The sequence below is a fragment of the Streptopelia decaocto genome (assembly GCF_964273445.1).
Source record: "Streptopelia decaocto genome assembly, chromosome: 4".
Lineage (NCBI taxonomy): Eukaryota > Metazoa > Chordata > Aves > Columbiformes > Columbidae > Streptopelia > Streptopelia decaocto.
In genome coordinates this window covers 7,808,262-7,935,929 of record NC_138658.1, presented here as the reverse complement: position 1 = coordinate 7,935,929, position 127,668 = coordinate 7,808,262, and the positions used below count along the sequence as shown (strand labels likewise).

Genomic DNA, 127,668 nt, shown 5'->3' with positions numbered 1-127,668 from the left:
CTTCATTTCTATGAAAAAAAATCATTACACTATATCGTAGAAATTTGTATTTCTCCAAGTGCAAACTAAGTTTATTATAATAAAACTATTCTTAGTGTTATGAAATAAAACACACAGAAGCCTTTACTAGAACAGACAACATAAGTAGGAATACACCACCTAGCTTAAAGTAATGAGAGCGTTTCTGAGACTCACTGCCTTATACACCATAAAAAAAAATGCTTCACCCTCTAAAGTCACTTCACAAGCTAGCAAACAAAAATCACAATAATGATGAACACAGTAATTAACCCAAAATCATCATCTATGAGATCTACCCCAACCTATTATAACATCTTTATTAAAAAACAGAGTACTACAAGGCCATACTGTGTAATATTGCAATTTTATTGCAGTTAAGATGAACTGGGCATTAAGACAAAGTTATTAAAGGGAGTACCTACTCAAATCCTTCTCAGCAATGCCCATGGGAGAGGGTTTGGCGTCCCTCTTGGGCAGTGCTTTGAAAATTAGCCATAGATGCCCAGTTTTCCAAAATCAAACAAGACTAGTAAGGGGAGAAAGGCACAGGAAATCTATTCTGAGAGTTTGCATGTGTTTCCCAATGCTAAAGAAACCTCTCCGTTTGCACATTTACATTTTACTGCCTTATTTAGAACTGGACTGACAGGCAAGGCACAAGGTGTCATAAGAAGAAACCCAAATACCTAAAATATCTGGATCAAACAGTACAATTCTAATACCATCTGTATATCTCTAGAGAGACTTGTAGAATGACCTACCTTATGTATGTTGGCATAGAAGTCAAAGACATCCCTACTTACATTCTCAATGCTTATAACTGCTCGTTGCTGCAAAACATACAGACCAAGGGCAGGGACACTCCTCAAATGTTGCTGGATCACAGGCTCATCTTCACGTTCCAGGATTAAATACTCAGAGTGACAGCTCTTGCTTCCAGACACGAAGGAGAAACTGATCCTGAGCTCACTGAAGTCAATATCAAACATCCATAGACTGCATTAAAATCATTGGACTAGGCCTGTCTTAGGGAAGGGTTGGAGTCTTGTCTCAACCATCAACACGGTTCTATATAAGCACATTTCTTCTTTTTCCCACAGAAATCAAAAGAGATTAGGTCCTTGGGTGAGAGAATCTCTCTCTCATATGCTCTCCAGGGGCTGCTTAAGTTTTTTTTTTTTTTAAATCTGTATAATTTTTAACTTAGTCCTTGGAAATCAGAGAAATATTGAAAAATATTTCTAATATTTTAGAAAATATTAGTAAAAGCAAAGGGAAAATAAGAGGACAATCTAAGGTTTCAGGATGGCTTTCACACTATGCACTTTTACATCTGTCCCAAACACAAGTTGCCATTGCCTGAGCACATGGAATGAACATTTCTCAATCTTATGTCTGGTAGATGTTGCAGTAGCAAACTTTAACTAGCAATTGACACCAGCATTCATTTTCTTGTACTGCCAGTAACAGCCACCTCTTCAATACTACACAGCAAATCAATTATATCTTCAGAAATTATCAGTTATTAAAAATTCTCCAAGTCATAATGTTCTGTTTTCAGCTATTACTAATGTTTTTGTAATAAGATTAAGAAGAACAATCTATTAAGGGCAGAAAAATTCAAAAGAGGAAAGCATTACAACTATTTAGAGCTGAATGGTTTGCCTGTACTGCTGCATGGCTCTTGAGAATTCTTCCTACAGCTGCACTCATGATGAATAAATGACAATATTTATACTTCACATCACTCTGTTTTTACCAGAACCCATCAGATTAAGCATATTGTTTGATTCAGACATATGTACAGACAGGAAAAGACTGCCATATCTTAGCTTCATGTGTTTAATACAGACCCATTTACAATGAAAATTTAGCTCTGAAGTTGTCATGATTTCTCCTGAGTAACCAACTGGACTATTCCTAGAAATAATGTGGTCACTATTTAGTAGCTTAGAAGAAAATAAAAGTCTTTAATGCAGCAAAGCTCTTGGCAATCAGTGCTCAGGCACAGTGGTTAGGGCTTGAAGTAATACCCTTGAGACTGGAGTGCTGAACCCAAAGCAATTGCTCTTCTGTGACCAGCTGAATTGCAGAGTTACTTGGAAGCAGCATTTCCACAAAACTAGAAACAGTATTTAGACAACACCAAAGGAAATTCTATGCTACATTGTCTGTGGCAGTCACTTAACCTTTCTCCAGCCTCATTGCTTAGACAGTAGATAAGTTTTGTGAGTGGCAACTTTATGGCAGTTGGCAGGGTTATTGCTCTTAAACTGGTGACCTCTGAGAATGATGGAACTGTTATGAAACTGCTGCACATAAGCAAAAAGATGCCCCCTCATGCACAAGAGTGCCAGGCAAAACACAAATCCCTTGGCTTGAGTCAGCTATTGAGGCCAACTCAAAAAAACAATTGATAGTTTTTGTTTGTCTGTTATTTACACACACCAGGTTTCTATCATGATGAAAGGAGGCCATTCAGTTGCATCTTCACAGGCTCCTTTATCATGCTGAAAAGTTCAGTCATCTCTTGTCTCCTTAACAGAGAGTCAGTCATCCCTACAGACTCTCCTGGTATAATTTTTTTTGAAATAGATTTGAAACATATTAGTAAGGGGCACTTTGTCTGACTATTATTGTTTTATCAACACAGCAAGTAGTTTACGATCTACCTGTCACATTGCTGAAATTATCAAGATGTGGAAGCATCTTCTGAATAACTCCCATGGTCCAATCTCTCACCAGACACTTGCTACTTGTGTGTAGTTATTCTTGGTGTCTGAAAGCTGCCCAAAACACTGTGTGACAGGATCCATCTCATGTCACTGGAGCACCACTCCACTAAGTCTTGAGCTACTGGCATTTGCTGAAATGGCCGTGGGCTTAGAAACGTTGTCAAATGCCAGTTCCCAGGATATGGTCAATAAGTTATTTAGATCATCTTTTCAGAACCAATTCCTATGTTTTATCCCCGGCCCACGCAAGGTCGGCATCACACAGTTCATAAAGAGCATGGCCTTTTGTGGAATTTACTCCAAATATTCATCAGAGGAAGAAACCTCATCCGTTGAGATATATTTTTAGGTGGTGACATTTGACTTCAATTTCCTCCAGGCCTGTACCCCTGCCCTTTTGATGAATCACAAGTTATTTGTACTGTGATGGGCTTTCTACAGTTAAAGTTTTGTCAATTCATTCTGCCCAGAACTTCCTATAACTGCAAAGGATCAGAAAGATACACAAGGATATGTTTTAACTATAACAAATCCTATAAAAGTACATCATCTTCATAGTATATTTCTCTCTTCAGTTTCAATATTCTTCTCCATAAAACTGAAAATCATTCTGGCTGTGCTGTCCAAGTTCACTTTCTAGCTGGTAGTTGCCAGCAAATACTGCCCTAGCTTTTCCCAATTAACATGTAGCCCATCTTATTTTTACAGTTCAGTTAGATTCCCTTAATGGCAAAGGTGTTAATCACACAGCTCCTTGCCTATATATTCTCATCAGACTCAGAAAGCCACCCTTTGACTTTCCTTCAGCCTAAGCCAGGATTTCCCTTTCCTAAGTCTTGTTACAAAGCAGTTACTGCAACCACTGAATTAATATTGAATATAATGAACAAATCATGTACAAAACCACAGTCTTTTGTCCCCCAGACCAGATTTCTCTTAACTCTACTGAAAATGTTTCCTTGATCCATTTAACAGAATGTGAATTCTCACTATTCTTCCTCCTTGCAGCTCTTACCCGTGATTTTATAAGCCAAAAGATTGGTGAATGAGGCCTTTCCACACAGGGAACTGAGTTCTCTTCAGCAGGGTGTTTTTTTTCTTTACTTAATCTTATTTCTGTGTTTCCTGTAGGAATTTCTTCTCTGCTACTCATGCATTCCCCTTCACCACAGCCTGTTTGCTTGTTTAGAACCTGTGTTTGATCAAGTTGCCAATTTAATACTCTCCTCCAAGGCAGACTTGCACATAAATAGTTATACTAAAAAATTTTGCTTTGTGTCCTAGCTACCAAACTATCATTTATGTGTTCTGCTGCTACTGACTGCCTTTCCAAATGTCTATCTGCTGCTGATTCTGGGCCTTTCCAGTCTTTTATTAAAAAACAAAAACTAAACAAAAAGGCAATTGTTTAACCATTATACCTTTTTTTTTTTGGCATCATTTTTGGCTGATCAACCCTTAAAAGAATTTTCATGTCCATTCCTCTAATTTCTCTATGAATGTCAATGACCTTTAAGAATCACTATTTTTTTGTCTCATATCATTCGATCCAGACTTCATTTCTATATGAATCTTTGGTAGTAAGAAACTGAAAACTGAATCATCTTGTGACAGACTGAACTTTTGTCTGTACCAATTCATATTCAGGCAATCTCTAGAGCTAAGTCATTGTTAAAGACATAAGAAAATGTCATTTGTTTCTATCAATAAACAAGGAACTTTATAGTTACCTCTCCTCATGAAGTTCCCATTACAGTTGCAAAGAAATAGCTCATACAGATATTGGACATAATGTCTATTCAATCATTGTGCCTGACCAGAACAAAGACCGTTATTTTTCTGGCCTGTGAAAAACGTGGCTTGCATTGTTTGTGCTGCTCATTACCCTATCCAAAGGGAATGTCTGCTCCTCTGTCAAATAGTAAAGAACACTCAAACAAGCTAAGGAACAAATAAGCAGCACTTCTGTGCATGAAAATTTGCCTCTGCCATTCTAGTGAGTTTCTTTCCTGATGTTGAGAAATCATTTGGGGCAATCCTCTATAAAAAATATTATGCTCAGACTTTAGAATGGAGTCAGAACGATTTGCACAGAACTCCAGGAACTGAGTGTTTTCTGGATATTGATCCAACACAGACATGACAGCAAACATTACAATTGCAAGGTGTAAGTGTCCCTCAGCCATGAAGTTTGAGTCCCAGAACAGGCAGGAGTGTTGTGATTCTTGTTTTCACACTCTTGCTTCAACAGGAGGGAAATTACTCCACCATGTCACTTTTATGCTAGAGAAATACCAAGTACTTTTTTAAACCAATCAGTGAGAAACCAGAACAGGCCACTCAAGACCTGAGACCATGCTCTGGAAAAATACCCATGGATAATATCATTCCTGTGTAATCTGAAGCTAGCAGTACACCGAAGGATTAGTCTAACATAGAAGAAGTCTTTAGCCAAAGTGAAGGATGAAATTTAAAAGGCAAAGAGAGAAGTAACATTAAAGGACAAAGTAATGCTATTCCGCATTTATTTTGCCGTGTTTTATAGCTAGCTTCTTACCATACTCTTATGCTGTCTTCTTTCTCCCTCTGTGATTTAATTTCCACGTGATCTTAAACACAAGGGACCCAGATATGAAACAGAAAATATAATTGGTATGAGTTATTTTTGGAGGTTCAAACATTTGGCCAAATCTTAGTAGCGTAAAATTTAAGACACATGACTCAGAAGTTGATCTGATCAGCCCATGGCATTAGACTTCAGCGTCATTAACTAAATCAGGTTCTTAAAAAAAAAACAGGTACTTATGGGTATTGGACTTAATTTCCTTTTTCTTCGACAAAGGTGTAATTGTTTTAGAGACTGGAAAATATTACAAAGCAGATTGTACCTATTGTTTTGTTCTTATTTTCCAAAACAATATTAAACTGGAAAGAATAAGTGAGAAAGAGTTAAGCAAGAGCATGATCTGAAGATTTGTTTACGAATTTACTTTTTGAAGGATAAGAGAAACAGTTGTTTGAGGACTCTAAAGATTTCCTGCAAGTGTATGCCTAAATGAATGAAAGGACTAATAATATATCAACAAATCTCTTCTTTAGTTTACTGAATAAGCAACTCATCGACTTTATAGTTGCACTGAATCTACTAGTAATTATTTTGGATTTTTCTTACTTTCTCTCTAGTTCAGTATCATGTCTCAAGTGCCAGCAGCCCATACCAGAGGCCTCAGAAGAAACTATTTCAATTCTGTCTGAGGCAACACTGGAATATTCCATTCCTGCCCTCAGTACACACAGACATAAAGCTCCCTTCTCCTGCATTAAGAAGAAAACACAATGATTTTTATCCTTCTCTGGACACAGCATATTTCACCAAGTCCTCTCTCAGTCACCTTAGTTTCATGAAAAAAAAACAAACCAAAACAAAGCCCCCACACCACTACCAAATTCCTTCAACTTATAAAGATGTGCCAAATAGTTGATTACTCATCATGTTTTAGAATAAAGTATTCTCTTGTCAGAGTATCTTCTCCAAAATGTACTAATTCACACATTGTGGGTAAACTGGTATTCCTCTATTACGACAGGTTACAGTTACAGTTGTTTGCACAGTCCACTCCTTTCATAACACTCTTAAGCCAATCAAGTGTCTTTCAATGCTCTTTATGAACCTTATTTTAGACCAAATACATTTAAAATACATAGCTGACAGGTGCTACTGAACTTGCAATAATTGGAGAAATTTCTCGTTCTTTTCTAAACAGAAAATTAGGATATTATTTTACAAAACCCAGAAACTCAGAAAAAAAAGACCATCTTTTTATTTATGTCTCGGGAAAGACAATATCCCTTCATTCACAGTTGGTTTCTGCCTTATTGATTGAAAAGATTCCCATCCTGAACACTGACAAATAATGTACACAACTTTGCAAAAAGGATTCTCTCCTGTTTCAGACTGATATTTCAGCTTGATTTGGCCACTGTTACACAAGGGAGCCTTTCAGATTTGTAAAGAAATAGTTTATAAAAGTAACACATTAATCATGCCTCCAGTCTGACGTGAATTTTGATCTTCTGGAATTCAGAGGAGAATTTTTTCGATGATTTAGAAATAAAACAGAAAGCACCTATTCTATTGTAAACTTCTTGTTTTCAACAAAGTAGAGTGATAATGTTAGCCTGGAGCCCCTGCAGCTGACTGTAACACGTAGATAAATGCAAAGAATTCTGTGAGACAAGGCATCCAGGTCAGCACGTTTCCAGTCTACACCCAGTTAGGCAATTAAAAAAAGGTTCATTTTGGAGTCTCATCTGTGCTCGTGAAGGAAATTCCAGTTTGTGTACCTCCCAAACACAAATCTAACAAACCGGTTGTTTTTTAAAGAAAATCAGAGATCATGACGGACTACTGTGGTATACTATGTCTTAGATTCACACCCTAGCCAGAATTGCTACTGACATTTACCCCTCTTTCTCACAATAAATGAACTACTCACTCTCCCTTTCTAGTTTTTAGGCAGTGTTCTTCAAAAAGTTCTCAAAACTTTCGTTGGGATACAAGCAGGCTTTAAGACAAGCTTCAAGTACATTCTTCGAATTCCCCTAGTGCCTTTGTTCCACTCCAATTTTATAGCTGCCCCCACCTTGTTGAAACTGGGCATGTATAGAGCTCCACTCATTGCAATAAGCTGGCAGTATCTTCATCCATCCTTTTATAGTAGGTACCTGTCTGCAGACACCACAGCATCCTTGCCATGTACATAGCAGAACTGCAAGCAAAAGTCTTTGTGGCACACAGTCCCAGCATTCTCTAGGATATTACCCATTGTTTCTCAGGCTTGTTTTTGTATTTTCTTTCATTTTTTCTCAGAATTCCTCTTGTCCCCACAGCTACACGCATCACATATTGTCTGAAGCTATAAACAAAGATGAAAGGGTCACACAAACACATGGTCACGTATAAAAACCATCTTTTATTTTCAGATCAAAACAACTTCTATTTTCATTACTTCTTTGACAAGGTAATGAGTTTATAATGCCCTTTGTTTAGCCTCTTAGATATAGCCTGCATCTGAACGTTTTTGCTATTACAGACATTTTCATGGTATACATGAAAGAGTTTATCTCTTTATGCCTGAGAAAAGCATGGTAATCTGATAATAGTGCAAGGAATACAAAGTCCACTGCGAGCAATGGCAAGGACTAAAATAGCTGCATGGATGCCTAAAGTTTGGCTTAGTAAGCGCACCCTGAAGCCAGGATTGTGGTTAACTATGACAAGTGCTCAGGCACCCTAAAGCTTTAAGTAAAAATGAGATCTATCTGGAATTCTGCTCCCATTGCTCAGTTATTTCATTAACCATCCAATTTTGACACACCCATTGTAGGTAATGTATAAAAATACATCTAACCTTTTCAGTGAAATGCAGCATGAATTGAGCTAAGAAAGTGCAAAAATATGAAAGGCGATGCATAAACATTGGTTAAATCCTCTCCAAATTCTTCTATGAGGCAAGAATAGGTTATAGTCATTCCTGTTCATAGCAATGATTGACTCACTATTGCATTTCAGAAGATACTGTACAAATCCATTAAGGGTGACAAAACTCTATCTCATAATGATTCTATAATTAATATTAACTATTTACAGTATAAAAATTTGCATCTGTTACCAGAAGTATTTCTTCAGCTCTTCAATTAAACCAATCCTGGGTGATGCAGGGTACTTATGTTTATTATGTGATTTGGTCTTTGTATCAAATTCCTGTTGAAAGTCCCCAGCAAATTTGCTCTTTTAACATGAGGTACAGAAACATATTGGGGTTATATAACTCTGTTGTCTCAAGAACTGTGGAAAAAGTAATGTTTTCTTGAAAGAACATGCCCTTAATAATGTATTCCATCTTTGAGACACCGATAGCATACGTGGTCATAGAGATTAATTTCTAACTTTAGGACATGCTAATTCCACACGGATTAGTCAAACCGAAAGGTTTCACATTTGCAAGCGAGCTCACTCGAACAAGCTTTGCACCATCTCAGCCCGATATGTTGACGTATCATCTACAAGTCAGGTGACAGCACTTTTGAACTCCAGAAGTAGATTCAAGTTTCTTGCAAAGCTTTGAAACCTGAAATCAAATATTCTCCAGGAATTAAAAAATAAATGTTAAAATAATTGCTCTCATTAATGACAAACCTCTTTTTAATTGGAAACATCTTCAGCAACGACTACTGGCTACACTATCTATATGGGAAATAGAAGGCAAATATTGTAACACTTCAGGTCCTCTTGAAAGTTTAGTTTATCATAAACTCTTTGTCAGATGAACCTTAGTTTTGATACAAAAAGGATTTTGTGCTTTCCTTAAACAATCCCAAATTAAAAAAAAAATTGCCAAAGTAAAATTATTCCATTCAGAAAACTAAAAACATGTTCACTGCAATCAAAATTATCCATGGAAAAAGAAGATCACTTTTTAACCACACATACCAGTAACACAGAAATTAAATCCTACCCTAGTGACACCAAGAAATGCTACTACTTTAAAGTTAACTAATTAAGCTTTGGTTCGTAGCTTTGAATGATATCTCTCCCTCTGGAAAGAGAAGATTCCCAGCTTCCTAGCAAAACAAACCCACACTTCTTCTAGGCATAGGGAGGCCCAAGAAAACAATGCATTTGCAGTTTTAAGGAAAAAAAATAACGTGTTTCTCAATCCATACATAGTCCTAACCACAATATCTGAACCTAAATCAATGAAAGCTCTGTTATTTACTTCAGGCAATAAAGTCTCAGAATCAACAATTCATTATTATCATTAACAGGCAATTCTGCATTCATTTTTACTATTAATATTAACACCTGATTTTTTAAACACTGGGAAGTATGCTCACACTAAACTTTCACTATGCTCATTGAACTTCATTACACATCCAACATGACCTGAGGACAAGACCTCCTTTTCCTGTATCTCAAAATGCATTATACTACTACAGTGTAGTACATAATATTGTACAACATCTATAACATATACAGGTATGTACGAGTGTGTGTTGTATTACACAGTACCACAACATTTTCTGTACAAAGATTTCTGAAATTGAGGTATATAGATATATGCATCCACGTAAATCCTAAGGCTGAGATTTTGCAATAATTTGATGTAAATTAACATTATTAATATCTAGTATCTCTCACAGACTTACTCATAATGATACCTTACCTGAGCTTCAGTATATTAAAGAACCTCCTTTGCCATAGCATCTGCAAAATGACAATATGGTATATATTGTACCTCTCAAGGGTCCATAAGCTGTGGCTAGCTAGCTTCAGTCTTGACTGGCCTGAGATCACTTCCAGTCCAAGATACTGTACAAACAGAACTATACAACATCTCACAGCGCAAACTGATGTCAGAAGAAAACTTGTATTTTCAAATAAAATTTTGACATCAATAGAAGTAGTTTAAACTGATTTCCTGATGTTTTAAAATACACAGTTTTTATGAAGGTTGTGATTAATGTTTGATACATGCAACTAGCACATCATACAGTAAAATGAGAGAAGAGGAAACAGAATGGTGTTTTAATGAAAACAAAAAACAGAAGATCTTTAACGAGGCAACCATTTCATGCTGTATTTATCTTTTGAAGAACATCATTCCTCCACATCCAAAGCCACAAACAAAAAAAAAAAAATAAAAGAAACAGGCAACATTTTTCTTCTCCCTCCTACCCACCACCCTAACCACCCAGTAGAATGCGTTACACAAGATAGTATATTCTGACCGCCACCTAACACCAACCTGCATCCAGATGCAGTATCATCATTTTGGATCAATTTTAACTGTTATATATTCCATCTCCTCCACCCTTACCCATGGTCAACACAGATACTCAGACCTAGAGCCCTCACTTCTGAAGGTCATTTGAGAATCCATACTTGACCTAGAACAAAGGAGAAGTCTTTCCGACTCATCTGTGTACCTTCTTGCCCAGAGCTGCTCCCCTGCATTCACTGTTCGAGGCTTCAGAGACAGCGTTTCAAATTTCACATAGGTCTCTTTTGCAAGGTCAGCTTCCTTTGCAGTTTTCGGTTTCACATGAAGTTTTAAAACTTTGTAGAGCAAGAAAAAAATCAAAGGTAAAACAACCACACAGGCTGCACTGCTGGCCCATATCAGAATAGAAAACTGAGAGCTGCTTTCATCATTTAACCCATCAGTGGAGAAAACAATGCACTGCTCTTTTGTAGGTGGCACTCCTTTGGGTGAGACACATGCCATATATTGCGTACTAGGTTGCAAACCATCAATTGTGACTCTATTTTTGCTAGAATCAGTGCTCAGAGGCAACATATCTTTCTCACCATACTTTGAGTACAACACAGTCACTGCAGAGTTGCTTGTAGCGTTGACAGTTTTCCAAGTTAAGGTCACTCTCTCATCAGTTTCACTGATCACCCTTAAGTTCTTTACAGTGACATTTTGCTCACCCATACCTGCTGTATTCAGTGAAGTCTCCTCATCTTTCATGCTTATCTCCCCAGTCTGCTTTGCCCCCTCACCTTTCTTGCTTATCTCTCCCACCTGCTTTTTTTTCCCATTTGTCATTGCCTTTGAATTTTTCTTTCCATCGAACAGGGGCCTGGATTGCTTCTTGTCACTAAACCTGCTGCTCGTTGATCTTTCAGTGCTAACAAGTGCTGTGGTGGTTGGTGTGGTGGGAAGAGGTGTGGTTGTCCTCTCAGGCTCCTGCTTGGATTCCTCCTGAGTGGTATTCTGACTCTCTGCCTCTTGTCTCCTTCCATACTTTTGTGGTGACACGGTTGTAGTAACTACACCAACCACCGTGACAGTGACAGCAGCTTCTGACATTCCTGCTAAGTTCTTGGCTTTACATCTGTATTCTCCCGCGTCCTTGTATGAAATCCCTGTCAAGCTTATTATGGACCATCTGACACCCTCTCCAGGTGTTTCTTGAATTACTACAAGAAAATGCAAGAGTAAAACATTATAAAAGGGTACTAAAGTAAACATTATTAGACTACTTCTTCCCTGAAGTTATTTCTGCCAGAAGAAGTGACATGTATTAAACTTAAACACAAACAAACAAACCAAAACCAACAAACCAACCAATAATTAAAAAAACCCCAACCACTCACACACACAAAACCACACAAAACCACTCCCCACCCTCAACTATGGAACTCCCTGCCTTATTATATCATTGCAGAAAAGTGTTTAGCTTGGGTTATATTGGAATTTAATATCTGGAGGAATTACAATATAATTTACAGCTTCACTAAGTAAAACAAAACCACAAAAAGAGAAATCAAATGTCTTCAAGCTGCTAAATCACTAGGAAGTACAAGTCTCACTGACTTCAAGTGACACTATAAAAACTTGCCATTTGAAATATTTTTGGAAATTATTTTCGTCTTACGATATTTCGGTACTTTGGACTATTACTTTCTTCAGACCTATGATTTAAGCTAACTGCTAACTACTTGACACTAGCAAGAAAATTTCTTTGTATTTATTACTGCAGAAACATCTATCATAGCAGCTAGGATGATATCAGACAATCACAGCCTCTTTAGGATTCAAGTTAGATGTTGCAAATAAACAATAAACATTTGTAAATAACATATACAACACGATTTTGGAAGATCATATGTTTACAAAGCTGAGTTTTAGGTGGCTCTGTTAGGGCCTCCCTAGTTTTTAAACATGAACACTTTGAACCAAAATGGAGACTCCAGTTATGAATTCTCCTTTCTGCTTTCCAGCTTCTGAGTTAGGGCCCAGCTATCCCAACCTCCACTTTCCTTTATCCTGCCCTCACTTCATCCATTTCCCCGCTCCACGCACAGTGTATTACAGACCACATCCAGAATCAGAACAGTGTGTTGAACCTCTTCAGACCTAGAGCTAGACAAAGAATTTCATAACAGCTGTTGCACAGATACGATTGCCAACTTGGTGCAACACCTGGCCCATTGTTATTCATTATAATAATCTCAAAGTACAAGCAACCCAACAATTTCAGGCTCTCCCATTTCCTATAAAAGAGCAATTATACCTGTGTAGTTCACTGGTATATTGTCTGACCTAGTCCAAGTGAGTTGCGGTGTTGGGTACCCAGTTGCATCGCAGCGTAGCAGAACGTTGCTTCCCAGCGGGGAAGTGATTTTTGTTGCCGATGTCATCACAGATGGTTTAAGACACTGCTCTAACTCAGCTCTCTGGAACAAGATTCCTGCCAGGCTCTCAGGTCCACTACATGAAACCAATGGATCGAGAAGTATAACTGAGTTGTCCACAATTTTGGAAAATTCTATTAGCTTTGAAATGCGACAGTCACAAAACCATGGGTTGTCCTGCAAACCTGAAGCAGGGAGGGAAGAGGGGAAAGAAAAAAAAATAATAAAACAATGTTATCAGGCAATATTTGGATATTGTGATTGTACTCGGTGGGTTTCATATGTCATCCTGTGATAAAGGAGAATGATGGACTTATTCTGAGTTAATCTTTTCTCTTTTGCAGAGGTGAAGAAGAACAGTATGAATGTTTATTAAGCTAAATGTTTTATTCACAGAAGTTTACAGGAACATAGTAATATACTGGCACTACCTCTGCTTAACTTTGCTGTTTATCTAGGAAAAAACACTTTGAAAAGATGTCTTAAGACTGATGATACATTTTCACCTGCCTGTGCCTTCTGGAATGACAGGTTCTCAGGGCTATTGCATCCTGTCACTCTGCCTCTAGTCCTTTTGGCTCCTACAGTTTGATCTTGTCAGGCCCTCTTTTCCAGTGCTTGCAAAGAACATGATGATTTAAGGGTTTAGAGCACACACCAACATTATACTAATATTAAAAGAAAAAAAAAAAAATTAAACACCTGCTAATACTGCTCAGTGCGCATTTTTAGGAAGTATCACAACAGCTAATGGAAAAATTCTGCTTTTTGTTCAGGATGAAACCTGTAGATGAAAGACTACACGAATAATTAACTACTGCTTCCTTTTATCACCTGAGCAAGATTAGGTTATTTTAAGCACAATGGCAGTGATTGGTTAAAACTGTGGTAAACCCCAATTAATCCCCACTCTTTAAAACAAGACTTGACCTGAAGAGATTCCATGACTTTTACATCACAATCCAATTTCACTCTTTCCAGACACAAGAGATTTTACATCTATTCACTACTTATTGCCAGCTGGACCAGAGAAGGAAAAATCAAGGAAACTGTATCAGCAACTGCTTTTCTTTAAAACACAAACAATCTTTTTTTTAAGAAAAAGATTTTTTAAAGTTTTAAAAAACTACACTTCAAAATACATTATTTTTCCCTGTGAGCTTCATACATATATTCACAAGCAAAAGAGATACCATCCAATATGATCAAGTGGCAGGGCACGAACTCTGGGTCCACAGTGTTAACCAGGACTGATTTGCAGCATTGATGGGGCTTCTGTCCCACATCCCAGGCAGCAGATTCTCCTTTACATTGAACGCTACTCAAAATATTTCTTCTGCGACCTTTTTGCATCCCACAAGCTTTACTGCAGGAAAGGATGAGTTCTATTATTGTTTCTAATGCTAATAATAGCACTCAAAGGTCTTTCAAATAGAATCATTTAGGTTGGAAAAGACCTTTAAGATCATTGAGTCCAACCGTAAACTAACACTGCCAAGTCTGCCTCTAAACCATGTCCCTAAGTGCCACATCTACATGTCTTTTAAACACCTCCAGGGATGGTAACTTAACCACTTCTCTAAGCAACCTGTTCCAACGCTTAGTAAGCCCTTCTGTGAAGAAATTATTCCTAATATGTATATAAATACAGGGCTTTCATATTCATTCTGTGTCCCAAATAAGACCCACAGTTGTTACAATAAGTATCAGAAATCAACAAAAGAGAAGGAATGATGAAATAAAGATGGACAGTCCTTAGATTGGGTGGTTGTTTAGTACAGTCTGGGACACAGGTCTTGACCACCTTGGATCATTCTGAAGGCCTGGTTTCAGCTTCAGAAGAAAGCTATAGTCCCAAAAGACTCCGTGTTTTAGTGCAAATAAAGAGTTATTTCAATTAGTCACCTCATCTCCTCCATCTATCATGCTTCCCAGTGGAACTAGCCAGAGAAGCAGGACTTATGTAAATACATATAATATATACAGCTACAGGAGTTCCTTCCATGCCTCAACAGCTCATCCCTTTTATTTACCTGTGTCTTGCCATTATTTGACAGCATTCACATTATTTTTAGTAAACTTGCACAGCCATTATAAGTCATCAAGTTGTGTGAATTCCCAAAATGGAAAGATGAAAGCACTATTGAGTTGGTAGCACAGATAAAACACTGAATTTGGTTATTCTTCAGTTAGCTATTGAAGAAAACAGAAATGGGAATGTTTAACCTAGTTTCCAAACTACAAAGGGCATTATGAAATCTAACAGCTTGTGTTAACAAGATGGTAAAAGTGAGAACAAACGCAAGAAAGAATAAAGAAAAGGTTTAAAAAAAAAATTAAAATTAAGAAAGCAGAAAAAAAATGAGGAATGTTAATAAAGGAACAAGATGGAATCCCCTCAGGAAAATAATTTCCTCAGAAGAGAAAATAAAAATAATGGTAAGTTTCCAATGGCATGTGTATCTCATGGAACACCAAGTGTTTATAAATTCTGGATTCTTTTGTAGAAATATTAAGGCAGCTTGTTGACCTGAGAAAGAAATACTAACCGAGCAAAACAAATGTTGATAAATACTTATGCATTGCAAAGACCAATGCCATACATTTTAACATTAAATATGGACTATAAATTGCTCTAAAAAAATCTTTATTTAATATTTACAATATTTTAAATTTAATCTCACACATTTATATGTATGCTTGTGTGTACAATGGCAAATATATGTATATGTGTGTCTGTGCATGCACATTTTTTGCAGTCTTCTGAGTAAGCAGGGCTTCCCCATGCTGTGTCAATATGGACTTTAGCATTCAAATAGCTACCAGCAAAACTTCCTTTGTAAATCAGTAACCAGTCTCTGACCATAACTTGTATAATATACTGCTTTTCAGTTGCTATGAAATAATAGTATGTGAAATATTCAAGTTTTTGACCTATGAAAATGTCCACAGCTTGGGCCAACCTACTCAAGGCTCTCTTCCAATGGAAGCTACAAAATTTTTGACCCATGGTTCTACACAGTAAAGCACACTTCCCATACTGTGTCCCAGTGTTTCCTACATACAGTATTTCCTAGGAAGCAATTTCAGGAAAAGCAGGATCTACCCAATGGCCCAGCATAACAGCTGGGAGCCTGATGGACCTGCAGCATTTCACATTTTTGGCACCTCTACATGCAACAGAGGCAGGAGCTCATCTAACTGCCACTCTGTCACATCCTGGATTCTTCTGTTCCTCTCAGTGACTCACTAGATGCAATTTTCCATATGGAAAATGCTACTGCCATCACTCACATCAGAAATTTCAATCTCTTCACAGCAGCCAATGCTGAAACTTAGTTGTGATTTGTATCAAAAGGTTAAGCTCTAGCTCCAGACGTAACCAAGAGAGGGCCATATGAACTCACACACTGGTCCCTCGATTGTTTCCACTGCTTAATTGTCAGCTAACTCCACAGCTTTGTTTTGAACTGTTCAAAGGGCACTTCCCAAGACAAAGTCAGACATGGCTCCAGGGACAGTTCACACTCCCTGAAAGGCTTACGGATGAGACCACACCAAGGATGACTCTATTCTGTTCTTCCCCAACATAAGTGCAGCAGACTTTTAATCTCCAAACTATCCTGCACGTCTATCAGCCCATCAGGCACGCAACACACACTTGCTAGTTTGTATTAGAAGAGCACAACTCTATGGGTTGCAAGGCAATTCGAACTGAAGAAAAAACATCCCCATCCATACATTTACATTTTAAAGTCACTGCAGTATCCCATAGATCCCATAGAAAACTAAGGGCTAAATCTTACAAAGTGTGGAACAGGCTGTCAGCTTCAAAGAGAGCTGGCCCTAAACTGTGTGGATGAGAGCCAGAGTAAGCCACTTGGCTGTAGTGCCAGGAATAATTCCCTGAACATCTTTCATTTAGCATAGTGTCCACACAGAGGAACATCATATAGTGGGAAGTAATAAAAAACCCCAAACCCTTAAGTACAGACATTATTAACTGGAATTACGAGATGATAACCTGCCAGTCCCCTGGCAAAAGTAGTCCATGGCTCTGCCAAGAGTCCTTAAATTACACATAGGGAACCTGAACTTTCTCTTACATGCAGCTTTCTTGATGCTTAATCAAGACACTGAAGAAAAAATTGCCTCCCGGTGTTCAAAAATACATATGCAGTTGGAGGCTTTGCTGTTGTTGAGCTTGTTAATTAAATATGAGTGACAATCTTGTTTTGCCAGAACCAGGAGAGAAGGCAGCACAAGCCATAATTGCTTACATTAAGTAGAATCTGACTGCTGTTTTCCTGACTAGACAAAAACAGCATTTAATTGCTCTGGGTTCCAGTATCTAGCAGAGCTCTGGCTGCAGTTACCAGTCCATGTAGGCACGTGGTCAGGCTGAACGCTGCCACAGAGAATAGCTGGAGCACACAGGACACTCTTGAGCATCAAAGCTCAAAATTGTGGGCATCACACTTCAAGAGAAAGCTTTCTTTTAAAACCCAAAGGAGTGCAAAGGAAACCAGTAACTATGGTAGAAAATTAAAAGAAAAAAACCCAAACCTCACAGTCTATAAGAAACTGGTGAAAGAAATGGTGTGATTAGTTAAGATGGCAAACAGGGAAAATGTATGGAAGGTTACTATAAGAGATGGTAATTAGTTTTCCTGTATGTCCATTCCATGTAGGGCAAGAGGTAATCAGCTTAGTTTGCAGTAAGGGAGATTGAGGTTAGATATTAAGAGAAACTTTCTCACTATCCTGATAGATAAGCACTGGAAGAGGTTATCGCAGAAGGCTCTGGAATGGTCTGGCTGTGGGCTTTAAGAATTGTACTGACTTAACCAGAAGAGTTTAGTCTAGTTGTATCTGCATCTCAGCAGGTTAGAGGCCTTTTCAAAATCTGTCCTGATCACCTACTTCTGTGATCCTTATCTCCACCAAAGAGGAGGAGGAGACTATCTATGGGATATGCTTCCCCTCTCTCAGACTCCAGCAATCCCAGCAGAGACCAGAGGGGGGTCAGAGAGGAAGCGATGCCACAGAGCACATCTTGTTCCTGCCATTCTAAACCAACATGTCCTATGGCTGGAGCATTATAGAGACATCTCAACTCCTAGGTCATCTTTCTAGGCTGATAGTTTCTATCATCCATTCATTCCTGAAAAACAGCTGCTTTGGAATCATCCATCAACAGTAATCTAAGGATGAGCCTCTGTGTGTGTGGCAGAACTACAGCTTTGCAAGCTCCAGTAATATAGATACTAAAACTAACATTTAGTGGAAAATAAGCAAGCTTGTCAAAATAACCCATGACACAAAGAGCACTGCACTTCCTAATCTCCAGAGGAAAGGGATGTTTTCTTATTCACTGTAGAGTTTCTATTATAGAAAGCACTGTCTGTCTTCTTTGGGATATACTCATCAGAAGGCTATGATGTCAATGAAAGAAAATTCAGCTAATTATTCACAGCTTACCTAAGGCAGATTTACTCAACACAGCGCAATGAAAGTACTACCTGGCATTTTGCATTCTCAGATCCAAATCTACAATGACCACACATAGCCTCCCTCAGCATGCAACATTAAAAAGAAAAGGAAGGTGCTGTTTGAACCCAGTGTGTGTTCCTCTCTGGAGATCTGTGTTCCAAACCATTTATAATTCATAAATGAAAACGATCCAAGGTCATATCCCAAGTCTCTAGAGAACTCAGTGCTGTGTGTGTGTGGTTTGGGGTTTTTTTGGTGGGTTTGGGGTTGTTTTTGTTTGTTTCATTTGGGTTGTTTTGTTTTAAGTGGTGAAGGCTACGTAAGACAAGGAAACCAAATAACCTCTGGCACTCCCACACAAGATCATCAGGAGGATTAGATCTAGCATAGTCAGCTCCTACTTTGCTGCCTCCTGTAGCCTTCAGTGTGAGGGCAGTGAAAGGGGTATGGAGCTGGACTTACTTTTACAGCCTTTTTTTTTTTTATCCCAAATAAACAAAGATCCTGTTAATGCTGAAAACTTACAGTTACCATGCACGTGAAGAACTTGTTCAGCCTACTTACTTGTATTAAGTTATTTATATACAATCTCACCTGAGTTAGAGTTTCAAATTGCAGCTTCTGCTGTGAAACAAAGCAGATGAACAAATGAACACTGAATAGTGGGAGTTTAGATCAAGACATTGGAAATACTGGGCAGTACAATGCAGGACAGATCTTTACTAAACTGTGTCCCTACGAACCTCTTCTATACATCTTTTAAGCACCTCCAGGGATGGTGACTCCACCACTTCCTTGGGCAGCCTGTTCCAGGGCTTGACAACCATTTCCAGGAAGAAATCTTTCCTAATATCCAATCTGAACCTTCCCTGGTGCAACTTGAGGCCATTTCCTCTTGTTTTGTTACTTGGGAGAAGAGCCCAACCCCGTCCATGCTCCAACCTCCTTTCAGGCAGTTGCAGACAGCGATAAGCTCTCCCCTCAGCTCCCTCAGCTGCTTCTCATCACACTTGTGCTCCAGACCCCTCACCAGCTTTGTCACCTCCTCTGCACTCTCTCCAGCACCTCGATGTCTTTCTTGTAGTGCGGGGCCCAAAACTGAACACAGAATTTGAGGTGCAGTCTCACCAGTGCTGAGTACAGGTGGACGATCACTTCTCCAGTTCTGCTTGCCACACTAGTTCTGATACAAGCCAGGATGCTGGTGGCCTTTTTGGCCACCTGGGCACATTGCTGGCTCATGTTCAGCCGCTGTCAGTCAACACCCCCAGATCCCTCTCTGCTAGGCACTTTTCAGCCACTCTTCCCTAAGCCTGTAGTGCTGCCTGGGGTTGTTGTGACCCAAGTGCAGGACCTGATTCTTGACCTTGTCAAACCTCAGACAACTGGCCTCAACCCATCAATCTGGTCTGTCCAGATCCCTCTGTATGGCCATCCTACCCTCCAGCAGATCAACACTCCCACTCAGCTTGGTGTCATCTGCAAACTTACTGAGGGTGCACTCAGTCTCCTCATCCAGATCATTGATACAGATATTAAACTGAAAGGGCCCCAATACTGAGCCCTGGGGAGCTTATACATAAACAGCGATAGAAGTCAACACTATTGGTAGAGCTGTTCCAGCCATGTTGTGAGACTGCAGAAGAGAAAGGGGTCACCTGCAAGACGATGAAGTAGAAAGAAATTATACAATAAAGCACAAAATCACAAACAGAGCTGATGTGATAGCATACTAGAGAGATAGAATAAAATTATGAAAAAAAAAAACCAAAACAACAAAATCAGTCTTGCCAAACTATTCTTAAATACTGACCTTAAACACTACAAAAAGTACTGTGAAGTTGGAGGGATCAGATTCCCATTCTTTCTCTCATATTCAACATGTAAATTGGGAAAAACTTGAGGCTAGTCAGTCAGCTTTAGAGCAATGCACGGTCAACAGGAGTCATAGGGAGAGCTGAGTTGCCCTCTTTTGAGCCACCAACACTCCCTGCAGCACTGTGTTCCAGGACAGGCTTCAAATGATCATCAACTGTAGCTACTCATTTGGCTTGTGAGCCACTGAAAAAAACCAGATGCAAATGGACATGCTTGCTGTTGCAACCACATACAGGGATGAAGGAAATGTCATAAGAAACACATTTTTTTGAAGTCCTGCATTTATATGGACGTGGAATACTCAATATGGCCTGCAAACCAGAATCTCACAGATTTTACTTCAGTTTTATGAGCTTGAGATAACAACATAAATGGGGCTCACAATCGTAATTTTAAATTTTTCTGTCACCAACAGAAAATAAATAAATAGTCACAGAGCAAAACATTAGACTGACCTGGATAAAACCTACTCTCCTGAATCTCAGGCTGGTCCCCCGCCTGCTCTCACTCGCAATTTAACTTTTAGTTACATTTCAATAAGGAATGAGACAGGCTGTTTAACGTACCCAAAATGACTCTCTGGGTTGCCAGAATGTCTGTGTTCTTGGACGGGACAGCTTCTGAGAAGGGAGGCCAAATGTCCATCAAGTCTGATGGCAAGGTGGTCAGCTTGTTGCTGGATATGTCCAGGTAGGTGAGGTTTCTCAGGTACCGGCCAGCATCAGCGGGAATGCTGGTCACTTTATTGTTGTGTAAGTCAAGAATCCGTAGGTTGGGCATCTCTGCCAGTGATTCCCAGGGGAAAGTTGAGAGCAGATTACCATCCAGCCGTAGCTCATGCAGTTGTTTCAGATTATAGAAACTGCTGATATCAATGTTGGCTACACAGTTGTAAGTCACCCACAGGTATTTGAGATCTACTAGGTAGTAAAAGGCTTCAGTTGGAATCCTTCGTATCACAGTTTTCTCTATACGAAGTTTTACAGTATCCACAGGAACGTTTACAGGGATCTCATACATGTCAGGATCATTACAGAGCACAGACCTAGGAAAAAAATATATATATTTACAGAACTAAAAAAAAGGAGACAGATACCAGCATTTCTTTATCAGAAATTTGTATTTCAGATTTAAATTCAAATGCTATTACTTTCTGCAACACTGTTAGCAGAATAAAGAAAGTCAAATCAAGACCAGGCAGTCCTCTGCATTTAAAAATTGAAGACAAATGTGAGTTTCTAAACAGAAAAGTAATACAAAATAGCAATTATACTTTCACATGTAATCCAGATTAGTTTTATTCTAAGGCATGTAAGCACCATCTTCTGTCTATAATTCTACTGACAACAGAAAAACAGATGCCATTGTATAAGGAACAATACATGAATGTATCTCAAGTGGGAACTGCATGCCATCTGTTTTACTAAAATTTATAATATTGGATTACTAATTTCTAATTTTTCTGCATGATGAAGATTCAAAGTATTTGCCATTTGCCTATATTTACCTTTCAGAATAGACTGAAAATTGAAAATGTTAGCATATTTCTCTAAAGGAGAGCTTACTAGCCCTCTTTCTGATGTCTACGTAGAAATGACCTGTTTTTTAGAGGTGCTAAAAACCTTCTGCTCCTGTCAATTTCAGTGAAATGCGACTTCTCATCATTTTCAAGAATCAGTATGTTTCCATGTCTTTGGAGTACATTGTTTGCATATATTGGCTTGAAGATTCCCCTCCCCTCATAAGCCTGTCTTTAATTTTCTTAATTCTTCTTTTATTTTACTTCCTCCTTATGCAGCTTTATAGTAGATATTTTGTGACAATAAGTAGCAATGACAAACAGTCTCTTGCAAAATTGACATCACAATACCCAGATCATCAAATTTCAAATTAACCTCTTTACCTCGTATGATTTTCCTGCAGATTAAAAAAGAATAAACTATTCTATTTACTTATACCAGAATCGCCTTACTGTAGACAACTACTTGGTAGAAATAGAAAGGACATTACAATAGTAGGAAAACCATGGAGCAGAAAGAAATTGCCTTCTGCAAAACCTGAAGATTTAGAGTAGCTATTTGCTAAGTACAAAGCCATAATCACCATCTGCTCCTATTCAGGAACACTGCTAGCCATATAACACAAATATAAAATACACCTTTATTTCAACTATGCTAGAACTAATTTGCAACGCATGAAAATGTTATTTCAAATGTCTTCAACCCTTTTCCTTATAAATTGCGTTGTATAACAAATAATAAAATACATACCTTGTTCCAGTGCCATCGCTTCTGCCATGGTAAACACAAGTGCATTGTGAAGGACAAAAACCACACACTTCTTCAAAAAAGCTCATTAGGAGGTAGATGTAAATAAAGAGATACATGGCTTCCTCCCAGCAGAACTGATATGAAAAAATTTTGGAAACTTTATTCCTAGGCACTCATGTGCAGTGTGCTACGAATGTGAATGTAGACATCCATTTAGTAACAGCAGATTACATCAGATTAGCCGAGATCTATAGTTGCTTAACCTTCAAATGTATCCTGAAAGGGATCAGTTAAACCAGCTCATTCTTTATTCTACCAGAAGAACACACTCTGTTTAAACTCAAACCCAGCATGTTTCAAGGCTATTTTAATAGGTAGTTTGTAGGGTTAGTATGTAATAAAATATCTCTTTGCTCCTTCTAAGGGGCAGTGTGTTAGTTACTGTCCATAAAGCATTCCAAGGCTCCTGAAGGAAATCTAGTACAGCGTGAGGAATGCAGCATGGCATTTTCTTTAATATTTACAAATTAATAGAAAGTCTAGATTCCAGAGCTTTTAAAAAGCCCTGTAAAAACAAGTTTTTAGGGAAAAAAAGAAGTGGATTTCAAATAAGTTACACACTGCAAAGCCAGACTTCAGATGCATGCATTCATAATAATAGAAGATATTTATTCTCAAAATCTGAGAACCATCAAGAGTGCATATACTACCATTCATAAATAGATCTATACACAGTCATCTCTTCCATTCTGAACAAATCCACTGTTCATGTCAACAAAAGTATTTTTAAAAATTACACGACAGACCTATATAACCATGAGATTGATTTAGAAATTATGAGAAATGACCATAAATATTTACTCAGTTTTATGTGCCTCCCAGGTGTCAAGCTTTAGGGTGCATTTTGTCTCATTTTCAGGATTTGCTGTGCAGTCACAAGCACTAGAACCACACTACTACTAAATCCATTTGTTTGTGTGAGCCAAAACTTTAAAAATACATTAAATATCCTGAAACTCCTTCAAAATCCTAAAAGCCGAAAATAGGTTCTATAGGGTTTGACTAGGTATTTTGATACCTTAACATATTCACAAAAACAGAACTTTGCAAAGCATATCAACTTGTACGCTTCGTATAGAAATATATTCACACAAGGAGAATGCAGAATAATTCAAGTCTGGAAAACTTTCAAGGAAAGTTGAGGGAAAGTAGTTCATTATAGGAATTACAGGTGCAAAATCTATGTATTGAACCTAAACATTTCCTGCTTCAGTCTCTCCCTGTCCCTGTGTTGCCTTGTCCAACCCTGTAAGAGACATAGCAACCACCTCACCAGCCTTTTTTGTTTGGGACAGACATGTTGGGCCAATAAACCTCACTCTCAAAAATTAAAGTCTTAGTAGTTTTTGGTTTTTTCTCTTCTTAAACTATCTAAAAAGATTTCTGTGATTAACAGAAAACAGCTGGCTGGCCAGGGCAGATTATTATTCCAAAAGATTAATCAATTAACCCAGATTTCACTCCTTTCCATGTAACTTATGCAGACAAATGACCCGGGTTCTATGATGTCAGTGCACTCTGAGACACAGTCATGGGCAAGGCATTGCTTATAGTTATCTCTTGTCTTGTCTGACATCGCACCATTGCCAGGATTGCCCTCCGAAACCTGCAAAGGACAAGAAAAGGAAAGCAGAAAGATCATTAGCTGGAGAACCAAATACAAAGGAAAACTGGGTAAGTCAACCTTAAGTATTAAATAATTTTTCACTTTTAGTAAAACTTGCTTAATAGAAATCTGAGTATTTGGAATTCAAAAGGACTGGAGTGTTTTTCACTTCCATGTACATGTATAACTAAGTTAAGTTCAATGTTTCTTCTACAATAGCAGTTATGGCAGTTTTTGCTTATCCCAGGACAGAGTGTAGCTACGACAAATATGAACTTGCAGAATGGGGAAAAAATCAGATGTTTTTTCACTGACTCAGCAGGATCAGATAAATTCACCTAGACAGAGATCACAGCTCTGCTTCTGGGTTGGTAGAGAAAGGAAAGATGCTTCTTTGCAAAACTGGGTTCTTAATCAGGGGCACTGGATTGATTAGAACCATTTGATAGACTTGCTCAAACCAGAAGAATAGGCTTAGCTTATTTACTTTGATGAAAAGTGTCAATCCATCTTAATCAGCCAGAATATGACACATCCCAAATCAAGCAAGGAAATCTACAGAGGTTACGTGTCACCAAGCCACCACATTTTGGGCACAGTCATTAAAACCAGTCCACTGCTGATGCAACCCAAATTCTGTACTGAGTCCTTTCGAGAAACCACAAAGTGACTTCCAAAACTATGTTACACAATCTTTGTTAATGTGTTCTCAAAAATCTTTATCAAATCAATATGTTTTGATGATGACCAAAACAATTTCTTTTAGACCTTCCTGTCAAAAAGGTCATCTTTGGTAAATAAACAGCGCGTTACCCTTCGATCTCTTCACAAATCAGTTTGTTGTATTTTACAGATGATCCTTCTACAGTTAGATGATACACTAAAATCATGAAGTGAACTGGTACTGAGTTAGGAACACTTACTTTTTGTTTGCAACAACATAAATGCAGGGATTATAGAATGTGGAAGATTTTGCGAACAGAGGAGCTATGATGGCCATTGCAGGAGAAATTTTCTTTGGGTCTCCAAATGAAGACCATAAACACACAATAGAATATGGAGACCATGCCACCAAGAACATTACAATCATCACAACAGACATCTGTAAAACAAGAGGAACAGACACACAAGTGGTTTTACCCGAAGACCTCACAACCTAACCTCAAAAGCACATGCACCTGTGTGAAAATAGAACTATTCAGAACCAAATAACAACATGTAAACAAGCACACCTGATGAATTTTGACAGATTACTAATAAAATTTCACTTTGGGAGTTCAAGAGCAGATCACACTGCCATGCTGTTATTTCATTACATACAATCTTCCTTCACAGTCAGCACCACTGATTATGTTAAATCTGTCCATCAGAAGTTTAAATGGCCAGAGAGGGCTTCACACATGAATTACGACAGGTCACTCTGGAATGCTATTACAAATAATAAATATTAATAGACAGAAAGAATCTAAGCTAAATGTTTAATAAGGCTGTGAATAAAAACATTTCACAAGGCTTAACTATGGTACAGTCAAATAAATATTCTAGGACACAAAGACTCAGTCCGTATGCTTAAGGAACTCAGAAGTGTCTGTTAGATTTAATGAGGCATGATAGTCATGCTCAAGCATCATACTGGGGAGATATCTGAGCAGTCATGTCTTCTCTGCCTGTAGTCTGGGCACGCTGGGGCTCATGCCCAAAAACACACCACAAAACAGCCAGAACTGAGCAGCGACAAACTGGGGGTATTGAGAGGGCAGGAGAGGAATCAGCCGGGACAGACTTCTCTGGTTTCTGTCAGGTACATGAATCAGTAATGGAAACCAGAATGGAAATCTCAAATTAATCAAGAGGACAAAACAAAACACTAGAAAACCAAACAAAACTGCAGGGTTCTTTGTGTGTACAGGATTCCCCTGTGCTGTTTACCTATACCCTTTTTCAGTCATGCACAGAATCACAGAATGTTAGGGGTTGGAAGGGATGTCAAAAACTCATCCAGTCCAATCCCCCTGCTGGAGCAGGAACACCCAGATGAGGTTACACAGGAAGGTGTCCAGGTGGGTTTGAATGTCTCCAGAGGAGAAGACTCCACAACCCCTGGGCAGCCTGTTCCAGTGTCTGTCACCCTCACTGAGAAGAAGTTTCTTCTCAAATTTAAGTGGTACCTTTTGTGTGCCAGTTTGAACCCATTACCCCTTGTCTTACCGTTGGTTGTCACTGAGAAGAGCCTGGCTCCATCCTCCTGACACTCACCCTTTATATATCTGTAAACATTAATGAGGTCACCCCTCAGTCTCCTCCAAGCTATAGATCCCCAGCTCCCTCAGCCTTTCCTCATAGGGAGATGCTCTGCTCCCTTAATCCAGTGATGAACAAAATGAGAAACAAGAAGCAAATGGCTACTGCAGTAGAGTATAACCAATACACAAGCAGGGACAGTCTTCACAGAAGATTTCCATTTAAATTCAAATTCAAGCTCAAACCTATTGATAATAATGTAAAGAAAGAACCCTTTCATTTAGAAGCTTGTTTGGTGAGCGGAAAGCTTACAAGATGCTAATTTGTGAAAAAGCAAACGGTCCAGTTTGAAAGAAGGATACTGCTTAACTCCAAAGGTTTAACCTTGGGGTTGTTTGTTTGTTTGTTTGAATACAACTCAGTGTCTTCAACTGCAAAGCAGGAAAAATGCAGTTTATTCACAAATGCGAGTCTAAATTTATAACTGAATTCTAATTTTCAAGCATTCTGAAAGTTCTTCAGAAGAGCAAAATTCTCAAATTATTATTTTTAGATAAAAACACAATTTTTCAGAAATTAGCAATGAGAAAGTTTACCAAGGAATGTTGTTTGCATTGATAAGTAATTCAAAAACATAGTTAAATACTCTTCTGTCCACTCTCTCGCACTTTTTTTATCATGCCCAACCATAAATCATATCTTCACACAAAATCAAAGGAGCAAGTGAACTTGAAGCTTTCTCAAGGACTTTTATACATTAAAAGAATGTCAACCTTCCAGGCGGGATATATCATTTTATGCCATAACTCACATTTGCTACTGTTTACATAAGAAACAGATAAGCTCAACAGACTGAAAAGAGCAAGGGTTTGGAATCACACAGCTCAGGAGCTTGGAAATGCACGTTCATTTCTAGGTCATGAGCTCAAATCAGAGTTGACCATTCCATTTCAGACCAGGTACACCTGTGAACCTGGCAGAAGGCCCAAGGACTCTGCAGACACAAAAAGTCCTCCTAGGACACCTCTGAAGCACATTTCTATTTAATGACAGAGAGCAGAGGCAAGGAAAATCCACAATTTTCCCATTGTTTAATGTAGCTATTCATCTGGAAAGATACCAAAAGTAAAGAATCTAGCATTAAAAGTCAAGCCAAGAGTTTCCACCAAGGCTAAATTTCATTTAATATCTAGTAAGAAAGGAAAGGGGGAAAATGTAGCAAACAGAAAAGCTTAAAAGGCTGCATTTTTCCTTTGCCCCCAATACTTTAACACAAAAGAACATCCTTAAAACAAACCATGTTCTCATTTGCCATACCTTTGTCACATCTACTTGGTCAGACCAATCTATGTTGATGCTCTCTAGGCAGTTACTGCTGGCGTATTGTTTCATTGTCCGGGAAACATTGTAATAACAGTAAAACATGACTGTTAAAGGTACAACAAAATTAACAGCAATTACACTCATTGTGTAGGAAACAAAGGACCTGATAAGACAGAAAAACAAAAACACAGTAACTTACAAATAGCCATCCAGGAAAAGCTACTAAAGAATTTGATATTTTGATTTGATCATGAAATTTTAAAGCAAGCTTTTAAAGAATTAGGAGAATTTTCTTCAGCTCTTTTTTTTTATTAGAAACTGCAAGCCTTACATTTTTCAAACATGATTCAATTCCTATGTTTTTTTCTAGAATTGCTCTATATTATTTCCATTGTTTAAAAATTATTGTTATAAATCATGTTTCATCTTCAGAAAGAAGTGAGGCTCATATAGCAGTGAATTAAATAATCTTAGCCTTCAGTGAGCCAGCAAATTTAAAAGGAAGGGTGAAGGGGCATCTTACACATCATTTTTCCTCCAATTTACTGTGCAGGTTGCTCCAGTGGGATCCGGAGCGTAGCTAGCCCAGCCTACAGTAGGCATGGAAGCCCAGAAGACTGCATTTATCCAGGCAGCAAGGATTAGAGCGGCATAGCTACGGGTGGTCATTCTTCTCCCTGTGGCCAAGCACATAAAATCACCTTTTGCTTCATTCCGATGCTGAACCTGAACGACAAGTGGCTTCCAGCAAGCACACACCAGGTTAATAATGATCCTTTCAAAGGGCCACACTCCCAAACACTGTAGTGTAACTGTTTCACACTGATAAACATCATCTCAAGCTTTCAGGCCTTAAATGCCGCTGAAATAGCATCACCCATCCCAACTCACAGCATGCAGGCAATACCTGACCCTATGCCTAAAAGCTTATTATGCAACAGTGCATTCAAGTACATCTTTGCATGATGTAGGCTTCTCATGTGCTTCTGTATATAGAGTGGCCCTCTAAAGACTGTAAACAGCCATGAACTTACAACTTGCAAACAGAATAACAGCCTAATTGTGAAGTTTTCACTTTTACAAGCGGTACCATCCATGCACACTAGATAACCTACTTAACCAAGTGCTGTAGGATCATGCCCTAACTTCAAATTATGCCCAGCACTTTAACTATGGAGTAACTAATGAGAAAAAAATACAGTTAGATTCTTATTTCATAGAAGCCCAATAGTGAATGATTTTTGATACAGTACCTATATCAGGCCTGCAGATTGTCAGGTAACGGTCAACTGCAACAACAGTAAGCAAACCAATACTTGCCATCCCAAAAAAGATATTCAAGGCAGCATAGATCTGAAATTAAAACAAACACAAAAAAAAAAAAAACCTCTCTGAGAAATCTTTCAAGGGTACAAGCACAATTTTGTGGACTGAATTGAAGGTGCTAAAATAGATTACATTTGGACAGTGTTCTCTTCCACAAACAAGGTACTGAAGGAACTAATTCAATGCAGGCCATTTGGAGCTGGCTCATTTAAAATTAAACATTTGAAAAGCAACCTGCTTGTGTGCATATCAGAAATCCTAAAGACAGCAGTTTAAAAAGAGAACAAACACAATACTTCAATAAGCAAATTTTGAGATTCAGAGATAAAGAGTTTTGGGGGGTTCAATGAATGTTTTCAATATATGTTAAAAATATGAAAAGCAGTTTTTTCATCAAAAAATGATGGCTTTTAGCAAATGTGAGGTTCTGAATTGTCACTCTTTCCTCTGTTGTATAAATACACTTATTTCGCAGACATGGTACACTGATTTTCCCCATCAGCCCCCATTTTTACATGTGTCAGATCTGCACAGTGACACTTGCTGCAATCCCAACGCTCTCCAAATGCATCTGCCCCGTCATCCCATGGGCAGTCTGACCAGGAAGGATGGCGGGGAGGGCTGTGTTACCACCGACACCCCGGAAATACAGAGAGCCCCGTGCCAGCCCCCGTGCCACCAGCAGTTGTAATAGAACCACATGACGTTCAGCCATCTCATTTCACAGGATTCATTTGGTTTAGGTTGACATGAGTCGTGTTTCCCGTGATCTCCCAAAGCATTGGTAGTGAGATTTCACATCAAATTCAACCCACGAGTCAGTCTAAACCCAAAGATGTTAAACGTAAGGCTTCATGTTAAACAGTGACTGAATTTTGAGCTTGAAAAAACTGTACTCGGGCAAGTGATGTCAGATTGTTGTTATATAAACATCCATTATATAAAGGTCCAAAATGTGTAGTGTTGCTAATACTTCCCTTGAGTCACATTTTCAGCATACACCTTCACATAGCTACTAATTTTCCTGAGCACTTAACCCAACAGTCTTTTACAAAAGTAGATTTAAATCACAATACACAGTGAGCAAAGGTCATAATTTCTCTGCTATGGAAGTATAATTTTGCAGTCAGTCTATTTTAAAAAAAAGACAGCTATTAAAAGTAGGCTGAATCTTTAATGGAAACTAATAGCCTTGCAGGTCTTCATTTTGGATATCCTAATAGTGCCACCCAAAATAACATGTATTTGCCAAGCAGAACACATTAAGATCTGTCAATCTCATCAACAAAACAGTGGCCCCATCCAAAGTCTTTTAACTATCAAATAAGTCATCAAATGTGCATGTGCTACTCATAACCTCCTTCATTTGGGGATTTCATTTCCTAAGCCTTCTTAAAATGACTTTAAAAACTCTAATTCATAAATATAAGGTTACACTTATATGTTTTCAGATTATAAATATGCTTGGAATTAAATTCACATGATAACCTATATCCAGAAATCATTGACGTTACAGAACATAAGCTTCAAGCCTAAGGTAAAATTTTGCATCTCCACCTTATCTCTGAGATACTACTTATTTCTTAGCTTCCTTTTAAGTGCTGAAAACTTTCTTTCTGACTGAATTGCAATACCTGGCATCCAGTATATCCAAATTTCCAGCTTCCATGCAGGTCTGAGGCAGCAGACATGGGGTAACCAATGCCACTAACACCAATGTCAGTAAAAGCCAAATTGATAATAATCGCGTTGGTTGCTGTCCGAAGCTCTTTGTGCTTAACAAAGATGCCTAACACGACAATGTTACTGAAAATGCTTATCACTCCTGTAAAAACAGAAAAGGGAAACTTTAAAAAACATACACACCAGCAAGTAATATACACGCAGGAGAAAATGCAGCTTATTGTAATATCTAAGTCCTAAACAAGCTCTATTTTCAGTCAAGCTCAATTTTGAGGAGACTAGACACGTGAAAAGGAGAGACGACCTTTTCACTCAAATTCAGTAAAGGCCAACAGTGGAGTGTTTGCCAAATCCAGGACTACCAATGCAATGACAACAAGCACAGCAGAAATTCAAAAGCATCTAGGATTACAATTCAAACACTCCAGCCACCGAGCACAGTGCTGTCTTCCATGGCAAAAAGAAAAGAATACAGGGTGGTGAATGGCAAAAAAAAGCCGGGCTTATGATGCACCTGATTTAGCAGAAGGACCGTGCCACCACCTGAGATTTTTCTCAGCAGAGTTTCCACTTGCACTCAGACAACCATCCTGGCAAAAGGAGTACAGAAGCTTTGACTTTGCTACCATTATCCTAGCCAGACTGACTCCCTGCTCTGCTCATGAGGTCCCGACTCTCTGCAAGCATCAGAATCAGCTCAGGTTGCTGCAAACTGTAGCTTCTAAGTCTTGTCCAGCAGTCTGGATGATCCACACAGCCTTCCACAGCAGCATGGCTGGGCCTGCACCACAGCTATTTCCTCCACCTGACAAGATCTAGGGCTGTATCACAGCCATGGTCAAAGTCCAGCTCTGCACTGAACTTGCTCCTGCCTCGTTAATCTGTGTCTTTTAAAACATCTTTCTTCTGGCTTGACTCAAACTGCATCTGAAGTCTATTATTAGGCAACAGAAGAAGTGGCCAGTAGACAAAGAGTCATAATAAAGACATACAGAACTAAAGCTAAAATGTACATTTTCCTCCCTTCTTGTCCAGTCCCTCTGAATTTTGCTTTGGACCTAATGCTCTTCGAGGTGCGCAGGACCCTGTGCCTCAGCAAGCTTTTCTGATCCTGGTGACCTACGTTAAAACCTCCAGATCCTCCTTTTCTCCTGCTATTCCTCCTTCTTAGCCAAATCATTTAAATGGCTCTTAGAGTGAGCTTACATGGCACTCCCAGAAAACCAAGTGGTTTCTTTCTTTTGGTTTTATTCTCTTCAGACTCTAGACTGTTGCAGAGAAATCCAGAGCAAACCCCCATCCTCTGAAGTTTTACTAACCCACTGTTAATACAAGCTATTAATATAGAGCTAATAAATCTTAAAATTCCCCCTTGAACCTCAGTAGAGACTCACAGCCCTTATCAATAAAATGGAGAATTCCAACACGTTTAAGCAAACACAAGTGTTAAAAAAATAACTTGTAAATAACAACAGGAATATGTAAGTTGTTCATAGATTCCCTAATCTGGCACAGCTGTTACAGCATCACTGAGCCAAATCCTAAACTCACAAACATTTGTATAGTCTGGGCTCCTTAAATAACAAGTGCGTAGGGCAATGTTAGTTTGGTAAAAGTCTAATGACAGATTTTCCATGGAAATGCCTCTCAGATTTTTTTTTAATTTAAAAACTTTAACCTATGGATCAAAACACCATAGTTTTCATCATGACAGATCTGAGGCATAATTCTGTAAGCAGGCGGAGTGAATGGCTGTCATACTGAATGTGGGCTTCCAAAAGCAGACCCATCTTCTTTCACAGTCACTGCCCATCCTGCTCCATTCTCCTCGCAATCCATCACCCTCACGGGTGGGACTTCTGCTCTTCTATTGACTCCATAAAACCCAACACACAAAGCTCAGCTTTTGCCGATGTGCCTCTGTGGAAAGGGCAATAAGGTTTTAAAATATTATACGGTGTTCTTCCACCTCTGTCACTGTCAACGCTGCAGCACCGAGTTAAAAATCTCTAACATCAGTTTATATTCAGACTACAAACACGCTGCAGTTCAAACAATAACCTCAAATCAGCAGGGTTAGAAAACCTGAGGGCAAGAATCAGGTTCAAGCACTTCAGCTCTACAGCTGAATTTTGAAGACTTCAAGTGGTATCAATATGGAAATTCCTTCAAATCATGGAAATTCCTGTGGACTCCATCACTGGCGGTCATTTATACGTATCGGGACACACTGCAGTGCATCAAACTGAGGCAGATATTTCTAGAGCCAAACACACATCAGAAGTTCCATCTGAACCATTACGCTCAGGAAGAGCTACGTTAATACCATGACAGATATGAAAAAGGACAGAAGGAAACCCAGTGCAATCATAACACATAAAAATATAAATAAGAAAGATGATACTTTGGATAGTGGACACTAGGGACACCACAAATTCTTCCACTTTGAAGGAAGTTTCTCCATTTCAATTATGTAAATTGGTACCTTTTTAACTATACCTGAAACTCACATAAGGAGTTTCACTGCAACATTTTATTAATCAGCACCAATCTCCTACCTTACAGAAACTCTCTTAACAGATTCAATAATTTTAAGATTAAACGAGGCAAAATTATACTTAATTTTTGGCTCTCTCTCCCTTTTCTTTTTAAAACCACAAAGCATGTCTGTTCTCAGCTGCAAGCCTCCTTAGTACATAAAAATGACATTACAGATGATGTTAGAGGTACACAGCCGCATAGATGCCATCAGCTATCATATTCCTACATTCACACATTTCAGGAATGACACTGTGATGCTACGAGCCCCTAAAATGAACAAAAGCAGAGAGCCAGGGATCTGACCTGAAACCAACACCGTAGTAAGAGCACACACAGTGCCAGTTCTCTCAGCTGTCGTGTTGACAGGTAGTATGTCATCTCTTGGGAGGGAGGAAGCAAAATAGAATTACGAGTTTATAAACAGTACAGGATTCTTATGAGGCATGTTTTAACAGATATTACAGCTACCAAGAACGAAATCAGAAATGCAATAGGACTCTAAACTCATATCCTCAGGGTAAAGAAAGGATCCTGCTATACACACTTAAAATTTAGTGCTTCGGAGCCAAATCTTAAGGTGACAGCGGGGGACAACACACATGGAGCAGGGGGAGGGAACCAAACCAAAGCTGGGAAGAGAAAGTGGAAATTGCTAAGCCTATATCCATTACAAATTTTAGGAAGAAGATGGATTCCATCTTGAACAAAGTGAGAAAAACATGTAGATTCAAGAAATTCTCTCTTTCTTGTTTCTGAGAGTCAGGTCTGGAGCACAAGTGTGATGAGGAGCGGCTGAGGGAGCTGGGGCTGTTCAGCCTGGAGAACAGGAGCTGAGGGGAGACCTGATCGGTGTCTGCAACTGCCTGAAAGGAGGTTGGAGCGTGGAGGGGCTTGGGCTCTTCTCCCAAGTGACAAGTGATGGGACAAGAGGAAATGGCTTCAAGTTGTGCCAGGGGAGGTTTATATTGGATATCAGGAAAAAAATCTTCACAGGAAGGGTTGTCGGGCATTGGAACAGGCTGCCCAGGGCAGTGGTAGAGTCACCATCCCTAGAGGTGCTTAAAAGACTTGTAGATGTGGCACTTAGGGACATGGTTCAGAGGTAGATTTGGCACTGTTAGTTTTACAGTTGGGCTCAATGATCTTAAAGATCTTTTCTAACCTAAATGATTCTGTGATTTCTTAGAGGGCAGGGTGGGCAGATCAAGCCCAAGACTTTCAGTAACCTGAAAACATCAGCTGGGATGTACCTGTGATTCAGTAAAAGCAAATGGATGCTGCCACTTGCCCTGTGAAACATCTTAGGGCTAGACAATTATTCCCATATTTCTTTAATTAAACTTTGCAGTTTTGTGAAGATGAAAACCTCATGACCTGATCAAGAGCAGAATTTCTTATTTTCCTTCTTCCAGGGAAGCAATGAAAACTCAAGGCAGACAAAATGCAAATACAAGCCCTAACAGAGTCAAGCAAAACACATGGGTAGTAGCATCAAAACAATGAAGGGTAGGTCTGTGTCTAAGGTGGAATTCACTTTTCCAGGTAGCATTTTAAAACGATACCAGAGCATTTCACCATTGTAAGCTGAAGGACATCCCTGAGGCAGCGTTGCTTCCAGTAGCCTGAGTGTCCCCATTGTCATCATTCAAGTTAACAGATTGACCACCATAGAGTGCAATATTTAACAATTACTTCCTTCTCAGAAAACAAAGTAATTATTAGCAAAAGAGAGAAGCATTCAAACTTTTTAAAGAGCAGCATAATGATGAACACTGTACCTGTATTTCATTCTTATTCTTAGACATCTGTTTATTAACACAGCTTAATTTTTCCAGATGTGAGATTTGCTGTGGTAGGGCACTTGCAAAGCAATCAGTCATACTTTCAAAGACGTTACAGACCTTACTGTCAAAAACATTCCTCAATAAGAAAGCAAAGTCCAAGATACAATTGAAAGATTTACTAGATTCCCCCAATTATAATAAGAAAAAAAATCAAACCACAAAGTAATCCAACTTTTTCTTATTTTAAAAGACATTTAATTTCTGTGCAAGATTAAGAAAGAAGAGCTGGGTTGATTCTGGTTAATCTCATTGAACACCTGCTATAGCTTTGATCCCTGACAGTAGGTTGCCAAACTATCTGAAAAGACCACCTTGTTACATACAATGTAAACAATTTTAACAAGTATCATACATATTTGCAGCACCTAATAGATCCAGTTACCTGCAAATAGTGTGGTAGTACTACAGAGGGTGTCTAGCCTTCCAATACTTGATCAGCATCCATCTCTATGGCTTTTTAAAAAGTCTACTGATCTGTGTAGCTGTTCTACCAATTTCTTTAAAAACCTGAAACAAATTATTGCCTTTGCATTCAAAAATACTCTTTTTACCAGAACAGCAACTTGATTCCCACCACTTCAGATACATAACACTATATAAAATGTGTCCATCAGCAATACAATTTAGTACAAACCTAAAGTACATTAATATTTTTAAGTATAACAGAAAATGTATGGTACAGTCTATGAATAAAGTATAAACCAACTTAATTTTCCATAATAAAGGTATAGAAGACCTATTTTTAAACAGAGAGAGTTTCAGGTTTGGGTCAGGTTGATATATCATTACTATAGCACTCAATGCTTCAGGCAAACATTAGTGAAGCAGTTGTGGTTATAACAATGAGAAAGTTTCAAAGGAAAACAAAAATCCATAATAATTCAAGTTTAGCCAGGGGTCATTGCAGTCACAAGGAACGAACATGATGTCAAGCCTTCCAGCATGCTTTTTCTAACATGTGTCATCGGTGAAAAATACAGCTGCAACTGGAATCTGCTCTTCTCTGATTAATGACCAGCTCCCTCCCCCTAAGTCACATTCCAACCCCTTCCCTTACATCCCCCTAACAGACAACCGCTCACATGCTCAGACTACACATATATTTCTACAAACATGTGGCCCAGGAGAAATCTCAAGATAGCTTCAAGCACATCACAGAAAAATGCAAGATGAGACAGCTATGTCCTATTTTTATCTCTTTTGCAAGCTGGCAGAAGTTAATTCTCACTCTCTTCTATAATTACATATCAACAAAATACATGTTTCAAGACACAACATTGCCTTCAAATACAGGCAGAAAACCTAGATGTTTTCTGCACACTTTAGTTAAGCTATTGATGGTTAACTTGCCGGTAAACTATGGAGAAAAGCCATCAGATATTTGTGTAATACAAAATGAAATACCATCGCTGTTACTATACAAAACAACCATTCAGATCTACAGTTCTGTTCTAAAAAGTTACGCAACAATTTGCCAATGCCCATACCTGCTGTGATTAAGTAAGCTGCAACTATGTTGTGCTCAGTCTGTGTAAAGGCTGAATGAGCTTCATTATCCCTTTCTGAGGAATTGGAGGAATCATTCCAATGCATTTTGGACAAAAGAGACTGTCGTCTATCCTCTGCAATAATTCATCAAGACGATGAAACACTACAAAGCCCTGTCAGGCAAATTCTTTCATTATTCAACAGACTCACTGAAAAACTAAAGAAAGGGGGGAGGGGGAGTTCCCCCAAACATCAACAGCCTCCAAACATGATTTAATTGGACTAAAGTGCAAAGAAGTTTACACCCCCAATCTATGCAGGAGATTGTTAATTAAAACAAAGAGCAGCACAGAACTGAGCACATTTCCAACAGTGTGCTTAAACTTCATTCTTACTGCTAAAGAGATTAACTGTCACATGCCCCCAAACTTTTTCCTTCAAACCTCTTGTGCAATGGTTCAGAAACCTCAACAAAAGTCGGCTCGGGTCAGTTGGTCATCAGCCTGGCTTGGAATTAATTCCCATTGTCACAGTGAACACGTGGGACGGCAGCACAAAATAAAGACACAAACTGCATTAAAAAGCAGGATACCTTACTCTAAAGTCCAACCCTTCAAATGCTTAAAGATACTTCTTCAACATTCTTAGTTTGATTTAAACTCTCAAGCTGACACAGACACAAGAAGAACACAGTACAAGATATTTCTAAAGTGAAGCATGACTTTCGGAAAACTCAATCGATAGATTTCTAAAATAGCCTGGTCTGCAGAAAATGGTTGTCGAATATGCCTTACAAGTCTTGAAAACCCTCACTCTCCCAAACATATGCATGTAGGCTTACTTTGGGTAAATTCTCCAAAGCGTGTTACTGGGCAGAAAATCATTAGGCATTTTCCAAAGCCTTGAGCAGCAGAAGCTAATCATAGAATCATAGAACAGTTTGGGTTGGAAGGGACCTTCAAAGGTCATCTGGTCCAACCCCGCTGCAATGAGCAGGGACATCTTCAACTAGATCAGGTTGCTCAGAGCCCCATCCAGCCTGGCCTTGAATGTCTCCAGGGATGGGGCATCAACCACCTCTCTGGGCAACCTGGGCCAGTATTTTACCACCCTCATTTACCACCTTCCTCATGCCTAACCCAAATCTCCCCTCTTGTAGTTTAAAACAATTAGCCCTTGTTCGTCATAACAAGCCCTTCTAAAAAGGCTGCCCCCATCTCTCTTATAGGCTCCATTTAAGTACGGAAAGGCTGCAATAATGTTTTCCTCTCTTCAGTGATGAGGCAGCAGCAAACCAAAGTAAAGACCTTTCACTAAATCCTGCATAAATATTAGCTGCAATGAACCCTTGCCCAAAGACCTTATATGCAGTATCAGTGTAAGCAATCAAAGAAGGCATTTCCCACCAGTTCCTCCTCACACAGCTTTTGCCTCCAGTTTTGTACTCGTACTGGGTATAAAAGCGACAAGGATGAGCAAGCAGCAATTCTTCAGTTGTCTGTGGTTCACAGGCAGCTCGAGCAGGATCCCAGGCTTGGGTTTTGTCTCCCGAGCAGCAATAAGGGCATAGTGACTCGGGCAATAATGAGGAACACAGCTGCCCCATAGAAAGGACATACATCTGAAGAGCTCTCCCTTCTCTAACCCATGAAACACTCATAGAGCATTCCCTCCCACTCCTCACCTTTCCCAAACAGACATCCTGCATTTTCACCCCTTGAATTTAAAGGTAAGAAAAGATTTTTATAAAGCTTGTACAGCCACATTTAGTCGTTATTGCTACAGTCAGTTCTATCACAGTTCTACCAGCAAATATTTTCCTTAATGCCACAGATCTACACTCAACTCTTAGAGTTCTCAGAGTACTTGTACTATTACAGTATTTTTCCTATTAGAAGAGGATTAGGCAGGAACAGGGTGGGAAGGTTCTGAAAGGAAAGATGATCTGTTTGGCAGTGAAGCCACTTCCCTCGTGCCCCATAGTCCTGCCTCGAAAGATAAAAGCACAGTGATAATTTGATATCTTTGCTTTCCTCCCCTGAAACTTTGGCAAGATTTTCAAAAGCATCTCAAATCTTGCAGCTTCCACAGAAGTCAGAGCTTGCAATGCTGAATGTCTCAGAAAAACATAGCACTACTCTTTTTATTCAGATAGGATTCCAGACTTAAGAGTAGCAGCTAATGAGACCATACAGATTTTATACGTACTTGGTTAAAACTCAGGTTTTCAATATATGCAGTTCATCCTATGTACCATCACATTGTCTCTGTCTCCTCTTCTCTTAAATTCGGCTAATTTTACAGCAACAGCAGTTGAGAGAAAAAAGTCAAAATTAAAGGCAGACATTACTTGTCATTAAAGTATTTTTCTAGAACACTGCTGTTCATAAAACAAAGCCAAAAAGATAAAGCAAGGAACTAAACAAATAATCAAGAAAGCTGGAAAAATGGTTCCTAAGTCAGATAAAATATGGCTTACCACATTGCTTTTTAATACTGACATAAGAAAAATAAAAAAATCCAAAACCTCAGGCTGGTTTTAGCCTCCAATAACAGTATTACTAGTGTAAGAGGGGCACTTCATGACCTTAAGTGATGCTTTTCCTTCCCATTTGTCCCAGATCAGTAGCAATAAAATGTGGTTTCTATTTAAGTCCATTTTTCAATTTGTAGGTATCTATGTGTGTGTATATATATATATATGGAGCAACACAAAACTCCTTACAGGATTTAGCAAGCTGCTTTCAGTTATGTGTATATTTCATGTATATTTCAGTCCGAAACTGATGAGAGAAACTAACCATTTGCGTTACAAACAAACAACGAATGAATGAAAGGCACAATACCAAAAATTCTTTCCTATTTTCAGTGGTAACCACACTAAAAAAACAAGCTCCTCCCCAAGTTTATTAAGCACATCACCACTAGAGGGCTCTATAAGGCAGAATTTACCTTGAATCTTATTTTCACATATGCAAACAACTCAAACCCAATGGAAAACATATTCATTAATTACTTTTTTCTTCCCTCACAGAGACTTTTACTAGATTTGAAGTGACTAGAAAAGTTTGATTCTAAAAAGATTTTCAACTCACTGAAGAAAACACCCTAAAAGTGTGACTGCACAAAGCTTTTGACTTGCCATCCCTCAAGCAGTAGCTATGCTTTTTTTTTTAAAGAAAACAACAAATTTTCTTGCCAAAACAATGCTTTGCACAAGTGCAAATCACTTTGTACCACTATGCATGTGATCAGGCAGCGCTGCTTCAGGCAAACGTCCCTAACTTCATGTCAGTTCTAGGGAGAATCCCTTCTCTTCTACAACAGACAGTGCTGCAGACACATTAAAATATTCCAATTATTTTCTGCACTTCGTCACATTTCTCTGTTGAAGTAACATAACAGATCTATGATACAGATCATCTTTATTGAACCATCCTAATCAAGCAACTACAGAAAACACAAGGAGAAAAAACATCCCTCCAAGAACAAATGCAGGGGGAATAAAGCCATTCTCAGTGGGTAACAACTTTGGCTTTAAACACTCACCCATGTATAACCTTCTTTTTAGCAAGGACTTTGATCCCAACAGAAAAAATATAAAGCCAGAATTTTAATGTGGCAAGGACTGATGGCTCAAGGTCTTCTAAACACCTTTAAGCAATCTGATCCTAGCGATTTACCAGCTGTCATTTTCAAAATCAGCTGAAAGTCAGACCCTGCGTCCAGGTCAAATATTGCAGCGGCCAACATGTTCACTTGCAACCACATTTTGAAAACAGGACTTGGTCCATGAGTGTTCTGCCTCTGCCAACAGTGAGCACCTGCAGACACTGAGGAGACCGGCAGGTGACGCAACTCTTGTTGCATCCTGGGTGGGAAGACAAGCACTGCAGGGTGCACTGAAGCCTTCCTGACTTGAGAGGCATATTGCACAAGACGCCCCTTTGTGCTGCTGGAGTGGGTGACAGGTGGGAAGTTCTTTAGGTGGCCCAGACATTAGCCCCAAAGGCTGCCAGTGAGGAGGAATCCAGTGAATGCCAAATTGCTGAGAGCCTACGCTGCCACTAACACCTTCCCCCCACCCCTGCTTCAGACTGCACTGTGACTTTTTTTGCCCTGGACACTAGAACTGCCTGAAACTTCCCATGTCTGCAAACATACCTTTTTCTGTCAGAGTGCTGGTGAGCCCACTTTTCCTATTCTCTGTAGAAAAAGCCCAGGATACCTGTAAGCACCTATATAAAACTCAGACACTTCACTTATTAGGATCAGGAATAGAGTGACAGAATTACAGATAGGATTTCAATAAAAAGTTCAAGAAAGAGAGGAAGGTGTCATGTAAAATTTGGGAACCTGTATTTTAGCTCAATACAGCACTCCACTGCAGGCAAAACATATTGTCTTAATGAGGAAAGAACAACAAAAAATAATTTAAAAAGGCATCACCACATTGCAGACATTTCCAGACACTGCTTCCACATACGGTAGCTCATTTCATACTCAGTCATGAAGGACATTATTCCATCAGCATCTAAATGTCCTACCACCTCCACAAAGTTCTAAGATTATAAATTTTCTCTGGATATTTGTATTAATCCCATCCAGTATTGTTTGTATGCATAGGGCATGCCATAATGCTGCTCATGCACTTCTCATCTGGGACTGCAATCCAGTTCCCTATAAAGCAAGAGACAGTTTCCTCCAGAGCTTCAACAGATATTGTTCTTTAACTCCTCTACACACAAATGTATTCTTTGCTTTGGCCTTGCAACAGCTTCAGGCTGACTCACTGCTCCATCTGCTGTGAGATCCAAAGCATATGCTTCTTGTCCTAGGCTGCAAGGTGGTGCTTCACGCAGTTGAAATATCAGCTGTCACATCATGCAATTTAAAGGTGATGGCAGTACAGTCTTCTGATACCCTGGGAAAAAGTATGTCCCTAAAGTATGGAGTGAGAACAGCAAAGTAGAGCATGAATTTGCATGTAAGAGTGAAGATTCCATTGTGTTGGTATTCCAAAGCCAGAAGAATAAAGAAAAGTCCAAGTCAGCTACCTACAATTTTGAAGCACCAGTGAAAGATGCAATTACAAATATGTCAAAAGTAATAACAATTCCAGCTTCATCGCGGGTTAGTAGAGTTCAACTGCAACATGGTGTACCAGAGATGCAACAACTTGCATACGATTCTGTCTAGAAAAGGGCTATTCTACAATGCCTCAAATTAGAGGCCTAAGTCAATTAGGCTCAGCAATAAACAGCAACGAAAGTCTAAACATCTTCAGGTCTGGATTTAACTGATCTGGTTAAGTTCACTCTGTAGCAATACCAGGAAAATAACCAGCATCCCTCAGTTATTGATCATGCTGTGGTTGAACTGTAGACTAAGTTTCTTGTCACAAAAGCAAATCTAGCAGAAATTCCCAAGTTTTGTTGTGGTTATTTTTTGGTTTTGTTGTAGGTTTTTGTTTGTTTGGGTTTTTGTTGTTGGTTGTTTGTTTTTTTTTAAGCTAACAAACACTTTTAATCTATTATCCTACACAGCATTTGGTCAGACTTAACTGAATTCTTGAACATGTTTTCTCACCTTGTTTCAATTTTTGTTAAAATAACCAGTAACTGTCGAATCCTGGCACTGACAAATTACCTGTTTCTTTTTGTTAAGCAGAAGGCTAATATATCTGCCTGTTACTGCATTCATCAATTAAAAAGTGAAACAGTATGATCAATTCCTAAATGTACTTCTTGCCACACTGAAGATACGTTCATGTAGATTATTCTACTTGGTATGAGAGTCTGTGAGTGGACTCCTGGCTCCGGATGAAATCTAGGGAGATTCTACTTTTCTATTCTTATTCCATTTCCACAGTTAAAGAGTAGAGAGGCACCCTGTTCTCTTCCATCTTTCAGAAGAGACATTTACTAGCTTCTCAGCAATCCTCATAATGAATCCAATTAAAGAGACCGCAAGACTCATGCAAACCTTTTCATGCCTTTTTTAAGCAATACTTAACCGGAAGCAGTGTGTGCAGAGGAGCCCTATGATGGGCTATCTAATCTTAGCCCTATGCAAGCAAATAGGTGACTTAAGAATAGTATTAGCCTTGTCTTATTCATCAGACAGCAGCTTCTAAGAAGAACCTGTCTTAATGCCTTTGGCTTTCATTGAGATTTATACAGAAAAACCCACAGAATACCCTTTGCTATCTTCCTTTGCCTTTATACCTTGTTACGTATAAAAAAATCCTACCAACACGAAATTTTGAAGTTTAGTTTGGAAAAAAGCACTCACAAAGGTTGTTTAAATGACACGTCCACTTTAGAGAAAACCAGAAGATTCAATATAAAAAGAAGATAAGCAGGGATCAGTCACACATAGGTAACAGGTTCATACTGACAAATGTGCATGTAGTGAACCCGTAGGGTTTTTTAAAAACACATTTCAACTGATTGTTTACTCCAAACTCCAACATGAAGTCAAGCATTGACTATGTTGCTTCTCAGAAACAAACAGTTTAAGAATAACATTGAATCCTGGCTTGGTTAAAAAAGTTCAAGTATATTCTGAGCAGTCTTCAGTTCTTTTTTAGGGCCACACTCTCCTCATGTGTTGAACAATGGTCATTAAGTGTAATAGTAACTCTCATTTTACAGCTTCAACTTCTTAATAAAAAGAACTTTTTAAAGGTCCTTTAAAAAAACTTCCTTGTTCGTCACTTCTGCAGATGATGCAGTAAGACAGAGGGGAGATACTTGTTCCATTTTTAATATCCTTTCCCTATTTTAAGAGAAAAGAAAAATACACCAAAAATCCACATATTAGATTCATTTAAAGCAAATACATTATATAAATAACAGTAAATGAGGTGATAGAATAAAATAATTTATAATCATTATCTGTTCTCACCCGTCCTTTCTGGATGCAAAAAACTAGCATGGTCTTACACAAGCATCAAAATATGCACAATACTGTGCTTTGGTTTAGGCTAGTTACTACGATGCACAGAAACTTTTTACATAAAACTATAAACATCCATAAAAGATTAAAACATACAACATTCTGTTTCATATTTAAAACCCTTAGAAACTGGGAGCCTTTCTCATTACTGAAATGTAAAAACTCACCCCGAAAGCCTCCTCCACCGCCTCTTCCTCCTCTGAACCCTCCTCCTCCACCACCTCTTCCACCTCTGAATCCTCCTCCTCTTCCTCCACCTCTTCCTCCTCCAAATCCTCCTGAACATAGGAAAGAAATTACACTTTGAGTATATAAAGTCTTTGTTATGCATAACAACTTATTTCATTGACAGTTTCTGAAAGGAAAAGAACGAAAAAACAGAAACTGTCAATTGCTGGACAGTTGCTAGGTCAAATTAGGACCTCATCTCTTCTAGGGAACCTTTGCAGCATTTCAGGTATTGTTTGATATACAACGTCCAAAATACACTAAGAAAACTCCACGATAACTTTTTTTCATGAGACTAAAAAAATAATTTCAATTACTAATTCTTTGTAGCTCAAAAGAATGTTGAAACAAGGAAAACAAAAAACTTTGAAACACTTGTGCCTCACTGCACACAAAGGGGTAGGGTAGGGAGAAGATGCAAGAACTGTGATGTAAGAAAAACTGAACTGCAGCTTTAGTTGAGGAGTACATCGCAGGTCATGTTTAAAAAGCAAAGAAGGATGAGACTGACCAGGCCATTCACCCTTTCTCTCAAACACGGCATTTCAAGTATTTTGTGCAAACTAGATTTTTAGAACATACTAAAAATACAGCTTTCACTGAGTGTTCTGAGTGTGTATTAAGCTTTTACCACAAGTTTGCTTAGTAGCCACGCATTCTGTCTTGGTTATAAATCAGCATACTCTCCTCTCTGTGCTTTGAAGCTATTATTTAGCTAGCTGGAGTTTTACCAAAACCACAAATCTTCCCTCCACCCCCTGCCAAAAACCAAAACCAACCAAACACCACAAACAACCCACCCCACACCAAGAAAACCCAACATCCTGCAGCTTTCATTCTTGAGATCTTACCTCTACCACCGCCTCTTCCTCCTCCACGTCCACCACCACGTCCTCCTCTACCACCTCCTCTGGGAGCACCTTTTTCTCCAGGAGGCCTTGGCAAAAATCTCTGGAGGGGCAGCAGCTTTGCTGGATCAATATAAAACTGCAGGAAGAGAGTTCCATTAAGCTTTGAAAATGCCAAGGCTAGAGAGTACATTAAAACCTCCCTTTAAAAATATCCATAATCTGGTCTTAAGCCTTTATATCAAATCATCCTCTGCAAATAGTCAAATAAAGAAAGCACACAAGAAATAAATAACAATGTTATAAAGTTATTAAAATACAGATGATATTTGCAGGAGTTTCGTTTGTTACACCTTTTTTGCAGAGTGAGGAAAAGGAAGAATGTGGCGGATACAAAAGTGAAAAGGAAGAGCAAATGAATACTTATGTTTGCAAAGGACAACTAGCTTTTAAACTTAATAAAAACTTAATAAAGCTTTTATTATCTGACAACATAGAGTAGATTTATCTAACTGATGATATGCAGTACTGTTATTGAGATTTGCTAACCTTTTGCAGTTTTTTAAATGAAGAGGCTTTCATGTTCTCGGAAAGTTTCACTGAAAAATACTGTTAGTTTATTTAAGGAACATATCAGCAATAAAACATTAGAGACAGTGACTTCAATTATCATATGAAGCGCACATTCAAACATTTTCTAAATCAGTATTTTATAATGAAGCTAAACATCATCACTGCAAACGAAAAATTACACTTAAAATATCAAGAGAAACTATTTTCAATTTTCCTCAGGGTTTTTTCATAGTTACAAATATGGTATTTTGTGGCAAAATGATTTTTCTGTCTGTGTATTACAACAAACAAAGAACATACCAGTGGAAAGAGTACCTAAAAACATAATTGTAAAGAAACAAATTTGTACAGCAAGTGACTACATTTTTAGCCCCAGGGTGTCATCAAGGATATGCGGAACAACTTAGATGCCATGGTACAGGGTTACTCACCCCCTTGATCTGCTTTTGTCACAGATTCTGTCAGTCTGGCAGCTACAACAGAATGGACCCAGTGCCTCTGTCTCAACAAGTTCACTTTGCAAGAAAACATCCTAGCACACATGCGCTTTTATAGGCAGTTTAAGTAATAAGCCAGACAATAAGCAATAGGACATCCTAGCAGAAACTCACCTTTATTATTATGTAATAAGCTGAAGCATGAGCAAGGTCCCCTAATGCCCAAAAAATCCCTTGCTCCCTTGACCCCTGTTACAGGTGAGTAACCTACAGCAGAAAATTTGGTCAGGTAGCTAGAAAAAGTAACATCTCGAACCACCATGGAACCAAAAGACATCTGGTACTGACTGGAAACCTCTGCCTGGCATAAAGTACTTTAAGATAGACACTTAATGTGAGTGAGACACCTACTGACACCAACAGTTGCAGCTAGACTTGTGACTGTTCACATCTAACGGGTAGTCAAGCCTTCAACTCTTTTAAAATCCTAGACAAGTTCCATTCAGTAATCCACGAGCCTTTAAAAAATAAGTATTGTACGTCACACATTTTTTGAAGGATACAAAGTCTCTCAGCTGTCCGAAGATTTCATCCACTTTGCCAATTTGTTCCTTATTATCCAAATACACTGGGGCGTTGAAATAAGGCACCTTGTTTTCTTCTGTTTTACATTTACAAACAATGTCATCTTCACATGGATGCATGAACTCTCCCAATACTGAAATAAAGAGCAAACAAGCTAAAGATCTGAAGAAGTCATTTTGAATTAAGTAAATGTAATATCTTCAGGTAACTTACAAACTACTCTTTCTGGAGGCCCCTGGTCATATCCGCCTCTGTTGAAACCTCCTCGTCCACCTCCCCGTCCAAAGCCACCTCCTCGTCCACCTCGATTAAAGCCACCTCTGTCACCGCCACCTCCTCCACGATTGAAGCCGCCTCCTCTTCCTCCTCCACCTCCTCGTCCACGAAAAGACATTCTTTACTGCCTCCTAAATTGTGGACAAGAATCAGCTGTTTAAAAAGTAAAAGATATTTCATGTTTGACTTGGTGTAAGAATTACGGTCTCTCAACAGCCTTGTTTGTGAAATGATTGCTTAACCATTTCAGTCCTCACTAAAAAAAAAACACATGCAGGCATGTGAAAAATTAAGTTTACACCTAAAATGCCATCCACTGCAACAACCACCTGTAAAAAGTGACTAGCGGGTGAAGAGAAGCTGCTAAATTGATGTATATTGTGATTAAGTTATAAAAGACGTACCCATCATTAACCAATGACATGAGATAAATGCTTTCTGACCACCTGCAAAAACGAGGGGATACTTTTCAAGTTTTAGATCCTTCTGCATGACAAGAGGCAGACAGAAGATTAAGTCACACATTCTTTAGAAGCAGAGTGCTTAGTTTATATTTAACTAATAATTAATACTAATAATTAATAACTAAGAACTGGTGTTTTTACATAACTGAGGACCTGGCACCTGACCCCAGCAGAGGGGAAGGACTGAGAGACATCAGACTATGAATCCTTAACGTAAAACATGGTCTCTTCCCAGAATATATACGGATACCTGTATGCATACTGACACCTGTATTTACAATTTAGGGGAAAGGGTAGCCAAAGTACTAGCAATTAATATCTTAAATAGATTGATACAGGAATGGGTATTGCATGTAAACTGAGGCAGGTGTCCGGGTAGTCTGTAAACCCTGAAGTACCAACCAATGGGGAACAGGGGAGGGGAATTGCAGCTGGGATTTTGGGAGGATATAAGCAGGGGCCTTTTGCCCTATTATGTGTGCCTACCTTTAGGTAGAACACCGGGTGTTGCAATAGCATTATTAAAAAAATTGCCTTGCTGAGAGATCCTGCCTGAGCCTATCATATTTACCAAATAACTGTTTCCTACATAGATGTACTGTAAATAAGAAACTAAACAATTATAACTAACATCATCAGTTATTTCTTAGTATAGATGTGTTATATGTAAAAATTTTCAAAAATTGTAATGCATATGTAATAATTATGTGAATATAAGCAATGCAAGGGCATCTAGTCACTGGAGCATTTATGGAGGATGAACCCCAGTGCTCCCCAGCGCTGTTAATCACAGAATCACAGAATGTCAGGGGTTGGAAAGGACCTTGAAAGCTCATCCAGTGCAATCCCCCCATGGAGCAGGAACAGCCAGATGAGGTTACACAGGAAGGTGTCCAGGTGGGTTTGAATGTCTGCAGAGAAGGAGACTCCACAACCCCCCTGGGCAGCCTGTTCCAGTGTCTGTCACCATCACTGAGAAGAAGTTTCTTCTCAAATTTAAGTGGAACCTCTTGTGTTCCACTTTGAACCCATTGCCCCTTGTCCTATCATTGGTTGTCACCGAGAAGAGCCTGGCTCCATCCCCATGACACTCACCCTTCATATATTTACAAACACTAATGAGTTCACCCCTCAGTCTCCTCCAAGCTCCAGAGCCCCAGCTCCCTCAGCCTTTCCTCACACAGGAGATGCTCCACTCCCTTCAGCATCTTTGTTGCCCTGCGCTGGACCCTCTCCAGCAGTTCCCTGTCCTGCTGGAACTGAGAGGAAATAAAATAAATGCCGCTTAACAGTATAACTGACTGCAGTTTATTTCTCCGTTTCACGGGGGCAGCGTGTTCCTCGCTCACGAGGGCCGAACACGACCCTCTCCAGCCCCACAGTAGCCCGTGCAAACCCACAGCACCTCCCCACGCATCTCTCGAGGCCCACGGGGCGCCACCCGCGGGCCTGGCACGCGGATCCCCGCCACGGGCGCCCCGGAGCCCCGCGCGGCGCTGCGGAACGGTCACTAACGATCGCTAACGGCCCCGTCCCGCGCCCCCCCCCCGCGCGGCCCGTACCTCCACGTGCGCGCCGCCCCTGCCGCTGCCGCCGGGAACCGCCCCCGCTGCCGGAAACGGAGCTGCCTGCCGTAAATGAGTCAACACCGTCGCAAAAGGAGCACGACGCGGTTCACCCTCCCGGGAAGCCGGGAGGTTTAGATCGGATATTATGAAAAATTCTTCACGGGAAGGGTTGTCAGGCATTTGAACAGGCTGCCCAGGGCAGTGGTGGAGTCGCCATCCCTGGAGGGGTTTAAAAAGCGTTTAGACAAGGTTCTTAGGGACACGGTTTAGTGCTGGAGTTTGGTTGGGTTACGGTTCGACTCTGTGAACCTGACGGTCTCTTCCACCCAAAATGATTCTATGATACATACCTCTTACACAAAATCACGTTTATCTTTTACAGCTGTGGCAGTTCCACATTTCCGCTGAGATCGGGAGCCTTCAAGGAGACAGCTGATGGCACCTTAACGGGACCCTGAGTCAGTTGACAGGGTCGTTAGCAGAGGAGGTGCCCGGAGCAGCTGCAAAGCTTCTGGACCATGTTGTAATGCCCACAGCCAGGTCTGACCTGGCTATAAAACAGGGATCCCTGCGGGAGTGGTCTTCTCGGAGCAGTGGGTCTGTGAACCGGAGCCCTCTCCTTAGACTGGGACACCGTCTAAGGAGACTTATGGGATTGAGCGCGTCTCACCTCCTCGTTTGGGCGAGTAGTAATTTACTGGATATCTCCTTGAATGAGTCCTTGCCTAACCCAGGCGAGTGATTATTTCTTGTGGGTACCCTGGAGTCAGAGGGCTCTGGTTTGTTTCGTGTGAGTGTGTGCATGCATGCTGTGGATCTTCATTATTATTTTGCTGTACCCCAATAGCCTCAACTGATATCCGAACCTGTATTTTATGTTGTCGGAGTGCTAACTAATTGTATAAACCCTGTTTCTGGTTAGTTTATTTGCTACACTTTCCCGGCCAGAATAAAGTCTGTTTTGGAACTTGTTGTCCGCTTAAAAGTGACTTTGGGTACCTCCGTAACAACAATCTGGCAAAGATGAATGCCTGCAATCGGGAGAACCCGCATGGTGATTCAGCCTACCTCCTCTGGCAAACAAAGGAAATGTGTGTCCTTAATAAGTGCTTCCTTTTAATCATTTACTTTAAGGGCTTTACTTTCGTTATCTCGCCTGGCACTTACAGTTGAATTGAGGTGGGATCCTTTTGGAGAGATCAGATTTACCAGGTAATAGTTGAGGCTCCTGTACTTTATTTCTAAACGCTCTTTAAAATGTTTTACTAAGGGTTAAAAATTAAACACAAATCTAACAACTGACATCCAAAAGAGTCCCAACCAGAGGAATTTGTCTACGAAGGCAGATAAAATTTCATCATGACTGTGGTCCCAGTTTTCTTGGTTTTCTTGTCTCTCTTTTGGTTTTGTGGATCAGAGGTAAGAATTTATTTTATTGTGGCAGCAGCAAGATATGTTTTTTTTAAAAAAAAAAAAAGTTAAAAAGCAGTTTATTGTTATAGAAGCAAAACTAGTTGATTTTTTTTTAAGTTTCCTTTCGTAGTATTTGTGTTTCATGCATTTGTTTTAGCCCAGCTGGAATGTTTAAAGCTTGCCATTTGTTTTTCATGTCTTGATTGTCTCTGGCGTTTATGCTAACAGAGTTCTGGAAAATACTTTAATCGTGATCCTATCCTAACCCTAATTTGCAAGCATGGTTGACCACAGAAAAGTACTGCAATTTTCCTCGCCCCCCTTTTTTGAGAAATGAGATTACAGTCTTCTAACTTGGCAGTGTGGTATATCGTACTGCCTGAAGGTTTGTTGCAGAATCTCTTCTGGCAGCAGTGTCCCAGAAAGCCCATCAGGGCTGAGCGTTCAGAACGCCCCAAGTCTTCTGGAGAAACCCTGAGATAAAAATCAACAGCTTTTGTTCCTATTCAGAAGTGCAATATGGGAGTTCTGCCAAGCCGGATCTGGCTCACAGTTTGGATTCTACTGACCTGAGAACAGCAGGAAGAAATTAGTAAGATTACACTACCATTAAAAGGGGTTTTGTTGCATTAAATTCTGCCTCAACAACATCCTCACTGACTTTACTGTGGTCAGGATTTCTTCACAAGAACTTTAAACTTCAGCTCTATTGATTCAGCAGACGCAGTCAAAGCTGATAATTCACATTTGAGGACTAACTAACTTTTCTCTCCTATTTTTACCCAAAGTCCATCCATGTATACTTTTAATGTTTCAACATTCTTCCTACCCATAGATCTCAGTGAGCAAAAGCAGCAACAAAGCCACCAGAGAGCTGAACAAATGTAGGTGCAGAGTCGCTCACCAAGAGGCAGGCGGATGGAGGGTCTGTGCTGGCCACCCAGGGATGACCAGCAACCACACTGCAAATCCACTGCTCTGCAAGATACAGGAAAAGAGATGATAAGGAATGGAACTTAATTTTCACATTTCTTCAAGATACTTACACTTGTTACTTCAGCAGTCACACAGTGAAACAGATCATTAATTTTAGATTTCTTTATTTGCTTCTAAGTAGTTCATAAATATTTACAGCTGGTATTTAAACACAAAGCCAACCAAAAAAGTCTCAGAAAAAATCAAGTTGCTACTTCTCTTATTTTTCTGGTGTTTGAGTCCCCTTATGTTTTGATTTGCTTACAACCCTATTGCTGTGGTGTGTTATAAACCATGGGGTTAAAAGATGTTTATGATCTGCTGTGCACTTCAGCTGATGTTTGAAGAGTAACGAGTGTAAAGTTTGTGGGAGACCGGTAAGAGTGAAGATCACAGGTAAATGACCCGACCTCAGAAAGATGAGATGGCCAAAGACAAGGGAATTAACACTATAAATATTTAGCACTTTTGTGCTCATAGGACAGGAAGAAGGTTTATAAACAAACACTTTGTTGAGGTTAGTAAAGGCATCTGCAGAATTCTTGGTGCAATTCCTAGTCTTACTCCCTTTTTTAAAAATGTTGTGCCTTGCAGCATGCATCATCTAATGCTGAAGAAAACCAGTTTCAGCAGGTTGAGCCCACCCAGGCGGCTGAGCAAGACCCGTACCTCATAAAAGAATGCTTAAGCAACCAATACACACACAAGTCCTGTGAGAAAGTTTTTTGTCACCCATGGGAACGATGTGTGGAGGGAAAATGCCTTTGTAAGCTCCCCTACCAGTGCCCGAAGAATGGCTCTTCAGTTTGCTCTGCCAATGGAAAGCACTTCCATACCTACTGTCAACTGAAGAGCTACGAGTGCCAACGTCCAGAAGCAAAGTTTCTGCACGAGGGAAAATGTGCATCTAAAGGTGCGTGCAAAATGCATCAGTCACTCATTTGTGGCCAAGGAGACACTTACAATTTACAGCTCAGAAAGTCTGTTCATTCCCTTGCACTAATGAGAACATGAAACAGAAAATGAGCAGTCATTGAAAATGGACAGTATCTGTTGATTTTCATAAAAATAAAGTGATTGACAGGCCCAGGTTACCCTCTGCTGATCCAGCCAGAGCAGCAAGTTGGTCCTAGGGCTCTCCTGCCCAGTCTCTGTCCCAGCACCATCCCATTCCCTCCCTTCCTTTCCCCATAGAAGCAGCAGCTCAGCCCATCAGGGCAGTGCAGTTCAGTTGTACCTGTTCCACTGAAAAGGACGGGAGAGGCTCCCTGAGTTCCTGGCACCTTCTCTATATGGCTTCCCCTCTCAGTGAGGCTGAGGACATTCCATTCCCTGCAAACAGCTGAAGTTTTGCTAACAGGCAGGAGAAGCAAGATCTGGCCATCTCACTTCAAGTGTTACCGATTGCTATCAAAAGCCTCCTAATGAAAGTCTTACACTAAGGTCTAACCTTTCCTTGTTAGACCTCCAGGTACTCTTATGTGGTAGGAACCATTACCCTCATTTGTCCTGAAAATGATGTCTTTTTAAAAATTGTCAGGCTCAAAGCCACAAAGTCAATCATCTTCAGAAAAATCAGGAATAATACCTGATGCTTCTGACTCCCGATATACTGTTTGTCCCAGATGAACTTTGGCTGTCAATACAAATTTAGCCCTGATTTGTTTCAGTGCTGTCCTTCCACTAAATACATCTATATAATATGATTTTATTTGAGGATTTTTTAAATTTCTCTTTTTATAGAAACATTTGCAATCTCTGTGGACCATGGAGATTCACATTTGCTTCGAGTAAAACCTGTGAATCAAAAGAATGCCATGTTTGTATGTGGTAGTGAGTGGACTACGAATGAAGCAAACGTGGCCTGCAGGCACCTTGGCTTTGAATCGTAAGTTTGGGGAATTTGTCTCAAGATAACTGCAAGGGATCTGGTAAAGTAGTGACGCTTACTTAAGTGTCAGTCACAGCCAGCCAACAGTTAAGACAGAAACCTCATGAACAATGTATTGGCTACAATATTCTGATAAATCTTCTTAAATTGACACCTGAGCGTGAAAGCCAAAACATAGATTTCTGTGTTCTGTTACAGATGACAACTATGCAAAACATAACTTTTAAAATAAAGCTGAAGACCACTGCAGAGGTTTTATCTCAGGTCAGTGTAAAGGAAAGTGCATAGAAGGCCCATCCCCAGTAGCTCTGAGCAATAAGCTGCATGCAGAGAAAAGTTTCTCACATCAGCTGCCACTTGCACCAGCCAGACTAACAAGAAGCAGACCATGTTTGTTTCCTCACCTCTTGCCCCGCTGCCATTCCTTGCTTTGGCCCCAGGGATGGCTGAAGCCACACAGAGCCTGTTCCTTTTCCTGCGACCGCACCGATGACCTGAGTTGCACATTCAGCTCCTCATAAAGACTCAACTCTATATCCTGTACATAACGATGTTACACACAGACAACTAATTGAACTCAGTAAAACTGCTACTGCAGTGCCCTAAATTGTCCCCTCAGGGTGAGAAGCAAATATTTCCTAGTCCTGATCAATATCTCTTTAGAATAGCAGAGAAGGGTTTGGCCTGGGACTGAGCATTCAGCCCTGGAGTCCCATATTAAGCCTCTCTAGTTACTTATTACTCAATCCATATTTCTTTAAGGTAGGAGACACATACACTGTTAGGATACTGATCAGTTAAAACCAAGGGAGATAAAATTTACTAATCTCATCCTTGCAGTGGCCTGAGCTTCCTCAATATGCCTTGGTTTTGATGACACCAAAGATACGTGACCCCATGCAGGATGCTTTCCAAATTACGGCTCACCTGTGCCCACACAGAGATAGAGATCTGAGCTTACAAGTTTTGCTGCATAAGGAGACTTTTCTATCCATCACGATTCACAGTGACTGTCATAGAGCTACACATGGATTTAGGGACAGTTCTATGCAGCAATTGCAAAAATTTGCACACTGTTTTACTTTTATGACCAAAATTGAACACTGAGGAAAAGCATGTGAATTCTAAACAATAAAAGCAGTGCACAATCCATTGTGAAATTATATAATTTGTTGTTATTATTATATCTTCACAGAGGTGCTGAACATTACCAAGCCAATTCCAGCATCACAGAATCCACCTTAAATTCGTTGCACTGTCTGCAAATAACTTGCAGGGGCCTAGAGACAAGTCTTGCTGAATGTCACATAAAGGTGAAATCGAGAAATAGTAATGAGGGATTTGTTAGTCTGCAGTGCCATGAAAATCTCAGAGGTTAGTAGGTCTTTTAGTTTTATATGTATCTGGGGTTTTTATATTTTAAGTTTAAATAATTAGGACCTAGTTTCTTGAACTCTCAGCCACAGCAAACCTGCACTGAAAACAACCTCCTACTGCCAGCTTTGTCTCCAAAGGAGATCAATCAGGACACCAGCAGCACTGTAGCCAGACAAGCACGGCTACAGCAGAACTGGTTGTGGCTTCTGGTGTGTTTCGGGACTCCCCGGTTTGTCACTGGTACAAGGGGAATCAAGTCCTTGTTTTGACTTCCAGCAGCTTTCTCTTCTCTGTAGTGGGTCTTCTTTGGCACTGATAAGCATCAGCCCGAAATGCTGCTGGTTAGGAGAGCTATGAATTGTCTCAGGTTTTTCTTATGCCACAGAAGTTCATAGATCCAGGACAACTTCCTTCTAGGGGGGGAAACATCCATCACCTTAATCACCTGAATCATTTACAGTGGGTTTGAACCCATCATTTCTGGCTTAGTCCTTGTCTACAAGAAATGAAGTTGCCTTTTGCCAGGCTACAGCAAATTGGAGGAGGAAAACAAGAGGTCACATTGAAAGCTTGATGAGAAGGCAACTAAAACAATGAAAAAAGATTCCTATTTGTATTACCGGGCCCCAGCATGCCTACTGTTGATAGGCCAAACTGCTGATGGAATAAAAAGTGCAAGCAGAATATTCCTGTGGACAATTGTGAGCCTATAGACATTCCCACACTAACTTCATTTTTGTTGTGCTGCAAAGTTTGTTCCGCTGGTGAGTTTCATTGCGTCAACAAGAAGTGCATTTCTCTGACTAAAACCTGTGATGGGATCAATGACTGTGGAGACCTGAGTGATGAACTATGCTGTAGAGGTAATAATTTCCTTTCTCTGCTGTTTCAAAATCATTTCAGCAGAAAACCACCTCCAAAGAATATTTACAGTGATGAACAACTAAAGTAGCTTTTCCAGTAAGTCACTACATTAAGACAATCAAACCATAGTTTATGTATAGGCAAGTACAAAAAAGTAAGCATAATATAATATTTTCAAGCAGGCAAGTGATCTCTGAGCATCTGGACTTTCTCAGAGGATGAGGAGGTACAATGAGATTATTTAAGAGGCCGTAGAACAGTGATACAAAGAAGATGAGCTGTGTTAGAATGAAAATGTATTTTCACTTGGGAAAAATCAATAGTAATTAAACAAGACACTATTTTTCCAATTAACTCTCTTTAAATCAAAGTAAGATCTCTCTAAAATTTATTACTAATGCAAGACTACCCATAGAATATCTGTGATGAGTTCCTGTCACATTGCTTGTTGTCGTTCTTTCAGCATCTGCAATTCCAGGTACAATAATTTTGATTATAAACAAGGAATGGATCTAGCCTGACCTGAATGCAGGAGAACACTCTCACAAGTTGGGTTTCAGGTGCCAAACTGTAATGTGGGCTACAAATCCCATCACTACCTCTAAATAACCTTGATTTTGTAGTTTTGCAACTGTCAGTAAATTTAATCTGATAGTCAAGGAAACACAGTACCAGGCATTTTATTAAAAAAAAATGCCTGTGGCTTCATATATTTGGAGGTCATTTATTCAGATTCCACTTGACCAAACCAGTGCTGTTTCAGCTGTATGGCTTGAAAAATATGCTTCATGGAATCAAAAGAACTATTTCAACTGAGCTCACTGTTCTTTGGATCATATTGGGATATCTGGATACTTCTAGAGAACAATCTTTTCTATTAAAGACATATATCCTTAAGTAGTAGATTGACATAAGATCATAAAGTAGCTAAAAAAAACCTGCCATAAATTAGAGCCTGCTTTGCTTTTGATAACATACAAAGAGATCACAGGAATTAAAAGGAAGGGGGTTCTCAGGTTTATAATAATGTTTCATATATTCAACAATGTTAGAAGAAATAAGTTATTAAATCCAGTGTCTTCAAAATAGGATTCTTGATTCCTAACCCTGCTTTTAGATCATTCAATCATTAAGCCAGCCTGGACTCTGATTTGGGGAGAAAATTTGACCCAAGCATGACAAACTCCTCATTTGAGAGGATCAGTAATGCTGGCAGAACTGGGGGTCCTTTGGCTGAGGCTGAGTATGGGCAGGTGCTGTGGATGAAACTGGTAAGGAGTGATACCAAGTCTACCAGTACAGCACTGAACTGGTAACAGACACCCTTAAAACTCCAAGGATGTACAATGAGGAGAGCCAAGTATTCATTGTTTTACACTTGCAGAGCCCGCTTTCGTGATCAATTCATGAACAGCCAAGTCCCCCATAGCATGGATATTATATTGTTTGTGTTTTAAAAAGCACTCTAACTACGTGAGGTTGCTGAATCAGATGATCCTGTGATTTACGTTTGTAATTCTCCTGTGTTGCAGAGTGCAGAGACAACAGTTTCCACTGTCGGTCAAATATCTGTATTCCAAATAAGAATGTCTGCAACAAAGAAATCGACTGCCTCACAGGAGAGGATGAAGCTCGAGTTCTCTGTGCAGGTTTCCTTCTGAAAGATGTTTCTGTTTCTTTCCTTTCATTCTGCTCAATTATAATTAGAAACTACATAATGCATACCGTTAAATTATTTAACAGATTAGCAAAACCCAAATGCATGCAGGAATTAGTCTTCCCAATGTTATGTTTCACGTGGTAGGAAGAAAAGGTTACGTAACTTTCCTCCCTTTCATTCTAGAAAGGTATAGCAAGAAAACCAAAGCAAGGAAGAATCAGATGATGTTTTAGGAGGCTTAAGGCAGATTATGTCTTTTGCATACATGGCCATCTATCAAACTGGTATCCCCAATTTGTGAAGAAAGCGTAGACAGGGCGGGCAAGAATATTTTCCTCACAAATGAGGAATTCAACTAGTTTGTCAATATACTAATTCTTCTGTGCTGTTCCCCTCACTGGTGAAAAGATTTTGGGTTGAAATGAGAATGTTTTTTTCTTGCTCTGATAAGAGACAAAGTCTAAAGCCAAAGGGTAAACACTATTGGTAGATGATAATTGCCAAAGGTAAACTGAACTCTAGAGGTAAACATTACTGTCAGTAACATGAGAACAGACTCAATCCTCAGCCTCCATTTAGGAACTGAATTCAATGGGCATTTTGTTTGAATAAAAGATGACAAACCAGATTTAGAGAGCATTTAATTTACCTCTCATGTTGAATACCCTCCCTTACCCACACAGTACATAACAGCATCATCTAAATCGGGGGGAAAAAATAATCCTGTTACCTAATACTCCTTTGGGCTTTAGAAAGCTCCAAAAGGTTGATGAGGCAGCAGGAAGAATGGGATATCACTTTACAGATTAAACAAACAAACAAACAAACAAAACACCACCAAGAACACCAGAAAAGGGTCATTTATCAGGGTTTCTTTGCAGAAGGGTTCTCTAGGCATGGGAAGCGGAGTAGATGTCTCGTAGTTATGCATAAGTATCTGCTGGATGTAGGTCATTTGTAGGCTGAGGCAGCCAAAGAGTGTCTAGTAGGAAAGGAACGAGCAGGCACCAGGCTGGGAGTATTGCTGTCCATCTGAAATGGTGTGCCCCTATGCATTTAAAATGTGTACCACGATTTTGTCACATAAACATATATTCAAGTAATAGAATGAATTCAAATGTTTGCCAACATTTTAGTATTCGTTATTTTACTACAGGCAAATACAAAGGTGCTGAAAATCACAGTATGGACAAAGGTAAGTGTAACTAATCCTCCAAAAACAACAGCATACCCTCTTTTTAGTAGCTTTCTAGTTACCAGTCAGCTGGCCAGATCCAGAACACTCAGATATTTGGACTTTGTGATTTAGTAATGCACACGCTGGGGCTTACTATTTGTCTCACTTTCCACTAATCTCAAGAATGCCATAATTTGTCCTGGCTGAGGACCCTCATTGGCATGTTTTAGCAACTGGTGGAGGCAAACTCTCAGCAAATGTAGGGGAACTGCTTTAAAATTATTTGCCTGAATGCAAGTAGCAGTGGAAAATGAGAACTAATGTGATGCTAAGACATAAAAAAAATTCAAAGCAAGAACAGATGCCAAAACTTTTGGTCTTTTCTTTCCTGCTACGTCAGCTGCTGGCATATTCACAGCACTCAGATTCTCAAGATAAAGATAAACCTGTCTGCAGATAGAGAGAATGGATACCTGAATTCTGAGACACATTTTTCCTTTCTGTTAAAGAAAGAAAAAGGATAAAGACATTTCTTCCCAAAGTACACTGTGGTCTTACAAATCACACATTAACTCGACGGAAAAGAATCGTAGGTGGAGAGACTGCAAGAAAGGTAAAAAAAAAAAACCCTTACCAGATATGAGTTCGTTCGGCATCCATTTAAATGGGCATTATGTCCTTCTGTTAAAATGTATAGAAATAACATCAGCTACAACACAGATTTCATGGTTTGCAGCAGTAATGGCATCGCACTGTCAAAAGTAAAGAGAAGGACAATTTATAAAGTAAAATATGGAATTGCAAAATTGAGCATTACAGTACAAGTACACATTGAAAATGATTCAGAAAAATCCTTAGTAATACAGCTAGAAATAACAATTCCGACAAAACAGAATTTAAATTTGTGCCTTTGAAACAGAATACAGTAAAAAATGCTACACTCAGTCACACCAGGTCAGGTTCTACATCTGTTTCTCTGGCTAAAACGGGTTTCATGACAGCTGGAGAGGAGGAGGTATCACACAAAGTCAGAAGATTGAACAAAATGACTGCATTTTAGATTATACATCCTTTACATCAGGTGGAGCCCAATTCACAATTTCTGGATAGCAGATGAGGTGATACCAAGAACCGTGTTTCCGTTTATGCACTAAAAATACTACAATTATTATGAATTCACATTATTTGGGTGTTTGTTGTTTGAACAGGGTGAATTCCCTTGGCAAGTGGCGATTACAGAAGCTGGCAGTGACGGTGCCACACTGTACTGTGGAGGGGTTTACATTGGTGGCTGTTGGGTTCTGACCGCTGCACACTGCGTCAGGTAAAAACAACCACCTGCAGAATTATTTTCTTCTTGCAAGGCAGAAAGATTGATTTGGATATTATCATCGCCCTTCTCAGCTACCTGTTTGTTAATTCCTGTTTGGCTATTGAATATAACAATTTAAAGCACCGACTCACGTTAACGACAAGGGAGATTCAGAGAAAGCAGGATATTTTGGCAGTGAACAGAAAGATGAAAAAGCAATGATGAGTTTGAAGAGACACAGCATTCTTCAGTCAGACAGTAGGCAGGCAGGAAAGGTTCAGCGTAACCACCTCTTTTCCCTCTCTGTGCCTTGGGGAAGTCCAGAATCTCTTCTCAAGCATGTCCCTGGGGTCACACATTCCCCAGAACAAGCAAGAGCAAACAGGGAAGATTTGCCAGTCCTGGTGTCCCACTCACATCTGCCCACTCTTCCTTCACTTGCCATCAGAGCAGCACCCACGCCTGCCTTCTCTTTGTCACAGCACTGAACACAGAGCCTGGCCTTGAATATTATCTGTATTAGTTGCAGTAGTCAGCAGTAAGCGTCATCTGCCTTGTGTCCGCTACGTTTCAGAAAAACCTGAATGTCAAGTGCAGAAAGAAACTGTATGGATATAGTATGAATTTTTATTCTAGAGAAACTCTGATGTATTGCAAAAGTTTACAGCGAGTTGAAACACACAGTGCTTCTGTTAAGTACTGAAACATACTGTATTTGACTGTTTTGTTTTGTTTTTTCCAGGGCAAACAGAATTCACCTGTACCGTGTCTGGGTTGGACTGTTGGATACAATAGAGTACGACAAAGGGACACACACGTTCACACTGAAACAGCTGATCATCCATGAAAAGTATAACGCGTCAAGTTACGAAAATGACATTGCTCTGCTGGAGCTGAGCGGGAAAGGAGAGTGTTCCCTGTCACAGAGCACCCCTGCTTGTGTCCCCTGGTCACAGTACATGTTCAGGCCTGGGGACACATGCAAGGTTTCCGGATGGGGACTAGAGAAAGGTATTTGCTTTAGTGCTCGCTACAAGAATGTATTATTTGCATCACAGCATTTTCTAATTGCGATCAGCCTTCATTTTGACAAGGCTGAAGAGCAGTTGTGCACAAAGCACTCAGGAGAAGCTGAGTACAAAGAACGCGGGCTGTGCTTTGGCATTCGGCTGTCACTGTGGGGTCTCTTTTCTGTACGGCTGCCCCTGCTGTTTCAGCCACTGGGAAACTGATCTGGAGGACACCCCTGCTTGAAAACCACCCTAAGAAATGTTCCTTTTGCCAATCTAAGGCCTGCTGACGATATTTAACAAGTGGCGGTCAGTAGCTCACAGTGTCCCACAGCCCGTCCTCTGTCCCCTGCCCAAGAGGGTCTGAGCTGCAGCCAAAAGCTACAGAACTGGGCACATCTTGTCTCAGCCACGTTGGAGTTTAGCCCAGAGAAGGTTGTGCAGGGACAGATAAGCCCAATGTAATCAAGCTTTCAAAGATTTGGGAAGCATTTGTTTTGTATCAGAGTGATCACAGCCTGGTGTTGGCGCTCCTGCATACTGACTGTGAGGCTTCTGTTCATGCTCCGTAACAGCCCACAAAGCAAATTAGCAAATGGACAGAGAACAAAACAGAGGATCTCCTTAACCTTGTGAACACGTGAGGTTCACCTGTATCTTCAATATCTGGTCCCTTCATCCCCAAAAGATAGAGCAGAATTGGAAAAAAAGGTAACAAGGATGATCAGAGCCACATCTCCCTCTCATGGAAAACAATGTACCAGTTTCCTGCTGTCTAATAACCTTGATATGGAAACCACATTAAAAAATGAGGGAGACAAGGAAAGAGAAAGGGTGAAGATGTCATAAAATGAAAGTACTGTATTTAACACTGCAATTAAACCCCTCTGCTTTTATTTTGAAACATATGGCCAATGTACTGCAATTAATTTGGGGTAACTTAGTGGCAGTTTAAGGTATCTGGTTTATAATACTGAAGATTGTGCTCTGTAGATAAGCAAACATATCACTTTCAATTTATGATATTAAAAGTGTCTCATATGTACTTACCATTTTTAATTTCATAAGGTTTGTTCTTTTTTTTTTTTCTTTCTAGGTTATACCAAACAATATATCCTCAAGTGGGGCAATATTAATTTATTTCAGAATTGTTCGGAATTGTATCCGGGACGATTTTTTGAACAAATGGCATGTGCAGGCAAGCATCAATTTTCTTACTATAACTTCTCTGCCACCAAACCCACTGTTTATAAGGTCAGACATAGCGTCTGGGAATCTTTAAGATTTGGGAAAGGCAATTAACCAACTGCCACAGTATCACCATTAGCAAAATGCTACTAGCCACTGGAGCCTGGGATGCAGCCACCATTATACAGCTGTTTATACAGAGCGTTAAGATGACAGCATGGCAAGTTTCCACAATTATGTGGGCAAGTTTTGGCATACAATTTGATTTGTTTACTAAATACACAAGCACTTTGCAGCCCACTGAACTCCCTACCTTTACTACATTTTATTCTGCAACATATTTAGGCAAATGCTGGGTTTAGAGTACATTAGACATCCTGCTGCCTAGAACGTGACTATTCATCTGCTTAGACATTGGCTATTATACCACCATACTGCATGCCAGGATAAATACTTTTCAAACTAAGATTAGTCTGGCCAGGAAACTTGTTATCACTTCTATTACTAAAATAAGGATTTTGAATACACTTTTTTTTGCTTCTCCAATAACAAAATGTATTGCCAAATACATGACTAAAAGAGCAATGAGTATTCAACTTACAGGGCAGATAGTTTCAACGGTTCTTTAAATCAAAAAGTAAAGGCAATAGTTAAACAAACTGCTTAATGAGAAAAATAAAAACCAGATATAAAAACCAAATCATTTGCAATAAATTCAGTATGACATCTATAAGACACCGGGTTTGTCTATTGTGTAAGTTCTGTAACTGATCTTCTTGATCTCCAATGTATTTCAAGTGATCATACTTTACAAAGAGGGAACAAAGACAGTATTACATTGGACAACATCAGGAAAGGGGTATCCAGGGTTAAGTTCCCCTCCCTGACAAAAACAGAAACTCTGGAATTAAGGGCTAGTATCCATGGGAGCTAGTTATATAACACAAGCAAATATTACTTAAACTGAGTAAAAGCAATAAAATATTATTTTATAGGATTAGTAATTCCAATTCTGAAAAGTTCACAAAACTCCTTCTCAGTAACGCAGAGATTCAAGAAAGAAGTTACATTTTGAAAAACTTGGAGGCTCACACTTAGTATGGGTTCCTTCACACCAGGTAAATCAACCAGGCAGAAAAGAGTAGTACGGGCGTTAGAAAGCAATAAACTCTCACTGAGTACACAGGACAAGGCGTAAATCATATTTTAGCTCTGTAGCGGTGCCTTCTGTTTATATGACATCCTCCACTTTTAATGCATTTTTTTACAAGTGCTATATTTGCTGAACTGCAAACGAGTAGTTCTGTGAGCACTGGAACTTGTGAAGAGCCCTGGATCCTGCACACTCGTGCCTCAGGGCCACGATCTGGTGCTGCAGAAGGTCCACACTGTGACCCAGACCTTGCCGGGGGGCACTTACAGCCAGTTGCTCCAGTGTTCACACACTCTCCTTCTTGTACCTGCCCACCTCTTTTCATAGAGCTGGTAGAGAAATTATTTTCATCTCAGGGATGAGAGGAAACTGGCCAATGCATTCTCAGGTAGAGAGGACACCAAAGGCAGGCACACACATCTTCCAACAGCTTTGTTTCCATAGGAGTCAGTCCACTGATGTTTTTACCTTTTTCCTCCTGCTTTTGTACACATTTCATGGGCTAATTTTAATGATATAATAGGCAATATGGCTGCATTCTTCTCTATTGCATACAGTAAAACGAGACTCACACCACTGACATCAAAACTAACGATGAGAATTTAGGCCAGCCACAAATGTACAGAGAGGCCCCACACTTAAAAATAAATGAGAAATAATAGACCAAAGAGGTTAGGAACCTCCTTCACTGGCAAATATCTGTCGGGAAGCGACGTGGACCTGAAAAAACTCCTGAGCTCTTTTTCATGTGTTAGCTTTTACATGAACTTATTTTTGCTTTTTATTTCCTCCAGGTACTTACGATGGCTCCGTCGACAGCTGCAAAGGTGATTCAGGAGGACCCTTGGTCTGTTTTGATGCAGACAATGTGGCGTATGTCTGGGGTATCGTGAGCTGGGGTGAGAACTGCGGAGAGGCTGGTCACCCCGGCGTCTACACCAAAGTCGCCAGCTACTATGACTGGATTAGCCACCATGTGACAAGGAGTCTCATTTCACGGTATAATATCTGAAGCTCGGAAAATTAAATACTTATCACCCACGCAAAAATGAACGCTAGTCCTTTTTTACAATCAGCAGCTGTGTAACTCAGCAACTATTAGTACAAATCTTTAAACAATATATTTTGAAAATTCTTAATATTCTATGAACACCACAATTTTTCAGAAGCCTGTAGAAAGAATCCCAGAATGTCAGGGATTGGAAGGGACCTCAAAAGCTCATCCAGTCCAATCCCCCCACCGGAGCAGGAACACCCAGATGAGGTTACACAGGAAGGTGTCCAGGTGGGTTTGAATGTCTGCAGAGAAGGAGACTCCACAACCTCCCTGGGCAGCCTGGTCCAGTGTCTGTCACCCTCACTGAGAAGTTTCTTCTCGTATTTAAGTGGAACCTCCTGTATTCCAGTTTGTACCCACTGCCCCTTGTCTTACCGTTTGTTGTCACCGAGAAGAGCCTGGCTCCATCCTCCTGACACTCACCCTTTATATATTTATAAACATGAATGAGGTCACCCCTCAGTCTCCTCTTCTCCAAACTAAAGAGCCCCAGCCCCCTCAGCCTTTCCTCACACGGGAGATGCTCCACTCCCTTCAGCATCTTTGTGGCTAGAGACTTTTACAGTCACAAGAGTCCACAGCAGAAGTCTCTAATAAAAGCTGGGAAATGAAAATAGCTTTTTCTTGTTGTTACTTTGGAGGGTTTTTTCCCCACATTTCACATTGCATTTCAATTGTGGATGTTTATTTATTTAAAACGGACAACCACGCTGAAAAATTACTGCACTGGCAATATGTGAACTTCACACAAACAACAGCAACCAGAGCACTTTAACACTTCAAAGAACTGCCATCATCCCAAGGTCCAGGTCACTACAAACACACAGGATGCTGCTTTGCTTGGCAGTTGGACTTCAGACCATCTATTAACTGATAGATTGACTATGATCATGAAGTTTGTTGTAATGCGACAATTACCCAAATAATTACTTTGTTTGGTGGTAGTTTTTTTCAGCTACGAACTCAACTTTTATCCAGTGAATACAACCCATCTGATCATGCAGCTTGGGACAATTTTTGTAGCTCCAAGTTTTATTGCTTTAACTGCAGCTGGTCACAAACAACAAAGGAATTTAAAAACCTGAATCTTCAACTTAAATGAAAAGTGTCTTTACTATCTTAAGTTCTCTGTTTATGTATATATGTAGTTCTGGTATCCAACAAATGGTTAACATCAAGTAGGGTTTTACTGCCTGTGTGTATTTATACAGATATACACACAATTTATGCAACAATAGGAATATATGAAAAGTCAGTATTTTATACATAAAACTTAACTCTACAAAACCAAGTTACAAATCTAAAGTTAAAAATTAATACTCTCAGTCATAAAGCCCCCCACCAGATTCTCAAATTAGCACAACTTCCCTCTACCAATATACAGAAGCGTGAAGCAGTAACACCAAGAACAAACACCCAGGACCTGGATCCTGCCGTGTGCAGTCAGGGAGTTTTGCTACTGCCTCACCTGACCCAGAACTGCACAAAGACAAGGGGCCATCAACAAAAGGGGAATGATTAAGCAGAAAATCCTTCTGGTTTCTCCTGTCCTTGTGAGGAAGTTCTGCCCCCATGAGAATCGGGAAGCACAGGCCAAAGTACCTTTCTGACAGCAGTAACGGTGCTTTGCTGTAAGAAAACATCAGTCTGGACACAACAGTCTCACATTTGGCACGAGTTATGCACAGAAAGCATGCACAATTTTTTTTAAAGTACTAAAATTTGGTTTGTGGATGAGTACCCTCGACACAAAACTGTGAAACAGGTTCAGGACCATCTCACTCAGTTCTATCAAACTGCTCAATAGTTTTAGAATATACTTCACTGTATTCTAATTTACAAATATTTTTAATTTCCATTCTACTTTATTCCTCTCAATTAATTATCCTGTTGAATAAATGTCACATGTTCACACAACACAGTTGTTGCAGTGGTGTTTTTTTCTCCATAATTCACCAGAGTCTCCCTCAGACAACATTTCTACATTTTCACTGAATTTTCTTATCATCTAGTCTTGTAAAAAGCCCGAATCAACATGAATTTGTCATGTAAAGACACTGTCAAACACCAATCACTAAAGTAAGGCTATGAATTGCTTCTCTTAACCTCTCCCCCAGCTAAGCTTATTATTTACCAAAGCATTTAAGTATATGCCTGCACAGGAATTATTTTGCTGAATCAGACTCTTCCTAAGGTAATCCTAGGGAAAAGCTAGACAGGTGTAGGAAGAGCTCCCTCTTTTGTTTGATTTAATTAATTTCTGTAAAGAACTTTTTCCACCTATTTCTTCAGTTAACTACGAACAATATTAAATGCAGAGGCTAAAAATAAAACCAAAACCAAACAATCAACAAAACAAACAGAATATTTACTATGTATCTTTCTGCTCTGCCTGTTGAGCTATTGCTGTCTCTTGCACGTTTAGCAATGCCACGTTCACCACTTCTGACACACTCATCAAACCAAGGTTTTCCAAATAAAGAAGTCCTGGGTTTCTGTGTTATCTGCCAGCACCCCCGTGCACACACCCCGGCAGCAGCTGCTCCCCGGTGTGTCTGTGGGCGCGTTTGCAAAAGGCGCTCCCGGAACACGGGGCAGCGTGACCCGCTGCGACCGGCGGCGCCCCTGCTGTTCAAACGGCCGCTCCGGGAACGGGGGAGGCGAGAGACCGCGTTGTGCGACACCTCCCCCGGCACCTGCGGGCGGGGAAAGGCGCTGCCGACCTCCCCGCTCCGCGCCGCCGCTGGTTCCGCTCCCTGTGACGGGCGGGCGGGGCGGAGCCCGCGGGCCGATGGCGGCGGCGGGGCGGGCGGGGCGCTGCGGGAGCGGGTAGGCGGCGGGGCTCGGCGGGGCGCCGCTCGGCATGGCCCGCGCCCCGCTGGCGCTGCTGGCGCTGCTGGGCTGCGCCTGGCTGGGGCCGCGGCCGGCGCGCTGCCCGGAGGCGCCGCAGAGCCCCGACTGGCGGATGACGCTCAAGACCATCCGCAACGGCGTGCACAAGATCGACCGCTACCTCAACGCGGCCCTCGACTTCCTGGGCGGCGAGGACGGGCTGTGCCAGTACAAGTGCAGCGACGGTGAGTGAGGCGGGCGGGGGGCGCAGCAGTGCCCTGCGCCGCTCCCCTGCCGCCCCGCCGAGGGGTGAGGGGTGCCGGGCAGGCCGTGCTCCAGAAAAGGGGATCTCCCCTGGCTTTCCAGGGGACGCGGGACGTTCGCGTAGATGCTCAAGGTCTCTCTGGGCTGGATGGATTCACCCCCCAGCTCGCTGCGCTGGATTATTAAGTCAGGAACTGAGTTTGGTGGTGACACCCTGACTGGCTCTACAAGAGCGGCCAGGACACCGTGGCATTTCCTCTCCCTGCTAAAATACACACTTTTCAAATACGTTTTTTCTTCTCCATTAGTTCTAACCGTGGCCTCGGTTTGTTTCCGATACCGAAATGAGGTGAAGGGTCATTTCTCAAGTTAACTCCACAACCTTCCTTCACTTGGGATGCAGAATGCCCCGTCTTGCTGCACTAGTCAGTGTTCACGCAGATGTGACTTTAGTAGTCTGTACTAATTTAAATTTTATTGATGTTACAGTTGTAGAAATAAAACAGGATCTTTCATTCCAGTTAATTTTAAAGGTTAAGCTACAAAAACAGAGCATTACTGTTGCTTACATATAAAGCATAGAAGTATTAATGAACTTACTCTGAAGTACACTGTTCTTTAATGTAATCCTACATATTGCATATGTAACTGACTCATCAATTTTAGTAACTCAAGCTCTTCTTTAATTTGGGAAGCTAACATTAACACCTGCTCAGCTGCCTTGTCCCCCTTAAAAAAAAGTGCTTAGTACACCTAAGTTGTAATTTGGAAATAATTGTCATTCAGGTGCCTGAATATATGTTTAAGTTAAAAATATAAGTGATACTGTCTTAAGCCCAACAAATATCAGTGGTGAGTTTTGACGGTCCTAAAATTCTGTGCAAAAATTCTATTTGAGGCATGATAAATCACCTTTTTCAGGATCAAAGCCCTTTCCTCGCTATGGATATAAACCTTCACCACCAAATGGTTGTGGATCCCCTCTATTTGGAGTCCAGGTAAGTAATTCCATTTGGAGGCTTCTTTGTGTGTCTTTCATATGTCAGCTTTCTTTGATGTGGGTGGTTTTTTTCCCTCCGCCACTCTAAGGATGAGACAGCATCCACGTACGATGTCCCTGCTTTTTTCAGCTGCAGCACATGCTCTGGTAAAAACACATGGCAAATGTTAGTATTATAAGTGAACATAGCATAAACATTTTTATCATTGACATAAAATACTACAGGGATAAAATAGAATTATTATGATTAATTTCTAATTTTTTAACTACGTTTTGTTCTCACCATCTCAAAAGCGTTGAACATCCCCAGCTGCAGCCCTGTGACTCTCGCTGTCCTTACTGACACTAGAAAGAAAACATGGGCCAGCTCGTGTACTGGGTCTGGCTGGGATGGAGTTAATGTTCTTCCTGGCGCTGTGTTTGGGATTTTTGACTAAAACTGTTAATGATTTTGGCTATAGCTGAACAGTGATCACCCAGCTTTGGGACTTTCTCCTTTTTCCGCACTCTGCCTGTCTGCCACCTCGGAGTGTAGGCTGGGACAAGGGGTTGGGAGGGGACATGGCTGGAGCAGCTGACCTGAACTGGCCCAAAGGATATTCTGCACTAGATTATCATGCTCAGCAATAAAAGCCGGAGCAGGGGAAGAAGGTGGGGGGGGGAATGGTGTGTGTTTTGCTTCTGAGGTGGCTGTTGCTCAGAGAGCAGCTTGTGGGTGGGACATGGTGAATGATTGCTCTTGCACTGCTTATTTCAGGGCATCTTCCCCCTCTTTCACTCAGCTATTAAACTGTGTTTATCTTGACTCACAAGTTTTCTGTTGCTCTTCCTATTCTCTGTTCCATGGGGGGTGAGCGAGCAGCTCTGTGGGTGCTTGGCTGGTGGCCAGGGCCAAACCACCACAGCTTTCTAGAGGTGAACAGCAAAATAAATGAAAATAAGTGAGATAAGTGAATAACAGCTGCATTGATTGCATTAGTTTTTAATTTTTGTTGTCTTTCTGACCTGGAATACCAATGGAGGCGTGTGGGGATTTTCTTACAGTTTGACATCGGTATCCCTTTGATGACAAAGTGCTGCAATCACCACGACAGATGCTACGATACTTGTGGCAACGAAAAAAATGATTGTGATGAGCAGTTTCAGTCTTGCCTCTCCAAAATTTGCAGAGATGTGCAGAAAACACTTGGTATCTCAGAGAGTGTCCAGGGTAAGTGTGAAAAAGCACATCCACACCCCCCCACCCCTTTTTTTTTTTCAATTTTAACCAAGCTTATTTGGCAAAGAATCTTTGTGCAGCACAGTAATGCCACATTTGCATTAAGTTGATGCTATTGCTGAAAGATGCCTGGTTCTATGCCTCTGTGGTGCAGCCCAGACACTTGTATAGCAGAGCAATGACACAATGTAGGAAAATAATCAGGGTTAAAGCTAACCTTGAGGGGAGGAATTATTGCTTCCCATTTAGGAGTATGAATATGGGAATACAACTAGATCAAAATGCATCTATAATTCTTGAATTTACTGTAGTATAACTGAATAATCACTGTTCTGCTGGGTGATTGTCTACTATGTGTGATTGATAGTAAACTGTAGGAAAATACTGAAATTGTTTCCTTTTATAAAGTAAGATATTAGAATAACGCATTGTGATAGTGGAAGTAGTTAATGCCATCCTTTAGTGAATAAATTTTAGGTTATTCAGTAACAGGCCACATAATACTCTTGGTTGCTGGTTTGTGTCTGATCAATGCATGATATAACCATACTTTTAAACTCGGACAACGTCACTTTTACAGTAAGAGTAGACTGTTTTTAGAACAAGCCTATGTTTGAACTTCCTTAGTTCATTTAGGTGCAAAGAAGTCACCATGTTACTATTTAATGTTAGAACTGGTGAACATTTGCTCAGTTCTGTTGAGCTGCTGTTAAAGATAGCAACCTCTGCACAAACTGCGATGCAAAAAGTGAGGAGGTAAAACAGCTTTTTCATCTTTCTAAGAGCAAATGATGTTTCAAATATTGATAATATTCCACATGCAATTAATTTTCTTTTTCCCTTTGGTTGGCATATGAAAAGTGTTTACTCACAACTTAAATGATGCTGTAATGGTCCAGTCTTTCATTTGACTATCTATTTGCTCTGCCCAGAGAAGATGGCTCCTTTCCTAAAATCATTCTCAGTTTGCCAGAGTAATTTCTGTTAGTTTCATATTCCATTCAAAGAGTGCTTTTAACTGAACTCCTCTTTGCCTGCAGCTTGTGAATCCACTGTTCAGCTGTTGTTCGACGCAGTTATACATTTAGGATGTAAACCATACCTGGACAGCCAGAGAGCTGCATGTATGTGTCGTTACGAGGATAAGACAGATCTCTGAAAGAAGATACCGAGATCTCATGGTGTAGAATAAACTCAAGGACTCAGCTGGAATGAAGCAAGTGGTTGGTTACAAAGCTTTTTGCTTTTCAGACAGTAATATATTAAACACTGACATGAATATACTGGTTTGAAAGTCACTATAATATTCTTCCTAATGTAAAAAAGAAACAAGTCTTCTTTCTCTTCGCCTTTACACCAGAAGCCTGGAAACCGAAATCAGTTTCTTTTGGTGTACATATGCTCAGGGTATGCTCCTGTGAAACACTGGTGCCATTGGAAAGTTTATAAGAAAACTCCATAGTGGGGAAATTGGAGGCACAGAAGAATCGTATTGAATTCTCAGATGGTTTTTACTATAGGTCAAATTTTAGGTTTGCTAGCAGTCAAAGCATTTGATAGATCCAGCAGGAAGGAGAGGTTTATGTGTATTAATGTGGCATCTTAAATAGCCAACACTTCCATGCTTTTGGTACCTTTGCCTTCAGTTCTCCATGATATATCCTGCCCCCTGGGTTTGCTTTTGAAAGAACAAAAACAAACAAAGCCCCAAGCCCTTAGCAAGGGTATATATCTGCACTACATATTTATACATGATTCTGTATCAACCGTACTTCTGCAGCGCTTTCCAGATCAAATATATTGATCCTTCTAAGGCTTGACCACTAAAATGAGCAGTTTGCAACCTAAGGATATACTTTTGATTTGAAAAAAAATGGTGGAATGTACTTGCTATGTTATTCTAAAAATGAATCAAATGTTTATTTTTCAAATAAAACATTTCGCGTTGTGTATTATATGCACAGAAAGGATATATTGTTCAATTAAATAGATTTATATTTGTCTTGTGGCACAACTTGGTCACTGTATTCACCTTTGCTTTCATTTAGTCCACTCTGATGAAAAGTAAAAGAAAGTTTCACAGATAGGGTCAGTTTGCCCAACAACCTTTTTTATTTAAAATGCCCCTTGTGAGGCTGACAGATAATTGAGCCTGTACTTCTGTCATTTGTTCCCTCTCTTGAGTTCTCCAGCTGAAATCACCCAATATCTGAATGATTTGGGGTTTGTTCTCTGTACTCATCTTTCATTGCTCATCTTCAGCTGTCAAACCTTACTTAACTTCTACATTAGGTCCTGTGTCAAAGATTTTCATTTGCTCTCCTGGTGCCCTGATTCTGCCTTAGAAACTTACAGGAGAACTAAAATTAAAATATTACATCTATGAACAGGGAGTGGAAACCATGCTAAAAGCCTAAAATTTAACAGACTCATGGACTATAATGTGATTTCTCTTATGGAAGTACTTTTATGTGTTTTTTCTTTACCAGTTGTTTGTGGTATTTTTGTTTTGTTTTTCACTAGAGCTTATTGTACATGACACTGAATCTAAGTGCCTCATAGAATAAAGTAACCGTTAAAGTTCTTTGGCCATGCTTCATAGTTTCTGTTCATATTTGTGGATATGAAGTAGCACTGCAAGAGAAGTATTACCGTAGAGTTCTACAAAACCATGTTTGAAGAACTTGTGGTTCCTCTAAATTTAGTGACATTTGTTTTCTGTCCTAGTATTAAAATGACTCTGAATTACCCTGGAATTCTGTGGTTAGAACCCTAAAAGTCTTGTAGCACCAAAGTGGGGAATGGTAATGGCATTGGTTGTTGAAAAATGAAAATGAAAAAAAGTACCACAATGAGTTCAAAACACCACAATTCAACTAGGTGGCTGCTGAGTTGCATATGGACAAGCTTAATCTACATGGTTAAGGAACATAGAAAATCTTCACAGTTGGAAAGAGCTCGTTTGTGTTCCCTTCTGTATTGACCTGTAATTACACCATGAAAGTCTTCCAGAATTTCCTTCAAACCATTTATAACACTACAAAAAGCTTTAACACTGCTAGATGATAGCAGAACAACTGACACACCAATAGTTCTGGTTGCAAACCAGAGGAAGCATTTGACTTCTTCCAAGGAGCCTTCACTCTGTGTAAGCTTTTCCTGTAGCAGAAATCCTTGATTACAGATACCTCTCAACTATAATACAATTTACAAGCCACAGCCCCAAAATTAAGGCTAGTCATCACCCCTGGGATTAATCATACCATTTAACAACTTTGATTTTTTTTTATATTTGTAAAAAAAATTATATATAGCAGCTCTTAGCATTTGACTCAGTACTGCATGCTTTACATAGTCAGCAATACTCTTTAAGTATTGCAGTGAGATTTCTCTTTTTCCAGGTTAAAGCCTTAGTACTTCCTCAGGCTGTTTTGTTTTTCTGGATGATCTGAACAACAGCAGCGTGTCTGCAATCAAACTCCCTGCTTCAAACTGAGTTCTGATACATCCATAATGCTTTTTCCAAAAATACCCACTTATGGTGGAGCTACTGCAACAATCTCAAACCATTTAAAAACATGTACATGCATGTGTAACAAAAACTTTCATATATTAAAGCTGGAAATGTGCACCAGTCAAACGCTACCTTAGGTTACCTATATGTGGTCAAGTTACTGGTGACCCATGTGAACGCACCACAGAGGAACGCACAGGAGGATGCTCTGAGCCTCCAGCAAAACAGAGGAAAAGATGTTTGATTGTCATACTAGGATCTACAGTAACTGCTGGGTTGAGGAACTTGGCTGATACAAGTTGGAATTCTGCTGAACAGAAAGCTCTTGTAGAGTCCTAGATGTAGGTTTTACAGCTGCTACTCCACACAGGATTCTTGCAGCCACTGTGAGCTGAGAGATCTGGGGTCTGCAGTTTGCAAAAAAGGAGTCTGCTGGATAAGAGTCTAAATGTTTCATAGCGGAAGATGCTAAACTCTTATATAATGTCTAACTAAAGTATACAAAAGACAATTTAAATAACGATTTTATCTTGATCTAGCTGCCTACTGGCAGTCTAAGGATAACAAGTCCAAACAAGCAAAGGAAACAGAAATACCCATAGCTCCTTTAACCAAAAGGGAGACATGTTCTCTAAAAGATTTAGTCATGCAAGAAACCTGTGTAAAAACAGGCCAAACAGACTGAGTAAAAATACCAGCCTAAATCCACTTCCTTTTGTGATTGTAGCAGGAATCAAGAGTGTATTCACACCTAAGTTTATCCCAAAGCCTACCTAGAAATAGACCACATAGGAAATTCAGATCCATCCATGGCACAAATTTGCAAAGCTCTTATACAGAAGGATGTTTCTTGTCCTTGGCTTTGGTTTAGAAACCACTGTATCTTATGCTCTCACTCAGTGACCAGTAAGTGCTGCATAATGAAAAGGTTGGGAACATCATCGTTTGTTATGATACCTCAGCACTCTCTTCCATACCTTGGCACTCTCCTCACAGTTCTACGATCATCAAAGAGAACTGATGCAATAAGAGAGCAAAGTTGCGAAATTACCTATATCCAGACCTCTCAAGGGTTTATATGTGGGTGCCCAAATGAAAAAAATTATTTGAGTAACAGCAGCCTTACAGCAAAGAAAACAGCATGTGCCTTTAGGGCGACTTCTAGCACAGTATTGAAAAATTTCAATTTAATAAACGCAGTAGCTTTTCACCTTGTTTCAGGATGATGCCTTTGTATACAATTCAGTTAATGCAACACGGTGACTATAGCATGCATCACAGGAATACAGATAGCGCATGGCAAAGGTAAAAAGCAATACCAAGGCTCTTTAACGCATCACCCTTCAGTTTTCTGGGCTGAGACTGCACCTCGGCAGCAGCCCAGGCGCTCTCCCGAGTGGGGAGCTGACACACCACGCCACGGGCATTGTAACGTGTTGACAGAAAGAACCTTATTACTTGTTTATAATTTAAATACATCTTGAGGCAGGTTATGAGATGACAGGAGTAAGTAATAATCCACCTTCCTTCCTTCGCCTTTGTGCCCTGGCGCTCCTTCCAGCACTGGGCTGCCAGGGGATTTGGTTTTTGGGGGGCTGATGCTGGGCATCATCCCTTCGCCCTCAGTTTGGAGAGGGGTGAGGGTGCTGGGAACTCAGCAGGATTAAGCCCTTCACCTCATGCAATCCTATGACTCTGATATGGAGCAGATTTGTTCTGTAACACATAACAAACAACTTCATTTTACTTGAAGGGAAGGAAATGAGCACTTTGAACAAATGAGGCACTAAATCAGGGCAGCCAACTGCTTTATGCCAAGATCGATCTATCTATCTATCTATCTATCTATCTATCTATCTATCTATCTATATCTATATCATCTTTTATATTCCCAGCTCTTCCTCCTCATCTATCCATGTCACTCTCTCTGTATATATCTTTCTTACTTGAAACTCTTTCCGTCTACCTGTCTGTTAATCTATTTATTTTGATGGCTGTCATCAGAATAGCATCTATTATGGTGTTTTAACTATGTTCACAGAATCACAGAATGTCAGGGATTGGAAGGGACCCAAAAGCTCATCCAGTCCAATCCCCCCGCCGGAGCAGGAACACCCAGATGTGGTTAGAGAGGAAGGTGTCCAGGCGGGTTTGAATGTCTGCAGAGAAGGAGACTCCACACCTCCCCAGGCAGCCCATTCCAGGGTTCTGTTACACTCACTGTGAAGAAGTTTCTTCTCAAATTTAAGTGGAACCTCCTGTGTGGCAGTTTGAGCCCATTACCCCTTGTCTTTCCACTGGTTGTCACCAAGAAGAGCCTGGCTCCATCCTTGTGACACTCACCCTTTACATATTTATAACCATTAATGAGGTCACCCCTCAGTCTCCTCCAAGCTCAAGAGCCCCAGCTCCCTCAGCCTTCATCATCTTCGTTGCCCTTGCGCTGGACTCTCTCCAGCAGTTCCTTGTCCTTCTGGAACTGATGCTGGCAAAGGACACATTGCAATTCCCTTGATGAAATTACAGTTGCGTGGAAATCAGGCCCTAGTTTAGCTCGACAGAAATCAAGGGAAAACAGCAGCTGGGCGGCAGGTTTTACCGTTCAGCGGTCAGAGCCCGGAGCGGGGTTTTCAGGGCTGCAGGGAGAGCGCCGGGCCGCTGCTGAGGTGCCGCCGCTTCAGGGCGGTGAACGCCCTGCCCCCGAGGGGGAGGCTGGGCCGGGCGAGGGGGCGGGCCGGCCCGGGAAGGCGAGGCACGCTCGGTACTGCCCAGCGCAGCACGGAGCGGGGTTGTCTCTGTCCGCGGTCATGTCGGGCTCGGAGCAGCAGCGCTCGGCAGGTAGGTGGGTGGGTCGGTAATGGCGGCCGCGCGGTCGGAGGGGGCGGCGGTTGTTGGCCCCCGGCCACAGTGGCTTCGGCGCGGCCTGCGGCGGGCGCGGTGCCGATCGCCCCGCGGGCTGTGGGAGAGGGGCCTCGGCGGAGCCCCCCATGGCTGGGGGAGCGCTGCCCGGAGGTCGTTGGTGGCCAGCGGGCCCTGTCCTTCCCTTCAGGGGAGGAACGGGAGCGGGAAAAAGCGGCCGGCGGGGAGAAGGGCGGCAGCCAAGGCGGAAGCAGATTGGCGTGTAAAGCCCAGCGGGGAAAGGGGGGTGTTGGCAGCACAGAAAGAGGGGAACGCACCCTAGAGAGCTGGGGTTCGGGTGCCAGGAAGAACGGTGATGTGTAACAGGAGGAGAAACAGAAGAGGGAAGAGGAGAGGAGGGAAGAGGAGGAAAGAGAAGAAGAGGGAAGAAGAGAAAAGAGATGAGAGAAGAGGAGAAAAGAGAAGAGCAGAGCAGCAAAAACTCTGTGGGTTTGTTTCCTGACGGTCCTGTTATGCTTACATATATCTTTTATGCCATTTAGTTACTGGTATTTTCTAAGTGCTGTGTCCTTTAGACCAAGTGATAGACCCTATTGAGATTAAAATATATCAGATCTCAGCGTAATCCAGTGCATACCTGATTATTTTTTTACCTTTGGAACAATCCATCTTCATGAGATTTAAGGCAAAGAAGTAGTCTCGAGTGCAATCCATTTTTAGAACACGCCTGTGGAAGACAAACAAAGCTTTTCATAAATCATAATTTAAGCAGTGTTTACTTGAATAAAACTGCAGTATGACAGTGGCAATGAAAAGCTAATGACTGGGAAATGGCTAAAACAGGATTAAAAGAACAGGAAAACCATCCTTCCCTGGATTCCTTTGGCCCAGGAGTTCTGTTCTTCCTGTAGCCACATGACAACATTTTCTGTCTAAAAGTTTGAGGACTTTGTTTTTATGGTCTGTTGCTTTTTTGGGGGGTGGATTACCACCTTTTCCCCCTTCAGTTGAGGCAAAACCATCAGCCAGATCTCAGGTACACAAGCAAAAATACAGTGTTAATGTAAATATACAGATGCACTTTTAAAGATCTGTAGCTTCCTATTATCTACAGAGTTACGGGACAGATGTTTTCACTCTGTTCTATCCATACTCATTTTTCAGCATTCTATTGTTAGTCTCACTTACATGTTGTGTTTCAGATAAACTGAAATAGCTCTTTTTTTTTGTGCATTCAGGTAATTGTAAGACTCAGCACCTGAAGGCATGATTGATATTTGCCAGTGGGAAGATTACATGTAAATACTAACACCTACAAGCACGTGTCTTCCTTTGAGCCACCCCCTCCTGTGCTATGGTGTTCAACATAAAAGCTTCTGAAGCCAAGTCTAGATTTCTGCAAGTTTATTTTAATGGCTTTATGAACTTTTCTCCTCTATCGGTACATAGCTGTTAAGTTTGTTTTGCAAAAGGCTTTAACCAGATGTGAAAAACAGATGTGAAATGGGCATATCATATATACAAAGTAGTTTGTAAAATATATGTATAAGTTACCTGTATTCTTTTCTAATTGCAGGTGAAGTCCAGGTGGATAGCAGACCTATATTAACCACCACAGGTACAGTATAGTTTTCATAATGTGGTAGTTAGTGTCCACCAGTAGTAGTAGGAGCTGTGATTTTATAGCCCATTGAGATGTTTGTATGACAGGAATAAATATATTGGCCAAACCATCTGCAAGGCTTTAGTTCTGTGTTCTCCCAAGATGTGCATGTTCCCACAATGTTACCTTTATACGCATTCTTTTACTGGAGATATTTATGTCTGTATAGTTTAGCAGAAGAAAAGGTGTAAGTCTTGCTTGTTATTAGGTATACATACTGCTGCACTACCTACTATGACTGATATGCTGCATCCAGCCTCAAAAAGAAGTCTCAGATATATAGATACAGATACAGATACATAGATACAGATCCAGAGAGACATATAAAATACACGTCTTGACCACCTAAAATTCAGACTGTTGGAGTGAAAACTTTAAGTACAGGCTTCAAAAGCTGTGGGTGCAGACAAATGCTAATGAAGCTGTTTAACTGCATGCCTGCTTATCTGATGTGTGAATGAGCTCTTGGTTCGTATGAACAGCTAAACTTGAAGGCTGGATGCACAAGTTCAAATTGTTTCTTTTTAATGAATGAACTTTTTGATTTCTCCAACAGATGGAAATCAGAACATCACGGAAGTAGATGCACTTGATATAAGGTAAAATTCTGATGGTAATAACAGAGAGATGGCCCATGGCACTGAGGTCGGTGCAGGGTTTTCCAAATTTTGTTAAGAACGTGACCGGATTATTTAACTCAACTCCACCCACTTACAGAACACATTTCTAGTTTTAGCTATACCAGGTGTAGAACCACCCTTCTTATCACAAAGGCATGCAGAAGAGACTCTTAGGAGTGGACTCCTTCTGTGTTAGGCAATGTGCAGAGACTGGCAAAAATACCATCACAATCTAAGGAACAATTGGGCAGACTAAGTGACAGAGTGTAGCACACCAATCTCTTCCTTTAGGAGTGAAGAAACCACGGCATAGTGATTCCATGAATTTTCCTACTCCACTTTACAATGTCATCCAGCCCTGGAAAAGGTAAACTACCTGCCTGATAACTTCCTTTGCCTTACCCACTCAGTGAATACAGGTGAGCAGAGGAAGAACTATTTAAGGAACCATCCTTTAATGGTCATTCACAGGATCCAGGGACCCAACTATCCAAAAACCCTACTAGCCCTACATCTAGCTGAATCCCAAGGAAGACAAATTACTAAAATCTGAATAAACTCTGTTAGTGGCACAGGTGAATTATCATTCATAATTACAGGGCTAAAGTTTATCATCTTTGCATTTTACTGTGTTAAGTAACTCGAATTGGGGAGAGTGTGATAAAGCACTTCACTTAACTTTTCTTACTGGTTATCCAGCCATTGTAATGGAAATCCCCAAATTCTGAACAGACATAGAGAATTCCTGTTCCCCGTTTGAATTCTTATGCAGACATTACCAAAAGATGCTTTATTAAGGGGCTGTTAATAATAAACTGAAGAAGCAGAAATAGTTACGGGTAAGTTGGGTCATTTTGTAGTGAAACAAAAGCATTTGGCTGATGAAACTGTGTTCTTTAAGTAACATTTGCAGGTAAATATTCTAAGCAGTTTCCACCAATTGCACCAGAACTGAACATTCCATAGCAGGAAAAAGCCAGCAACATGCCAAAAATGACAGCTCTGACTAGAGCCAGGCCTAGGGCAGCGTGACCTGGACTGTCACTCTGTACATCTATAGCACTGGCCATGTCTATTGCCAGGGCTGTTGCCAGAAACATTTCAGTTTCTATTCCCTGCACTGATACCTCTCCATGCCAACATTTGGAAATGTCCTTTTGGGTCCGAGGTTACAGTCCATAACACGCTATCACAGACTTCTATGTTGTGTTTTGCTCATAAAATAATAAAGTTGCTGAATGCTGCTTCATACATTTGGTGCCATGACATGATAGTTTAAAGTACTCTACTTAGAGGCTGTGTTGGTCATTTGTTATGTCCTTCAGAACAACACTGGCTTTCAGCTTTGGGATTTTGTTGGCTGGTTGCTAAAAACTTAGATGAACAGTTGTATTGTCACAGCTTTCATTTTGTTAGGTTAAATAATACAAATTTTTCTCCTTTTGCAAGATGCACTGTGCGTACCACCTTATCACCTGTTAATAGTCTATTGCTTATGATACAGCACTAGGTTGGGTTAGAAAAACTTAAAGCAAATGTCAGACAGCTACAGTTCCAAATAAGTATATATGCACTATCTAGTAATGTTAAAATAATATTTAGCTAAACACATAACCTGGAAAATTAGAGCCAAGTCTAATGTCCAGTTATATGCCTTATTAATGAGACAAGACAAAATACAAATACATTGTAGAGAAACTGTTCAACCTACCTGATAGAGCCTAGTATGGACCCAACGCTTGTTTCTACTGAATTGCTAAACATGCCCAAGCTTTTCAAGAAGATGTAGCAATTTAGACTCTGCCTAAAATATTGCACATTCTGAGGTCTTGTCTTCTGAAATTAGAGCCTCAAAGTCTCCGGTCAGTTAAAAACTCTCAGCTACCAGGAATATAGGAAGGCAATTAAATTAGCTGTTAACTCATTTATCAAGAATGTTTTCTGTCTCTCTCTGGTAACAGACAAACACTTGATCCTGCAGAGGAATACAAAATGAACCATCAAAGAAGAGGAGTTGCATTAATCTTCAATCACGAGCGCTTTTATTGGCAATTAATGCTGCCAGACAGACGTGGGACTCTTGCAGACAGAAACAATCTGGAACGCAGGTAAGAAACTTGGTTTCTCTACTCAAGCTTAAAAAGCTAAACTCATGGTCAAATAAAGAGTTACCTAAACCTTACATTTAAGTATAGAACAAAAGCTTTTGCAGATATAAGCACCTATGCAACCTTGGCAAAGAAAGCCATAATAAGAAAAGGTTTGAGGCACATTCCTTTGAGTCACAGAAGCTGCTGGCACAAGTCCTGTGATTTAAATGTGTCCACACCGCTCTTAGGACAAACTCGTTGAAGTAACTTTAGGTATTACACCTGCACTTGACACCAATTTGAGTTGAAAATGAAGTTTAGTAGGTTTTTTTCATAAATAATGCATAAATATAAATACTCATTCACTCATAGGGAAATAAACTGAGTTAGTAGCAACTGACATGTAATTTGAGCAAGATTTGTTACTAATACTGATGTGTTTTAACAATAGGTTGACAGACCTTGGATTTGAAGTCAGAGTTCATGATAATCTGAAAGAAGCTGATGTGCTGCAGAAAATTAATGAAGGTAGGAAGCTATATATTGGTTATGTCTAGCTGTAGCAGAATTTCCAGGTATCTTTTCTTCCATTTTGTCTGTTCATCTAACTTAAAATAGTTCTTGTGCACAAGGGAGTTTTTTAATTTAATGACGTACAGGGTTAGATTTTAGATTATTTTATTGCAATGTAAGTGAAGCTTCTGTGGAGAGAGCTAATGAAGTCACTAAGAGCTGAAAGAAAGTACCTGCAGCTGGGAGAAAGTTAATAACATTATTCTGTTTACTTGTAGTGGTCCTTATCTTCAGCCATGTTGAATCATTGAACCTTCAAATCTCTGCAGTATAACACTATCTGAAAATACATTTCATTTGAAAAAGAACTGATTGGAGATTACATTATATGATACAAATATATAATGTTTTTAAAAGCTGAAGATCACTCTTTAGTCATCTAAACACCACTTGACTATTTCAGTCTCTAAGGACGACCACAGCAATGCTGACTGCTTTGTTTGTGTGTTCCTGAGTCACGGGGAGAACGATCATGTTTATGCATTTGATGCCCCTATCAAAATTGAGACGATCACAGACATGTTCAGAGGAGACAAGTGCCAGAGTCTGATAGGAAAACCGAAGATATTTATCATTCAGGTAAGATGTCTGTTTCTGAATTCAGTGGAGTGAACACTGACCTATGCTTTCTTTTAATACAGACGTCAGTTTTCATTATACAGTCTTGCCAAGAGGGAAAGTTTTTGCATCTTTAGGAAAGAAGGCACGGAAAACTGTTCCTTCAAGGCATTTAAGACAAGGATTCTTTTTTTAAAAAAACCCTTATGTACACCAGTGTTAATTATTCTAGCTGTATTTAATATGAAGTAATTAAGCCCATGTCAGATTGACTGTCAGTGTATATTTAATGGCAGACAGTACCACTTTTCTTGAGAAAGCTGTGTACAGCAGCAGCTCAGTTCCTGCTGTTCACACCGCACAGGCCTGGGCTGGGCTGAAGAGGCCATCAAACCTCCTTCCCTTCACTGTTTCCTTCCAGGCAAGTCCCTTTACTTGATCCTTACAGAAGTTTTTTGTGTGTTTGGGTTGTTTGTTTTTTTTTTGTGGGTGTTGTGTTTGGTTGGTTTTAGTGTTGATTTTTTGTTTGTTTGCTTATTTTTGTTTTGCTTTGTTTCTTTTTTGTCCACAACCAATCTTTTGCATCTCTGTAGAACTTAATCAATTTAAGGTTTTATCATCTTAGAAATACTGCTTGTGCTAAGGGGTCAAATAAAGCCCATATATAACCTCCTGTTTCATTCCATGGTTCACAGGATAAATGCAAGTTGGAAGGGATCGCAGGAGGTCTCTGGTCCAGCCTCCTGTTCCAAGCAGAGTCATTTATAGGGTCAAGCCAGGTTACACAGGGCTTTATGCCATCTTTATCCAGATTACAATTAGCAAACCTAAATGAGAACCTGGCCTTCAGTGATTGTTAATTGTAGTAGTTTATAGAGTATTTCTAAGAATTACCTTTTCTTCAAATGAAAGCTTCCTTAGGCACAAGGCTGCAGCACATTGTTAATTCATTGTTCATTAGGACTCATTCAACTTCAATTATTTTTTTAACCAGGCAGCAAAGATGGAAAAATATTTACATATTTCAATTTTAAGTTGTAAGTAGTAGTTAGAAACATTTATAACACGTACTCAACAAAAATTAACTTAGTTCAGTTGATCAGTTGAGTTCTTTTATGGCACAATTGTTACACCATTTACCTTTGGAAATCGGAGGAAACAGCAAGAGTGGAACTTCATCACTGTAAATTAAAGATTTTCATGTTTCTCTCTTTAGCAATAGTTCTTAAGTAATGCTTCTTACCTATTTTGTATCTTTGAGAGTGCGTTCTTACCTTCTTATCCTCCATGTATAGCTTTTCTGCAACACTGACAATACTGGGCTCACTTCTTGGCTTCCCATTAAAAATACCCTCCCTCAACTAACACATTTGAGATTGAACTATGAGCCAAAGTGTAAGAGCATATAATGATGGCTGTGTTTCAGAGAATTTATTCAACGCTACCTTGCCAACAGGTCTGAGGGAAGTGATTCTTCCTCTCTACTCAGCACTGGTGAGGCTGCATCACAAGTACTGTGTCCAGTTCTGGGTTCCCCACTACAGGACAGATATGGACTTAACTGCAGCGAGTCCTGCAAAGGGACTTTGTCACCAATATTTTAATTGATAGAGAAGTAAATGGGTCGTTTTGAATCCAGACTCATGAACACCTACATGAACATAAGTCCTCTTTGGTTAGTGTCAGAAGTGTACGAACATAGGTGAGCTTGGCAGAGGTGACAGTGTAATGATATTTCTCACCAACAGGCATGTCGAGGTGATAAACATGATGATCCAGTTATTGTTCCGGATTCAACAGATGGTAGTGATGAATCTACTGCCAATGAGACTGAAGTGGATGCAGCTTGTGCCTATACCCTGCCTGCTGGTGCAGATTTTATCATGTGCTACTCTGTGGCGCAAGGTAAGTTCTAATATTGTACATCTGATGACTGATACTTCACTGTAACAACCTTGAACACTTCTTCATTTTGCAGTCAAAATAACGTGTACAGTTCCATGTCATCTGTTTTGCATGTCAGATGAGTGACATATTGTCTGGGAAAGAGTCTCACATGTTAAGGAAAAAGTGAAAATAAACTATCAAGGATGCAGTTAATTTGCCAAGCAGAAACATTCTCATCAGTGTTGCTGAGCTGTTTGCTGCCAGCAAGCATTCCCCTCTTTTCCAGGACTGTAGGATTCTAGTGGCTTATAAATTTCCCTGCACTGCATGTTTGTCCTCCCCAGTCCTTCATGTATCTTGTCCTCAGTCTTGTAATGTGCAGATACGGTCCTGTAGACTCCCAGTCCCTGAACCGTGCTCCTCTTGGCTGAGCACCGTAAGTGATCTCAAAGCCATTTCCCATTTACAATTGCCAGTGAAATTACATAATGGCAAAGGAAGATTTATACCCATCAGTAATCCCTTATGGATGCAGCTAGCAAGCAGTAACTCATGAATATTTTTTAGGTAGCATCACTGTTTACATTTGGATATAATTTTATGTTCCTGTTCTACAACAGGTTACTTTTCTCATCGTGAAACTATCAATGGCTCTTGGTACATTCAAGATTTGTGTGAGGCCCTCAGGAAGCACGGCTCTTCCTTGGAGTTCACAGAACTTCTTACTGTCGTTAACAGGAAAGTATCTTGTCGCAAAGTGGATAACTGCAAAGACATTAGAGCTATAGGAAAAAAACAGATTCCTTGTTTTGCCTCAATGTTAACGAAAAAATTGTATTTTCATCCCAAATCTAAGTAGATTGTTACTTAACAATGACCATTAACTAATAACCACTGCAGAAATGAAAAACACACCCTCTTACTTCAGGAGGCTAATGTTCTACAAGATTGTTTGCAAAAACACTGGGATCAAATGTAATCATTTGTACACACAACAGTTTCTAAAATCTTAAAGCAATTTTAAAGCTAGTATTACAGCTCTGTTCATCTCAGGGAATTTGGGAAGCTGACTGTACAAAACTATTAAGAGGTGCTCAGATTTTACTGAAATTGATACTCTACTTTCTACTTTTTTTCTTCAAAGTTTTTTGCCCGATTGCTGTCTAACTATGGCATATCTAACTATTTCCAAAACATTTCAAATGTTGCGCTAGATTAGTTTTTCTTGCTCCAAGAGCAGAGTTTACAGGGAGTATATAGGGAATTTTTAAAGTCTCTGGACAGCAGTATCTACCTTTCCAATTTTTGTGGGGTTATTGAGCTTTTTAGACATTTTTTTATTTTCTCTCAACACTAAAAAGGAACTTAATTCCTTGAATACAATTGTAGCATTAATATAGATAAAGACCTTCTTCTTGCTTGCACATCGTTTACGTTTGGGGCACAACTGAAGCTTGCTGGTGCTTTGCATCCTCAGGAGAAAAGCAAGCGGTTGTGAAATAAATGAGACCACACACAGCTTGCTGAGTGTGACTTTGGGAAGCTCACCTTGTACACATCTGTAAAGCTAAAGCAAATAATTTCAAGGTTCCAGGCTCACTTAACAACTGCTGGACATCTCTAGGCAGCTCTGAAAAATACAACATATGCAAAGCTTCATACTTGAGGCCTTGGTGTTGGATCAGCCTCTTCCTCCCCTTGGCCCCCATGGAGATGAGCCACAATCACTGTGTTCATAAAAGTGACAGTGCTTTTGTCACCACAGGACTTTTCACCATAGTTACTACTGCAGCATCATTAATTTCCATTATACTTACTAGAAGCAAATATTTCTTTTACTATTTTTTACATTATCAGTACATATGCTTAACTCTGGGGGACAATGGAGAACTCGAGCTGAGAAAAGTGTCTTAATCCACCTTCCTGGGTATAAAATTTACTGGCTCAGTTCTAGTAAAGTCTTCCTATGTACTATGTTCTTAGTCATAGGTCTTAAATATTACTATGGATGCCTTAAAGCTTTGTATAAATCATGTACGTTTGGATATTTTGATAAATTCTTTCAATAAAATACGATTTTCTAGTAAATGAGTTTGGTATGCCTCTCTTTTCCAGCAAAATTTACTGAAAAAGCTTAATTGTGATGCAAGCCTAACCTCCAACAACTGTGTTACACCAGCAGAGTCGATGCACAGAGCTAGGGAAAAGGAAACAGTAATTTCAGGAAAATAAATCCTGAATACTCAATGCAGAAGTTAATTATTCTGTGAGGTACTGCTGTGCTATAGGAACTGGTACTGAAAAGACAGCCCTTGTTCTATAAAACACCCCTGTCATTTTACCAGCAGGCAGAATGCCTCCATTTTAATCATGGGATTTGACAAATACCTTGCAGAACTTTGCTTCAGCAGCTTCATTATAGGGTTAAGAAAAAAAGAAACACAGACAAAAAACTCAACAAACCAACCAACCACACCAAAAAGCCTCCACAAACAGAACCAAACACAACGACAAACAAACAAAAACTAAACCATAACAAACCCACCACCACAAACCCAAACCATCAAGTGACCAAACAATTTTTATAGATATTTATTGCAACTTTCAAAACTATAGTGGTCCAAAATATCCAGTTTCTAGAGAGTAACTAAATATGCGTTATCAGCTTTGAAAGGGCAATTTCAATATATACAAAACCAAAGTCAGTCCTTGTCACTGATTTCCTGGATGGGAAGCCTCAGGTGCAGAGGTTGGCGCAGACGCTTCAGGGATTCTTCTGCCTGCCAGGGCAAGAAAGAGTGAGAGTTCATCCTTCTGCAGCCTCTGTTTTCTCCTCTTTCACACATCCAGTACCTTTCCTTTCTCAGAAGGCATTGCTCTTACACAAGAAACCAAACTGATCCATGGAGGATGCTGAACATTTATGGACCTGCTCAGGTCATTCAGCCCATCTCTGGAGAGAAGCGTGTGCTCTGCCCATCCACCACTCGCCCTTATGCCAAATGTGGCTCATGAAACAATACCCTGAACCACTGGTCTTGAATTAAAATTAGGGGTCGTTTCAGTTTTCTTTTACAAGATATTGAACACAGGGGCTGGTGATGGGATGGGGGAGTAAGACCTGAGGGGTGAGAGATCTGCTACATTTTTTCATGAAGATCACAAAGCTGCTCCTAGGTGCTTCCAGCACCTTTTCCATCCAGTCACACACATTCTGTAAATCTAAGCCTTGTACCTAAGGAATAGGATTAAGGTGTCAAATGCTGAACTCTGCAAGACAGTCTCCTTCCAAGGAAGGGGGAGATTGTGTTACCATAGCAGTGCAGCAAACATACTGTCTCCAAAAGCTATGCAGTTATTCTATTAAAATGGCCAAAAGTGCAACAAAGAGTATGCAAAAAAAGGACATGTAAGGCTGATAAACTAACTTCAAAAATAAATTCATGAAAGCCTCCTTTTCTGATGATCTGCTAAAGTAGTTTATGTCAGTGGCAGACATTGATCATTTGAACAGTTTAAAGTGGCTGATAAGCAATGCACCATATTGAATGTAACTAGCGAACCTTGAGGTCAGTTTTCTGTTAGCTGGGAGTCCACTGAAAAAGCCTTAAGCCAAAGGATACTTCATTATTTAAGGACTATATTCAAATACCTCTGCTAGGTCTTCTTTGAGCTTGTTATATCGTTCCACATTAAAATGCTGCTTTTTGGACTTCTGATAGAAGTAATGGAGAAACTGCCTGTCTGTAGCATCAGGGTAAATGTAGTCCTGGTGAAGAAAGCAGGGAACATATTTGGGGTTAGCAAGAAAACTGGGTAGAGGTCAGAAGATTATATGTACAAATGAGTTTTCAATAGAAATTCAGCCATTTTCAGGAAGATTTATCTAGTTCCACACACATATATATTCTGTTAAGAGGCTACATATGAAGTTATGCCCTTTACAGGTCATAGGGGATGTTTAGACACATGGCATCTAAAGGAATTTTCAGTCATCATAAAGACATAGTGTGATCTTCATGACTGGAGCCATCTGAGTCCACAGACGCTACTTCAAGGAGTCTGAGAAAGTTCAGCTACTGTTTCTCAAAAGACTTATTTGAAAGTCTCAAGCAAAGGTGCCAGCAGCTGTTCAAAAAAGCCAACTAGTAATCTCTCTATTTACTCATATACAAAAGGTAGGAATGCCTTAGCCATTCTTCAAAATCAGTGAGGAGTAAAAGTCACATTTGGAGCCAGCTGTTCATAAACACAGACACATCTCCCCTTGTCACTACTGGAATCTGACATCTCACGAGATCTATAGATACATCGGTATTATGGAAGGAAACGCTGATTACTGTTCCATATACCTCCGTAACAAAAAGATTTTTGCATCGCAGAAAGTTTGACATCAGGATGTTCACTTGGGAGTAAAGTACTGAGCTAAAAAAAGGAAAAAGAATCATTCCTTGGAGTCTTACAGGATTCCAGGACAAGTCTGTATTGCGCAGCTCAATTAAGACCTATTTTTTTGTTACTCAGCAAACCTTTTTCTTCTAAACAATGCCTGTTTCCTGCCACATTTCAGCTGTCCTAGATTTACCTCTGTTAATTCAAAGTCAAGGAAAAGCAGTCTCATTGTGAAGAACAAAGCAGTAACTTTCTTTCAGGCACTAAATTAGGTACATTTCAGCAATGCAACTGCCACGTTTCCCAGCAGTTTGGCACCCTGCACTGTTTATACATAAACTCCAGCAAATAAAACTACTGGGCAGTGATTCATTTCCTGGCCCACAGTGAGGCAGCGTTTCCAAACTGGCACAGCACTACTAGCTGTTCTCCCTTCACAACAATGAGCAAGGTACTGTTTGCTATTCAAATTGATCTACAAAAATCTAAAATAAGAGACTTCTTTCATTGCTTTTTATTCTGTAGCTTATGAAATCTTGCAGATAGTAGTTATGCTCAGCAGCCGGTCTGCAGTTCATGTTTAACAGTATCTGGCTTGACTTGTGTCATCTGATGTTCGTATTCAGCCCCATTAGGGATCAAACAAGTCCCTGTTGGATGGCAAGGCTACTTACTGAATTATATTTTCATCCGAGCGCAAACATCGTGATTGTCAGAGTCAGTTCTCCTCCTCTACAATACTCCAGACATTTACAAAACGAGGACTTACCCGTTTGGTAAGAACAAAGTAGGCGTAGAAAGCCATGGCACTTCCATAAGTGACAAAGTACGTGACCGGCTCCATGATGTCCCAGGAGTAGACCCACCAAGTGAGCCATGCCAGCGCTCCTCCTTGTGTTGACATCAGAGCTAAGCCAACCCACAGAAGCCTGGAGGTCTTTGCATCTGCACTGTCTGTGATTCTGGCTTTCATCTAAGGAAAAGAAAAAACAGAAACCTGTTCAAGCAAACATGAGTGAAACTGATGAGCAGCTCCTCAACTATGTTTTCTCCTGCTGGGCTACATCATTTTTCAGGATCTTTCACTGACTCCTCTTACCAGCTTACCCTGTGGAGAAAGAAAAGGACTGAAACCCAAAGGCAACCAGATCTGGCTGTTGTGCCCCAAGAAATGCTGATTTTCATCTCCTCTTCCCACTACCAGTGATTTATGTCTACCGGGACTTCCATTTACCATTCAAGGCAGCTCTGGTTAACGTTGAGGTTGGACCTCACAAAGCACATCTGAAGCCAAGGAAAAGTCTGTCCACTTTGTCAGGCTCTTTCTGGCTTCCTCCTGTCATGCTGGGTTATCTTAGCCTGCCCTAGAGCAACATTCATACCTTCCCTTCTCAGATTATGGCAACCATTAGCCCAAACAAGCTGCCTTGTTGATACAGAAAACCCTGGCCTAAACCACAGATTATTGCTACCTCACTATGGGTTATTTGCGTAATGGGTATTCAGAACTCATAGAGTGACACGTGACTAAATGGACTTTCAAGCCCAATACTAGCAAAGCTGAGACTTGCTCATGACAGCTTTCTCCAAATGTTGTGCTTTGTGCATGTGCATAACAGGAGGGAGAAACAACTGTATCGAAAAGAATATGAATTATATTTGAATTGACCCTGTGTACATAACATACAAACCAGACACACCATAGCCATCCATGCTGATATTTTTCTATTACTGGAGTCACTCTGGATAAAAGCAAATGCTTTTGAGTATTTAAATAAAGAAAGTGACACCACTTTCCAACCTGTTCAAGAGGCAGCAGCTCTTCTTTCAGATGATCCAGTTTCTGCAGCAATTCTCTCTCTTTCCTAATCTGGTGTTCTTCTAAATGTAGAGCCACAAACAGTCTGTGAACCAAGGATTTGATATCTTCCATTTCAGTAGCATGCTCACTACTCAGCTTATCTGAGAAGAAAACATTTGTCATATAAAATATTTCAAGAAACCACTTTTACTCATTCTCTCCCCACCTCCAGCCCCCAGAAGCAGGACCATCCGATGGTTTAAGAAAAAAAAAGATAAATTCCCTTCCCCAGACAGGCTCCAGGTTTCTGAGACTTCCCATGCATTTCACTAGGTGAACTGAAATAATCAAGAGTTATTAAGTGACACTCTTACCTTTTACAGGAGGTGACACACTGTATGCTGTGTTGTTGATAATGAGTTTAAAGTCATTCATCAGTAAGACCTCCATCAAGGTTGCATCAGAGACCTTGCTACCATCTGCAGAAGAAAGATTTAAGCTCTAAATCATTTATCATAAGGAATCTTATACATCAGCTGATATCCCTATGGAAAAAAATCTAGAGTTCTTTATTAATAAAGTTTGGAAGGAAACTGCACTTTTAGTAAACGTGGTAACTGATACTAAACAGTAAGGAGGAACACATCAATGCAGAGTCTGTGCCTGAACGCTTTCTCTAGCAGTGTCATTTGGACTTGCCAACACTGTGAGCAGACTTGCATCTTGTGCTATGATCATGACAAGAATTGGCCTATTGGGAAGGGGAGGGCAGAAGAAAAAGAAGTCTTGCACAAAACAGAAACAACTTGCTACATAAAAATCTGCATTTATGTTTCTCCATCCTCACACAAGTTTGCATCTTCACTAGGTCGAAGGGTTTAGGGGAAATTAAAAGAATTTCAAAGACCTCATCTTCAGTTATAGATTAATGTCTTTAAACAAGTTCCTCTGATCAAAAGGAGCAATTCTGGCTAGTCGTGGTGTTCAGATTTTTACTAATGGTACTTGAATCACTCTGTTTCGACATCAGTTGTGACTGGCAGAAGTAGACAGCTAGACCGTCCAGTACAAAGCAGACCAGGAACTGCAGAGGCATTAGTCTAAAAAGCTCTGAAGAAACCTTTTGTACCTTTTTTTTGTTTTAATTAAAGCAAAAAATAATCCCATGTATGCTGTCCCACCAGCAACATTGAGAACAGGATGAGGAAAAAAGATCATATCTGTTTTCATTTACAAGAGGGTAACTGTGACATTCAATCAAAGCTGGTTGTAGAAGATTTTATCCTGATTTTATATTTGTCCCTTCTTTTCAATCCCTCTTTTAACATTTTCTTTGCCAAAGGCCCTTTCACCCAACAGGCAGTGTCTGTGTCTGCATTCCTTAGACAAGATTTGCCCCTGGTAGATGAACCACAGCTTCAATACATGAGAAGACTCTCATCCAAAAGCACGGATGCACTGCAGTCCTTCCCAGGACACCCTCAACACAAGCTCAGCACTCTGGTGGCATTTCTGAATTCTTGAGCAACAGGAGAAACAGCTGCACCCAAATGAGAAATGGATCCCTTCCTATTTTACATTCAATAGACAAAGGCACATGTAACCTAAAGCCTCTGCTGAAATTTAAGAGATCTGTTTTGTCCCATCTCTGGTTTTTGTTTCCCTGTTTAATGGGGCCTGAAGTTTGTAAATAACCTCTTTTCTTTAGTATATTACTACTCTTCCTGCCTGACAGCTTTCATATCTCCTCTTCATTTCACCGTCCAGCACACCCCACTGCAGCCAGGAGCCAAAGGAACGTGTCACATCCCACAGGGAGCTGAAGGCACAGAAAACGAGCTCCCAGAGTCATGAGCAGCAACGTGTCATGGTGGATTCCCTGGAGCTCTCACCGGCCCAAGTCCAGCAGATCCCAGAGTCACCCAGTGAAACCAGGGGGTTCAGGTGACACAAGACCCCCCAGGAACCCCTGGCACCACACATCATTGCAGCTGGACATCACTGTGGTACGGGGTGGGGGGGTCAAAAGCCACGGAGCAGCTGTTTGACCCGGTCTTCATTTCCAACACATAAAAAGGGGCGTCCATCCGCCAAGGGGTGGGCAGCAGTGGAAAACAGAAGGTTTACTCCTGAGATTAGCAACGATCAGGCTACAAAATATGAAGATTTTTGTATGTAAATATTTGTCACAGCGCCCCGGGCTCCTCCATCTGTCCCCACTACACAAAGGCACCATAGATAACCCCACACCTGTGATTATTTACTCGCTGGAACTCTGTTCTCAGGCCTCATCTGGTGAGACTCCGCCAGCTAATGCAGCACTCTGTGTGGGTGGCAAAGCAAACCTGGAAGGCTACCACTTCCAATCCACTCCATTAGTATTTAATTTTCTTTTTTAATTTTTTTTTTAATAGTGTAATAGGACATCAAAGCTCATTTGCATGTAAATTATTAAGGCGACATTTATGAAGTGACCTTTAAGCAAAAAACTCTTCTCAAAAGAAGTGCTGGACGGGGTCTTTGTTCTGGATGTCATACAACACCAATTTATTAACCTTTTAGAAAACTCCCCAGAGGCTTTCAGCAAAAGGCTACTTTCCTTCCTATACCAAAGCACAGGAGTTCAAATGTGGACCAAGGGCCATTTTTTGTCTACAGATGTTTTGCAGGAAAATCAAATCTACAGAAAATGAAAGGGAGTTGTCATACACAGCACTAATCCTTTCATTTAATAGCTAAATGATGCAGAAGAAGAGTCTGCACTAAATCAAGGCTTCATAATTTTTCTTTAATAATAAATGTTTAAATTCAACTCTCAGTATTTGACCGATAGTTTCCCTTTACAGTATCAGTTTCCTAATAAATTAAACATCCTAGCTGTTCTTTACCGTTACGATTGCCTGGCACTTGAAAAATATAAAGCAGAGAACTGTAACAGTCACTGTTTTAATCAAAACAGACAGTGTTTCTATTCCAAAGCCGGGGTGGGGTGTGTGAAACAGATGAGACAAATGAGGTGAAACCAGCCCAAATTCCTTTCCACTTCAGAATCTGCTTCCCAGCCCTGCCAAAAATGACGGATTTGTAGGTTTCTAACAGAAATTATCTTGTGCTTCCCAATGTCTCTGCACAGAGAGCAGCACCCAGGGGTTAACTGCTGGCTGGCACAGGCCTCACCCATGTAAGGAATCCTTTCTAGTGAAAACTTGAATGTTAAGGGGAAGGACACCTTCTGGCAACAATGACTTGGCACAGTGCCTTCTGAACATGCCACAGTCTTTGACAAAATCATCTTTTTCAACAGAATTTTTTACCTTTGCTACCTGGCAGACACAGTATAAATAAATAATTCAATAACCCAAACAAAACCAAGAACACTGTAATTCATTTTTATACAAAGCTCATGCACACACTGGGATCCACACAGATCACACCTCCATTGCCCTAGGCGATATAAATATATTTCTCTATGGGGTGTTTTCCTGGTTTACTAAATGCGCTTTTAAAGGCAACTAAAGCAGCCTCTCCTAGATCTGTGGCTTTCTGATCTTCTAGGAGCATCAATCTATTTTTGGTGCCTCTAAGAGTCCCTGCAGCCCTCTGCAATATTAACCAGGAAGAAAGGGAACATTATGAATGCACCCAGTTATGACGGAGAGAAGAAACAGAACATATGAACACATGAAAACAGCAAACAGAACCTGAGAAATTACCTGAAGGTTTGGGAAAATGAGATAACAGTACGCTACAAGAAGAAAGACAACATCAATGCGAACATTATCAGTACAGCTTTTTCCTTTCAGACCAAGGGTCCCCAAGAACTATAAGCTGAATAAATTAAACATCCACAACACCTCAAAAACCTGCCCCTTATTATTGCATACATTATCTCATTGCTTAACTCTCTGTAAGTTTTACATATGAGTTTAAGTTTGTAGTAAGGCAAACAGATTCTTCCAGCTCCAGGTAACACAGAACAACTGGCAGACATGACATTCAAGAGCCCAACTGGTTGTCTTTAAGAATGATCATAGAGGACAAGGAAAAAAAAAGGTACCAATCAAACCAGAAGAGAGACACTTATTTAAAGAGAGCATTACGAAGAGAAGGTACCTGAAAAAGATCTTAGAGGACACTACTGGGATACAGGGATGGTAACAGTAATATGCCCAATTCTGCAATCAGCCTTTCCAAGAGGACTCAAATCTGAAACACCAATAAACCCAGAAGCATTCAAGTGCTACCCCAATAGCAACAATGCTGAACCTGGTGGTAGACTGAACTCGTGCTGCAGAAGAGAAATACAGCCCATGTGAAAAATAATGTATTTATTTTTTAGGAACAACAGAAATGCAAGATACCTGTTGCAAAGACTTCTGCCCTCTCGATGCCTTTATCTTCTCTCTGCACACCCTGCAGGAATGCCCCTACGGTGGTGAGCATTGGCTTAACAGTGAACCGACAGCGCTCACTTCTTGTGGGCAGCGTAAGAGTTATCACAGGAAGACCATGTCTGTAATTAATAGTTACTTCTGCGAGGGGAGGGGAAAAAAAAAGGGAAAAAGTCATTTTGTAAGTTGTAGCTTAATTTTAAAACACAGGATGAATAAAGAAAACCACACAATACATTCTAGATTTAATGAAGATAGTACATCTACTTCCGGGAATATGTATGTATGTATGTATGTATGTATGTATGTATGTATGTCTGTATGTATATCTATCTATCTAATCACAGAATCACATAGAATCATAGAATGTCAGGGATTGGAAGTGAACTCAAAAGCTCATCCAGTCCAACCCCTCTGCTGGAGCAGGAACACCCAGATGAGGTTACACAGGAAGGTGTCCAGGCGGGTTGGAATGTCTGCAGAGAAGGAGACTCCACACCCCCCTGGGCAGCCTGGTCCAGGCTCTGTCACCCTCACTGAGAAGAAGTTTCTTCTCAAATTTAAGTGGAACCTCTTGTGTTCCAGTTTGAACCCATTACCCCTTGTCCTATCATTGGTTGTCACTGAGAAGAGCCTGGCTCCATCCTTATGACACTCACCCTTTATATATCTGTAAACATTAATGAGGTCACCCCTCAGTCTCCTCTTCTCCAAGCTCAAGAGCCCCAGCTCCCTCAGCCTTTCCTCACACGGGAGATGCTCCACTCCATCATCTTTGTTGCCCTGCGCTGGACTCTCTCCAGCAGTTCCCTGTCCTTCTGGAACTGAGGGGCCCAGAACTGGACACAATATTCCAGCTGTGGTCCCACCAGGCAGAGTAGAGGGGCAGGAGAACCTCTCTGACCTACTGACCACCCCCCTTCTAATACACCCCAGGTACCTTTTGCCTTCCTGGCCACAAGAGTACAGTGCTGGCTCATGGTCATCCTGTTGTCCACCAGGACCCCCAGGTCCCTTTCCCCTACACTGCTCTGTAATAGGTCATTTCCCAACTTATACTGGAACCTGGGGTTGCTCCTGTCCAGATGTAAGACTCTACACTCGCCCTTGTTATATTTCATTAAATTTGTTCTATTTCATTAAATTTGTTCTATTTCATTAAATTTTTCCCCGCCCAGCTCCCCAGCCTGTCAGGTCTCGCTGGATGGCAGCACAGCCTTCTGGCGTGTCAGCCACTCCTCCCAGTATGTTATGTTATGTATATATAAAATGCAACTAATGTCATCTCGCCCTACCCCCACAAAACATATGAAAAGGTGGCTGGCTTTGGTGGGAGGGGGCAGCCCGCTGGGCACACTTACCATCAGACGGCACCAAGGTGCTGGGAGATGCTGCTCCTTCCAGGCCCCCGCAAGCTCCGGCGTGTCCCCCCAGCCACACCTGCAGCAGGGACACAGGGAGCTGGCTTTAGGAAGGTTAGCACACAAGATTCACCTGCTCAAAAGCAGTGACCAGCCTCTTGCGGTGACCCGCTTCTGTGTGATCTGACAGCAGAGGTGTCCGCCTGAAGAAAAACCCCCTCGCTTCACAATTTCTATGTAAAAGACAGAACCATCCTCATAGGAAGCACAAACATTGCCAAAGGTATTAAGGTATTATTGCCCATGGTCGAACTTTCTGTCTGGCGTGGTTTAAATAACTCAAGGAAAAAGCAGAAGGGGAAGGAAAGAAAGGGAGAAACATGCAATGTTTCTCAAGTGCTTCATGCAATTCTTACAATAAGCCATCTCCTCTACCCCAAAAAATAGCTGCTTGCAAGATGTCTACATCGTGATGCCTGAAGGCAGAAGCGTTCTGCAGCAGTACAGTCTCCTCAGTGTAACTTGAAACAGCAGGCATGGTTTCAGCAAAGTCTTTTCCTGCTGAATCATAAACAGCCTGGCACTCCTAATCTCAAATAAAATATGTGACTGAGGTCCTTCCCCTTTGCTTCATAATTACATGCCGTATACCAAAAGTGAACTATGGACATTCACGGTGTTAAAAGACAATAACAACAATGCAGCTTACCAAAGCATGGAAGATTTTTTTATTTTAATTTTTAAAAATATGAATGGCTGTTTCAACTCCAGCAGAGATGCTGCTGCAACTCATAGCACCACCAGCCTCTGGCACCACATTGAAGGAGGTGCACCCAGATGCAGTAAGTATCCCCTACACCCTGGGACAGATGGTTTTGAACCGGCACGTTTGTCCCTTCCAGCAACACTGTAAGAATGATCAAGATGCTTCAACACAGCCATATCAAAACAGAGAAGACAAACTGCTCTGATTAGACCCGTGCATGTGAAGTGGTCCAGCCGCACTGTGGAAGATGTGACTACCCTGACACAAAAGTCTTCTGCTTCTAGAGCTCTGCACCAGCAGAGGAACAATTTTTATTGCAGTGACTCCCACCAAGCAGGCATTACTGCCATAAACTAAGCGTAACAGGCAGAAATAGGAAGAGAAATCACATCCCTAGCTAAGCTGGCTACAAAAATTGTGTGTGGGCTGGACCAAGGCATGGGGTTTGAAATATGATAGCTGGGGGAAGTGGAAAATGAGGTGGGGAGAGATGCCAAGGGCTGATTTTCCCTCTGGAGAGGTTTATAGCTCATCTTTCTGAAGGCCACAACATTTCAGAGTCTGCAAGTTAATCTCCTTTGACAAGGCAGGACAGGGAAGCTATAACTGCAAGAGGCCTCTGGCCATTCAGTATGCCAAGCACTGCCCACCACCTTCATGAGATCTACTTGTTTTTAAAGAATCACAAGCTTGACTCTTTGGATACGAATCTGATATTAAGTTAAATAATTAATCTGCAAAATTAATCCATGTGTTTCAAAGATGCTCACCCTGCCCTAGCTTTCTACCTGGAACAATCCCTCTTCAGGATTTAAAGAAAATAAATCATTCTGGGAGTTTCCAACACTGACGAAATTGTGTATTGCAATCTTCAGGCATCAAGGGAGGTCAGAAACCTAGACTGAATAGCAAAATACCTTGAACACAAGAGAGTTGTTTAAAAAAAGGTAGATCCTAGGAGTGCGGGAATGCCAAAGGGCAGCCAGAGCTTGGACAAGTGCAGAACTTGGTTGTTTCTCCAGCAGAGCAAGAGCCTTTCCTGGGAGCTGCACAGGACACACAGCCCAGCTCACCAGTTCTCACCCCACCTACGGGGGCACCTGCACCCACCAAACATTTGGAAACGTACAGCCCAGTAGCAGGGAGACCACATTCAACACGGGATCTGGTTTTCCACCAGAGACCCTGAAACACTCATTAGCCTTCAATCTAACAGCAACAATCATATGACAAATCACATCCTATGGAACAAACTTGCACCACGTAATATTCTCTCAAGAACACTCTACAAAGCTAATCAAAGGAGTTTAAGATTGTAATTGCAATTACAAGTTAATACTGAAAAGTCTTTTAACGTAGCTCTTCATTTGATAGTTCTGACAAAGTACTTTCTGGATATATTACAAATGTCTTGTACTGGCTTACAAAAGCAATGCACCATCTCAAAGATTCAAGTTCTGGGAAAACTTGCAGATAAAATTTATATTTAATTTTGAATACTTAAGACTAATGTTTCCACTTACATTAAAACCACTACTACAAGAACAAAAAATGTAGGCTTTGAAGACTTGGAGGGATATATTTAAGGAACTAATCTTTTATGGACACTTAGTACATAACTTTTTAATCAATATCCAGATATCTTTCATCCAACATGCCCCAGGCACTGACCTGCACCCAGCCCGTATTTGAGGGTAACTTAATTTCTTTTTGAATTTGGGTATCTACTTCCCTTATGGAGGAAACACTGCATTCAACAACCAATACATCTAAATATTTTAATATATTAGTATGTATTAAGTTAAAATATTGTATGAAATCCTATCCTATTTATTGAAATAAGACCTTTAGGGTGCTTTATTCAATTTTTCTTTAGACTTTGACATTCACGATCCACTGAAAGAATCTATATAGTGAAGCTTTTAAACATTTTTTTTAGATAGGCTGTTAGTGCAGCCTACTTATTAAGATCACCTGCAAAAAATATATGTAGTAAAGTAAAAGCCACTGAGCCATGGCATTGAAGTGAGTTCCAAATAATGAACTGTTTCTATACAAGCTCTAGGTAGGTTGGTTGGGAAGCATGAAGGGCTGAGTTAACTTTCTCCCTATGTATTTTGACTACTTAAGGCACAGAGTGATAATTGTGATAAAAATAATCCAATATATTCCATTAAAAAATACCAGTTGGTATAGAAAACACAAATCCAGTTTTAAAAGTACTCCCTCTCCTAAGGGTACCTCCTGTCTCCAACAGCAGAGGAGTTGCCACTGTTCAAGCCAGAGTGGAAATTTCAATGATCCGATTTATGGTCCAGCTTTAGGGACTAATGTAGCAGCATAACTGAGCTGGAAAACTAAGCAGCCAGACAGGGGGGGTGGGAAAGACAGGAATAGCAATTCTGCATTTTTCTCTTTTGAGAGTGGCAAACCACTGAACCTGTACATTGCCTTTTCTGGAGTTAACCGTTCCAAATAAGCAATCTCTTATGACTGTTGCTGCAAACTTAAGTTCAAATTTATGTGTGACAGTTACGCGTAAGAAATTGGTATCATCATCTGTACATGGAAAAGCCTCTAATCTTCCTCAGCACTGTATATGTAAATAGAAACCTCACCAGCAACCGTAACTTCTGCTCTGTAGAAAACTGCAATGTGGGTGGGAAGGGAGGGAATAAAAATATTTTTCTCCTGGAAAAGTGACCTTCAAAAAGGAATTCTACAAAAATATGTCATTAGGAGACTTTCTGAGAGCCCGGAATTATTGTCTTTGACACTTAGTGGATTTGTTTCATTTTGACTTGCCATACCAAAATGTTGTAAGAAACCCAAATCAAAACGCAGTAAGCCAGCAATCACCTATTTGAAACTGTTTTGTCTTTGCTTATTTACATTTTGGAAGATTCAGTAGTTTTGGTTTGTTACTTCAACAGCAAAAATAATGTAACGCTCCTTCAACATTTGAGTCCCCATTAATTTGTATTTATTAGTAGAAAGCTGTTCATCCCAACCAAAAAACATACATCAAACTCAACTCTGTCTGCCCTCTTCTTGAAGTGCCATGCAATACTACAATTGAAGCATTATATTCTTGCAGCGCAAGATGTTGGCAATAATGCCTCAAGTCAAACTCATAACCAGCCTTCACAAAAAATTATTACCGCAGACTCTTACTATGAATGCTATTGTCTCTCCCCAAGGCAATGATAAGAATCTGAAATAGAAAAGCACAATAATAAAATGCACTACTCCACTAAGCATAAGCTTTTCACCGTTAATTACACTGCAGCAGAACACACACTAATTACAACAGATCTTGCAGTGTGGTTTTCAATAGTAATAGTTGCAGTCTTTCCCTTGTGGGAGAGGAGAGCTCAGTCACCTCCTGGAGTCCTTGTCCAACACTTGGTACAGCTTCATCCACACAGGGGGAAAGGACAAAAATCAGGGGGGAAACTAGTAATTGCAATGCTTAAAAATGAATTTTGGGGTCTCTCTTTCTCAGTGTCACTAGATGAGCCAACGTCCCCGGTATGCATCGTTCTCCCCATGCACCGATCTTGCCCAGCCCGTGAAGGATGGGACAAGACAAGATGCTGCTTGCTCGTCTGGAGCAGAGGAAAATGAGGGCAGGTACGTGTTAGCCACTGTCCAGTGAGGGCACATACTATAAATAGGTATTTGTATTTCCATATTGGCTTCTATGTTTTCCTGTCTCTAATAAATATATCTAGAAGTCCTCTGCATATTATGTTGGCTCCTGTCTGATTCTCCAAGGGATATAAACCAAGAAATGTATTAATTATGGAGTAACAACCTGCAATTTCAGAATAATCTACAGACATTTCAGAAACCAAGGGAAAGGAGAAACAAAGCAGATGCTGTCACAGTCTACTGAGTTTGCAGATCTTACACAACCAAGATTACCAAAATGAATCAGTATTCGGAGCAAATTTGCAAAAACTACACATAAGATATTTCCATTTTTAAAATGAGTCACCAAGGCCATTTGGAGATACCTGATGTTAAATTTCTGTGCTGTTTTTATAAGCAATCCCACACGAGCAGGAAAATAAGACACCAGGAGCCCTAAGAACTGCCTACAATCATCTTACAAGTGCCCATTTGAGCTACAGAAACACATTCTCTCATTAACTTTTCAGTAATTTGTCTTTGCTTACACTGAAATGATTTTCCTTGTTTCTCCACTGGCCCTGGAACTGATTTAGATGATCATTCAACAACAGCCTCAATAGAAACAGTTTCAGCCAGGGAAGATACTTCTGACACTTGGGAGCATTCAGGATATATTTCTCTTTTCTAGAGGAAAACAAACCAAAACAAACAAACAACAGATTTTCTTATTGTCCTAAGACCATGCAGTCAATACTTTCTCCCAGCTGCTCCATAGGGCACTACAAGAACTGTACTGCACTGCAGCTTATTCAAAATCCACAGTATCTTTAACCCATTTCTCAGCACAAATCAAAGTTTAAAAAGCAACCAAGAGGTCACTTGCAGCAAAGCAGTAGTTTCAACACGGTTATGTGTGTTGCAGTGATCTTGAAGAAGCAAGACCAATACGGCATTCATGTAGTTTCCCTTCTAACTCACTTGCCTTGCATCACTAAAAAAAAGAAATAGAATTATTTCAAGTGGTTGTTGTTCTTCATGCCTTTATCATCCCCAACGATCTTTCATTTGCTCTGCTCAGGTTCCAAGAACAGCTGGCACTGGATTTAAGAAGCCAGATGAAGTGTAACAATGGTCAAAGTGACAGCTTTGATGAGAAGCGCATTGAGATGACCAGCCACCAAGAACCCCTTTTCTGGTCAAATCCACCACTGTAGCAGGGCTTTGCCAAGCAGACATTCCACCCAAACTTTGTTGAGCAAGTACTCATCTTCCACAGGACTTGTGCTCGCTATTTCTTTGTGCTCTTCCCTGCTCCCTGCCCAAACTCTTCCTCTGCTCGCTCAAAAGAGAGAAGCCTTTATGGAGCCCCTGCAAGTCAGGGATGATGACAGAGGGAAAAGTCCCTCTTCTCACATTGTATGTCACCAAAGTCATCTGACTCTCCACCGGGCAGCTGAGGATGCAGAGTGCCGGGTATCTAAGGAGGCACCCAGATTTGCATCCATATCACTTTTACAAGCCATAAAAACATATGCTGAAAACACTGACATTTAAAGTAGGCTGAAATTAAGCTTTTCCCTCTATCCAAAAGCATGATTTCAGTAACAGTGACCCCTCAATGCAAAGAAGCAACGCCAGAAAGTGCTGCAGAGATGGGAAGAATGAACACCAGGTGACCTCTTCTGCCTGCAGTGTCTTCTGGGCACTACTCTGAAGGTACAGATAGTCCTCACGTTTCCAAGTAAGCAGACCTCCAACCAAGCATAAGGACAGGCCTAAAAACCAAGACAATTGCACAGACTAAGTTCATCATTAAGAGGAACTCCAAGAACTGTGTCTTACTGTTTCATCAAATTTTGTCCTCCTTCTCTTCCTACAAAGAGCAGCATATCCAAAATCTCCTTCTAAGGTTTCAGAGTACTGCAAATCTCTCATCTTCATCCAGTTTCAATAGTCTAGTTGTCTGAAAGTTCCTGTTCTTCCCAACCTACTTTATTTTCAGAACGGAAGCTGGGATGCAACATCTAGAAGGAAGTTTGCAAATCAAAGAGGGGTAAGACTGAGAGGGAGGGATTAGAGTGTGAAAATGTATTTGTGCTTTATTAAAAGCCAGCCTATATTCAAGAGCTGTGCCATCTGTTCCCCAGCAATGGTCGTAGTCAGAAGATTAATTTCTCAGCAAAGACAGGATTTTTAATTTGTCCCACAAAATGGATCTTAGCTGATGTGCCATGCCTCCTTGGACAGGCATCCCAACCTGGGAAAGGTTGCAAAATTTTAAGGTTAACAGGAGTGACTTGGCTTTCAAAAATATGCTTGTACTATATCTCATTAGATAAGAAAATGGGCTTGCTGCATCTTTTCCTACAAGGGTCTTAGAAAGAGCATGTATTAATGCACACAGCTGCTTTCGTATCTCTGTCTCAAAAAACCACTCAAATGCATCTCTAGGAATAACACTAATTCTTCAAATTGCCAGCCAAGAAACAGCTTGTTTAGATTTCAGCTGAAATGAGATAACAGAAGAGAGATAAGGATGCAAAGGGAGATGAATGCACTGACATGTTTAGCAAAGTTACAGCCAACTCTCGCTTTTCTCTGACAAAGCTTTTCAGATTGTGAGCACTGGGCAGGTTGCAGCACAGGGGAAACAGACGATGTAACTCACAAAACAGAACTGCGTGTTGACACTTCCATTTGGAACGGACACTTCTATTTACAATATAAACAACCCTGCTCCCCTCCACCCCCAACCCCCCAAAAAAAGTCTTTTATATACCTACAAGGATGCGCTTCTATTAATTTTTAAGAGTATCGTTTTCCCAGGCTTTTCTTTACTCAACTGTGCAGATTTCAAATGCCTTAAGGCATTTACAGCCTGGCTAGTGAAGGGAGTGCTTGGGAAATTAGATTGACTTGGGGCTTAGAATTAGTATCTGACAGATGTGTGCAAGAAGGTCAGTTCAGAATTATCAGCAGTGGAGAAATTCCCAGCGACGGCTCTCACACGGCTTTTCAGCAAGTGTTTTAGCACATAACACACTGCAGATCTGCTCCATCAAACAGACCTTGGAAAGGGAACCAGCTGCTGAAACGTGCCGGGCAGGGAAAGCTGGTTTTCCTCCACAGCATCTCCTCCGTTCCCCACACAGCCACCTCTCCAGCACATTGTTTCCACCTCTTCCCCTGCATTTCCCACCTTGTCCCCTTTCAGACCCCCCTAGGGCCTGACCACAAGCCATGCGGAACCCCAATACCCTGCAAAAATCACAGCAATCACCTCCCGTGTTCCACTGCCTCATCTTTTTTTTTCCTCTCCCTAAAAACTTAACTGCACTATTCTTATGTAGTAGCAAAATTTCACTACTGTCTCTTGAAGAGCATTTCCCCAGGGCTAGCAATTTCTGCTACCCAAATACCATCACCCCAAAATCAGAATGCTTCTTGGCAATGCAGACTGCGTGCACCCAAGAGTTCAGCAAAGGTCCTGATGAGAATGTCCTGGCACTTCAAGACGTCTGTCCAAGGACCTATCACTCTTAAATACTTGCGGACAGAGGTCTCAAACATTGCTCATTGCCTAAAGAGATGATGGAGTGGAGCATCTCCCTTATGAGGAAAGGCTGAGGGAGCTGAGGCTCTTGAGCTTGGAGAAGAGGAGACTGAGGGGTGACCTCTTTAATGTTTACAGGTATATAAAGGGTGAGTGTCATGAGGATGGAGCCAGGCTCTTCTCGGTGACAACCGATGATAGGACAAGCGGAACACAAGAGGTTCCACTTAAATATGAGAAGAAACTTCTTCTCAGTGAGGGTGACAGAGCCTGGACCAGGCTGCCCAGGGGGGTGTGGAGTCTCCTTCTCTGGAGACACTCAAACCCGCCTGGACACCTTCCTGTGTAACCTCATCTGGGTGTTCCTGCTCCATGGGGGGATTGGACTGGATGAGCTTTTGAGGCCCCTTCCAATCCCTGACATTCTGTGATTCTGTGATCCAAGTGTTGCCAGATGTCAAGAGAAAGAGTTGCTTTATTTTCTGTTTTTCCTTTGGGAGTCTGTTTTCTCCCGCTGTTGTTCAAAAAGCTATTTTAACCTAAAAACATCAAATGGCTATGTCTTTGCTGATGCTGCCCACTCCCATGGTTCACCTGTTGACATCAGTGTTCTAACAACAGACCGGAGCTGAAATAGCGACTCAGTGAACTCATTTGCAACATTCCTTATCAAATACAGCATAGTCTGATTTTCACCTTCTTCCTATAGCAGTAAAAGTACAAAGCACACAGACAGCAATGCTATTTGGAAATCAACAAGCAGTAGTGGCTGTGATAACACTGAGCTATCACTCTGCCCTTCAGTCTTTACTCCGCACAAGCCTGTACATTTATACCTTTCTATAGAGCAGGCAAATAGAAAAACTAAGGACTTCTCTATAGAGAAGGCAAAGCAAACATAAAAACTAAAGATTTCCTGGAGAGGTTTCTAATGTCTTTTTCTAAAGCTTATTATCATGACAAACACAATTAAAACGAGTAGAAGAAGATGAAAGGCTCTGTATGCCCCGGATGGTCCAGCACCTGTGTCCTGATTCGCCTGCTGAGCCTCCCAGGGGGGCTGGAAAATCTGCATGTTCGCTGCTTGCTTTGCACCCCAAAGCCTTTGAACTCCAGCCAATTAGGAGTTGTTCTACTTCCCCTTCCTCTATTAATTCACTTAGGACATGTTTTTTGACAGACTCATGCAACAAATAGGGCAAGAACCTGCATTCTCTAAGTGCAGGGTTTACTGTGTGTTTTTAGGAACCCCTTTTAGTGCTAAAGCAAACAAGAATTTAATGCCACACAGAACAAGCAACCAGCACTCAAAGGACGCTGCTCTTCTCCTCAGGCCCATAGTAACATCAATACAATATCAGATGTAGTCACCTGGTCTTCCAACAAAAGCAGATTGCTGTAATGTAATGATCATAAGGCAGCAAATCTTAGCCAGCTCCCTATTTTAGGACACGTTCAAATGCAGCTGCCACTGACAAATCAGACCCCCACAAACAGAATAATCTCTAGTCTGCAACACTGATGAAAGTCTGGTTTATGCCGGCAAGTCTTCTCTAAGCTCCCCCCACAAATCCTCTCACCTTGTCAATTAATCAGGTGGAGTTTGCAGTTAAAGGCCTGTTTTGTCCCCAGACTTGCTCCTAACTGAATGGAGGTGTATCATTTAGGGAAAGCATCACTAAAAGGAAACCCTAAAACAAGGTAAATAAATCCTGCAGAGCTGTATATGCCAGATTGCCTTGTTTATGGCCTGTACTGTAGAAAAAGCCACAACACTGACCTAGAAAATGAACGGTCTGTGGTCACTCTATTCACTCCACCCCTGACATGCACCCAAATTTGTACAGGAGTCCTATGTGAAGTCAAATTCAAATAACTTATTATAATTATTATGGGCTTGTGGTACTCATTCTTAATGTTTTACTACTCAGAGTAAGCAGTGGAACATATAAACCTCTCACGTTCAAAGGACCTGAAAACTGTTTAGTTCTTAATCTTGGAATTTTAATACAGGATCACCAGAAAATTAAAGTTACTCCTTTTCTGTCATATAAATGTGCATATGCAAAGAGATTTCCTACCACAAAAATATTCTGCCACTATGTTTTTATATTAAGATTCAAACAATACCAAGTTTGTCTTATTTTGTAAAGCATTTTGCATGTGCAGTTTGTGTAGGGAAAAAGGGGGGAAGTCAACAGGTATTCTAACATGTTGCATTCAATTTCTCTTGAAAACAGAAATTAATCCTTAAAACACCACTAACACGGAAGAACAATTTACATTTTCGATACTCCAACTAAGCAATTTACTGGAAAGCTAGTAATTTAAAGTAAAAAATTACATAAAATTGAATTCAAAATTACACTTAGCCCTTAAAAATTATGGATCCCGCTTCTCCCTTTTACCAACTTCGAGCTGAAGGAAGATGTAGAGTACAGGTTGTACCAGCAGCTGCAAAAACTCCTTGCTCTGAAGGAATCAGAAGTGTCTTCAATGCACTTCTGTCTTCATAAACTGATTAGCAAGGCAGCTCCATATTATATATCTCATTAATTAGCACTTTTGAATTTCCAAGTGAGCTCATATTTTCCATATTTTTCAGTTCATCAGAAGCAATTCAAACCCCAACTAATTCTGCCAAGAGAAGAGGGGAAAACTCCCACCATTAACATCCCACTTCAGGTTAGGACTATTGTCCAGAGTTATGGACGACCTGGGTTTTTCTTTTGCTCCAGTAGTGTGGTTTCCTAGAGAAGCAAGACACATAATCATGCTGTATGTTTGCCTCCCAAAGTCAGTTTGCACTACAATTTAAGATTATTTAATTCCACAGCTACCAGCTACTCACAGTGAGAAACAGTTAAACAAAGATCCAACAGCCTACAGTTCCGCTACGAGGATGCACAAAGTATTAGCATGTTAGAGAAATGAAATATGATTACAGAGAGATTACTCAAAATTGACATCTAACATCTGCTCATTCCGTACCCCAAAACAACCCAGAGGAGCAATGCTGCTAAGGAGCAAGGCTGAGCTGTTCCACCTCAGCGTGTTCACCCAGTACCTTTCTAACAACAATTAATTTGTATTTAGAATCGTTTTAACACGTTATCCTGTGTGTATGGACAAAAGCATCGCCAACTAATCAAAAAAATACTTTCTGCCTCTTTATCTCTAACAGTGTGGAAAGATTGTCATGTTCCATAAAGGTCACCAGTAGCTTTATTTGCAGAGCAAGCAGTGGAGCATTGCAAATACTGCTGTTCAGAGCCTGGGGTCACTCACAAAGCCTGAATGCTGGCAAGGTAAGAGCACCGCGGGCACCACATGCAAAGACACGTTATTTAGTGGCTTCCTTAGAACAACCAAGTTACAACAAAGTTGTTATCAGATGCATGGAAGAGATGTGCGATCTATGGTTAGAAACCACTGTTCTGTAGGCAAATGGCTTTATAAACCGCTCAATGCATACGCAGGTATTTCCTCCTCGGTTCACTTTTCAGTCATTTTTCCTGCAGTCTTACTGCAAGCTCTTCCCAATCCGGCCTGCCCGCAGCCAGGGACAGCACAGACTGTTCCCGGAGTCTATTATAGGAGTGAGTCTTTCGTACCTCAGTAAAGGCACCAATTTTAACATCCATAAAAGAACCACGCTGATGTATTCCCTGCCACCTTACAGTGCAGCGATTTTCTTCCTGCTGGCAATGGGAGCAGGTGACCTGGGAGTCAGACCAGGCTGTAATTCTGGTTCTGACTCACCAAGGCAGACTTGGGAAGGTCACTCACATCCAAGTTTTCAGAGAGAGGACTCATCACACTTGAGGTATTTAAGCCTGGCATCAAGCACTCCAAACCTCAGCCACACATGCCTTCCTACCAAGCATCCCAAATCCACGTGCATGTTGTAAAATGTTATGTTATCCAGTCACTAAACTTCAGCTTTACAGCAGAAGGCTTGCAGCAGACCATGAAGCCAACCATAATTCACCATAATCTATACCACTAGAGGTTAACACACCTCTACTTCCACACGAAGATGAGATTTAAGAAGACATGTCTCATGGATTTCTATCTACCACAGAGCTAGCTGTAGTAATCAGAACTGGAGATTCCCATATGGACACTTGCATGGATTTGTAATGCATTCATCACTTACTATGTTTATTGTAAGTGGCATGAAGAGATTCAGTTGAAAACATACATCTGTGCATCATGTTTTTATATCGGTGAGACTTAACAGTGTAATACCTTTCTTAAAGTTGTAATGATGTCCTCTCCTAAAACCTTTCTGCTCTGAGATATTCTAAGAACTTTCTTCAGAAAACAAAACCAATCTGATTTTGTGCTACAGATTATTACCATTGTCCAGGTTTACATCCCCATTAATGATTACCCTCACTGATAGCATTCTATATATTCAACTTTGCATGAAAGCATAACTGGTTTGTATGTGAGAAAGCATATGAAAAACCAGGCAAGACAACATTCCTGGGATTTTGTGAGAAGTAACCAGCCATTTAAAATGCCATTAATAGAACTTTTTTAGTTAAGGTTGAACACTCAACAGCCAACAGATACAGAAATAAATTTCTTCAGATAGTTCCCAAATATGATATCCTATATATAAGTAAATTAAAGTCCATGTAAACAACCAAACAAAATCAATCCATGTTTTTGCAGTAATAAAAACTGAATATAATAAAATATCTGATGTGATCAGCTAAACAACACAAATGGGTAGCAAATAATATGGTGGTTGTTAGCTTTTACTTCCCATATTTTTATTAGAAACAGAATTGCATAAGAAGTGTCAGAATATATTAGCACTGTTTATATATTTTCAACACACACGCAGCCAAGAGTGTAACCTTATTTAAACTGCCTCAATGCTATTTCAGCTCGGGGATCTCACAAGCAATCCAAACAGAGTGCAGAGAGGCAGGGATTCTTATTTCCACAAAAACAGACTTGTTTGGGGGAGGCAGAACAGAGAAACGGGAGTAACACTGCAGGTCAGAAAGGAGCTGAGCAGCGTCCCACCAGCAGAACTAGCGCCGGTTCCCCAGGTCCCTGCAGCCGTCGCTGGGATGTCACCTTGCAGGGTCCAGGACTTCTGCACAAATAACCAACCTGCCCTTCTCACCAGAAAATACACCTCTACCATCTAAATACAAGCCTAGATCCCAGGGAGAAGTTTTCTTAGTGCTGGCTCTCAAACAAGACAAACTCCCTGAACTCTTGCTCTGTTTAGCCCTGTACGTATTTTGATATAAGAGCATTTCCATACTTCACTGTTTACTGGACTTTTTTATAGGTGACTGCATCATATAGAAAGGAGAAGACTAAAAGCCTTAGTGGCTTTTTGTTTGGTTTGTTGTTGTTTGGGTTTTTTTTTCCTATCCAGTTCAGTTATTAAAAATGGCTGGGGAACCAAACCAGCAACAGTACAGATCAGAAAACACACCCAGAGATATTAAGGAGGGAACAGACCAGAGAGATCAATATCCTATCTGATGTCTTGCATGATAGAGCATGGCAATTTCTGCACAAAGCTCAGCCTAAGCCGCAACACATTTTTTCTGAACAGCTGCATAGGGGGAGAGACCCATCACATATCCCAGCACTCACCCAAATCCACCTGACCAAAGTGGTCCAAACAGTAACAAATACATTTACGAAAGGAAGAAAATAACTGAAACATAGAATTACAAATATTTCCACTTGCCATCTGTTCTGTTTCACCAACATGCTGCCACTCTGAGCAAAACAGACTGTCCTCACTGCCTATGAGACTTAAAACAAACAAAACCACCTCTGGCTAAGGAAGTTTTCTTCTAAAATCAGCATGATTTTACCTCCATGTAAAGAGGTCGTAAGGAAGCAATGCTCCTGTCGGAGAGTTGCCTGTTCTCCTTACCCTAAGAGCTTCTGAACCTGCCAACAAATTTCAACTCAGACCTTGAGAGATGGTCGAGGTCTCATGGTTATTATGTTCTTGCATGGTGGATGGAAAAATCGGAGGGTGAATGGAAGAGAGATGCAAAGTAACACCCCCAGGGAGGAATAGGCCATGGCTCAGCCGAACACAAAGCAGATATTTCAGAGAAAGTGTGATAACCAACTACCTCTCCCATGTTAATTTCAGTAAGGGAAATCCCACTTCATCCCCCATGTTAATTTCAGTAAGGGAAATCCCACTTCATCCCCCATGTTAATTTCAGTAAGGGAAATCCCACTTCATCCCCCATGTTAATTTCAGTAAGGGAAATCCCACTTCCTCCTATTCCAAAGAGTGAATCCAAACCACCTGTAGGTTTAACAAAACGTTCAGCAAAAACCAAGTACACAGAGGAGGGAAAGGGATTGCTGTAGCTATAAAATGGCTCAAACTCTCACAGTATGTTGCAGGTACAAAGTTGAAGTACATTAGCTGTAGAGCTGTTTTCAGCAATAATGTTTGCATTTTCTGTACTGTTTAATTCTACCAGAGGGGAGCTCAGCAGAGCAGACGTGATCATCATCCTAACACCAAGCTATGGCACCAGAGACTCGCTGCTTTTCTATCCACAACTCTTACATACCTTAATCTTGCATCCTGCACCAGCGCCATGGTACTTAACCAACACTAATAAGAAAGTCTCATTTGGAAACTTAAAAACAATAAGCTTCAAGGACTTGCCTGCACACAATGCGGCCAGGCAGTTAAGCTGTATAAATTAATCCACCACTGTGTATTTTTTTTACATCCCACATAGGAAGTCATTCATCAATTTCCTCTTTCTTTCTTCCTTCACAAGGAGAAATAGTCAAAACCCACTCCAAACAATAGCCAGATGACAACTCTGGACATTTCAACAACCTTAAAAACACCACGAATAAGAATTTCTATTTATGCATTTCTTGGAAATGATATCAAAAGCAAATGGTGCTGAAATTTCTGAAGCGAAACACTTCATCCTGGAAGCGCCTGCCACTTCTCTGATAGCTACTTCTTTATCATTATCAGGTGGGTTGTTTTGACAGCTTCATTTCTAAGCTGACTGTAAATCTGTGAACATTTCACTGATGACTGAACTGGAACAACTACCGACAACATCCATCAGCTCGCAGCACGAAGATTTAGCCAGGCCCCAGTAGCCAATAACATACATGAGTCAAAGTGCTGAAAACCTGTACTTACTTTGTGCTATGTTAATTCATTGGGATTTTATAAAGTAATTGTTAACTATCTGATTAAATTAACAACGTGCTTCATGAGTTCAACCCTTCAAGGGCCAGCTGCATTTAAATAATAACAAACCAGCTCCAATTTAGGAAAGAACAAGAGCTTTCTGAAAATTAAACTGGAAACAACAGCAAGAAGTCTTACAGGGCTGCAGAATTCCTCCGTCTCTGTGAGGTGCTGCCTCTTTACACCACATCGTTAGCTTCAGTTCACATTACCATTTAGTCCCTATCATGGAAAGAATGTCATGCTCCTTTCTCACTACAGCCAATGTCCAAGAAACAGCTGCTCCGATACATCCTGCACTTTTAGGCTATGAGAGTCAGGAGATGACTGACACCTGCCAATCAAGGAGAAGGGGGTGCCCCAAGACAGCCCTTTGCAGCATCTCACCTCATATCCCCCGAAGGATGCCCCCCACTTCAACAACCTGGCCCTACGCACTTGGCATCCTAATCACAGCGGCTTCCTAAATACAAAATAGAATGAACACTCTGCATCTTAATCATTCCCAGTGTTTTATTTTCAACTGCTGGGTGTTCAGGCATAGACAGCAAAGAGCACCTCATCCCAGAATATAACAGCTGTCAGTATTCACTGCTCAACAACAAATCAGGGAGCCTGCCCAAAGATTTTATTTTTTTGTTTTAATTGCTTTGGAAAAGCGGGAAAGGTTGGAGGCAGGAAACAGGTTCTTATATTTCAGAGCACTTACAGCTAATTTGATTATAAGTCTCTTCTTCACCCTGTAATTGAGCATCTCTGTCTCTGATCCTGAGACAACTGCTGCAGGCATGGAAGTACAATTACTTCTTTATCCAGACTGAAAAAGAACACAGTTTAAGTGATTTGCTGAAAGTAATACACAAAGCATATGGTGGAGCAAAGAACAAAACCTGTGTATCAAAGTACCATCTCTGCATCACGTATGAAAGAGCACCATGAGCTTTCCTGTTCTAGGACTCAGCAGAAAAAAAACCTTACTAAGATAAACAGTAAACTATCCACCTACAACTTTTTAATTTTAAATCTGTAATGTCTAAATCTTACTTTTTTCATAACTGCATGTTTTTCATTGATTTAATTAATTTTTGAACAAAAGGCCTTGTTTTTTTGAGGGTGCCGCCCCATCTGCTACATGTATTTTGGGGGCATAGCAGATCAGGTGTCAGAATGAAGAACCAGAGTGAAACCAAGACCTGATCTCAGACCCTACAGGTGTCCATCGCAGTCCAGACAAGAGTCCAGCTAGCTCAATATCCCCCCGCAACTGTGGGTGGGCACATCCCTTAGGGGTGCCCCTGGGGGAATGAGAACAAGAATGCTTCCATTCCCTTCCACAGAACATGTCTTCTCTTTGAAAGAGCAAAATACAACTGCATTCAATGTAGGTTTCACAAAGTACAACAGCTTGATGTCCTTGTCACACCATGATGCTGCTTTGTCTCACAACTACCACTGCAAAGATCACATGTACACTCAGCAACTTGGTTTTAGGAGATCCTATTTCATAGCCTTCAGCTATTTTGCTAAACACAGAAAATAGCTGCAACAAGGCAAAGCAACAGTGTGGCACACAGCAGATGAACAACAGCCAGCCCTACTTTAGACTCTGCCCTGTTTAGGGCAGACTTGTGTGATGCTTCAGGGACCATAAGTAGCAGAAAATGTGACTGGAACATTCTCAAAGGGAAATCCCAAGTAAAAGCAGCAAAGATCTAAGAACAAGTCCCAGGCAAAGTAGGAGAGGTTGTTACCACTGCTTTGCTCATGGGAGCACAAGTTATGAATCAGAAAACTTGGGAGTCAGAACCCTCTTGAATTAAGTGATGAATTAGTGAATTCACATGTTAGACTAGTCTGTACAAAGGGGACTGAGCTCTTGTCATGTTCATTTGTTTTCTCTCCTAAAGAGCTCATTAAATAAAGTTCAATTTACAGGGTACTTTGTCCTGTAAATTTAAGAACCAAAAGGACTGTATCACTCTCCTCCCCTCAACCTGGTTTTCAAGGATGAGAAGAGAGTGAGGAGTTTGTCAGGTTTCTAAATCCACATTTGTCTGTAGGACCCAAGACAGCATGGCAGGGTTTTTCTTACTACGTATTTATTAGATCTCTGTCTAGCGTAGCTCTGTGAACACCAAGTAATGAACTCCTGTCCCCTCCCAAAGCAGAGCATTTAATAGCTCAGATCATTTCACTCTCAGGAAGTCACAGGTAGGATACTCAAAGCTTCCAGTTCAGCCTTATCCCCAACTACACACATAGTTATTTTCTCTGTGCTTGCACCTCTCATGCGTGTCAGATTTATGAATCCTTTTAGTCACTGCTTCAGCAAGTTATACATATTTAATTTTTAATTTTTTTCCTCATAAATGAATCTCTACAGCTTCTACCCATTTACACTACTTTTGAGTTCCCTTCAGCGATCAATATCTTTATGGTAATAGGGACACTGAAGCCTAATATAATATTTCAGGTACTGTCATACCAGGGCTCTCATTTCTCTTGTCCCCTCAAATGATTCCTTCCACACATGCACCACAAAATTACACTGGTCTTTCCTACTATCCTAGCATATTCACATGGTCTCCTCATCATTAAAACCTTTTTTCAGGAGTGCCAAAATTCAGTGGGTTTCCTCCCAGGGAGATGGGGAGGAGCACAACAAAGGTATTACACGTTTGCTTATTTTCGTTTGTCTAGCACTGAGATGGTGCCTAGTAAAACAGAATATCAAGTGACTGCAAATTTACATTTCTACAATGGTAATAATAATCAGCAGCAGCTGCAGGGTGATGTTAGCAGCTGTGTTAGGACACTGCAGGCCTTGCCATACCGCTGCTGCTCTTCCCCTTCCATGTAACACGGATTCTGGACCTTTGCAGGAGCATTAAGGATTTCAGTCCAGAGGGAGAAACCAGGGTGAGCATGAAGTGGGCTGTGAAGAAGGACAACACCAAATCAAGCCAGCAAACTCATGACCATGCCTGCAAAAGTGATTTATTATAAGGAAAGGTGTGAGACCTTGCATAATTGCTGCACTGATTGACAGAATGCTAACATACATTGCGACTGGGACCGCAGGCTTGAAGTCTCCTTCCTTTACAAACAGCAGGTTAAAGAGAGATAAGATTGGCTACTGAACTTGCAGTTGATAAACAGCAAAATCTGACCCCATCAAACCACTAAATTCCTGTTCACTTTAACAGCCACCCCCATCCTGATACTCGCAGAAATGAACTGAGAGGCAGAATATTCCCTGACGCTGTGCTACACCAACTCTACAGCTCAAGCAGAAACTTGTTTTCCAGTCACTCTCAACAAATACTCAATATATTCTAGTTTATTTTTTTTAAGGAACCAGACATGTCCTTGCTCAATAGCCAGGACCCTTTACAGCTGTTTCCCCAGAGCACTATGACCTCTGCATGGTTTATTACCTTATAATACACCGATAGTTAAAGAAAAACAAGACTCTACGAGCAGTCTGCTTCTGGTAAATATTCAACTAGAATCATGACAACATACTCCTCAGCTTGATTCTCCTTAACCCTGCTTCAGCACCATGCTTTCATCTTCCCCCAGGGCCTGAAGCTGATAGCGTATCATATTTAGCAATATGAGCGTACTCCTCCTCCAGGATGTGAATGGATCCTACTAATAAATTACGACAGCATTTAATCTGAGATGAACTTCAGTCACTCCTCTTACCTGTTCAGATAAGGAAACATCTGAATGTTTGCTCTACACTTGTTGCTTTCTGAGCTTCAGCTTCACAAATTAGAAAAACTTGCTCTTTTCTCAACTATTAGCAGGGGGAGAGAACAATTCTTAGTCTCTAAAATTCTTTGGAGGAGACAGGGGGGTGGCATTTCACAGCTACAGACCAACTGTTCTCCAGATGGGTACAGACCTAGCCAGGGAAGGGATGGGATGGAAAAAGTCCTCGGCCAATTCCAGGCCCCAGCGCCTACAGGGAAAGGTCAGCAGCAAGCACAGGGCAGCTCCAATCATTGCACCCTTCTGAGGATGCAGGATGAGTCCTGGTCCGTTGCAGATACACAGTGAGTGTCCACAGCTCCCCATGGCAAGGAGTAGAGCACCTCAGCACCTCCTGCCCTGGGCAGTTTGAGGGAGGGAGCGGCTGGAGTTACACAACCACCACTTCTCCCTCTGCTTTTCCTCTTTCCTTATATCTTGAGCCTGTTGAAATTATACTTACGGTATCTCGCACGTTCAGATCTCCCTAGGAAAAAGAGTCACCTGAATCCTCTAAAGCTCTGCTCCTCCTGTCAGCATTCAAAACCGAAAGGGGGTCACCAGAGCAGCTCACGGCAAAGAACAGGCACTACCTAAAGATCCCAAGACCTGCAGTTACAGGGTCCCAACCTGTACACCTATTTGCTAAGAAAATGAAGTACGTTCATATTGATTAAAATGCTACAGAGACATCAGACCCAAAGGACCAATCTGAAGTGCAGCTCTGGACACATCTGTGGGTCCAAGCAACACTGCAATTTATTTTTATGTCTTTTAGATGCCACTGCAAAGATAGGACAAAACAGCTTCCATTCATTTCTCTGACTTGCAGCAAAACCCCCCAGTTAGACTGTTTTCAGCAGAACTTTTTTTTTTTAATGAGAATTTAGAACATCATTTATTTCTGTAACTCAGTCTCAGCTGTCACCGGCACCTTTAGAAGAGTAATGCCAGGACTGCACTCCCAAATATACCTTTGGATCCAAAGCAAGCAGCTGATCTCAATATTACACCAGCTATTTCACTTCCGTGTTCCACTAAGAATGCAGGACTCACTCTGCAGGCATTTTATTAGCATGAATTAAATTTACTTCAACATCGGTAGCAAAACCCCAGACTATTATGTTGCGTTTGGCAGTGGCCGAGAAAAAGCAGCTTCCAGGTTGGCCTCTGTCCTTGCTGCAAAGGAGAGCTCAGCATCCCACGGTGCTGGTGTGAAATGACGCGCTGTGGCTAATGCTGCAGCCGACGCTGGCACAGCACCAGTGTCCCCATGTGCTGAGCCATCAGCTCCCAGCTCCTGACTCCCGCAGAGCTCTACGCTGAACAGAAACAGGGTCACTGCCTCACTTGGAGGCAAGATATCCCCAATTAACTGGCTGGCAGCATCTCGCTTCCTTGAGAGACAGCACCTCTGGCTTCCACTGAGTACCCATCAGCTTGCTTAACCTCTGCTTTAGCAAAGAAAAAGACAGTTTGACGTGTTTTTCTTGACAAGCTGCTCACCTCGACTCACAGCATCACCAGATAGATGTGATTAGTGTCCGGCTGGCTCAACACTGGATTTAGCTCTTGCCTCACTATAATTAAGATCTTAAAGATGGAGTTATATATTTTTTAAATGTTTTCACATTAGCTCTGCTAAGGCACTGTCAACATTAAAAAGAGCTTATTGATTTAGCTATCCTCAGGAAACATCAATTAAAAAAAAAATCCATTCAACATTTCTTCCCCATTAATTACCAAAGCTATGAGCTGCAATACAGAAAATGATCAAGCAACAGCAAAATCTAATGGCAATTACACAGCTAGATATTGAGACTTCTCTGTATGTTTATCAGAGCAACACTCCTCATATCATTTACTATTCTTTTAAATACCCTACCCTAAACTATATGCAAAAGCATATGAATATTATGACAGCATGTTATTCTAAGTATTCTAAGCTTGGAACTTTCAAACAGAAAACAGATGACTAGTAAGTGCTGTAAATTAAATGCAAAAACTGTGGTTATAAAGACTATGTCTCCTGTTTACCAAAGTGTCCACAAAAAAACCCATATATTTGTAGTATATTTATACTAACAAAGCCTCCCAGTATAGAAACATCTCATATATGCAAAACAGGCAAATAAGTGCACTCATTCTTTTTCCTTCAAAGATCTTAAACTAGGATTAACACCAGTTCCTCGGCTTTCACCAACTCTAGGACTTTGGAAATATCACCGTACGTTACATGTTTCCAAAGGCAGAATTCCTACTGCAGATAGAGCTTTACCGGCACAAGTAGTGCCCTGACTAGTACATCTTTAATTCAAGCTGAGTTTGTAAATTCTACTAACAAAACAATGTCTGCTCAAGCTACTTTGTGTTAAATCATGCTAGTACAGATTAACTGACATTATACAGGAGAGGCCGAACAATAAAGTTGAAAGTATTTTTAGTTTTTGAATGAGACCGAAAACTACTCTGCCAGAAAATACTTGAAACATTACCAAGGAAGTGATCAGACTTCCTTTGTTTGGGAAATCAATTTGATGCTGAAACCCCTTCCCTTCTGAAACAACACCCTTCACATTCAGTTGAGTCAATCTTTAACTTAGGTCAATACTGCTGACCAAGTTTAAAAAAAAGTCCAATCCCAGACAGCAAAACATATTCATCAGCTACTCACATCCATGCACATGCTCCCAATCCTTGTGCTATTCTTTTTCAGATAATTGATTGTCTATAGGATAAGAATCTCAGGTTTTTTAAATATAATGTATTATCCCTTGACTATGAAAGAGCTTGGAAAAAAAACCACTATTCAAATACGTCTCAAAGGCTCAAATCTCAGTGGAAGGCAAGAACATGGAACCACAATATTTTGTTTAGAAAACAAGTGCCTAACGTTTGCAAGAAGTTAGACATTAAAAACAATGCACACACAAAATATTCAAGGACTGCAGGCTGTCAAATGACTGAAGTGGACACCGAGGACATTCATTTATAGAAATATAGAGGGAAAAAGTCTTCTGTACCCTATAACTTACTTTGGTCAAGGATTTTTTTTGGTTTTGACACTCGGACACAAAGCTACATCCTGAAGCAAGAACCCAAAACAAGCATCACCGCTCTCTCCCCGACCCGGTGCCAAGGTGCACACCAGATACACACCACACAATAGCGAAGGGCTTTCTGGTTCAGGTGCACCAACACACTGAGCAGCTACATGCTGCTTCCAGGCTCCCAGCGACTCTCTCCATATGGACAGTGTTTTCTGGATGGAGCAGCCCACTCAGAACGAGCCACAGTGAAAAGCATAATGATGCCCACAGAGCCCAATCTGCATCCAAGACCATCTGCAATATGCAATGCAGATACCCAGGACTAGCAACTCACCACCCTCCTTACCGAAATGGAGAAAATGGGATCAGCCATGCACTCAGACTGTCTGTTGCTTCGTTATGAGGAAGAAATACAGTCGGATTTGAGCTGAGTTCCCCACAAATACACAGACCTAAACATGAACTATCGTTTCATACTCTACAGCATGTCAAACTTCATGACTTCAGATAAATAATGTTATTCAAAATTACTACAATAAATACTCGAGAATGCTTTCACAACCAACAGATTAAAATGGGATGAGCTCCAGCTCTGCAAAAAATAAGTGTTACCTGACTTGCAAGAAACTCCTTTTGACTGAAAGTCATTGCAGCTTGCTGAGAAACTGTACCAGTCAGAACTGACTGCAACATAAAAGATGCTGCTGTGGTGCCAATGCCTGGGAATAAATTCTGGGAGGAATCATGTCTCAAGATCATTAGATTTTTCATGGTTTAAATGAGTTGAAGCTCATTCTGCAGCAAGTCATCTCCCAAGTCAACTGAGGGCAAAACCCCCAGGATCCTCCCCATTCTGAACCTTGATGGTCTCTTCGTGTTGCAGCATTAGCAAGGATTACGCTTTGGGATATTACAGGGAACAAATTATAGCTTCATAATTTTTTCCAAAGCCACAAGCAAACTGCCAAAACGTGCCAGAAACACAAGTAACATGATGCCTGAATAGTTCAGGATTCATTTAAAAGCAGCCTTTGGGAAGGCGCCTCTAGGAATCCAGGATATCACCAGTAAGATTAAAACAGACCGTCTACGCTACAAGCAAAGTCCCATCTAACACACGCACAGCATAGGGTTGAATCGTGCCAGCTGGTTACCAAGCACAAAAGTTCCTCTCAAAAGAGCTCCAAGGACTTGATTAAGTTTTGCTGTTCAGACATAATTCAGGGCCATCCAGTAGTCAAATTAAAGCAGAGGAAGGCAGAGGAGACACTCACTCTCTTGCCTCTGGCAGCAGCAGAAGAAAACATTGCTCAAGATCACCAATTACTGTGTCTCCACTCACTCCTTCCCCAAATTTAAGAGACTTCCTGCCTTTGGTTAAAAATATTACCATGAGCAGTGCTCTGAAAAAAACAGTATTATTTATAGAGCTGGGAATTCATCTCCCTTACTTCTGTCAATTCACAAGCTCAGTGTAAACTTTAAAAAACTGTTGTTGTCTTTTAAGAAGCTCGTGAGTTGTCAACAACTTCTTGGTAGTTTTAGCTAGAATTTTAAAATTCTTAAAAGCTTGGGGCAGGGGTGGGGAAGGGCGGGTAAACTGAAGCTGGTCCACTGAGAAGCTAAGATAAACTTCCAGCCTTGTCATTTACTTAAAACATGTAAGATACACAAATCAGATACACAGCTTTTATGATTAAATAGTTGAAACTTAATGGCAGTCATCTTTCACAACTGTATTTATGTTAACAGCATCAAGTATTTAACTGAGCCATTGATCAAGATCCTGGAGTTCCAACACTCAGTTGATTCAGAATTGCTAGCTCAGGATACAGCATTCAGGACAGCAAGACCATTAACTTCAACTTCTCACATAGTATTTATTTTATTACAGATGTGTTTCTTCCACTGGGCTTATATTTTTGTCATTGTTTTCATTTTGCTGTTTGCAAACACTTCTTTCAGCTTTTTCCTTTGTTTAGGGTATGGCAGACATACAGTATCTGCAGAAAAGGAAGCTGAACTACTTTACGGTTATGCGGTGGGTTTGCCATCTTCTCAAACGCTTTTAGATACTTTAATCCATCTTAATTCATTGCAATTAACTTAAAACTTGATTATTTGCTAAGGCATTCAACCACACACCTCAGGCTAGCCAAAATCTGTCCCGTTCCCAGCTGAACCATCACCTGAGCACCCAGCCTGTCTCTCTCAGCCTGGCCATGGGCCCATCACTGCACCAGCCCTCCCTCTGTCCCCATCACTGCAGCTCTCAGAGGTGCCCCAACTGCAGCCCCACACTGGTGTTAAGTTGGCTCCTTGGGTCAGGAACCCTGTTGTGACCACGTATCACAAGAGACTCCAGCCTAGAGGGGCCAAACAAGGAGCAGCCAGGGCCACAGAGGTCCCTGGGAGCGAAGATGCTGCTACATCTCAGGGGCCTGGTACCTTCATATTTCTATTTAAAACTAAAGGTGAGGGATATGTTTTATTTTAAAAGTCAGTCTTCCACAGACAGCACCATGAATATGTTCACAGCAGTGCTGTCACAGGCAGAGGCTGGTTCAAAAAGCAACTACAGAATATCAAAAGATGAATAGTTTGCATAAGAAGGTACAGAGGTCAGGTCAGGCCCTAGAAAAAAGAAAGCTCAAACAAAACCATAGGAACATTGTTCTGTGAACAGTACAGCATAAGCGCTTCAAGTAAAAGAGACGACAGCACTGTACTTGGAGAGCACTCATCTCTTCCCTACCGTGGCACTCTGACCAAAGCAATCTCCTCATGATGTATTAAGTTTGATTTGCCAGAAAGAAGAGCAATGTAATTTCTCCTCCACTCTGGCAAACATACAAGACATTTAAAGATGCTTTTGTGATGTCTAAATCAACTTTGGAGTCTCTCACTATACTGTCAAGTACCAATGGGGAGATACTGGAAAGATGAAATTGCTGCCTACTTTGCAGATAAAATGTTTCTTAAAAGAAGACAATTTATTTCTCTCCATCTAGGCTAGAATGTGAAGACTGAAGTACTTTTGATCTAAAATGACCAGATGGTAAATGTGAAGATAACTGCTTCAAAATTGTTTATCTGAAATTTAAAAAAAAAAGTAATGATATCTTGCCTGTGTATAATGTACACAATTTTTCTGTCCTTTTGAAGATGCACTGCCTGTGCTCATCATGATAAATGCAGCTTTTAAAAGGTATATATTTCCCACTTTTACAGTAAACACCTTTCTAGCATTTCAGTTTGAGGGAACACTGACTGTTTCCTCACCAGGAAGGGGAGGTTGTGCTCAGCAGTCACCATCACACAAGCACAAAGCTATTTGTTGATCCACGCACTGACTGCTGACACTTTGGTACATAGTGTTAGGCCACTTAGCCCTGCCAGCCCCTCTTGCATGAAGAAGAACTGGCTTAGGGGCTACAGAAGTTACAACTTTAGCAGCAGGCATCCGACCAATGCTCCTTGTGAATTTCTCTTCCCTTCTTCAGCTGTTGTGTTACAGCAGGAGAGTGATTCTCACACGGGGGATTCATTTTACTACTGATGGACGTGACCTCCAGAATCTAGATCTGCACTTTACCAGCACTTGAGAATCACAACTTTGGGTCAAGCATTCCCCAAAAGCCATCGATCCTCACCAGGATCCTACCACAGGTTCCTCACATGCTGTATCAGTTACAAATGGGTGTACAGCAGTACTGTTACAGACTGAGCCATTATCTACATATCACAGGAACTAAAGAACAGCCCACCTGGCAAACACAAAGTATATTGGGGACAGCATGTAAAATACCCGCACTGGATGCAATTTCAAGATGAACCAGGACTCATGGGTCAGTTGAGGATGGAAAAAGCACAGCAAGTAATTTGCACGTCTGAAAACTGTCCTCCTAGCCTCCCTATGAAAGTTCACAGAACAAATAGCTTAATTTAATTGTTCGTCAGACTCCTCAGGTTAGCTTGGGATACCAGAAACGACACAGTGAGAGTCATAAGAGTGGCAGCGCTGACCTTATAAAAAGCCGCCTCTTCCCCATGCAAACCTAATTACCAAGTTATTACTCAATATCTTGACAGCAAGACGGAGTACAAGGCAGCAACACAGAGAACCTGTCTCTCCCTTTCACCTTTCTGGAAAAGGGAAGGAGAACAGAAAATGAGCAAGAACTGCTGTTACATGCCCTTAACAGGCACTTAATACCATATTATAATGAGGCCCAGAAGTGATTGTGAAACACCTCCAGGCTCAGAAGAGCTTACTGCCCTCTCACTTGGCTGTAGGGACCTCCCTTCCTTGCCAATGAGAAATTCAGCTTTGCTGCTGACTAGCAAGCTGACTAGACAGCATTAAGTGCTCAGCACTTCAGTGATTTGTGGCAAATCTTCAGAGCACCCAAGACATTTGCAAAGCAATTTTCTCAAACATCCTCTAGAGGTTTAGTATTAGTCTCTTCACAGGCACCCAAAAACTGAAAGTAAGGGTGCCCAGAGTGCTAGAAGGAACAGTGCCAGGCTGAGATGTTCCTCATCCCATGAGCAACAAAAAAATTGCCCACGCTTAGAGCACTGTTGGTGTGACCACAGCATCCACTACAAATGAATTCACAACATCATTTTCTGTCATCTACTTTATTAACTACAGAGCACCCCACACAAAAGGGGTGTCCAACTCATTTTCACCGGGGGCCACATCGGCCTTCCGGTTGCCTTCAAAGGGCTGAATGTCATTTTAGGACTGTATAAATGTAGGAGGAGTTACATGTGTCCCCCGGTGAAAATTAGTTTGACACCCCTGCCATACAGTTATCACTTCACGGTATCAGTATTCCTATCCTCATTCTAAATTTTAAAAATATATAAAATAAATAATGTTGCTACAGTTAGTGACAGGCAGTTACATACATTTTTATTTTCCTCTGTGATAAGCCTGTTACATATATTTGGAGTAACTTTGCAACCTCTGGGAAGCACAGCCTATTACTACCGTATCACAGGAGAAAGCTATGCGGGAAGTTTGCTGAAGTGTTATATGTAGTATAACAGTACATAGATAGCAATTTTAGACAGGATTTCAGTTTTAGGGTTCCTTTACATTTCTACTGAGCACACAAAAGCTCCAGCTTTAAGCCTGTGATCTTGAAGAGCACGACTGTGCTCTTTCCAATCTTGCATTTTCTTTCTTTTCCTTCTTTTTATTTATTTTTCTTTCTTTCTTAGGAATCCTTGTATTCACACAAACACCAGAGACACACATCTACTGACGTTTATTCAGAGCAGGCAAAAAAAGCACCCTAATATTCTATGCAAAGAGAACCAGTTTGATCTAAACATCCCAATTTGTCACGTTTCTGTCATCTGTCCCGTTGGAAAAACATGAACAATTTTGGCAAGTCACACTATTGATCACATTTTCAAACATTGAGTGAAGCTGGTTGTTACAAATCTCCTAAACCTCTAAGGAAATGAGTGTTTTGCACATGATTACACATGAACATACAAGAGTATCTCACAACCCGCTGAGATACTATAGAATTGGCACCGGAGAGAGAAGATGCAGAAGAGCAGAACCTGCGTAGAAGCACAAAGTATGGTGAATTTCTGTGCTATATATCATATCTCTCCCCAAAAGTGTGTTTCTCAGAGAAAACATAGCCATGTCCCAGCTGCAAGAGGAGAAGAGGCAACAGCACAGGGCCAGCAGCCATTCCCAATGCCGTCCTGTTATTTTGGCATAGACACAGTATCAAAATTAAATAAACGAACTTGCTGAGACAGGCGCATTTCCTACAGCCCATGCTGGAGAACTTCTAAATGGGCTTTCTAAGCCATTTATAAATTAGTATTTGTAAAAGTGATCGGTCCTTGCAGAAACAAACAGGTCGTATGTTTTTGTTGACATACACCAGTATAAACACAAGGTTTCCATTTATAAAACAAAACTTGGATCAACAAGCTAACTTTTGTTGTGCAAGGCCTTCAAAGGGAAGCAAAGACAGAGAAATAAACAGGCCCAGTGGCCACAAATTACTCCCAGTTTTTGGCTGTAATTAGATCTTGATTTCCAAAGGATCCAAGTAGGCTGAAGATACAAAGCAGGGACTTAAACCACATTTATGTGAAATATTCAGCCGCACAAGACAGTCAGTGATAATTCACTTTTCTGTAGCTGCCTGGGGTGTCATGGGGTTGGTGCTTTGATAGAGTGTCTGAGAAATCCCAACAGCCAAGTATGAGTGAAAGAAAAAGGTGCAAAATCAAAACATAAATGAAAAAAAACCCACATTTCAAATTACCCTGTAGCTATTTGGGCACATTTAGATCCTCGCTTTTAAGACTGTATAAAAGTGCAGGACAAACTGGATAAGTGTAATGCTCGAGCATTATGGTAATCTGAGAGTAAGAAGAATAACTATAAAAACTAACAGGAAGGACAGGCAGAAAGTTCAAGCCAGTCTGAAGAACTGGGCAGACAACAATTTATCAGCTGAAAACATTAAAAGAAACATTTTTTTACAGATATGGATTACACTGGGAACCGACCAAAAAAAATGAACGAAACTAAAACAAAACACCACGGTTACACCTCTCTGCTTTCTGCAGATAAACAAAACCTATGGCTCTCCTACTGGCTGCAGTTTGCAACTATGAAGAAAATTCCCCTCAACAACAAGTATACGTGATATCCTAATCAAGGAAGAAAACAAATCTGTAATGTTTTTCACAGAAGCCTTTGCTCGGGAGATCAAATTGCAGTTTGATCTTGGCATCTCAGACAGAGTCTTTCCCCTCAACAATATATTCCAGAGGCACAAGGCTGAGAGAACTTCACATAGAAATGAAACACGTTCAGAATTACCAACGTTAAATAAACTCACATTTTTTAAAAAATTAACGTTTTCTCATTTTAGTTCCCTCACTCAGACTTTTTCAAAGCAAGTCTTGACTTTTGCAGGAGACAATGTCGCCACTCCAGCATCTTCATACAGGACAGACGCAGTTTTAGCTCGAACTGGGCTATGGAACTGTAAAGAAACCTGGTTTTAATCTAAGAGAAACTGCGTAACCCAGGCTTCATTTTCCATGGTTGCTGCCCATCCCCAGCCATGTAGGCATGCTGGTACAGGTCTCCATAACAGGGACTAACCTGGGAATCTCACATATATGAATGGCCATAAAAAGCAATGTAATTTTAGATCAGTGTCAGCACTACAGAGAAACTAACTAGGATCATGTAAAAAGAAGGTTTATGAATATACCAAAAAAAGAGGCAACTTTATGCTCTGTGTTAACACATCTGCTCTCCATTGTGATACAATGAGGGGAGCTTCTCCTCCCAAAGAAAAGGGCAATCAGGGCATTTCAGTAAGAGCTGCAGGAGTTAAAATGTGAAGAGGAAGCGAAAGAGCTGCCAGCCCTTTAGGTTTCACCACATGCGGAATAACTGCAGCATTACAAATCCAGACTCTAACAAAACGAACTGCACCCTTTCATGAACAAAATTATGTGTAGTAAGAAAGCCTGTCCAAAGAACACAATATAACATGCTTCGCTTGGTTTGAAAAACTAGGCGTCTGCGTAAGTACCAGCCACGTCTTAAAAAACAAAACAAAAAAACCAACAAGCTCACATAACAGAAACCTCAACTTTACACAATTAAGAGGAATTTGTATAAGCACTGCTCCAAAGGCAAAGCAGCTAATCACAGCAGTCAGAAGAGTTGTGCATCTTCTCTAAATGCGGAGCTGAGAAGCTAACAATTAAGGATAGAGCTCTTCAGGACAGCAATCCCTGCTTTTACAGAGAAATTACAGCTAATTAGCCATTGTAGTCTATTTATTAGTCCAAACCACAGCACACAAATACACCACATACTTACACATCTGCTCAATACCTGCATATCTCACAGTATGTAATGACTAAGGACATGTTCTACAACGCTGTGTGGCCACCAAGTATCACCTCCAGCGTTCCACATGGAACCTACAGTCAGTGCCCCAAAAGGTATTTGGGCAAAAGGATTCCCCACACCAAGCACCGCACAAAACAAGCTGGAGAACTGTCACAAATGAGTGATTTATGGTCCTGCATCCGTCACAAGAACGTGACCCACGATGGCACCAGACAACACCAAGCGCAAAGGCAACAAGCTGCCAAGCCCTGCTGTTCTCGGCCCTGCACAAGCACCCCAACCTTTCCTTCCAGAGCCACACGCAGAGTATTTGTTCACCCAAATGGCAAGTAGCAAGGATAGCAACACACACAATAACAAAATCAACAAAAAGCTAAAACAAAAAATGCTGCTGAAAAAATAAAAATCAAATAATCACAACAGTGTTTGCACTGGACAAGATGTACATCATCTAATGTTCTGCATGACAGCGAAATATGAAAAGCTAAACAACTGCAATAACAACTGGGACATTTTTTTATTTTCACTAGTGAAATTACAGCTCCAGGGCATTCATTTAATGTTTATGAGAACAAATACTTTAACTGCCTGATCTGTTCTGCAGACACATAGTGACAAAATAGAAATGTACCCAAAGATGAAAACGGGAAGGGGGAAACCAGTCAGCATGCTCCATTATCGGTCATATTAGAACTACGGATCACATATTTAAAGAACATTTTATACTAATTCCAAAAAGTTCCACTTAAGAAATAAATAAAATCTTGCATTAAACACTTTTCCCAATTAGAATTTTCCTCAACATTACAACATACCACCCTTTAATCTCTTTGGTGCAAGAATTTAATTCCTGAGTCATGTCACTGTCATGTTTCATCCCACCAAGTAACGGGGCTGATCATTTACCTGCTTTTTCTTCTAATGGCAGCACTGCCAAAGCAAGAGCTTTTCCTCCTCCTCTCCTTTTTGGTGTCTCTTTTTGAAGCTTTATCAGCTTTCAGTCTCATTTTTAGAACCTTAGAAAAGCACGAAGCTTGTCTGCAAAGCAGTACCTTGGAGAAGTTTGAGGTGACAAACCGAATATGTAAAATCAGTGTGTGCTGAATGACAGTGTAAACTCTCTCAGAGAGGTACAAGATGTTTTTAGCACGCCAGGTTTGAACATTAGAAGTTTAAGGAGGGTAAGACAATATTTATGTTGAATGCCTTTCTTAAATGTCCTCAGATACACACATGCCAAAGCAAAGAGCCATTCGCATTAATAGGAGAGGGGCAAATTAATACCATGGGACCTTATAAAAGGGCTTTTGAATAGTTTGTGCAAAAATTCTTAGCAGAAAGCGCAGAGTTCATTCTGCAGAACTCCTCAACTCCAATTGCCACCGCAGGTTCCGAGAGCCCAGCTGCTCCCTAAGGAGCCCCGGAGCGCCCTGTGCCCCGTCTGTGGATGTCACCGCACACCCCAGTGACTTCCTTGCTATGGGTGGGCCCCGGATGCAGGGACAACGTTTTGTTGTGTTCTATCTCAGCAACGTTTGAAAGCACGTATAGCATCTCTATTACTAAAAACAATAATAAAGGAGTAAACTGTCTCCTTTCCCAGCAGCCTCAGAACTCTACAGCTGCATTGTCCTATGTCCCAGCAGCTCTTTATTATTAAAGTAATTTTGTCTTGTTTTCCTTCATCCTTCCTACTTATAGAATAGAATCACAGAATGGTTTGGGTTGTAAAGGACCCTAAAGATCACTTAGTTCCAACCCGCTGCCATGGGCAGGGACACGTTCGCCTAGACCAGGTTTCTCAAAGCCCCGTCCAGCCTGGCCTGGAACATCTCCAGGGATGGGGCATCCACAGCTTCTCTGGGCAACCTGAGATCTCTGAGACTTCTTAAAGCCAAGAGAAGCTCAGAAGCAGGTGGCCTTTATTTTCATACGTACGAGGCAGCTCCCCGACAGCACGCACGGAAAACTTTTGTTTTTCGCTCCCATTTTATTTCTCGCACTTCACAAGCGCAGCCCGTGAGTCACCTATTTACTCTCCAACCAGCTCGGGGGCGGAAAAGCAACACAAACGCCTGCAAGACAACCCACGGAGCTGCGAGAGACCCCCCGGCCCCGCTGGACGTTCCGGCGGCCACACGGTCCCCGCGGCCGCTACTGCGGCTCCGCCCCGGCCAACGGCGAGTGAGTCACCGCGCCGCTCGCCACGCAGCCGCCCCGGGAAGCCCCCCCGGCCGGGGTAACGCCGCGCTGAACTTCCCCCGAGTTTTGTCCCCCCGCGGCTCAGGGCGGCCCCGGGGAGGGCGGGCGCTGCGCCTGCAGCCGCGAGTGGGGGAAGTTCGGCCGCTTCCCGACGCCGTCCCGCAGTGAAACTCGCCCGCTCCCCCGCTTACCTGAGGCGGTGCGGGCGGCGGGCAGCCCTCCCGCCTGCCCAGCAGCACCGGGGGCTGCCGCTTGCCCGGCGGCCAGCCGCTCCGCACCGCCCGCCCCAGCCCCGCCAGCATCGCCCTGCTCCTCCTGCTCCTCCTCCGGCGGGGTCCGGGCCGCCTCCGGGCGCGCTCGTTGCGGGGCGGGCGGCACCGGCTTCCCCGCCGGTCGTGGGCGAGCCCGAGCGGAGGGCGGCTCCTCCGGCGGCCGGGCTGGCTCTGGGTGTTTTTCCTCTCCTCCTTTCCGCCAGAACGCAGAGAAGGGGCTGGGCTGGGCAGCTCCCGCCGGCCCGCTCGGGGGCGGTGGCGGATGCGCGGGTGTCCCGGCGGCCGTCCCCTCGGTGCGGAGCCCGGGATGCAGGTGCTGTCCCCCGTCCTCTGCTTCTTGCAACCGACAGCGGATTTCAGTAACCATGTTTATAAATGAGGTTAAAAGGAATCATAATTACTCTTCTCTTTAGTGGCCAATGACAGAACCCGAGGGAATGGCAGGAAGATGTGCCAGGGGAGGTTTAGGTTGGACATTAGGAAAAGGTTCTTCACCCAGAGGGTGGTGGACACTGGAAC

At 40.9% G+C, this 127,668-nt stretch overlaps 7 protein-coding genes across 12 annotated transcripts; 3 read left to right on the top strand and 4 right to left on the bottom strand.

Moving 5' to 3' along the window:
- Nucleotides 1–10,642: 10,642 nt before the first annotated feature.
- Nucleotides 10,643–22,720, bottom strand: LRIT3 (leucine rich repeat, Ig-like and transmembrane domains 3; the record flags this gene model as incomplete). Its single annotated transcript, XM_082051019.1, has 4 exons — nt 10,643–11,745; nt 12,843–13,148; nt 20,901–21,379; nt 22,605–22,720. 4 exons carry the CDS (start codon nt 22,718–22,720, stop codon nt 10,643–10,645), a joined length of 2,004 nt encoding a protein of 667 aa, XP_081907145.1.
- A 1,346-nt stretch (nt 22,721–24,066) lies between these two features.
- RRH (retinal pigment epithelium-derived rhodopsin homolog) lies at nt 24,067–40,911 on the bottom strand. The gene is made up of 7 exons (XM_082051262.1): nt 36,716–40,911; nt 30,795–30,985; nt 29,088–29,187; nt 28,358–28,511; nt 27,829–27,997; nt 25,194–25,372; nt 24,067–24,270 (listed from the first exon to the last, which is right to left on the bottom strand). Exons 1-7 carry the CDS (start codon nt 36,819–36,821, stop codon nt 24,165–24,167), a joined length of 1,005 nt encoding a protein of 334 aa, XP_081907388.1. The 5' UTR covers nt 36,822–40,911; the 3' UTR covers nt 24,067–24,164.
- A 142-nt stretch (nt 40,912–41,053) lies between these two features.
- Nucleotides 41,054–48,706, bottom strand: GAR1 (GAR1 ribonucleoprotein). Of its 2 annotated transcripts, none has more exons than XM_082051263.1 (7): nt 48,650–48,706; nt 46,561–46,754; nt 46,326–46,480; nt 45,302–45,361; nt 44,756–44,891; nt 43,844–43,954; nt 41,054–43,496 (listed from the first exon to the last, which is right to left on the bottom strand). In XM_082051263.1, exons 2-7 carry the CDS (start codon nt 46,739–46,741, stop codon nt 43,483–43,485), a joined length of 657 nt encoding a protein of 218 aa, XP_081907389.1. In that variant the 5' UTR covers nt 46,742–46,754; nt 48,650–48,706; the 3' UTR covers nt 41,054–43,482. The 2 variants fall into 2 exon arrangements, with proteins under 2 accessions (XP_081907389.1, XP_081907390.1); XM_082051264.1 differs by lacking the exon at nt 48,650–48,706 and adding an exon at nt 48,183–48,194.
- Nucleotides 48,707–49,809: 1,103 nt separating this feature from the next.
- Nucleotides 49,810–63,709, top strand: CFI (complement factor I). Of its 2 annotated transcripts, XM_082051255.1 has the most exons (12): nt 49,810–50,074; nt 51,638–51,956; nt 52,787–52,931; nt 54,130–54,308; nt 55,064–55,174; nt 56,708–56,824; nt 57,992–58,030; nt 58,522–58,625; nt 59,221–59,336; nt 60,067–60,335; nt 61,431–61,532; nt 63,470–63,709. In XM_082051255.1, exons 1-12 carry the CDS (start codon nt 50,015–50,017, stop codon nt 63,685–63,687), a joined length of 1,779 nt encoding a protein of 592 aa, XP_081907381.1. In that variant the 5' UTR covers nt 49,810–50,014; the 3' UTR covers nt 63,688–63,709. The 2 variants fall into 2 exon arrangements, with proteins under 2 accessions (XP_081907381.1, XP_081907380.1); XM_082051254.1 differs by lacking the exons at nt 49,810–50,074; nt 57,992–58,030 and having other exon boundaries at nt 51,900–51,956.
- A 2,777-nt stretch (nt 63,710–66,486) lies between these two features.
- Nucleotides 66,487–71,631, top strand: PLA2G12A (phospholipase A2 group XIIA). Its single transcript, XM_082051121.1, has 4 exons — nt 66,487–66,809; nt 67,750–67,826; nt 68,873–69,038; nt 70,088–71,631. The coding sequence occupies exons 1-4, from the start codon at nt 66,596–66,598 to the stop codon at nt 70,204–70,206; spliced, it is 576 nt and encodes a 191-aa protein (XP_081907247.1). The 5' UTR covers nt 66,487–66,595; the 3' UTR covers nt 70,207–71,631.
- A 3,406-nt stretch (nt 71,632–75,037) lies between these two features.
- Nucleotides 75,038–85,241, top strand: CASP6 (caspase 6). 4 transcript variants are annotated; one of them, XM_082051259.1, is made up of 9 exons: nt 75,052–75,403; nt 75,809–75,905; nt 76,997–77,038; nt 77,640–77,682; nt 79,665–79,811; nt 80,245–80,321; nt 80,770–80,945; nt 82,673–82,829; nt 83,432–85,241. In XM_082051259.1, exons 5-9 carry the CDS (start codon nt 79,696–79,698, stop codon nt 83,668–83,670), a joined length of 765 nt encoding a protein of 254 aa, XP_081907385.1. In that variant the 5' UTR covers nt 75,052–75,403; nt 75,809–75,905; nt 76,997–77,038; nt 77,640–77,682; nt 79,665–79,695; the 3' UTR covers nt 83,671–85,241. The 4 variants fall into 4 exon arrangements, with proteins under 4 accessions (XP_081907384.1, XP_081907385.1, XP_081907386.1 ...); XM_082051258.1 differs by lacking the exon at nt 75,809–75,905 and having other exon boundaries at nt 75,038–75,399; XM_082051260.1 differs by lacking the exons at nt 75,052–75,403; nt 75,809–75,905 and adding an exon at nt 76,669–76,861.
- Nucleotides 85,242–85,378: 137 nt separating this feature from the next.
- MCUB (mitochondrial calcium uniporter dominant negative subunit beta) lies at nt 85,379–127,360 on the bottom strand. The gene is made up of 8 exons (XM_082051257.1): nt 127,069–127,360; nt 94,757–94,835; nt 93,366–93,536; nt 89,379–89,483; nt 89,005–89,165; nt 87,973–88,176; nt 86,464–86,580; nt 85,379–85,591 (listed from the first exon to the last, which is right to left on the bottom strand). Exons 1-8 carry the CDS (start codon nt 127,177–127,179, stop codon nt 85,514–85,516), a joined length of 1,026 nt encoding a protein of 341 aa, XP_081907383.1. The 5' UTR covers nt 127,180–127,360; the 3' UTR covers nt 85,379–85,513.
- Between the last annotated feature and the right edge of the window lie 308 nt (nt 127,361–127,668).

Excerpts from the sequence above, each read along its gene's own strand:
- RRH (XM_082051262.1), bottom strand. The coding sequence starts at position 36,821 with ATGCATTGGAATGATTCCTCCAATTCCTCAGAAAGGGATAATGAAGCT. Across the intron at positions 28,512-29,087 it reads AATCTGCAGGCCTGATATAG|GGAGAAGAATGACCACCCGT; the intron begins GTACTGTATCAA and ends GCTTGGCCACAG. Across the intron at positions 27,998-28,357 it reads AATTGGAGGAAAAATGATGT|GTCCTTTGTTTCCTACACAA; the intron begins GTAAGATGCCCC and ends CTGTCTTATCAG.
- GAR1 (XM_082051263.1), bottom strand. The coding sequence starts at position 46,741 with ATGTCTTTTCGTGGACGAGGAGGTGGAGGAGGAAGAGGAGGCGGCTTC. Across the intron at positions 45,362-46,325 it reads TCGGACAGCTGAGAGACTTT|TATTTTTCAGTGAAACTTTC; the intron begins GTATCCTTCAAA and ends ATAAACTAACAG. Across the intron at positions 43,955-44,755 it reads AGGAAGAGGCGGTGGTAGAG|GAGGATTTGGAGGAGGAAGA; the intron begins GTAAGATCTCAA and ends TCCTATGTTCAG.
- CFI (XM_082051255.1), top strand. The coding sequence starts at position 50,015 with ATGACTGTGGTCCCAGTTTTCTTGGTTTTCTTGTCTCTCTTTTGGTTT. Across the intron at positions 54,309-55,063 it reads GTGCCATGAAAATCTCAGAG|TTTGTTCCGCTGGTGAGTTT; the intron begins GTTAGTAGGTCT and ends TGTGCTGCAAAG. Across the intron at positions 58,626-59,220 it reads GTGGAGAGACTGCAAGAAAG|GGTGAATTCCCTTGGCAAGT; the intron begins GTAAAAAAAAAA and ends TTGTTTGAACAG.
- PLA2G12A (XM_082051121.1), top strand. The coding sequence starts at position 66,596 with ATGGCCCGCGCCCCGCTGGCGCTGCTGGCGCTGCTGGGCTGCGCCTGG. Across the intron at positions 66,810-67,749 it reads CCAGTACAAGTGCAGCGACG|GATCAAAGCCCTTTCCTCGC; the intron begins GTGAGTGAGGCG and ends CACCTTTTTCAG. Across the intron at positions 67,827-68,872 it reads CCCCTCTATTTGGAGTCCAG|TTTGACATCGGTATCCCTTT; the intron begins GTAAGTAATTCC and ends ATTTTCTTACAG.
- CASP6 (XM_082051258.1), top strand. The coding sequence starts at position 75,369 with ATGTCGGGCTCGGAGCAGCAGCGCTCGGCAG. Across the intron at positions 77,683-79,664 it reads GTAGATGCACTTGATATAAG|ACAAACACTTGATCCTGCAG; the intron begins GTAAAATTCTGA and ends CTCTGGTAACAG. Across the intron at positions 79,812-80,244 it reads AGAAACAATCTGGAACGCAG|GTTGACAGACCTTGGATTTG; the intron begins GTAAGAAACTTG and ends TTTTAACAATAG.
- MCUB (XM_082051257.1), bottom strand. The coding sequence starts at position 127,179 with ATGCTGGCGGGGCTGGGGCGGGCGGTGCGGAGCGGCTGGCCGCCGGGC. Across the intron at positions 93,537-94,756 it reads CACCTTGGTGCCGTCTGATG|AAGTAACTATTAATTACAGA; the intron begins GTAAGTGTGCCC and ends CTCCCCTCGCAG. Across the intron at positions 85,592-86,463 it reads TCAAAGAAGACCTAGCAGAG|GCAGAAGAATCCCTGAAGCG; the intron begins GTATTTGAATAT and ends TTGCCCTGGCAG.